General features: G+C 51.8%; 1 protein-coding gene across 6 annotated transcripts; it reads right to left on the reverse strand.

Moving 5' to 3' along the window:
* Positions 1-7922: 7922 nt before the first annotated feature.
* On the reverse strand, positions 7923-63879 carry CBFA2T3 (CBFA2/RUNX1 partner transcriptional co-repressor 3). Of its 6 annotated transcripts, none has more exons than XM_056862888.1 (12): positions 63839-63879; positions 32483-32629; positions 27335-27412; positions 21925-22166; positions 19371-19460; positions 14887-15068; positions 14078-14328; positions 12797-12882; positions 11704-11899; positions 10497-10568; positions 8882-9069; positions 7923-8633 (listed from the first exon to the last, which is right to left on the reverse strand). In XM_056862888.1, exons 2-12 carry the CDS (start codon positions 32601-32603, stop codon positions 8310-8312), a joined length of 1830 nt encoding a protein of 609 aa, XP_056718866.1. In that variant the 5' UTR covers positions 32604-32629; positions 63839-63879; the 3' UTR covers positions 7923-8309. The 6 variants fall into 6 exon arrangements, with proteins under 6 accessions (XP_056718866.1, XP_056718863.1, XP_056718864.1 ...); XM_056862885.1 differs by having other exon boundaries at positions 8882-9072; XM_056862886.1 differs by having other exon boundaries at positions 11704-11902.
* Positions 63880-141981: the final 78102 nt, after the last annotated feature.

Below are 141981 nucleotides of genomic sequence, written 5' to 3' on the forward strand. Positions count from 1 at the left end.
AGCTCAGTATAAAGGCTGGGGCCCCAGTCTGCTTCCTCCAAAACCCCTTACCACAGGCACAAAGGTTCATGCCCCTTTGCTAGAGAAGTAGAGCCACGTTGGGGATGGGAGGAAGCTATGGCAGGTAGCCCAACGTCTGCTGTTGTCAAGAAAAAACAGCACAGGCAGGAGCTCTTGCAAGCCCCCGGGACTGGTGCACACAGACCCCTCCAGCTGTAAGGAGCTTGTGCAGGTACGGGGCCTTCACTTCACATTCTGCTCTCTGCTGACAGCAGAAGACGTGGCGAGCGCTGGCTTAGGAAGCCCACCAGTCTCTGACACCCTACCTCTCCCATCCATCATTTCCTGAGTGTCCTCAGCCCCTTGGCTGGAGCCACAGCCTGGCAAGAACCTCTCCCGGAACCCCTGCGTCAAAACCCGGACAAGCCCTCGGACAACCGTCTGGTCCTTCTTCCCTCCTTCTCTGCTCTCCATCCTCCTGATCTAGTTGGCTCGCCTCCCTGGCTGCCCGGCTCTTCACCTGCCACTGATCATCTCGCTTCTGCAGCCCTTGCCTGTGATGAGATTTCCTGCCTTGGCTGTAGGCCTGAGCCTGGGATCATTCCAGCGGCCTCAAGTGACAGGGAGCCTTCGGACAGAAAATGCCGGGCTTCTTCCCGTGTCCAGATCTGAGTGTTGTTTTGCCGGGACACTGACAAAGGAAACAACAGTGCAATCCTATCCAGAGTTACTGAAGTCTAAGCCAATAGAAGTCAAGGGGCTTGGACTGGAGTTACTCCACTTTGGATTGCACTATAAATCATGGAGGACCAGGAAATCACAGACATGCCCTTTGCCCGCACTTGTGAGATGGCATGCTTCTTCTTGAGCTCTGCATCTTTGAGAGCTGTGGCCCAGTCAGCAAAGGGCCCGAGGATGCCCGGGAGTTCATGGGCTTGCCTGCTTCCTTTGCAAGCAAGCTGTTGGGATGCTGGGGCCTCCTTTCCCCATCAGACACAAAGTCTGCACACCATTCATGCCAGGGATCGACAACCTCCCCACATCGGCTCCAGGAGACTGTCAGTACAGGTCAGCGCCCTCCCTTGTTTCCTGCCTCTGCCTCTCCGCCACATTCACACAACCAGAACCGGGCGATCCATCTTAAAGTCCTCCAAAGTCACTGCCACTTCAAGATCCTTAAGCTTGGTCTGAGCATGCAGGGAAATAAGGTGGCCAGGTGCCAGGGTGGTAGAATGGGCCCTACTGCCTCGGAGTGCAGGTGAGAGATTACATTTCTCATTGTGCGGCAGGTGAGGGGCTGGATTAGAACCTTTCTCCCTGATTGGTTTTCAATCGGCTAGGAGTTTCATTTGCTCACTGCCTTGGAGGCGTGCAGGAGGAAGCAGGTGCAGCCCCTTTTAGCCTGCCATGTGCCCACAGCTAGGCATTTTCACAGTCAAATCCCTGCTACGTACAAGCCTCTCTCAAACCCCCCTGCCAGAAGGAGCCACTCTTCCGCTAGCATCAGAGGCAGGGGTCTGCTGCAGCCCTGGAGGGCCCCTGGAAGCCAGGGGAAGGTGGAAGCAAGAGGATCCGACATGGTCGGCAACTACTTGGCCCCTGCCTTCTGCAACCATAACAATGGGTGAATTGTCATCCTCCCTGCAGCCGTGGTCTGAGTAGGGTGGCCAACTCTGGGTTGGGAAATTCCTGGAGATTTGGGGGTGGAGCCTTTGAAAGGAAGGGTTTGAGGAGGAGAGGGACCTCAACAGGGTATAATAGATAAAGTCCATCCTCCAAAGCTGTCATAATCTCCGGGGAACTGATTCCTGTAGTCTGGAGATCAGTTGTAATTCCGGGAGATGTCCAGGCCCCACCTGGAAGGTAGGAACTCAGGGGTCTCCCCTGGCTTCAGGGCTCTTTTACATCCCAATTCAGCCCTGGCCACCCTGCTCGGGGTCGAGAGAATTAAAGATCCCCTTGTAGAAAGAGAGTCAGGCTCAAAGTCCATCTTGCCTCCCTCAGCAAGCGAGCAGCACCTGGACAAACCACCCCCCTTCTTTTCTTCCCAAATGGCTCAGCTGTGGGTCAGACCCTTCTGAACTTCCCCAAGCATTTGGACCTCAGCCAGCTTCCCAAGGGAAGGCACCCAGCTCTGCAGAAGTCAACCCCAGCAGGAAAACGCAGCCCTCCACACACTGCCTGTGTAACAACGTATGAACATGGGCAACAATCTAGCCCAAACATTAGAAGAAGCCAGGAAGGGGCAGCTCAGACCTTGTCAGAGGAGGGAGCTGTGGCTGCCATGGAAGCTCCGCTGTGTTCTCTGAATCTTCCATCACAAGGAAGCCGGGTTGGGGGACCCCAGCACTACATTTGTGCTGCTGGCTTAGCCTGATGCAGGACCTTCCCCCCTCCCTAAATGTCACGTCCCCTCATCAAACATCTTGTGCCTTCCCAGACTTTGAGAATCACTGCCTGATTTCCACTCTTTGTAATTACTGTGCCACTACCTGAGCTTCATAGAGGCTGCACAAAAGCTGCTGCAGTCTATGCATCAAAGAACCCTAGCACAAAACGTGTAGACTTTTTGTGGAACCAAGGACTGTGAAGCTCTCAGTATCTGCATAATGCAGGGTATTATTAAACTCAGCCTGCTGCTTTTGGTTCCAGAGGGAATGAGACTTTTCTAGCTGGTGTGGTGGAGGGCAGAATCCAAAGCAATGGGCATTCTGAGATTTGGTATATCCAGAAAGGCCTTGCTTACTGTGGCTTGGCAAAGATCATCTTACAGCAAAATATCTGGGAAAGCTGGTCCTCAGTTAACAATTAACAATGTAAGAAAGTCATCGTTGAGCAATGAACAATGTAAACAGTCCTCATTGATAACAAGAAAAAAATTCAATTGGTTTTAGTCATGGAGGATCAGGACCCCACATCATCCCATCTTTCATGGCTGCCTCTTGCTTTTGTTTGTTTCCTGTTGCCATTTCGGAAGCCTACTTAGGACAGGCAATATTTGGAGGGACACTGAAGTATTATACGTTAAAGCTGTCAGGTCTGGGATAGCCGCTTGAGGCTCCAGCAAAGGCAGCCCCTCCCGGCCTCCCTCCTATAGCTTTTGGTTTGGCTTTGAATGCAAGTCCATCCAATTCCTTCTTAATTGGTTCACAATCAATTCCTCACTGATTTCTGTATCTATGGTTTCAGTTGGAGGTAGCGCCACAGGGCCTCAGTGCAGAGCAGATGAGCAACGGTCAATGAGAAAGAAACAAGGGACACAATCGAAGCATAGGAGACGATTTAGCAAGCAAACCGCACGTGGAGATGAGCGGGGGCAGGTCTCTTGTTCATTCCATCTGACACACTCCATTTATATATTATTACCTCTTCGCGTGAAATATTTTTTTAAAAGCCATATACATATATTGTGTAATCAACAACCGGGACTCTCATTCTCACCACCGGTAAGGAAAGTTCGGATCTGTTCTGCCTTCTGTTTGTTTCCCAAAAGCCTGAGCACAGGGCCAGGCTGCATGGGTCAGGCCTCCCCCTCTGGACCACCGGCTCACGACTGTGCAGCCACATAGTGGCCGGGTGGTGCAAAGCTGGCCAGAGAATCAGCTGCTGAGGCCGCTCCTCTGTGCTCCTTTCAGTCACAAACAAGACTGCAAGGGAGGAAAGAAACAGATGCCAGGGAACACTGCTCTGGTGCCAGCAAGATGACAGCAAGACATTCCAGTCCTGTCACCAGGCAAATGCCTTGCGTGTGCTCCAGCCCAGTTTGGGGAGGGCAGGGGGCCCAGATGTTCTGCAGCAGGCAGCAAGCCCCAGAGGCCACCGTGGGCGCTTTCCTCTCTCCGCCCATTAAAAGTCCCTCCTACATGGAGCCAAGGGAAAACACCAAGATCAACATTGAGTCTGTCTACTTGGAGGTGCGGAGACCTTTCAGTGTCAAATGGGGAAACCAGTTTTATGGACTGGTTACAGCATACATGAATGCCTGCCTTGTGCCTAGGGTTCACAGGTCCCTCTTCACCACTGGCGGGAAGTTTTGGGGGCAGAGCCTGAGAAGGGCCTGGTTTGGGGAGGGGAGGAACCTCAATGCCATAGAGTCCAGTGGCCAAAGCGGCCATTTTCTCCAGGTGAACTGTTCTCTATCGGCTGGAGATCCGTTGTAATAGCAGGAGATCTCCAGCTAGTACCTGGAGGTTGGCAACCCTACTTGTGCCACTTTCATCAAGACAGGAAGAGTGGCAGCTGAGTCCCAAGTAGGGAAGGGATAGGAGGGGCGTGGCAGATGCGAGGAGTCAGAGGGGAGGGTCCTGCTGGTTGGCTCATCAGGCCTGCTACAAGACTCAAGATTCTGCCTGCGGCAGGCACCAGAGCCGCCTTCTGCAAAGCCAAGCCCCTGGTTCTTACTCTTATTTGCTGGGAACATTGGCAGAGGTGTCCAGGCTCTTCTTTTTGAAAGAAAAGAGCAGGAGTCCTGCAGCACCATAAAGACTAACAACATTTCCGGTAGGGTATGAGCTTTCGTGAGTCACATCTCACTTCTTCAGATACTGAAGATACTCATGGAAGTTCATACCCTACTGGAAATTCGGTTAGTCTTTAAGGTGCTACTGGACTCTTCTCTTTTCTACTGCTACAAACAGACTAATGCGGCTACCCACCGTGATCTATCTTTTTGAAAGAAGACACAAAAACCGGAACTTGGGACTTTTCAGCCTGCAATACACTTGCTCCACCTCTGATCGGGTTGCCAAATCTAGGTTGGGAAATTCCTGGAGATTTGCAGTTGGCGCCTGGGGAGGGCAGTTATAGGGAGTGAAGGGATCTCAGTGGGGTATAATGCCAGAGTCCACCCTCCAAAACTGACTTTTCCTCCAGGGAAATTGATCTCTGTAGTCTGAAGATCAGTTGGAATTCTAGGAGATTTCCAGGCTATACCTGGAGGTTATCAAAAGGTTGCCAATTCCAAGTTGAGATGTTCCTGGAGGTTTGGGGGTGGAGCCTGAGGAGGGTGGAGTTTGGAAGGGGAAGGACCCCCGCCGGATATAATGCCATAGAGTCCACCCTCCAAAGCAGCCATTTTCTCCAGGGAAAACTGAGCGCTGACGTCTGGAGATCAAATATGATTCTGGAAGATCTTCAGGCCCCACCTGGAGGCTGGCAGCCCTAGGCTGGCAAGGTTTCTGTTCAGAACACAACTAAACCTGCTCTCCAGGAAAGTTACTTGAAATGGAGCAACAGAAATGGAACCTCCTACTGTAGATTAAATAACCCTCCTCTCTTGGCACTGGAACATCTGGCTCCCCTGAACAGTAGCGCTACTGAAGGCACGGCTGCCATAGAAGGGGTACTACCAGAAAACCCATCAGAGGCCAGAGGCCATAGCCTTTGCTGGGCCTTCACCTCACCAAGGACAAGTCTGGGTGGATTATTCCTCTCCCCCTTGAAATCAACAGCAAACGGCCCTCGGCTACCATGGCACAGGATCCGGCCCTTATGGCTTCTGATATGGGAACCCAACAGAGAACAGGGACACTGGAGTCAACCCTATTCTTGGATTTCTCTCCCTCCACCGGCCTTCCTTGCTTGCTGGATGAAAAAGCTCTGTGAGGATTGCCAGAAGGGAACCACGCAGTACATCTCAAGAGGTGGCCGTCCCCGGATACCCAGACCGCCTCCAGGATGCCCCACCACAGAGCCCACCATGAACAAACAGCCGCTTGACGACAACACCCCTCTCGGGGTACACAACTTTGGCCCAGGCCAAGAGCGGGCCTGCTGCCATACTGAGTAGGGTTGCCAGGTCTTTCCTTGCCACTGGTGGGAGATTTTGGGGGCAGAGCCTTAGGAGGGAGGGGTTTGGGGAGAGGAGGGACTTCAATGCCATAGAGTCCAATTGTCAAAGTGGCCATTTTCTCCAGGTGAACTGATCTCTGTCGGCTGGAGATCAGTTGTAATAGCAGGAGATCTCCAGCCACCACCTGGAGGTTGGCAACCCTAATACTGAGGAGCATCAAACAGGGAAAGGGTCCAGTTCACCCCTGTGAGGCCTCTTGGGGCTCTGGTGTGGGGAAGAGGAAACAAGGCGGAGGCCAGGAAGGAAACTCTCACCTCCTGTTCCACAAATGCCTCTTTTCTGTGGGGTGATGCTGAACTGGACATCAGGGTAGAAAAGAGCAGGAGTGGGAAGGGAGAGAAAGGAACAAGAAACCCAAGAGTGCTGCCGCCGTGCCCTCTGACCAGCTGCCCTGGTGCCGGCACAGCCATGAGCCTGCCCGTACTTTCCTCTTTAAAAGAAAGAGAAGCCAAACCGAGCACGAAGCATTCTGTGAATGCTAGAAAATGGTGCTTCCTCACGAGCATTTGACTTTGTCTTCCCTTGAAAACCTGTTTCCTAACCTTCCCCCACACAAGTGGTTTACCTTGTGTGTTTTTTATATTATTATTTGGCAAACGTCTCTTTATTATCACCATTATTATTATTATTTTTGGACCTCTGCAAGTACTATATACATTCACATTAAAGGTACAACATTTAGGCCCTGAGCCCCTGGCTGGGCAGTCTGTTCCACTTCCCCCTCCCTGCTGCCGGGCCCCTTCCCCATATTGCACTCCCGTCCTCAGCAATTTTGTACAAGGATGCACGGTAACAGGACAAATCAACAGCGTCTCCTTCTTCTCCTCTAAGGACAAGCATCTGTTGGTTTCCTCCCCGAAAGAATGGCAAAACCTGATGGGCATGGAAGACAAAAGGGGGCAGCAAAAACCCAAAACCAAAGCGGGAGGGGAAGAAGATAAGAGCTTCACGGAGATATTTTGCCACAAGACATTGGAAAGACACGACAGGAGAGCCAGGGGGGTATCTACAGGCCTTCAAAACAGTCTTCGGAAGAGGGGGACGGAAGGCTTCTTTTGAGTCTTGTGGTTGTTTGGAAGAAGTCAGGATGGCGAAGCGCAAGAAACTGCCCGGGGTTTGGTAGGTTACGGAAAGCAGAGAGAGGTAGTGGCAGAAAAGGCCGGCAGAGAAGGCCGGCACCGTTCGATTCTGCTCATGTTCTGAAAACAACCGAGAACAGGCAGAAGAGAATCACAGGTTTTTCTGAAAGAGCGCTTTCTCTGGAACAGGCTGGGCGGGTGTGTAGGTGGCCGCATTATTTCTTTTTTAATGCTCTCTGAGAGAGAGAGAGAAAAAATGCAACCAATTTATAATCCACCAAGGGAGTCACTTCTGCCTCACACACACAAACACACACCTGCGCTCACGCACAAAAACGGTGGGATTTCTTTTGCGTGTGTGTGTTTGCTTTATTCTATGAAAAATCTCTTTCAATCCCACAGATGCTGTCTGTCCTCCTTCGAGGAGACATCCGAACGACGAAGGTCCAGCCGGCACACCAACGGGCCCTCCCACCCTGTCCAGGAACGCGAGAAGTCAAATTCCGCCGTCTGCAGAAAGCCCTCAGTCGGCCGGATATGTGATGCGACTCCTCAGTTTGCAAAAGACACGAATAAATAAAATCCCCCAAAAAACGAGGAGAAAGAGAAAGAAGGAACCAACCAAACAAAAAAAGAAACTTTGGCAGTGGAAAAGAAGTTTGGATTTTTTTTTTCGGTATTTGGATTTCCTTTGGAGCAGAGGTGAATCTGGTATCTTCTTGGCTAGCTAGCAAGGTAGTTTATAGGTCAGCTTCCTTCACTTGGTTTTGTTGGGTTCTTTTTGGATTCTTCTCTTTTCTGTTTTACTTAAAGCCAAAGAGGTTGATGTTTTTTATTGTTTATTTTTTATTTATTTTTTTTTTTTTACAAAAAAGAAAAATCTTGCTTCTTGTAACTGAAATCCTGGTGTGTTTTTTTCCTGCCTTCTCCCCTTCTCCTTTCATGGAAGGGGATTCCCGTCTTCACTCCCCCGCAAACCATCTCCAGCAGAAGAGAGACAGAATTCTCTTTGTGTTTTCCTTTTTCTCCCCCTCCCCCCGTGAGTCGAGATGCTTGCAGGCAAATTCCTCATCCAAAACAATAATCAGAAATTCCCCCAAATCATATCGGTAAGGATTAGAACAAGGATTCAAAACAAAACTGCCGTGTGAACGGAGAAGGTGGCTATTCGCCTTAACTCCACTTAAAGCCCCGGTTTGAGAATTTGTGAGGATTTCATGTGTGTGTGTGAGAGAGAGAGGTCGTTTCGGAGGTCAAATACGTGTCAGGTAGCTGAGGATTTGCATTGAATGCAGTTTTTTTTTTTTCATTTGGAGAGAAATGTTAGCAGCAGCGTCACTTGGTGGTCGGTGTCTCTGTTTCCTTTCCCTTCTGCCTTCCTAGCGGGACGCCGGGTCCAAAGGAGTTGGCGTGGCCGGCGTGCCAGAACGTGAAGCAGCAGCCGAGCCACTGTCACTGGGGCTGACGGCCACGCCGGGGACGGAGGTACTCGCAGCCGCCGTGTCCGGCTGAGCCGACGCTGCGCCCAGCCCTACCCCGCCCGAGGAGGCTGCTCCGGCGGAGGCTTGGAGGCCTTGGAGAGTCTGCCCACAGACGTGGTGGTGCTTCTCCCAATCTTTGTGTTGGCAGAAGGAGCCACAGTAGCGCGCCGTGTTGCATCCGCTGCAGGTCTCGCTGGCCTTGCGCCCGCAGTTCCAGCAGCTCTGCAGGAGAAGGCGAAAGCACACAGATCAGCGTGGACGGAAAGACAAGCTCGGGGCACCGAGACCATCTCCACCAGGGCTGGAAAAACGGGCTCTCCCTTGGCGGCATTCGCAGTGGGCTCGGGTCCAGCCTGCGCTCAGTTCAATCACTAAGGAACAGGAGGGGCCCGCAGGATCCCTCCGAGTCACTTCTGTTTCCAGCCCACCACTCTGGCGCCAAAGTCCAGGTTGGGAGAGGGTGTCACTACCTCACTGGAGTCCTCCTGCTGGTTAATGACGGTCAGGGCGTCCTCGGAGGCCTGGCGCTTGGCTTCCGCCAGGGCCCGCTCCATCTTGGCCCGCTCGGTCGTGATCAGCTCGTGGGCTTTCCGCTCCGCGTCGGACACGGCCTTCTGGAGCTCAGAGACGGCCTGCCGCTTCACCTCGTTCACGGCTTCTTCTGAAAGGAAGAGCACAGTGCGAGGCGCACATCATGGAGGAGATGCGAGCAGAGGAGCAGCGCAGGGCTGGGGTCAGCAGCCGCTCGGCAAACGCATACTCTCGAGAGCCTCCGTTAGCAAGGCTGCCACAAGAAAGATACATTTTGGATACCTGGCCAAAATATCACACGCTGGCCCATGCAAGACCAGAGGCAAAGACCCCAACATGCTGGCTAGCTGCGAAGCCCCGGCTCGCACCAAGGAACCCCACCGTTCTCTACTGCCGACCCTCTCGTTTTTCAGGAATGGAAGTTAAATCCTCCCCGGCCAATCATCACCACAATTTAAGAAAGAGGTAGACAAGCTGGAATGGGTCCAGAGGAGGGCAACCAAGATGGTGAGGGGTCTGGAGACCAAATCCTATGAGGAAAGGTTGAAGGAGCTGGGTATGTTTAGCCTGAAGAGGAGAAGACTGAGAGGGGATATGAGAACCAACTTCAAGTACTTGAAGGGCTGTCATATAGAGGAGGGTGCCAAGTTGTTTTCTGTTGCCCCAGAAGGTCGGACCAGAACCAACAGGTTGAAATGAAATCAAGAGTTTCCGTCTAGACATTAGGAAGAACTTTCTAACAGAGAGGTTCCTCAGCGGAACAGGCTTCCTCAGGAGGTGGTGAGCTCTCCTTCCCTGGGGGTTTTTAAGCAGAGGCTAGATGGCCATCTGTCAGCAGTGCTGATTCTATGACCTTAGGCAGTTCATGAGAGGGAGGGCCTCTTGGCCATCTTCTGGGCATGGAGCAGGGGTGTGTGTGGGGGAGGTAGTTGTGAATTTCCTGCATTGTGCAGGGGGTTGGACTAGATGACCCTGGTGGTTCCTTCCAACTCTATGATTCTATGATTCTTGCTAATCTCCCCAGCCCAAGGAGCTTAGGGAGCAGCACATGGGGCTTTCCTGTTTTATCCTTACAACAACCCTGCAAAGCGGGTTAGGTTGCGAGAGAGTGGCCAAGGCCATACAGCAAGCTCTGTAGCTGCATAAAGATTTGAATTCTAACCCTCATTCATCCCCAATCTAAATGTAACATTTTATCTGCTGCACACAGCATTAAGAGATAACCTGAACATGCAGTGGGGCACAGAGAGCCAGAGGGAGCCAAGCATGTGTATCAAGACCCCTGTATCATCTGAGGCACATTCCCCCTTTGGTTGGGATGTCTGCTTTGGAGGCAGCCTGCACTGGCTAGATGCTCTGTGGAAGGCGGCAGAACTCGGCTGCTCAGATTAAGAAGGATTCTTTCTGTTTGGGGGTTTGATTGAACATTTTTAAAAATCCCAAGGAAGAATCCGGCAACTTCCTGCATTCGTTGCCCATCTCCAGCTCCAGCCATGGAGCGCTGGGGGCCAATGAAAGAAAAAAGGCATCTCCCCGCTTCCCAACCAAACTCACCAGCTTTCCTCCAGATTTCTTCAGGCATGTAACCAGAGAGGGTTGGCCTGGACCCAAAGTCACGGTGAGCATCTGCAAGGAGACAGAAGGAGACAAGAGATGCCCTGACTCATCAGGCAGGTGCAGCAGAGCCCAGAAGAAGGACCTCAAATGCCTAAGTGGCAAAGAGGACCCTGGTTATTTGGACACATCGTGATCTGCCTTGCAGCTGTAAGAAAGGCTGGGGCAGGAGCTTAGCGGCATCATCAGCCAGGGAGGCGGGGAAGCACTTCTACCTGGGGGAGGGGGGGGGGCTGGCTCAGCCTCTGTTTTCCAGAGGGCCAGTTGGGCCCACAGAAACAGGGAAGGGCCCCTTTGAAGAAGTGGGCGAAAGAAGAAGAAGAAGAAGAGTTGGTTTTTATATGCCGACTTTCTCTACCACTTAAGGGAGACTCAAACCGGCTTACAATCACCTTCCCTTCCCCTCCCCACAACAGACACCCTGTGAGGTAGGTGGGGCTGAGAGAGCTCTAAGAGAGCTGTGACTTGCCCAGGATCACCTAGGGGGTTATCGCACTTTGTATTCCCAGCGATGTATTAGGAGTTTGAAAATGTTATAAAAAACATCGCTCTAAAAGGGTTTTTGGATACCACGGCTCATAAATGGTTGGAAGACGTCTTCACAGCTAAAGGGGCCAAACAAAGTGCGAACAGTATTTTTTTATAACGTTTTCAAACTCTTAATACATCGCTGGGAATACAAGTGCAGTAACCCCAGCTGGCTTCGTGTGTAGGAGCGGGGAAACCAATCCAGTTCACCAGATAATTCACAATCCAGTTCACCAGATTAGCCTCCGCCACTCATGTGGAGGAGTGGGGAATCAAACCTGGTTCTCCAGATTAGAGTCCACCGCTCCAAACCACCGCTCTTCACCACTACACCATGCTGGCTCTATTTCTGGAAACAGCAAAGGCCAGACCAGAAACGCACTGGTCTCCACCCGCATCGCACTTTGGACCCCACATCTCTGCTGAGCAGCCCCTCACCCAAGGCTGCAAAGGACAGGGCAAACTGGAAGGTCAGCTTGTAAGCCCCACCCCCCAGCAGAGCTCTCATGCCCAGGGGTTCAGAGGACCCCACCCCAACTGCCCCACAGGGCATGGGGCCTCCTCCAGCCTGGCCATTTTCCCCCACCCCCACCCCCGTCTCTCCCCCTTGGCCCCGTACCCAAAGGTGGCGTCTCCGTGCTGGCGGAGCTGTTGTGGGGGCGGCTGGCTGGGCTGGAGCCCTTCTTCAGGTCCTCCACGTCGCTGTAACGGCGGATCCAGTGGTTGAGCTCCTCGCGGTCAGCCTCCTGGCAGCGGCGCAGCACGGTTAGCGACCGGCGTGTTTTCTCCACCATGTCCATAATACAATTCAGCAGCTGCTGGGTAGAAGCCACAATAAGGTCTTGGGTAGCCTGGGATTATGGGCCTCCCTAAACCTTGTGGAGGAGAGGCGTGTCTGTGGCTACTACCTATGGTGAGTAAAGGGAACCTCCATCTTCAGAAGCAGTCAGCCTCTGAATCCCAGTGCCAGGAGGCAATGTCGGGGAAAGCCTCGGCCACCATGCCCTGTGGTTGGACCTCCAGAGGAACCGGTCGGCCACTGTGTGTGAAAGGGGATGCTGGACGAGCTGGGCCCTCACTGATCTGATCCAGCAGGGCTCTTCTGATGTTCATATGTTCTAACCCTCTCACAACACCAGCTTCCATTCCCCACGTGCAAGAATGGCCCACCTCATAGGAAGATCAGTGAGAAATAAAAATCAATGTGAGCGTGTTTCTTCCCTTTCTCTCTTCCCCAACACACACTGGTAGCTTTGCTTGTACTTTCAATATGGCAGCCAAGTGGTGGTGCCCAAAGGGAGGGAGAAAATGCTTTTATGTAAATGTATGAGAGAGAGTGCATGACAGAAAATGTTGTCTACTGTCTTGAGATTCCCAGGACAAGGAAGCTGGGTAGGGAATCCTCTAAGGCTGGAAAATTCTTTCTATTCACTTAAGTGAAATGTTTTTTTTTCCATCGTGACCAGGTGAGATTCCCTACCACTCGGTTTTCCAGCCAAGATGGGAAGTGAACGGAGGTCCCTTTGCCAGGAAGGAAATAAGAGCAGGTGGCTATCCCCTCCGAGCAACAGGTGGCAGTGAGGGAGCCCAAACTGGGTGGGCAGTTCTCCCCTGGCTGGCACATGGCCAATACTGACTTCCCTCTCTCTCCGATTCCATCTAGCAAAAGGCTTCCTCTGTCTCCAGACAGGGCAGCAGGATTTGGTACGTACATTGTTGAGGTGTTTCCACTCCTCGGCCCATTCTCTGTCCGTCAGCCTGTGGTCAATCACTTCCTCTTGCCGGGAACTGTGCACAGCTAAGGAAGGAAAACAGTCTGTGAGCAGGGCACGCTAAACCCCTTACTTTGGCATAGGAACTTTCGGAGGTGATGGAAGCAGCAGAATGCAAGAGAGGGCTGGGAAAATACTGTCCAAGAGCTACGTCTTCTCTAATATTCCCAGCAATCAAGACTGCACAGGGTGGCAACCCTGTAAATGGCTCATGGGATGCTCCATATGACGTCAAGCACAGAGACAATGAGAACACTCCAGAAACTGCACGTTGCTTCTGGAATTCTGTTTGATTCCACAATGATGTCAAACTGACCTGATGTTCCATGTTGGCTTTTTCGTCTAACACTAACTTTTATTGGAGCCGTGACGAATTCATTTAATTGCAATCAATGAATTGATTGACCTATCTATCAAAAATCTGCACATTCACCAACTGAGCAAAAGAGCTGAAAGCGCATCAAGAGAGTCATCAGAGAGTCATCAGAGAGGCATTTTGTTTGTCTTAAGTATGCCTCTGGTCAAACTCTATTAATAGCAAAATTAAAACCTGGCAAAACCTGTTTCCTAGAGGCAAACTCGCAGAGGGGGGTGCATCCCACCAGCCAATCCCAAAAGGGCAACTGTGTTCATCTCTTTCAGCCAATGCAACAAAGAGTCATCTTGTGGCACCTTAAAGACTAATAATGCATTTATTGTGGCAGACGTTTTTGGGATCCAGAAGACCAATTCATCCGATGAACCACAAACAGGGACCCCGTCCTCAATCTGCCTTTGGCCTGCTGGGGAAAAAGGCGTGGCCTGTTTCTCATTAGAAAGGCTTTATTTGTTTGAGACCCTGATTCAGATTCAGTTGAGTTTGGAATGCCCTGCCTCCCCTCGGCTGATCCTGGCGAGGTCACGGCCTTGGAGAGAAAAGCCGTGGCCTGCCTTTCTCTGTGGCCCACAATAACATACACCTTTAAGACTGAGCCCCCCAACCATTCAATTTTTAAAAGACCCCGATGTCTCCTGTTCTTGGGGTGGGCTGCAACTCAGTGACTGAGCCCCTGCTTTGGAAGCAGATGGTCCCGGGTTCAGCTCCCAGCAGCAAAAGGGTCAGATAGCAGGTGAAAGTAAAGCCCCCGGAGAGGGAAGGGTGACCCTGATGGATCAGCAGCCGCCCTGACCAACTAGAAGCTGCTTCCTTTGTGTTCCTCTGCCCCACTTGTGCCCACTCACCAGCTTGCCGGTGGCGTTCCCGAAGATCCCGAGGGTCGGGGTGCCGGTAGGTGTCCCGGTAGTGATGTGCGATGGCCATGTCTTCGAGGCGATAGTGCTGGGGAGGTGGAGGCGTCGGGTGGGGCAGCCCATTGGGCTGGGGGCCGAGCCCGTTGCTGGGACTGTAGCGCTGGGCGGGGCTCATGGTGCACGGCCTTTTGCTGAGGTGTTCGGGGTGAAGGGAGTCCCGCTCCAAGCCATTCTCTTTGGTCCTGTTCCAGAAAGAGGGGAGAGCGTGACACAGAGGCTGCGGGGCTGGCGGCCGGAACAGGCTGAAGTGAGCAGCGACTTTCAACAGCAGCTAGGGTTGCCAGCTCTGGGTTGGGAAATAGCTGGAGATTTTGGGGGTGGAGCCTTAGGAGGACGGGGTTAAGAGAAGGGAGGGAGTTCAATGCCATAGAGTCCAATTGCCAAAGTGGCCATTTTCTCCAGGGGAACTGATCTCTGTTACCTGGAGAACAGTTGTAATAGCAGGAGATCTCCACCCACCACCTGGAAATCCCTCTCCTCCCCAAACCCCGCCCTCCTCAGGCTCCACCCCCAAAATCTCCAGTTTTTCCTAACCCGGAGCTGGCAACCCTACCACCCAACCTCAGGACGTACCCAGGGAAAATGCATCATGCGGTTAAGCCACAGTTGTCGAGCCCTGAGGGTGCTGACGGGAAGATGCAAGGACCCCCGGACGTGGTCCTGCTAGCCCGGCATGCAGTCTCCCCCCCCCAGCTCTCCTCCTCCTCCCCTGGCCTCCCGAGCAGCCCTGGAGCGGGTACCTGTCTGGCGTCCTCCTCTTCCCGCTCTCGTTCACCTCCAGCAGCAGTTCCGAGGAGTCGATGGGCGAAGAGGCGTTGGCATCCAGGAGCAGCTGCTCGTGCTGTGCCAGGTACTGCGCCGGCGTCTGCTTGGCCACGCGGGCACAGTGGAGGAGCTCACGCTGCAGCAGGGGCAAATTGGCCTAAAGAAGGAGCGAGAGACAGAGAAGGAGATGTATTGGCCTGCACGGCACCCTGGTCCAGTGCACCAATGCACACTATGCAATGAAATGGTTTAAAGCTTCTTATTTGGTCCAATGGACAAAGCCATGACACGTAACAACCATCTGCATTGGGCAGGGGGTTGGACTAGATGACCCTGGTGGTACCTTCCAACTCTTATGATTCTGTGATTCTATGATCTCTAGCCCCATCCATGCCTGGAAAACTTCTGAAGTCTCCTTCAACACTATTACTAAATCAAAATGTAATACCCGAAGGTAGGGTGAGCATATCAACACAAGCACTCCAGGAAGCCTCTGAAAATGGGAAAAAGGCAAGTTTCTCTATGCCTCTGGGCATAGAGCAAGGGTCACAGGGGGAACAGGGCTGTGGATTTTCTGCATTGTGCAGGGGGTTGGACTAGATGGCCTTTGGGATCATTTCCAGCTCTATGTTTCTGTGTTTCCTAGGACTGAAATTGACTCCGTTCAGTGGGCATGTGCTTCTGGCGTGGTCTATTTTATATCTTCCTGGTAGCCTGCAGGTTTTGAAGTACTGCCTGCAGTTCAGAACTAGGAGAGAAAAAGCACCGGCCTTTTCTCCTGTGAGGAGGGTGCAGAGCCCCGCCTGCCATGATGAAACTTACTGGCCAGCCATTCTCTCTCTCTCTGTGTTTCTGTCTAACTAGCCTGACAATATTTCCTATTGTGAGCAGAGCAGAGAGGAAACATCTATGCCATCCTGAGCTCCAGGGAGGAACATGGGGATAAAAGCTACTCCAAATTAAAATAAGATGGATAGAACAGAACAGAACAACAGGAGGCGGAGACTGAGAGGGGACATGATAACCATCTTCAAGTGCTTGAAGGGCTGTCATAGAGAGAAGGGTGCCGAGTTGTTTTCTGTTGCCCCAGAAGGTCCGACCAGAACCAACGGGTTGAAATTAAACCAAAAGAGGTGGAAGAACTTTCTAACAGTGAGAGCGGTTCCTCAGTGGAAGAGGCTTTCTCGGGAGGTGGTAAGTGCTCCTTCTCTGGAGGTTTTTCAGCAGAGGCTAGATGGCCATCTGTCAGCAATGCTGATTCTATGACCTTAGGCAGATGATGAGAGGGAGGGCACCTTGCCCATCTTCTGGGCATGGAGCAAGGGTCATTGGGGGTGTTGGGGGGGAGGTAGTTGTGAATTTCCTGCATTGTGCAGGGGGCTGGACTAGATGACCCTGGGGTCCCTTCCAACTCTATGATTCTATGATTCTAACAGTGCAATCCTAAAGAGAGTTACTCCAGTCTAAGTCCATTCATTTAAATGGGCTTAGACCAGAGTAACTATGCTAAGGATTGCACGGTAAGTCACGCAGCCATCCAGCCACTGAAACTGGATCATGCCTTAGGGGGAGATCGCTCTCATTACTCCAGAAAAATAATAAAAATAATGCTCTGTACTCAGCCTAATTCTCTCGCAAAGGGATCATGTGGCCCAGCCCCTGGGCTCAGAAGCAGCCCTGTCCTCGCTCAAAGCTGTCCCCATCTCACATGTTCTTGCCTGTGTGGCAGAAAGTGTTTGTAAATAAGCTCCCCCCCCCCTCGGACTCCCCACCCAGTGAGTTTCTCACGAAGCTACGACCCTGAGAAGAGCATCGGCAGAAGCAGAAGCGATTAAGCCGCCGAGTGAGCGGAGCCAGCCCCGGTTTCCTATTTAGGCAGCTGATGGCCAGCCAAATCCCCATCTGTTGAACATGTTAGAGCATGAGTTGATGAAATGTACCGCTGCGGATTCCAGGGCAGCAAACATCCCCTCCGCCCCCCTCCCTCTTTCTCACCTCCCCCCACATCTCAAGAAAGAAAAATAATAAAAAGAAATAAATAATGTCTCTGGGAAAGGCACGCCGGGAGCCGCCTGGTTGCAGTTAGTGTAATGAGAAGCATCTGGAGCCCTGGGTGGAAACAGCTGGACCCAGGGTGCCGGGGAACAGCACCGCCGTGGAGGAGAGGGCGGGCAGGTTCGTCAAAGAGCTCTTTTCTGGTCGGAAAGACTGCATTTCTCTCACGCTCGGCAGACTGGCAGGAAGGCGCCGAAGGGGCAGGCTGCCCCCAAACCTCTGCCAGGAAGAGCCAGAGCAGTGGGGGGGGGGGGAGGGAAGTAAAACAGAGACCGACTTCTTGCAGTGCTGGCTGGACTTGGTTCAGCTAAGTGAGCTGCAGCTGGATTTCTCCAACCATGTGCAGAGTGTCTCTTCCCGGGTGTCAAAATCCTGACTGGAAACTATTGCCAGGAGTAGTGCTTTGTTGTGTTTACTTAGTGGTGAGGGAAATGCACTCTGCACATACTCAGACCTGCTCCTTTCGCAGTTTTGAGGGCTGAGTCCCTTGGATCCATGACAGAGCTCGCCTGGCTGCTCGGCTGAATGAGGGATGTGTCTGTCGGGCTGCAGAAACCTGCTCTGCTCGCATGCAGCTACTTGGGGTGCCAAAGCAGCTTGCATATGGTTGCCAGGTCAGAGGAGAATAATGTTGTGAACTGCTTCGGGGTCCCACTAGTATAAATATCTAAATAAAAAAGATTTTATGGGCAGATCTCGGTGATTGTAAGTCTTTCTGAAAGTGGGGAATTTTCCCATGCAAAGGGAAAGGACCAAGCATGACCAAAGGAATTAGAATCACAGGGTCTCTGTCTCTCTCTCAAAAAACAACAACAAACTTCATTAAGCGGCAGAAACAGGACAGCGGAGGAGGAGGGAGCCCAAGAAGGGTCGTGGCAGAGTCGCCATGTCTGCGGATGGCTCAGCTGTTGTGGCGGCAGAGACTCCATGGCCTTTCCCTGTCCTTGAGGTGACACATCACGCGCCTCTCCCCAGCACAGGCATACCCGTGCCTTCCCTTCAGATGCTACAACACACCTTGCTTTATAAAAAAAAAACCAGAAGAATATTTTGCAATAATAGGTTGTTTTTTGCAATAACATGGGTTGTGAAGACTCCTGTCATTCTGCAAATGGGGGGAAACAGAGTTGCTCAGGAGAACTTTTCTATAAAGGTAATAGGACTATACTGTCACAAAAAAGGCACTTGATAAAGAGAAAGGGACTGGGGATTATACCACGATTTATAGCCCATACTATCAAACTGCTACACGTATGACCCGGTTGTCATTTAATTGTTTTCTGCTAATATGATGCCCTTTTTTCTTTGTTATATACATATTCTATTACTCCTAGTATGCTCTGCTCACTCAGATTTCAGTAGCTCTAGCCCCAGTCCATTGCTCCTCCTATTGATTGTATCAACTGTCCTACACTATACTTACTGGATGTGTATGGACTGCCATCGACTTACACTAGGTAATCTGCTTTCTGCCTCAGTGAGAAAGGTGGACTATCAATAAGTAAATAAATAAATGCAGGCTTCAGAATAAAGCAACCGTTCTCCAAGAAGCTGCATACACACTAACCTGACAGCCCCTGGACTTGTTTTGGCTTCTGATTTGAGTTTACATTCTAGGGACAAGCTAACAGTCGTAGCTGCAGGAGAATCAGCAACCTTGTAAAGATCTGGGGATCTTGATTCTCCTTACAGTCATCCCAGGTTAACACTTGTACACACAAACACATGAACACATGAAGCTGCCTTATGCTGAATCAGACCCTCAGTCCATCAAAGTCAGTACTGTCTGCTCAGACCGGCAGCGGCTCTCCAGGGTCTCAGGCAGAGGTCTTTCACATCACCTACTTGCCTGGTTCCTTTTTAACTGGAGATTCCAGAGATTGAACCTGGGACCATCTGCATATCAAGCAGATGCTCTACCGCTGAGCCACAGCCCCTCAGCGGTGTTAAGCTCCCAATTGCTCCCCAAAGACCAAGACAATCCTCAAATGGGTGTTAGAAGGAAACTCCTGTCAGGGTTTGTATTCTTGGAATCTCCAACTCTGAAGTGGCACTTTCTGGAAGTTTTTTTTTATTGCACATTCAGCTCCAACGATGCTTGTTGCAAACCTCTCTAGGAGGCTGCAGCCAGCTTCCGGCATCAGCAGCTGCTCTCCCCGGTCCCTTCCCAGAATGCGAGTCAGAGAGCCAGCTCTGGTGTGGATGAGCTGAGGGGGCTCCCACTGGATCCCTCTAAAGCAATTTGCTCCATAGAGGTACACGTTTGAGCTTACAGAGAGGTTACGCTGCAAGCCTGAGTTGTGCCAAGGGGACCTTGTGTGCCCACGGAACTGCTGTGCAAAGCCAGGATAGGAAGAAGCCGGCTCTGAGCCGGGCCGAGAGGAAGTCTGATCAGTGGGGCTACCTTTAAGAACGGGATGACGAAGGGACGCAGAGGGAAGTTGGTAGCCTCCTGCAGCTTGGAGTGGAACTCCTCAATGGTCAGCGTGGAATTCTGCAAGGGACAAGAAGACACAGCCCATGGTCAGCGGAGCTGAAGGGGAAGCCAACTTGGTTTTCGTCCCCAAAGCCCTCTCTACTATCATGCACATGTACTCACAGCTGGGTTGGCCAGATGTGGTGGGGCGAGGGGAGTCTTGCACTTGGAACATCTGCAGAGCAGAGGGAGTGATGCCTGGGTTGGGCCTGATGAGGTGCCATGCGGGGGGGGGGGGGAGAAGAGCTGCCCATCTTGAGATTGTATCTCCCACCTAGAGATGAAAGGACTACGAGCTGTCCCCTCTTCACCCGGCCACGCTGCATGTGGCACGCACTGTGGCCAGCCCTTTGCACAGACGCCTGAAGGCGCACAAGAGATTCATTTCCCCTGGCAAACCTGGCCATTAGGGTGCATTAATGCCACACCAAACAGCCCTGCCAAGGAACTCTACGCCAGGTGCCTGATGAGGAATGCAGTTCACCTATGGAATCCCCATAGGTGGCCACCACTGGAAGCAAGCATGTCGAGAACAAAACCCCTTTTCTCTAGAGTGCTGTGTTCAAAACATGGCAGACATTGGCCTACCTTACTGGTTATTGCATGGAGGACTGAGAAAATGTACGTGAAGCGATTTGCTCACTAGAAAGCGTTATTTCAATGCTAAACATTGTTCTGATATGTAAATATCCCAGTGAAAAGCTAACGCTAATTATTTTTCAGTCCAAGTCCAACTGACTTCTGTTCTCCAGAGACCAGCTAGAGAAAAACAGCTTGGCGGGGGTGGGGATGGGGGAGGTTGCAAGGGGAAGTCCGTGAGAGTGGGAAGGGCTGGCAGCCCTTTTCATCTTCCCACCCTATTTTCCCATGATCTCACGAGATGCACAAAAGTTTGCATTTTTAAAAAAGGGGAATAGCAAATTTATGGAGCCTTGATTCAGACCAAGGACACACCGAGACTTTGTTCTCTCTAGAAGGGCAAGAAAAAGGCAACGGTGTCTCTGGGTCTGTCTTTTTTCCCTTCCAGGGCTAACAACTGCACAGAGGGACAGAGGGTTCGGTTTCAAGCAGCACAACCGCAGAGGCCAAGAGAGGTTAAATACCCCTTGTATATCAGCCTTATCTGAATCAGGGCCCCACATGGCTGCTATTTCCCTTCAAAAATACTGGGCAGATCCATCCCCCAATCTGCCAAGGTTAAGCCTACTTTGGGCACTCAGTATAGCGGGGCCTTGCCTTTGCCAAGAGATGGTAAATTCCACCCTCCGCTCAAAACGTGTTGAGACTTGGTGTGTTCTATTATATTAAAACAACGCTGGAAACCATCACGGCCCACTTTTTCTGTTGCCTTCAAGACAGGAAACCAATCCATCCAGCCCTCCCGGCCTTTGACAGCCGCTTGAAGCACAGGAGCCAGAGAGCCAGCTGGTCCGACCCAGACCAGCGAGAGGCAGGTTCGAATCCAGGTGACCTTGAGGCATCTGCTCTCCCGTCTCAAGAGAAGAGGGGAAGAGCCACAGATGGTCGTCTTGCTACTTGGAAAAGAGCAGGTTAAAACTGTGAGGGGCCATTGGCGGAGGTTTTTCCATGCTTCAAAAGTCACCAGGATTGTAAAGGGCGTTTGTCTGCTCAAGCAGTTGTTATCAAAGGAGCGGGAACAGTTTTTACAAGTGGGCAATCTAAAATGGATGGGTTTTTTTTTGCTGAAATTGTCATCTCTGGCAGAGCTCCATTCGAATCCAGAGCTCCATTTGAATCCTGTAGCACCGTAGAGACCAACAAGAGTTTCGGGGCACAAGCTTTCGAAAGCCCTTATCTGATGAAGGGAGCTTTGACTCTTGAAAGCACATACCCCAAAGATAGGGTTGCCAGGTCCCTCTGCCACCGGTGGGAGGTTTTTGGGGCAGAGCCTGAGGAGGGTGAGGTTTGGGGAGGGGAGGGACTTCAATGCCATAGAGTCCAATGGCCAAAGCGGCCATTTTCTCCAGGTGAACTGATCTCTGTCGGCTGGAGAGCAGTTGTAATAGCAGGAGATCTCCAGCTACTGCCAGGAGGTTGGCAACTAAGGTGCTACTGGACTCAATCTGCATGTTATAGGAGGTGCTTTGTGCACAGAGCAGGCCCCAGGATGGGTGCCCACCCCACTCCAGTGCATAGGGTTGCCAGGTCCCTCTTTACCACCGGTGGGAGGTTTTTGGGGTGGAGCCTAAGGAGGGCAGGGTTTGGGGAGGGACTTCAATGCCACAGAGTCCAATTGCTAAAGCAGCCATTTTCTCCAGATGAACTGATCTCTGTCACCTGGAGATCAGTTATAATAGCAGGAGATCTCTAGCTAACACCTGGAGGTTGGCAACCCTACCGGTGCAGCAGGGGCAAGAGTTTTTCTGGAAACCCAGTGCTCATTTGCAACCCCCCCCCCCAAGCTTTGTCCTGCAAGTGGGCTCATTTATTTTTTAGATTGCTTGAAAAAAAAAATCCTTACCACTAGGCCCAGCACCAGGGTGCGGACGCGCTCCCCGATCTCTGGAGAAATGTCGTTCCCAAACTGCTGCAGGGTGGTGAGGAAGCGCTTCAGTTTGCTGAGCTGGCGCGCCCCGCAGGCGGGGGGGAGCTGGTGGTTGGACAGGGAGGCGGTGGAGGACGTGGCGGGCCCATTGCTGAAGCCGTTGGGGGTGGAAGGGGCGCCGTTGATCGCTGTCGGAGAATGGCTGCTCCCGTTCATCACTGCAGAGGGGAGAAAGGGACACAGGCGTTGGGGAAGCTGAACGCAGCTTGGCAAATGAAGCTCTCAAAGTCTGGCTCTTCCCCCCTGCTTCCAGACCAACGTGGATCTTGGCCCCAATCTGGCAAACCTTTACTCTTTGGGGAGGGGCCGTGGCTCAGTGGTAGAGCATCTGCTTGGCATGCAGAAGGTCCCAGGTTCAATCCCCGGCATCTCCAGTTAAAGGGACTAGGAAAATAGGTGATATAGAAGACCTCTGCCTGAGACCCTGGAGAGCCACTGCCGGTCTGAGTAGACAATACTGACTTCGATGGACTGAGGGTCTGATTCAGTAGAAGGCAGCTTTGTGTGTTCAGTCTTGCTCCCATCTTTTAAGCAGCCCAATTCAGCACTCAACCACAAGGAGAAGCCACCAGTGCTGCCAGGTTTCCCAAGTGAGCCTGCGGAACACACAATTGTGCTCTCTCCAAGGCACAGCATTCGTTTCACAAATCAATCAATATTTGATGAATCAATGTTTCTGTCATTTTCTGGAGATGCTGGGGATTGAACCTGGGACCTTCTGCATGCCAAGCAGAGGCTCTACCACTGAGCCACAGCCCCCCCCCCAACCTGGAACCTTCTGCTTGGCTTGGAAGGCTTGATGCCCTTGAGTGATGGGCCTTCCTTTTACCTTCTCCTCCCCTTGGAAGGAGCACCATTTTCTTTCAATACTGCAGAAGAAGGAGATGGGTCTTTTGCATGGGGGTGGGGGGATTATGCAGGGCACTAGGAGTATCTGCCAAAGTTAGCAAATGGGAGGATCCATAGACTGTAAACCCCCCCCCCCAAAAGAGAATGCGATTCTATTTCCAAGCCTCCTCCTGATTCTTTGCAAGCTGCTCCTTTTGCAGCGGTAAATAACCCCCTCCCCACACACACACACACACTTCCAGTGAAAAAGAAGCTCAGACCTTCATGGGGTTCCTTCACTGTGATTCTGAGCAGCTGCCCAGAGCTGGACGGGCTGCCGGAGTGCGGGAGGGAGACTCTCCAGCAGAGAAAAGCTCACCCCACACCCAGCTGGGAGGGGCTGCAAATGCCCCGGTTTGGGTGCCCCCCCCCCCCAAAAAAAGAACTTTGCTAAATCTAAGGATCAGGCTGAAAACGCTTGGGGATAAGGAATCCGAGGCGATGTGTAGAATGCTGCAGGGAAAGGCTTCAAAACTTAAACTGCAAAACAAAGGAGATTCGGCACTGTGGGAGAGAAGGGGAAGACCGTAGCAGACCACCCAGGCAGAATATGGGTCAAGAACTGGCCGCAAAAACTAGTCAATCCTTTGGGGGGACAATTTTGTAAGAGAATCGCATCCAAACTCTAGCTGAGGTTTGTAGAATCAACAGTCCCAGGGTTTCTCAATGCAGGCTAAATTTAAATGACAAACCAAAGGGAAAAGGCCAAGGAGGGAAATGGGAAAGGATGTGTGGGCTAGGAGAAGGTCAGCGGGGAAGGCCCTGGCCGGTTTCGGGTCTTTGGTTTTCCACCCAGCTGGATTTTCTATGCATGAAGAGGAGCAATTCTAAGCATGTGTGCATTTAAATCAACGGACAGGTGCAAATGAGCAGCGAGGCCTGGGGAATCCCCCCTCCCCGACTTTCCAAAGGAGGCAACCTTAAAACCACACTTTGAAATGGGGCTTCACCCTCCATGGAGACAGCTGCCCCTCAAAGCCAGTCTGAGTAGGGTAGGAGGAAGAACGCATTTACACCGAAAGGGAGGAAATTCAGGTTTGATGCTCAAAGACTTTGGCACTTCTCAATATCCTAAAATAAGATTTGAAGATAGATCTTCTCTCTGCCGCACACAATATTTCCCCCCTTCCCACCCTGATGCAGAAAGCAGCCAAATGGAAAATGCTGCCTTGCCTCTAAAAGCACATTGTACCACCTGAAAACGTTGCCTTAAAGATGTGGAGTGACGGAGGCACCGTTGCCCCGATCCAGGCGCAGATTGCTTGTGTCCCAGCCTGTTTGGGTTTTTGGGACACCACCAAACCCTGCCCAACCTTTTCCTCGGCGGCAGATGGGTGCGGCAGCAGCCCCTCTTTCCAGCCACCTTCGCTGTAATCTGTTGGGAAAGAGGGGCATCGATCCTCTGCTGGGCAAGGCCCCCCCCAGATCTCAGTAGCCTTCCTCAAAGGCAAGCTTCGGAGCAGGGCCGGGCAGGCCCCAGGTGGCCTTTGCTCACCTTCGGTCGGCACTAACCTGTCCCTCTGCACCGAAACCTCCTTGGGAAGCCGCAGCCGTGGTGTTTGCCGCTTTCCCGGGGCTCCTGCTTGCTCTCCGGCACAGTGAGAGCCGCCGCTTGCTAAAGAGGTGCCGAAAATAACCGTCCGGCCACAACTGCTTTTATTCCAGCGACAGGTGCGTTACTAAGTTAAACTCCACACATGTCTCTGACACCAACGCGCTGTGGACGGGGGGCTGCATCCGTGGATCCTCCAAAGCTCAAGAGGGAGGGGGCTTGGGGGAGAAGGGGGTTTCGCCAAGGAGTCTTCAGAGTCTCAGGAGGGCGCAGGCAGTGGCCCTGACCTGGGAAACGAGCTGCACGCATGCAAAAGTTGTTCGGTGGAGAAAAGCCTGCAGAAGCCTCTCTGCATGGGTGAGCAAGAGACTTGGGGCCAGGAGTCTGCAGGTACAACTCTGTCCCTCTCAGCACTAGGGGTGCCAGCTCTGGGTTAGGAGATTCCTGGAGATTTGGTGGTGAGGCCTGGGGAGGGACCTCAGCAAGGCATAGTGCCAGAGAGTCCACCCTCCAATGTCAGATCTCCTGGAGCACACAGCAACTTTGGAGGGTCGGCTCTATGGCCCTCTGGAGATCAGTTGTAATTCTGGGAGATCTTCAGCCACCACCTGGAGCCTGAGGAGGGTGGGGTTTGGGGAGGGGAGGGACTTCAATGCCATAGAGTCCAATTGCCAAAGCGGCCATTTTCTCCAGGTAAACTGATCTCTATCGGCTGGAGATCAGTCGTAATAGCAGGAGATCTCCAACTACCAGGGCCGGTGCCAGTCATTTTTACGCCTTAGGCAAGGCTAGCTACTTGTGCCCCCCCCCCCACACATTGCTAACCAATTTTCAAAAACAGATGTCTTGTAGAAAAATTAAAGCACAAAACTTTGAATAAGATATTATAATTAATTATGTTCCATAGCACCGTTGTGCTAATGGGTTTAAAACTGTGCTGCTCAGGCCAGTTCTGCGCCCCTCTGAAGTCTTCACCCTAGGCAACCGCCTAGTTCGCCTAATGGTAGCACCGGCCCTGCCAGCTACTAGAGTACACACTCGATTGCTAAACAAATCCACGAAATTCACACTTAAATCAAAAGCAAACCACAAGGTTTTATACAATGTGGGAATATAACAAACAACATAAAACATACAAGTGCAAACTATATACAATGGTCTAAAAGCCTCATAAACAGAGGAAGATGTTCATATATACAAAACAACAGACAGTGGCATAAAAACACCTTTCCGGATTGTGGGGGCGTTTTCACCAAACAAAGTGGGCTTCTTCAGTCGAGGTTCGCCTTAATAGCAAAATGTCCTTCTAGTTACAAAGAGTTGTTCTCACAGTCTCTCATCAACAACTCTTTGTAACTAGAAGGACATTTTGCTATTAAGGCGAACCTCGGCTGAAGAAGCCCACTTTGTTTGGTGAAAACGCCCGCAATCCGGAAAGGCGTTTTTATGCCACTGTCTGTTGTTTTGTATATATGAACATCTTCCTCTGTTTATGAGGCTGTTAGACCATTGTATATAGTGTTAGTTTGCACTTGTATGTTTTATGTTGTTTGTTATATTCCCACATTGTATAAAACCTTGTGGTTTGCTTTTGATTTAAGTGTGAATTTTGTGGATTTGTTTAGCAATCGAGTGTGTACTCTATTTTCTGCAACTAACTTACTAGTACCTTTGATATTATTTCTGTTCAACTACCTGGAGGTTGGCAACCCGGGGCATCACGCATCCTGTGGCTACGCCCAAGCAACCAATCGACTGCTGGATATTGTTCCACGCAGGGCTTAATCTGTGCCAGGGTCTGCCCCACTGAAAACAGTTTTTCTCCCAGACTGCCGTGCTGCGCGGCTGCATGGCGTGTCTGAGGGCGCAGCTTCCAGCACCAGCTGGCTGAGCTGATCCCACGGCACGGGATGTTCATGAACATCCCAAAAGCTCAGGGAACAGAAGTGCCAGTACGTGTGCAGTTCGGATTCTGTGAGGGAAGAGGAAATTGTCACCTTGGCTGGAATTAAAACACTGCACAGGTTCTATGGGCAGGAGTGGCTTTGTGTGGCAGGTTGAGGACTGGGAAACAGCCCCCGGCGGGGGGAAGCAAAACAGCTGATAGAGGGGAGCCAGTTAGGCTCAAAATGGACTGGGAAACAGGAATCAGAGATAGGGAGGAAAGGGGAAGAAGATCTGAGGCAGCTCAGTCGGGGAGCTGAGGGTCAAAGGGGAAGGACTTTCACACATGAGTGACTTATTCTTTAGTGAGTGAAGTGCCAAGTGGTCTCAAAGCATGTCCAAAGTGCTTTTCACTCCACACTGAAAAGCCACGGCCCTTCCTTCCATCCCTCTTAGGAGGCAGAACTCCCTCCTTGCTTATATCTGTTTACTTCCCAATTGCAGACTTGAACTGATTTAAGTATATGCAAATTTTAAACAGTTCTTGTTTGGCCTTGCAGGTGAGCAGAATCCAAAGATGCTGGCAAAGGGGCTAAAATAACATGAACTGGCCTAAGTTTGTTGTGGCGCTGGCTTAGGGTTGCCAGGTCCCTCTTCACCACCAGCGGGAGGTTTTTGGGGCAGAGCCTGAGAGGGCGAGGCTTGGGGAGGGACTTCAGTGCCATAGAGTCCAATGGCCAAAGCAGCTGGAGATCGGTTGTAATAGCAGGAGATCTCCAGCTACTACCTGGAGGTTGGCAACCCTACTCTGGCTACCTGGGATGAACAAAGGGGCGGAGTGGGGGGGGGCTTGCCAACCCACGGGGCTGCCCCCAGTTGGTAACACCGCCTGCCTCCCCTCCAGCAAGGGTATCCTTGCCCGGTGCTTCCCCCTCCCCACTTCCTCTGGCTGAGCTACAGCCTCTGGGTCTCTCCTTGGCAGGCGCGTTTCATCTTACTTACAGAGACACACCATGGACCATTTCAAGCAGCCATGAAAACGGCCGCGGGGCAGAAACATCGGCGGCCCGGCTTCGCGATCTGCAAGCAAAATAAAACAGACGCCATCAGGAGAGGCCAGAGGCAGGGAAGCCCCTTTCCCCAGTCCCTGAGCTCCCTGCTTCCAGCAGCCAACAGGTGGGCTGAAGCTGCTGCCTGGGAGGAGGAGGGCGAGGGCCAGCCTAGTCGGGGCTCTGATGTCATGGGCCAAACTCAAGGGCACCTCATCCGAAGGACTGTGGCCCGGCGGCCCTCAGGCAATTTGCTCTGGAGGAGACCCATACTCTGGAAGGCAGGCTCAGGGAAGCCCCTCCAAGGTGAATGTCTTGCAAGCTGTAGGATTACCACAGCTTGTTATACTCATCAGCAGGAGTCAGCGACTGGCGGCCTTTTGGCTGAATGTGGCTCACAAATGGTCATCGTTTGGCCCACTGGAGAAATTATCCCTCTTTCCTAGCCAATATTTTATGTTTGGTATGTATATTAACTATGTTTTTAATAAAGTTTTTTTGAATGAGGTATGTTTGGAAGGGGGGTTTATTTTAATGGTTTTATAATGTAATTTTATCAAGTATGTTTTAAATGGTTAGCTGCCTTGGCGGCCCTTGTATGGGCAGAAAGGTGGGCTATACATTTGGACAATAAATAAATAAAAAGCCATTTTCCTTGCCTTTCTGATGCACTTTTCTGCCTGTCATATGGCTGAAGTTTTAGTCACTTCATACCAAAGGGGGGGGGGCTCATCTGGAAGGGAAGAGCCTGTGAACGCTTCCCAGATAAGAAACCTGCCTAGCAGCTCGTGGTTTCTACAGTCCCCTGGTTATGTCACACACACACACACACACACACCGATCTCATCTGACTGGCACAATGAATGACCAGTGTGGTTTCTCCTGGGATGCTTGCAGGGTTCCAGAGACTCTGGATGGCACCACAGCCTTTAGCCCGTTCTCTGCACACCTCTGTGCTTTCCAAAGGTGCCATCTGGCCGGCAAACGTTACCTGGGGTATCAGCACAGAATTGCCTGGCTTAGAACCGAAAGGCAATCTGTCAAGCCAGGAGGTTATTAAGGCCCACGGTTTATGCAGCAGATCTTAGCAGAGCTCTTGCCGAAGGGCCCTTCAGCACCTGCCTGCTAATATCCACTCCAATGAAGTGCCAAAGGCATGTCTGCCTGTCATTCCCCCATCCCTAACCTCTAAGCGTTTTAAATGCAGCATCAGTGTGTGTGTGTGGGGGGAGGGGTCTCTGCCTGCTGTTGGACATTGCAGTAATGGTTGGGGTTTTTTTTTTCTATAGGGGAGGGCCGGGGTTGCCCTTTACACAAAGCATCATATTCCTTAAAGAACCGACACATCTGCTGCCTGAGAACGATTAAAACCAAACTCCATCAGATCACAGACAAGCGGAATCCGATTTCTAATTAGAGGATGAACATCTGGTTCAAAAAGCAAGGCCAGAGTTGACTTAGAACTGCCACTTGGAATTGAGGGGGGGGGGAGAGGAGTCAGAACCCCCCATACAAGGAAGAGGGAGGGGGAGGGATTCCTTGCCCTGATCTTACCAGATGAGGAGGCTTTGTGGTTGGAGAAGCAGGCGGAGTAGGGTGGGGGAAGGTATATTTTTATCTCTCTGCTCGCAAGTAAGAATCTGTTAGTTTCGACTTGGGTCGTGTGGCCTGCAGCTAAAGCCTAAAGGAATCTTGGAGCAAGCTATTCTAGCAACAGACATTTCGGCGCATGTGGCTCGAGTCGAGCTGCCCATCTGCCGCTGCATCTCTCTCATCTGCGAAGAAGGAGGCAAGGACGGCGCTGTGCGGCCTCTCTTCCTACCATGGAGGCTGCATTTGCGCTCCGCAGTGCAAACCCCACTCGTTGGCCGCACCATCTGCTGGTGTGCAACTGAGTATATGACTTTCCTTAATATAGGTGCAATTGTAGGGCTGGTATCCTCTGTGAGCAAGGGGGTGGCTCAGGAGCCCAGTTTGGGCCTTGCTAGAAAAAGACAGTGGAAGCAATCAAAGCGTAGGATTCTTGGTTGCAAACAGGGAGGCCCATTTAAGGAGCCATAGGATTGCCAAATTTTAGGTGGTGGCTGGAGATTTCCTGCTATTAATATCTGGTCTCCAGGCGACAGAGATCAGTTCACTTGGAGAAAACGGCCACTTCAGAAGGTGCACGCTATGGCATTATACCCTATTGAAGTCCCTCCCCTCCCCAAACCCTGTCCTCTTCAGCCTCCATCCCCCAAATCTCCAGGTATTTCCCAACCCCGAACTGGCAACCCTACGGAGCCGCCTCTTCCGCAATCCCTTGGGTGCTTATAAAACGCGGTCAGATTAGGCCAAGTGCAGCTCGGGACCCACCCAGCCAAACGCAGCAGGGGGGAAACGGCCTGCTTTTGCAGCCTGCCGTGGACTGCAGGGCAAGCAGCTGGCTGGCCCTGATCCATGGCAGGGCACCAGTTGTATGGGCTTGCAAAAGAGCCAGGTCTGTGTTCCATCTGCCCACAACTGCACTGTGCAAGAATCTGGCACAGAATCCAGCATCTGCCACTTTGTATACGGAAGCCAAAGAGATACGAGGACATAACCGCCCTTCACAGAAGAGGCCAGGTCCCGTTTGGGCTCTGCAGCAGGTCCCCAGGGAATGGACCGGGGAGAGCTGCGGAGGGTGGGTGGGGTAGAATTGTCTCCTGATGTTTGTCTCCTCTCCCCTCCTCCCTGACCAGCCAAATCCTCTTTTTCTTTCCTTTCGAAAAGCTGGATCCTGCAAACGGAATGTCCTAAGAAAACTCATTTGAATCATATTTTTTATTCTGGCACTAGAATGTGGTGCAGATCGGATGGGGGAGGGGACATTCTGCGGGGAAAGAGCCTAAACAAATGCATGCGAATGCGTTCTTTCTGGGATGGGTGGTTACAGGTAAATCCTCCAGGAGCTTTCTGTGAAATGAATCAAGCGACAGCTGGAAGCCAGAAGCCAAAAGGGAGGACTCGGTGTTGCTGCGGAACGGTCCCTGGGCCCGGTTTGCCGACCTGCAGCGCAGTGGTTAGAGTGACAGTCTATGACTGGGAAGACCTGGGTTCAAATCCCTGCTCAGTCATGAAACGCAACCTAGCCTGCCTCACAGGGTGGTTGTGAGGATAAATGGGGAAGGGAGAGCTTCACACCGGAGTTCGTTGGAGGAAAGGCAGGATAAAAGTGTGCCAGGTAAACAACATATAATTTAAACCAGGGGCTCTTTCAGGCGCAGCACTGGAACCCAGACACAATGCCAGGACTCATGGAAAACAATAATGCCCCTGAGCATGCGCGGAATATCCACAGTGCAGCCCTGCATGTTTTCAGGGGGGAAATATGCCTCTCTTTTTGCATTTCCGCCTAAGTGGTGCTGGGTTAGCTGTCCACCGGGGTCTGGATCGGCTGCCCCCCCAAGCTGGCTTCTCCTCTCCCGTTCCTAATTCCCCTTTCTAATTGCAAATTCCGTCCCCGCTCTTCAACAGCATGGCGGCTGGCATCCCAAAGAGCAGGCTCTTCCCAGCAGCTGCTTCCCTGGCACTCCAAGCACAGTGCCAGATGGCAGCGCCATGAGTTTGCAAGGAGAAGCGGCACGAGGCGAGAAGCAGCCAGAGCGAAGGTGGACGACATCCAAGCCCGCCCACCCCGGCATCGGAAGCAGCTCGGAGGCTGCAGAGAACCGGAACTGTCGTGCTTGAGAAAGAATGAGCCAGGCCTGGAGAGCCAGCCGGGGGCAGCGGCCACCCCCAGGGCCGGTGCAACGTTCTGCGCTAGGGTTGCCAGGTCCCTCTTTCCCACTGTCGGGAGGTTTTTGGGGCAGAGCCTGAGGAGGGCGGGGTTTGGGGAGGGAAGGGACTTCTATGCCATAGAGTCCAATGGCCAAAGTGGCCATTTTCTCCAGGTGATCTGACCTCTATCGGCTGGAGATCAGTTGTAATAGCAGGAGGTCAACTAGTACCTGGAGGCTGGCAACCCTATTCTGCACCCATCCCAGGTTCCAGGCAGGCTGATGAACAGCCCCCCACACACACACCTTGGGCGACTGCTACCTAGGTTTTTGCAAAGTACAGGGAAGAGGAAGCTATTTTCCAGCAGGCCACAATTCTGGAAGTCCCAGGACAGTGCTGAGTAGGGCTGCCAAATCTGGCAGATTCAGGGGTGGGGTCAGGGGGTGTTGGGGTTTGGGGAGGGGCAGGACCTCAGCAGGGTGTAATGCCAGAGAGTCCACCCCAAAGTAGCCACTGATCTCTGTTGTAATTCCAGGAGATCTCAAGGCCCCACCTGGAGGTTGGCAATGCTCTTGATGACCAAGACAAGGCAGCCAAGGCTGGCCGAAGAGTTCGGGGCACCCTGGGCAAACTGCCCTCCATTCATAATAGAGAAAAATGAGTACAATATTTGATCATTTCATTTATATGAGATACATAGTATTTTTAAAAAAATACAGACGAGGAATTCACTTCTACTTTAGTGCCCCTTGAAGCCCGGAGTCCTCGGTGGCCACCTAGTCTAGTTTGTCTAGTGTGGTCAAAATTGCCCTGCAGGCCTTGCTGGTGGCTGGCTGGGGCATTCGGCCGGAGGAGCGAGCAAAAACTCTGGCCCTTGCTGCCCTTGGGATCTGCAGGGGTCTTCCTCCTGGACTGGCACAGGCAAATTTGCTCGGGTCCTCACTGCTGGTTCCTTCCTGCAATATCAGGCAACTGCAGAGAGCTCTCCTCTTCCCTCTGCCCTCTTTCCTTTAAGCAAGCCATGCAACCGAGTCAAGGAAGGCAACAGCTCTACTTGCTCCATGCATTCCAGGTCACTTCGGTGCTGCCCAACTAGCTCCAGTGAAGCTGCCCAACTAACTCCAGCCCTGAGTTGGTAAAGGGATTGAGCAGTAAACAGGAGTCTGGGTAGCACCTGAAAGACGAACCAAGTTGCGTTCCACCACTAGCTTTTGTGGATGAGAGCCACGGTGTCCCACGGGGCAAAGGGATGCCCTTAGAGACCCAGGCACAAGAGGAGGCAGCAAGAAGCTCCTTCTCCCAGCCAGAAGGGTCGTCCCACTGGGCAAGACCAAGGGGGACATCTGTTTGACCGGCTACTCACTGGGGTTTGGCGTGAAGGTGGGGTGTCGAGTCGCTCCCTGCGTGGCGGCTGGTGACGGTGGCGGCATATTTGGTGGCGTCGATCGGGACTGCGTCTTCACATCGGCCGGCGAGTCAGGCATTCTTGCTGCTTGCTTCTCTGAACTACCTGCGAAGTGGAGAAAGGGGAGGGGAGAGAGAGAAGGGGAAAGAGGTCAGGAGAGCCACTCAGTCACCCAGAAAGGGGGAGCGCTGCTTTGGGATGGAAGCAGGTGAAAAGGTCACAAAGGACCAGGACCACAGGGAGTCACACGCACTAGGACTTCAGGTTGCCAACCTCCAGGTGGGTCCTGGAGATCTCCAGCTGATTTCTCCTGGAGGACATTGGCTGCTTTGGAGGGTGGTCTATAAGGCATTACACCCTGCTGAACTCCTTCCCAAGCCCCGCCCTCCCCAAACTCTACCCCCCAAATCACCAGAAATTTCCCAACCCAGAGCTGACAACCCTACTAGCACCTCTTTCGCCATCCCACGTCCCACACGGCTGACAAACCAGCACTGGATGTTTCAGCTCATTTCATGATGGTGCAGATCCATCCAGATCTTCCCCAGCATCTGCTCCTTCAAAGGGAGAGGCTGCCTCTGAGCCACACCCCCTCCCCAGCTGAAGACCACCCAGCTTTAACATAAGAACATAAGAAAGGCCCTGCTGGGTCAGACCAAGGCCCATCAAGTCCAGCAGTCTGTTCCCACAGTGGCCAACAAGGGGTCTCTAGGAAGCCCACAAACAAGACGATTGCAGCAGCATTTATCCTGCCTGTGTTCCAAAGCACCTAATATAACAGGGCATGCTCCTCTGAGACTGGAGAGAATAGGCATGCATCATGACTAGTATCCATTTTGACTAGTAGCCATGGATAGCCCTCTCCTCCATGAACATGTCCACTCCCCTCTTAAAGCCTTCCAAATTGGCAGACATCACCACATCCTGGGGCAGGGAGTTCCACAACTGAACTATGCTTTGTGTGAAGAAATATCTCCTTTTATCTGTTTTGAATCTCTCCCCCTCCAGCTTCAGCAGATGACCTTGCGTTCTGGTATTATGAGAGAGGGAGGAATCCTCCAGCCTGAGGGCAGGTCTCCCAGTCTGGATGATGTTGATCGATTCAGGTGGGGGTTGGACCTTGCAAAGAGGCGCCCACCAAGGCTTCTGCCTGGAACACAGCGGAGAGGGAAGGAAGCCTGCGTCGTTCCAGATCCCGGGGTCTCAATGGGAAGGGAGCCCCCACCCCCACGGGCTCCCCTTTTTTATTTTGCTGAGCTGGAGAAGGCAGAGCACAAGAAGATAGTGATTCCGAGGGGGTCCCTGAGATATGCAGCCCCTCCCTCCACCCATGAAGATTATGCATGCTGCTACTACTACTAGGGCTGCCAGATCCAGGTTATGAAATTCATGGTGATTTGGGGGTGGAGCCTGGGGAGGGACTTCAGAGAGGTATAATGCCACGGACTCCCCGCTCCAAAACAGCCGTTTCCCCCAGGGGAACTGATCTCGGCAGTCTGGAGATCAGGTGTAATTCCAGGAGATCTCCAGGCACCACCTGGAGGTTGGAAACCCAAACTAATAATAATGGAGTGTGGTAATAACCAAAAGGAGCCTGTAGCCAAGAAATCAGAAGGAGATTGAGACCGGGAAGGGCAGCCATGAAGGAGATAGAAAAGATTCTGAATTGTAAGGATGTGTCACTGGCCACCAAGATCAAGTTAATTCATGCTATCGTATTCCCTATTATTATGTATGGGTGTGAAAGCTGGATAATGCTGATAGGAAGAAAGTAGATTCCTTTGGAATGTAGTGTTGGAGAGGAGATGTTACGGATACCATTGTCTGCCAAAAAACCAAAACAGTGGGTTATAGATCAAATCAAGCCCGAACTGACCCTAGAAGCTAAAATGACTAAACTGAGGCTGTCGTACTTTGGTCACATTATGAGAAGACCAGAGTCACTGGAAAAGACAATCATGCTAGGAAAAGTTGAGGGCAGCAGGGAAAGAGGAAGACCCAACAAGAGATGGATTGACTCTATAAAGGAAGCCTCAGCCCTCAGTTTGCAAGACCTGAGCAAGGCTATTAAGGATAGGACGTTTTGGAGGACATTGATTCATAGGGTTGGAAGCGACTTAACCACACTTAACACACACACAGTAATAATAATAATAATAATAGTATGTGGGGTGATTATTGTTTCTCTGATCAGTCCAGGGGGCGGGACAAGCGAGCCTCCCCTGACAGCTGCCAGTTCAACACAAAAGCACCTGCCCTGGAGCTCGGAGGCCGCCAAGTTCATCTCTCTCTCTCTCTGCCCCATTAGAGAGGATGCACTGGAGGTTGATGGCTCGGCACAAGTGTGCCAGCAGCTGTGGCTGTCCATCCAAGAGCCTGAAGGCTGCAGGCCCCTGCCAAGGCCCAGATGAGAACCAAAGAAGGCAAGCGTCCCCTTTGCCGCTCCTGCTTGGGGTCAGCCAGCGTCTCCTCGAGGTGACACTGCCTTTAGAAGACCGGCAGAGCTTGTGAGCAGACGGCGCGGCTGATCAGCTGTGATCTACGGCACATTCCTAATCCACTGCAACTGTTGCACGGTTAATTGAACCTTGCCAGGGAGAGGTGTGTGTGTGTGTGTGTGGGGAGGGGGAGAGAGAGAGAGAGAGAGAGAGAGAGAGAGAGAGAGAGAGAAAGAAAATGCTGCCGGGCTAAATAAAGCCACAACCTCAGCCAAACAGAGATGTTTATTGGGGTTTGTGGAACAACCTTAGCTGGTGCTGAACTTGAGCGCTCATAGAACAGCTTCTTCGTTACGGACACTGGATGCCTCAATTCTGCAGGGAGCTAAGGTGGAATCTTTGTCCAGGGGCCCAGGGTGGCTCTTGGCAGCCCTGAATGTGGGCAATTTTGTCCAGAGCCAGCATCTCCCTGTGACAGAAGTACTGGGTCCCTGGAGCCCCAGAGGTGTTCCCCCAGGATCCTCTGCAGAAGTTGCAGCGGTGCTGGTGGAATGGTATAATATTCTCTAATGGCTCTCCGCTGTATGTGATTTAAAAGTTGCACCCAGCAACCTTTGGGAGGGGTCCTGCCTCCCATTTCTACACTTCTCTCTCTCTCTCTCTGATACACACAGAAACACCCCTGTATCCATCCCATTGTGCTTACAGGGCACGTCCCCCAGAATAGGAAAACCCTAGCAATTATTCATTTGACTATTTCAATTCACTTCAATACACTCTAAAATAATATCACTAGTATGAATGTCTAGCTAGTTTAAAGTGTCCTAGGACTCCCCTGAAGAGCCCCGTGGCACAGAGTGGTAAGCTGCAGTACTACAGTCCAAGCTCTGCTCATGACCTGAATTTGATCCCAACGGAAGTTGGTTTCAGGTAGCCAGCTCAAGGTTGACTCAGCCTTCCATCCTTCCGAGGTCAGTAAAATGAGTACCCAGCTTGGTGGGGGTAAAGGGAAGACGACTGGGGAAGGCGCTAGCAAACCACCTTGTAAACAAAATCTGCCTAGTAAACATCGGTATGTGACGTCACTCCATGGGTCAGGAATGACCCGGTGCTTGCACAGGGGACTACCTTTATCTTTACTTTAGGACTCCCCCCCACACACACAATTTGCCCACTGGGTCTCCATAAATCAGCCTTTTCCATCACCCCCAAGTGTCATGTCGTTTGGCGACATGTGATGCCGAATGGAGGGACACCCAAGAGCACGCTTCATTTTACGATGACTATAAGTAAATGGGGAGGGAAGGCGGCATGGCACAGCTGGAGCACTTCAGATCTCAGAAGTGAAGCACAGTCGGTACTTGGAAGAAAGTCCTCCAAGGAAGACTCTGTAGAGGAAGACCCTGGCTAGGGTTGCTGGGTCCCTCTTTGCCACCAGCAGGAGGTTTTTGGGGCGGAGCCTGAGGAGGACGGGGTTTGGGGAGGGGAGGGACTTCAATGCAATAGAGTCCAATTGCCAAAGCAGCCATTTTCTCCAGGGGATCTGATCTCTATCGGCTGGATATCAGTTGTAATAGCAGGAGATCTCTGGAGGTTGGCAACCCTAGCCATGGCAAACCTCTTCTGCTTCTCACTTGCCTTGAAAGCCCCTTGCTTGGGTCGCCATAGGTAAGCTGAGACTTGACGGCACTTACATATGTGTAAATAAATGGCCTGTGTTCTCAACTGTGGGGAGAGGGCAGGAGGCACACTGTGCATGCCCAGGCCTCATGCAAAATCGGTCCAAAACACAAACTGACACCCGGTATTTCAAGAGGAGCTCTCGGTGGCTGCCTCCCTCGTCTGGCAGCCAGCCTGCCCCTGGGGGCTGCAAGGCAGACCGCTTGGTCTCGCTCTTGAAAGCTCCCCCCCTCCGGAGATCTACGCTCCGGCCACGAGCCAGCAATGGAGCCTCCACCCCAGACTGCCTTCTCTCCTCGCCATTCCCAGCATGTGGCTGAGTCCGGGCCAACAAACACGAGCTTTGCCGGTGATAAATCAGCTCATGAAGCAGCTCGGGCAGAGGCCAAGGAGAGGGAGAGGCGGCTCCCCATCCCTCTTGGCTTCTCAGCGTCCCTTTGGCTCTGGAGCAGGACGGTCATTTCCAAGCCACTGGGGGGGGGGGCTGCCTTGCCCTTCAGCCAGCCTCTGTTCGTCTGCCTGCCTGCCTGTCAAGCCCATTTTTGACTCTGCCCTGGAGCTTAGGACAGTTCTCCCCTTGTCTCTTTTATCCTCACAACTGCCCTGCAAGGGAGAGAGAGTGATGGTCCAAGGTCACCCAGCAAGCACAGAGTAGGCATTTGAACTCAGGTCTCCCAGAAGCCCCATGGCGCAGAGTGGTAAGGTGCAGTACTGCAGTCGAAGCTCTGCTCACGACCCAAGTTCAATCCTGATGGAAGTCAGTTTCAGGTAGCCGGCTCAAGGTTGACTCAGCCTTCCATCCTTCCGAGGTCGGTCACATGAGTACCCAGCTTGCTGGGGGTAAAGGGAAGATGACTGGGGAAGGCACTGGCAAACCACCCCATACACAAAGTCTGCCTACTAAACGTCAGGATGTGACATCACCCCATGGGTCAAGAATGACCCGGTGCTTGCACGGGGGACCTTTACCTTTTACTCCCAGATCCTAGTCCAATCCTCTAAGTCTTGCACCCCCCTGTCTGTAAATCTCCCCAGAGTTCGCTCTGGAATCAGCCCACAGTGTGACACCACAGTTCCGCCTGGAGAAACGCAAAGCAATCCGGGAGTGCCTGTGAGCATGTCTTCCTGCACAAAAGCGCTGTGCTAAGCTGACTTTAACACATCAGTTCCACACATTATGCAGCAACAGTCCTGGCCTTCAGGTGTACACTTAACAGAGAGCTTCAACCAGCTCCATCCCCTGCCTTGTATGATGTGCATGTTCTCGGGTACATGTTTCATCACATCCATGCTTCGTGTGTACATGTATGCACAGACAGGATCTTAAATGTGCACCCCCAAAAAGAACAGAAAAGAGCAAGAGTCCAGTAGCACTTTAAAGACCAACAAAATTTCGGGCAGGGATGAACTTTTGTGAGTCACAGCTCAGATCCGAAGAAGTGAGCTGAGACTCACGAAAGCTCCTACCCTGCCAGAAATTTTGTTCGTCTTTAAGGTGTTCCCGGACTCTTGCTTTTTTCTACTGCTACAGACAGACTAACACGGCGACCCATCGTCATCTACCCCCAAAAAGAGTTATAGGCCTGTTGTACATGTCAAAGGTCCTGTGTATGATAAACAACTTTCACCTCTTCTTTGGACTGAACAGCAACGACAACAATTCTTGGAAGAAGATTGGTTTTTGTAGGTTATCCGGGCTGTGTGACCGTGGTCTTGGTATTTTGTTTCCTGACGTTTCGCCAGCAGCTGTGGCAGGCATCTTCAGAGGAGTAACACTGAAGGACAGTGTCTCTCGGTGTCAAGTGTGTAGGAAGAGTAATATATAGTCCGAAAGGGGTTGGGTTTGAGCTGAATCATTGTCCTGCAAAAAGTACCAAAGGTAATGTGGTAATCATTGTCCTGTATCAAGATAATGTGCTAATGAGGGTGTGATATGTTAATATGGAACCATTGTATCCTGAAGTGATCTGTTAATGTGTGAAATCCAAAGCTAATCTGCATGGCTATTGTGGACTGTAGTCTTTGTTAGTCTGGAGGTTTTCAGGACAGGAAGCCAAGCCTTATTCATTCTTAAACTCTCTTCTTTTCTGTTAAAGTTGTGCTGATGTTTATGAATTTCAATGGCTTCTCTGTGCAATCTGACAAAATAGTTGGTAGAATTGTCCAGTCTTCAGTGTTACTCCTCTGAAGATGCCTGCCACAGCTGCTGGCGAAACGTCAGGAAACAAAATACCAAGACCACGGTCACACAGCCCGGATAACCTACAAGAACCAATGAACTCTGACCGTGAAAGCCTTCGACAATATCTTGGAAGAAGAGCTTGCCTTTAAACACCGCAAGGAAAGAGATTTCAAGAAATCCTCTCTGCAAGCTCTGTTGGAAGGAACAGGAGATGTGCGCGAGGAGAGCATCACTCTAAGGCAAGTGACCCACTCCGTTGCCTGCATTCTCCCTCTCTCCTGCCTGCTCTCACTCTAGAACGCTACAGGTTTGCTTCCAAAGCGCATGCTCAGAGTTTGGCTTGCACATTCCAACAAGCCAAAGCCACAGGTGTGCAACTGGCTTTTCAGGAGGGTCTTGGTCCTTTCCTGGTTGCCACAAGGGCTGATGTGAATGGTGCTTTTGAGCTCTGCCATTAGCTCCCTAATGGTCGCTTCTTCGAAGATGACCCCACTCTGGCATCTCGACATTCAAATTCGAGGTCAGATCATCTCTCAGAAATCAAAGTGACCCTGGCCAATTTCATGGGAAAGAGGAGCTTGAGAATTAAACAGCAAACATACTGGTCCCAGCTCTGGCCGTGCTTTCAAATATTTGATTCAGGAAAAATGCTCCACCCCGAGATTGGGCATGTCTACAGCGAAAGTTACCCTACCCACTGGCTGACAGGTATTTCCCCCACTGCAGACTTAACAGCAGCTTTAAGGGGACCATGTCAGTTGGAGAAACGGTCTGGTAAATTGGGATAAAAGCCCCACTGTCCTGATCAAAACCCAGACCCCTGCTTTCAAGTAAAATCCCAGACAGTTGAGAGACCCAATCTTGTTCATTCCGTTTCCATCACTAATTCTGAAGGTACAGGAGAGACAGACACTCAGAATCTTGCTCGGAGTGAGTAACCTGGAATGGAAGGGCAAGGCTATGCAGAGCGGGCATCTTTGTCTGCTAGGCAATGCAAAAGGGTCAGGGAAGACCCTCCTGGTCTATCACAAGAAACACACTGTGTGTGTGTGTGTGTGGGGGGAGATAGTTGTGAATTTCCTGCATCGTGCAGGGGCTTGGACTAGATGACCCTGGTGGTCCCTTCCAACTCCATGATTCTATGATGCCATGCTGGATCAGACCAAGGCCCATCAAGCCCAGCAGTCTGTCCACACAGCAACCAATGAGGTGCCTCCAGGAAGCCCACAAGCAAGACGACTGCAGCAGCATTGTCCTGCCTGTGTTCCATGACACCTAATATAATAGGCCTGCTCCTCTGATTGTGGAGAGAATAGGTTGCCTCATGACTAATAGCCATGGATAGCCCTATGCTTTATAAGAACATATGAAAAGCCCTGCTGGGTCAGACCCAGGCCCATCAACTCCAGCAGCCTGTTCACACAGTGGCCAACCAGGTGCCTCTAGGAAGCCCACAAACAAGACGACTGCAGCAGCACCATCCTGCCTGTGTTCCACGGTGCCTAAGATAAAAGGCATGCTCCTCCGATCCTGGAGAGAATAGGTATGCATCACGACTAGTATCCATTTTGACTAGTAGCCATGGATAGCCCCTCTCCTCCATGAACATGTCCACTCCCCTCTTAAAGCTTTCCAAGTCGGCAGCCATCACTACATCCTGGGGCAGGGAGTTCCACAATTTAACTATGTGTTGTGTGAAGAAATCCTTTGAGGCTGGCCTCCTTCTGGGCTGGAAATGCAATGCTTGGCATTGAGGTAGGTCTTCAGTGGTCCCACCCAAGGGAGCCAGCCTGTGGGTGCCCTCCAGGTCCACTGCTTAGATCCCAACAGAAAGTAAACTTGGGGGGCTCTGGCTCTGATTTTGGATGCGCTCCAACAGCCGCAATGGCTCTGCCAAGGCAGCTGACAGCAGTGGAGAAATGCACCAGATGTGAAAAAGACAGACATGCCCAAGGGAGCAGAATGAGAAGGTGTGGCTCAGTGGCAGAGCATCTGCTTGGCATGAAGGTCCCAGGTTCAATTCCCAGCATCTCCAGTTAAAGGGATGAGGCAGGTAGATGATGTGAAAGACCTCAAACTGAGACCCTGGAGAGCCGCTGTTGGTCAGACTAGACAATACTGACTTTGATGGACCCAGGGTCTGATTCAGTAGAAGGCAGCTTCATGTGTTCAAAGTGTGATCTGTGTTCACAAGGAAAGGCTGGATGCAAACAGAGATGACAAAGGGACCCAAGGGGAGGGTTTCCAACCTCCAGGTAGTGTCTGGAGGTCTTCTGGAAGTACAACCAGTCTCCAGAAGACAGAGATCAGTTCCCCTGGAGAAAATGGCTGCTTTGAAGGTGGACTGTGTGGCATTATACTCCATCAAAGTCCCTCTCTGCAAACCCTGCCCTCCCCACGCTCCACCCCCAAAATCTCCAGGTATTTCCCAACCCAGACCTGGCAACCCTAGTTCTGGGGTAGTCTCGCAGGGGTGTGGCCAAACTGAGCAAGCATTCCAGCCCCCGTTTCCTTCTTGACATGCTTTGATTTCTGCAGCTGCCCTGCGGTTAGGGTTGCCAGGAGAGGCCCTTGGCGCATCCTCACTTGTGCCAGAGCGAAGGGTACTCATCATACTCATCACCAATATTCCAGAGCCTGCTGCACCGGCAATCCTCAGCTCCTAGAAATCTCTTCTGGGGCTTCGATCCTGTTTATTTCCAGACTGGCCGCGTCCAATAAATTTTCCATCCCTCTCCCTTATCCCATGCTGTTTTTGGAAGTGTTGAGGGGTGAGAAGCATCATGTGAAATGCTGCACATCGCTCCGGCTGATGACAGCATTCCTGCAACCATCAATGCCTGAGAACGGAGCCTGGCATGACGCGGGACAGGGGGCCTCCCCCCCCACCATGCTTCCTGCTTTATTTATAAATACAGTCCTGAATGACAGGGCAGAGCCAAACAGCAGCTGAGAGTTTCACACAGCAGATGGGATCCAGCAGAAGCCTTGGCATGTCCAGAGAGCTGTCATCCTTGCAAGGCTGTGAGGGAAAGAGCGGATCTGGAATACCGGCAAGCGCTTGAGCATCTGGCGAGCAGCAAAAGAGGCGGCTGCAGTGTGTGAGGGCTACCGGGCAGCAGGGACCGGGCTGGTGGAGGACGAGACAGCGACCTCCCCAAGGGCACTGGTGCATTCACAGAACTGGGCAGGGATGGGCACAGAAGGCTTCTAAGCAGGAGGGGCAGGAAAATGGCCTGAGTTGAAGCACCCCCACCCCCGGTTGCATACAGTGTGTGGGTAACAGATGTCTAAAAGATGCAAGCACCAGCCAAAACGGCGATCCAAAGGGTTGCATCGATACCATGACCAATGGTGGGGAGTATCCTCTGGGCCACTGAAAGGGATTCCCCCCTCCCAACAACATATTGGCTGACTGGCAGCCCCCGGGGCAGATGCTTGGGCTGCCTGTACAGTTGAGCTGGCCCTGGATTCGAATGACAGGCTCCCTCAAAGAGCCTCTCCGCCAAAGGGGGAGGCTCTTTGCATTCAAAACACAAGGTACTGCTGGTCACGGCTAAGCAGACCCTCCAGCCTCATTTCTAAAGTCCAGCATACGCCATTCACCTAAAAAGTTCCAACCTCCCCCTCCCCATTCTTTTCTTGGTGGTTCACCAGGTTACTCAATTTAATACTCAGAGGGTTAAGAAAGACACTTCACATGTCAATCACAGCCAAACAAGTCCATGTCACCGAGTTGCCAACTCAGGTTTAGGAATTTCCTGGAGATTCTCGGGGGGGGGGGAGCTCAGTGGGGTACAAGGCCACACAGCCCCCCCTCCAAAGCAGCCATTCTATGCAGGGGAACGGATCTCTGTCGTCTGGATAGCAGTTGTATTTCCAGGAGATCTCCAGGCCCCACCTGCAAGCTGACAACCCTCTATGTGCAATACCGAGCTTTATCAGCAGATGAAAGGAGGCGACGTGCAGGCCATGCAGAGCCAGCACACAAACACACAGCAGGACGAGGCCTCCCCAGTCGCTGGAAATCTCCCTCCTGGCTTCGGAAGCTTTGGCCACACACCTTAAAGCCAGCCTTAGCCCTCATGAGGGCTAGAGGTTTGGGGCATTCTCTCTGGATTTTGAAGTCTGTGCCTAGTACCAAGTTCTGTGGCTTTTCTATGCTTGCGCAGGTTTGGTGCATGCACACATCTTGCCTAGGGTTGCCAGGTCCCTCTTTGCAACCAGTGGGAGGTTTTTGGGGCGGAGCCTGAGGAGGGAGGGGAGGGACTTCAATGCCATAGAGTCCAATTGCCAAAGCGGCCTTTTTCTCTAGGTGAACTGATCTCTGTCAGCTGGAGATCAGTTGTAATAGCAGGAGAACTCCTACTGGTAATTTATGCTGATGGCATTGCTCATGATATTGTATTGTCTGTATGCATTGCTTGTTTACACTGTTTTGTATTGTTCTTGCTGATTGTTTGTTTGCATCGTATGATTAATATATATTGTATTTGCATTATTTCTTTGAGCTTGGTACGGTCTGTTTTTGCTAAACTTACTTTACAGTATTGGTGAGCATTTTTTAGTGACTACCTGGTGGTTGGCAACCCTAATCTTGCCTGATGACAGGGAGCAATGTGTTAGCAGCATGTTATGGGCGATACTGGAGATTTGCCACTGGAGAAAGAGCTGCATTCTGCATGGATGAGAATGAGAGCCGATTCCCTTCGATTTCAGAGGACTTGCCGAGGTGAGTTTGGAGGGGCAGCTCCTTCAGTGGCTCAGCCTGGCCCCGGACAACCCTTCCAGCCTCTGCACAGTCCCGGGCCCAGGGGACGGACGGAGGCATGTTGACATCACAGAGCCGGAGTGTGGGAACGAATGAGGCTCCCCTCTCCTTTGTTCCTGCAGGAGTCAGGGAAGCAGCACCGATCCCGACTCCAAAGGCAGCAGGAATGAATGTCTTTCCTTGGGGTGGGAAAGGGAATTGGGGGTGGGAGGGAGCGAAATAATTTGTCCCAACTGCTGAGAGCCATGTCTGCTTCCCGCCATCTGGTTTCCATTAGGGGCTGCGCAGCACAGACTGTGAAGCAAGAGTCTAAAAATGAAAAGACTGATCTTTTGCTCCTATGCCGGGCCCGGAGGGCTGCCCGCCCATCCGCACCCACAGCACCTCCCAGAGGGAGCGCCAGCCAAATGCTGCTCTTCGCTTTCCCGGTCCGCCAGGGTTGCCAGATCCCTCTTTGTAACCGGCATGAAGTTTTTGGGGCGGAGCCTGAGGAGGGAGGGGTTTGGGGAGGGGAGGGACTTCAACACCATAAAGTCCAATGGCCAAAGTGGCCTTTTTCTCCAGGTGAACTGATCTCTATCGGCTGGAGAGCAGTTGTAATAGCAGGAGATCTCCAGCTAGTACCTGGAGGTTGGCAACCCTACGGTCCCCCTGGGATTGCAGGCCCTTGACTAGCTCCATAGCAGGCCGCTGGGTACCTTTTCAGCTCCAGCCAGGGTTAGAAACGAGGCAGGATGACCCCTCAAGGTAGCCGATGGCCCGAAAGGAAGGGGTGCTTTCAAAGCATGGTCAGACTCTTTCTCTCACGTGTGCAGCTTCTTCATCTTCGGCTAGAGCTTGGTCAGCCCACACGCCGGTAAGGGGAGGTTGCAGGACCTGCCGCGTGGCACAGCCGTCGCTGTCCTTGACTGCCGAAACCATCCCCTTCTCAAGGCCCAGCTGCTGCCAGGCGATGTGAGTGCCACAGAGCTACCAGAAGTTGCATCCTCAGTGAAGCAGCCACACAGTTGCTTTACCAAGAGAAGAGCTTTCACTGGATGACCACGCTCATGCTCCAAACCAAGCACGAAGCAAATATTTTAAGACTTTGGACACGTCAGTTAGTGATGAGATTAAAATACCCTTTAGCTATGATCGACACAAGCAGCACGGTGAGGTGGTCAAATCTTGGGTACAACCCCTTCACGAAAGGCGGGGATGCTATTTTTGAACATCCCAGCACATAAAGATTAAAATCTCTGCAAGTAAACACTAGGGCAAAAGGTGGTAGCCCAGTCCGAGCGGCCTGATACACTCCTGTTCTACTTGCGAGGAGTACTGTTCACATGGGGAAGCATTCAAAGGAGGTATTTCCCCCACCTGCATGCTGCTCACTCTACCTGTTGAGATCTTTACCACTTCACCATGCTGCCTGTGCAGATCTGGCCAAGCAAAGTTTAATCCCTCATCCTGCCCCCTCCTGCATTACAAAGAGCCAGAAACAAACAGCCCTGCATGAATGTCCAACAGCGGGCAGAGAGAAGGCTGCAGGTACTGGGTGGGATCTGGGCCAGAGCCCACCTGCATGAGCCTCTCAGCTTTTGGTAGGACAGTTCTCAAGGGTAGCAGCCATGCGCAGCCATGCCCAGTGTTGCAGCTGTGCTTGTCTGAGAAGTGTTCTTCTTCCTACTCCTTCTCTCCCCAAGCCCCCCTTCCTCTCCCCCCCCCGACTGGGAGTGGGGAGACAACCAAGGGTTAAGAGGCAATTGCATGAAATCACAGCATCGTTTCATGCTCTCCAAATGAAATCCAGATGCCGGCGGAGCTGGGCTGCCTCCTTCCAAATAAAGGCTGCGCATTCCTGCTCCTCAGCTGCCGGTGCCAGTGGTGGGGCCAAGAACAACCCGGCCATCAGCTCACCAGGGACGGAGCGGCTCCATCTGGATCATGTTAGGCAAGGCGCTCAGCACCAGCGGCAAACACAGGATGAACTGCAGGCCACGAGCATGTGGGAAAGGCCTTGAGTGAGTTTGGTGGGGGGTGGAAATGGGGCTCAACCTGCCTCCTCCAACCCTTTCCATTGAGAACCCAGCTGCTGCCTCACCCACAAGCAGGGCGAACTGCGGGATTTTGCCCTCCATGAAGCTCAACTGGATATTTCTCATCTAGGGTTGCCAGGTCTCTCTTTGCCACCAGCAGGAGGTTTTTGGGGCAGAGCCTGAGGAGGGCAGGGTTTGGAGAAGGGAGGGACTTCAATGCCATAGAGTCCAATTGCCAAAGCGGCTCCACTAACGAGCCACTTTGTGGAACACAAACACTCTGAGACTGACATGCGTTTCTTTGTATTATGGGTTTATCGTGACCATCCACATGATCATAGGGATGTACAGAAAGTGCTCCTTCAAAATGAAATGCGCTTTATACATTTATTTAACACCCTGGCCCCCAACGGGTTAAATAATGAATTTGATTTGTCCTGCTTCTTATGAGTTGAGTTCTGTTTTTGACACTGTGCCTTTAATGAATTCAGCAACAACGGTAGCACGTGACCCATTAGCTCTATATCTGCGTATGCAGTATCTTTACAATCTAACTTAGAACCGGAAGGTTCAGCAGCCCTTCTTTTTGGGAGCATAAAAAATATTAAAAAATTGCAAAAATATAGTATTATATAAAACTAATACGTTTGGATAATAAAAGAATAAGAAAAAATTGAACTATATGGATTAATTACTCCCAGTGAGTTTGCTTTTTCAATACACTTAGAGGTAAGCTTTTTTGTATAATTATTGTTGTCTATCCTTATATTTATCATTGACTAACTATTTATTTATTTGGAAAATGTAAAAATGTTAAAATGGTATAAAAAATTTTTCTAGGCTGATGAAGCTGTGCTTTTGTGAAAGCGCTAAAGATATCCGGAATAGCGTTTCCTCTCTTCACTGTCTTGTTACCACCTGTGGACCCTTGTGGACCTTATTTCTACGTTTACATCTGAAGATGATGGAATAGGATAAGACCTTTGGACTTTGGACTTTTTCCATTTGTTCCTGGTATTTTTGTATATAGTGTTTATATAGTTTTGTATTACACACTTTTGGTGGTTTTTCATTGTTAGCACTTGAATGAACTTTTGGAATTTCCTATTGAGTCGTGTTAGTTTGTTTGTTGCTACTTGTGGTTTCTAGTATTGTGAGTATTTTTTTGCACTACCTGGCAGTTGGCAACCCTATTCTCATCCATCTTCCACCAGCTCTCAGGTTTGACAAGCAGAGGCTCTGCTGCAGAGCCACAATGCCCCTCCCCAACATGAACACCTGAAGCTGCTTTATACTGGATCAGACCATCGGTCCATCAAGGTCTGTGCTGTCTACTCCAACTGGCAGTATCTGTCCAGAGTTTTCCGCATGGCCGGCCACCTGGAGATGCCAGAGATTGAGCCTGGGACTTTCTCCATGCAAAGCAGAGGCTCTCCCACTGAGCCACAGCCCCCTCCCCTAAATTCAGCTGAACCCATGAAGCTGCCTTATACAGAACCAGAAACAACTGAAGAAAAAGGGGAACAAAGAAACTCAACCTAAAAGTCAGCGGAAACCAAAGGGGTTGAGCTAAACACAATCTAATATAACAACCAATAAATCTATTTTTATTATATATTGTGCATAATTGTATTTAAAAACACAGGGCCTGATACACAGGCTTCCTAAAAAGCACAAACATAGTTACAAATATTACCAACACATAACAGCTGATGTTAGTACTTAAAATGACCAAAATCTGACCAGACGCGTTCCAGCCTTTTACAGGCCATCCTCAGGGGTCATGCATACACAGTTTTACCATACGCATCCTGACATATACACAAACGTTGTACAAGGTAATATATATATATAAAAACCTTTTATTCTGTGTGGCTTTATATTAAAATAGTTTGTCCATGTGTCTTAAATTTGAAAAATAAATAAAATTAAAACATGGCTCACAGCTCACACCTTGTACATGGTGTCCAGTGTTTCAGGATGTGTACAACATCAACAAACATGAAGAAAATGGATCTCCAGACTCCAGACCCTCGTGCATAGGTACAGGCTGGATTTGCCATTGATAGGATTGGCAGATTCCAGTTGCGGCCAGGAGATACCTCGGAATTAAAACTGATCCAGACTCCATAAGTCAGTTCCCCTGACTGCTTTGGAGGTGGACTCTATGGCATTATAACCCAACTCTGGGTTGGGGAATTCCTGAACGTGCACAAGCTGCTCTGATCCCTTGCAAAACCACTAAGCTCTGAGAAAGAAAAAGGGCAGGGCAAACCCTTTCTTTCGTTTCTCATCCTCCCTTCCACAGGGAATTCTAAGCCCGCAGAGCTATTAGGAGACGCTCAGCACCCCGATGACGTTGGCACTTGGCTTGACAGGAGTGATTCAGTACCTGCTGAGACGGAAAATCACTGTGTTAAGGAGCAAAGACATGCCTTTCCTTGCCCCCTCTTGGATATTCATTAGCGTGTGATGCCAAGTCTTCCTGGGACCGTTCAAGGACTCGGCACACCTGAGACCAGCCGGCTCTCCCCACAGCTGGGCTTCCAGCCATCTGGTCTCTGCCGGCAGCCTGCCAACCCCTCTTCCCAGCATTAGCCAACTGCTCCGCTATCACATTTCTTATCTGCTGTGGGCCATGACTCCAGGAGAGCGAGGCGTGTGGCTCCCCTTTCCAGCAGGAGCCCATAACCTGCCCATGCCAAGGAAGGTGTGCAAACCCACGTCGACCCCGTACAAAGCTCGGAGGCAGGACTTTGCCTGTGGACTGGCAGGAGGAAGAGAATCTGAGAAAGAATCACATTTAAAGCGAGATGCAGGGTTGTCTATCCACCAGCAAAAAGGAGACAATTTTATCTTTTGTTATGGTGGCAGGTAATTTGATTAAAATAGGAGTAATCCATTGATCGAAGAGCCCCGTGGCGCAGAGCGGTAAGCTGCAGTACTGCAGTCCAAGCTCTGCTCACGGCCTGAGTTCGATCCCGACGGAAGTTGGTTGCAGGTAGCCAGCTCAAGGTTGACTCAGCCTTCCATCCTTCCGAGGTCGGTAAAATGAGTACCCAGCTTGCTGGGGGTAAAGGGAAGACGACTTGGGAAGGCGATGGCAAACCACCCCGTAAACAAAGTCTGCCTAGTAAACGTCGGGATGTGACGTCACCCCACGGGTCAGGAATGACCTGGTGCTTGCACAGGGAACCTTTACCTTTAATCCATTGATCATGATAAGAATTGTATCGGGGACGTTCCAACAACATATGAAGTAGTGTGTCAACTCTCTTCAGATCACATGGACAAAGTCTATCTGAAGAAGGTAAGTTATCGTATCTTCCATTTAATGCCGTACAGCGCATTGGTCTGGAGTCCTGTGTGCAGTTCTGGAGGCCCCACTTCAAAAAGGATGTGGTCAGACTGGAGCGGGTGGGGAGAGCGATGAGGATGATCTGGAGCCTGGAGACCAAGAAGCCCTATGCGGAAAGGCTGAGGGAGTTGGGAATGTTTAGTCTGGAGAAGAGGAGGTTGAGGGGGGACATGATTGCTCTTTTTAAGGATTTGAAAGGCTGTCACTTAGAGGAGGGCAGGCAGCTGTTCCTGTTGGCAGCAGAGGTCAGGACTCGCAATAATGGGTTTAAATTGCAGGCGGAGAGGTACCGGCTGGATATTAGGGGGGAAAGTTTAACAGTAAGAGTTGTTCAACAGTGGAATCGGCTGCCTAGGGAGATGGTGAGCTCCACCTCACTGGCAGTCTTTAAGGAGAGGCTTGACAAACACTAGGCTGATCCTGCATTAAGCAGGGGGTTGGACTAGATGGCCTGTATGATTCTATGGCTTTGCTCAACAGAACCTTTTGCATAATGTCTTTACATTCTGGGTTTGCACGTACATAGGTCAGCCTCCCCCCCACACACACACACATCTTAACAAATGCTGTAACTCCCTGGTGTGTGTGTGTGTGTGATGTCCTCAACCTCCACTGTTGGGGATTACACAGCAAACGTGTGGCAAAACACCCATACTGCTTTCAGTAACAACCTATCACATACGCACAATCATTTTAAGTTGAAAACCGCACCAGATAATTTGCTACAAGAAACGCGTGCTGTGATGTCACCCTGGAAGTGCTGCGAATGTCCCCAAACGTGCGTGCTGACTTTCCTTCCATCCCTTTTCCAGATTATGAGCCCCAATACAGGCAGATTCTTGCCTGTGCCCATCCCCCACCGCAGGCAAAGCATGCACTGCACACGTGCAAAAATGTTTGGGGTCATGTTAAAAAAAACCTTTTTTTTAGAGAGGGGCCGTGGCTCGTTGGGAGAGCCTCTGCTTGGCATGCAGAAGGTTCCAGGTTCAATCCCTGGCCTCTCCAGTTAAAGAATTGGGTAGCAGCTGATGTGAAAGACCCTTTTCTGCCTGAGACCCTGGAGAGCCGCTGCCAGTCTGAAGAGACAGTCCTGACCTTGATGGACCGATGGTCTGATTCAGTCATGGGCTCCTCTAGCTGTGATACGAAGAGGGTTTGGGTTACCCCTTTGTTGTCTTGGGAAGGGATTTCCTTTTGGTGCAAAAGCTGTTTCCCGAAAGTAACAGAAGGGAGCGTGGCTGTGGAGGGACAGAAGGTAACTCCAGGGGGCTTGAAAAAGCAACTCCACTCGGGGAAACAAGAAGTTTGCATTTGGAGCAGTACTCCAGAAATCCTCGCAGAAGCTTTGAGGAGTGGTATGATGGGGGGTGGGCACTGAAGTTAGGGTTGCCAACCTTCAGGTGGGGCCTGGAGTTCTCCTGGAATGGCAATGGATCTCCAGACTACACAGATCAGTTCTCCTGAAGGAAATGGCAGCTTCGGAGGGCAGATTCTATAGTATACCATAGATTCTTGGTGAAATCCCTCCTCAAACCCTGCCCTCTCCAAGCTCCACCCCAAATCTCCAGGAATTTTCCAGGCTGGAGTTGGTAACCCTAAACTGAAAAATGGTGAGACCAAAGCGTGTCCCCAGAATTGCTTGTAGGGATACAGAGGTTACCAGTGTGCATAGGGACATCCCTGGGGACTGTAGGTGGTCTGGGGCAGAGCCTGTGCGGGAGGTTTCTGTCTCTGGTGCAGACAGTGTGCAACCCAGCAAAGCCCCAGAACCCAATCCCCACCCCCAACCCTTCAGTATCCCGTCAATCAGTCCTGCCTCAGGTTGTCTGCGAAGAAGCAAGCAGCCCGCTCGGATTCTGCAGCGCTTGGAAGGAAAAAAGTCTGTTTTACAAGCCTTCGTTCACTGTTGTTTATATAAACAGGTAAATTGTTTCGTATCTCAATTAAAAACATCTGCCACATAAATGAATACCAATTAACTCATCCTGTTTTTAATTACTCTGTTAATTACACACAGGCAGAAGTAAGGATGGCGGGGGAATAAGGGAAAGCGTTGTGAAAGCGAGAGGGCCCCCCCCCACCATACGCGCACCAATTCGCTGTTGGCTCAGATCTGAAATATGCCCGGCTAATGATGGATTAAGGTGGGGATGGCTTGTAGCCATCCGGGCGGATTGCCGCTCCCTTCTTGGCTGTTAGCGAGAGAGCTGCGTGGAGGAGCTGGGGGATAGCTGCACCTCCGGAGCCTCCCCCCTCGTTCTTTGAAAATATCCATGACTTTCCTTCTTCCGCCTCCAGCAATGAGCAGTGTGGGAAACAGCAGGGCTTAAATTCACCTTTCGGCTCTGCAGATTACATAGGAATTATGCTGCACTATAGCCAAGGCCTAGGGTTGCCAACCTCCAGGTGATGGCTGGAGATCTCCCACTATTACAACTGTTCTCCAGCCGATAGAGATCAGTTCCCCTGGAGAAAATGAACACATTAATACATGAAGCTGCCTTATACTGAATCAGACCATCAAGGTCCATCCAAGTCAGTATTATCTACACAGACCGGCAGCGGCTCTCCTTGGTCTCAGGCAGAGGTCTTTCACATCACCTACTTGCCTGTCCCCTTTAGTTGGAGATGTTGTATGCCAATAAAGGTTTGATTGATTGATTGACTGAAAAACTGGAGATGCTGGGGTTTGAACCTGGGACCTTCCGCATGCCAAGCAGATGCTATACCACTGAGCCACGGCATAATGCTATAGAACCACTTTGGAAGGTGGTTCTATATCATTATGCCCAAATAAAGCCCCTCCCCCAACCCCACCCTCCTCGGCTCCACCCTCAAAATCTCCTGGTATTTCCCAGCCTGGAGCTGGCAACCCTACTGAGGCCTCACTCGGATGCTGCCTCGCTGGGACCTCTGGAGCACAAGTCCCAATGAAACGAAGGGGAGCTGCACACGTGAACGTGGCCTGTGTGTGATTCGAGCACCCAGGTGTTCTTTCTAAGCCCCAGAAACAGCTGGTGCACCATGCACACTTCCTCTCTGTCACCCCTCTTCATGGCTGGCTGATCAGGTTTCCCCACTGCCTCCTGCTTCCAGCATTGCGTTTGCAAAAGCCCCAGACATGTGTGGGAAAGCACGCTCACGTGGCTCTTACAAGGTGATGCGCAAAGCCTTGATGGGAGGCTCATGGAGGGGTGTGTGTGTGACACCAGGACATGAGAAACATTAAGTGTCCTCATGTTCTGTTAGGACCTCCATGATATCTTAGTGAGCAACCTCCCTGTGCCTCCTCCTGCCAAGTGCCAAGTGATATTTGGGGGGCTCCTTTCTTGGTGGCCAAGCACCACCTTTTTGGCTGTCTTCCCAAACCTGAGTTTCTTGCCAGAAACACTGCAAGCCATTCCCACCCAGGCAAATATCACTGCTCAGGGATCAGCAGCAGGGTGCCTTTCCAGCAATTTGTTTTTACATTGTATATTTTGCAATTTATTTTTTTAAAAATGTTGTGGCTACCTTGCCTCTGCAGGGAGTGGGTGGCATGGGAAACTAAATGGAAAAGCAAGTGAATTGAAATCTTGATGAGAGGTTTGAGGGGTGTCTGCTAGGGTTGCCAGGTCCCTCTTCACTACCGGCGGGAGGTTTTTGAGGCAGGGGAGGGTTTGAGGAGGGGAGGGACTTCAATGCCATAGAGTTAGGGTCGCCAAGTCCCTCTTCGCCACCGGCAGGAGGTTTTTGGGGCGGAGCCTGAGGAGGGCGGGGTTTGGGGAGGGTCATCAGTCCCATAGAGTCCAATTGCCAAAGTGGCCATTTTCTCCAGGTGACCTGATCTCTACCAGCTGGAGATCAGTTGTAATAGCAGGAGATCTCCTGCCACAACCTGGAGGTTGGCAACCCTACATAGAGTCCAATTGCCAAAGCGGCCATTTTCTTCAGGTGAACTGATCTCTATCGGCTGGAGATCAGTTGTAATAGCAGGAGATCTCCAGCTAGTACCTGGAGGTTGGGAACCCTACTGCCCAGAGATGACTGAACATAAGAACTTAAAAACATCAGAAGAGCCCTGCTGGATCAGCCAAGCGGTTCATCTACTCCAGTGTCCTGTCAGACGGAGCAGCCAACCTGTTGCCTGGAGTGCTAACAAGCGCAGTACAGAGGCCCAGGCCTTCCCCTGAGGCTGCCTCCTAGTACTGGCATTCAGAGGTTGACTGCCACTGGATGTGGAGGTTCCCTTTGGTATACATGGCTAGTAACCGCTGATAGGCCGCTGCACCATGACTGCCCACTTCATATTTTTCCCCATGCAGGGTTAAAAGCAAGGGGAGGGGGGATTGCGTGCATGCCTGGGGATTTTAAACAGCATGAGGGGGAATGGTTAAAAGCCCCTCCCTGGTCTTCCACTTTGAACTACAGTCTCTGCATTGATTTATTTATTAACATTATTTATAGTCCGCCTTTCTCACATGGACTCAAGGCAGATTACACACAGTGTGTCAGTATAACTGACAAAATGGGGCATCCAAAAACCAATGCATTAGGACTTGAGAAGCCTGGAACCACTAGAGAGAACTGAAGCAGAGAATAAGCATGAACATGACATTAAGGGGCGCAAAAATGACATAATAGGAACATACTTACAATAAACTATACATAGCATAGCCTTATAGATCACAGTCCCTAATTACAGAAGTACCCGTACCCATTCACTTGTTTATTCTGATGATCTGAAATACTTTTACCCTGCTTTGCTCCAAAAAAAGTCTTCTTGCTTAACGGGCCCCCGACAAAATGCCCTCGAACTTGGCCAATAAAACACATTTTTGCAGGGGAGCCAAGCAGGGGAGACTGCTTGCTTATCTGCCTCTTCTCCAGAGGCCAAAAGCTCCCTTGTTGTGATTGCCCTGTGCCACCTGGAAGCAACTGACTGAAGGAGGTGATTTTTAAAAAACCCACAGCCATAATGCCTACCTCCGAGGTGTGGTGTGCCTACTGCGGGGGCCAGGGGGGAGTACTTTTGCATGCCAATTCAAGTGAGCCCATCCCTAACAGGCATGCGGAGCCAGTGTGGTGGAGTGACCCCTCTTGCTGTTGGCTCTGTGGAACTAGATTCCCCTAATCCTACTTTTCTCACATGCATCCCAGTTGTGGGAAACGTTCCAAGCAACCAGATGGAGCATTTGGAGTCTGGTGTTGGGGGCGGGAGAGAGAGAGAGAGAGAGAGAGAGAGAGAGCACATAGTTGGAACAGCTCACATGGCATCAGCAAAGGGGGTCTCTCTTTTTTCAAGCTGCATTTTTTTTGGTGCATGGACCTCTTTTGTGCTTTTCAGCCATGCTTCACAAGTGATTGTGGCTGCAGCTTTGGTGTGTGAAATCACAGAGCCCCCCCCCCATCACCGAGAAGGTCCGTGTGAGATTTCAGACACCCAACTTCTACCTTCAGACACAGGAGACAGCAGCCAAATACCGGCATCTTCATTATCATCATTATTCCTAGATGGCAGAAAATGCCTATGCAAGCAGCTTGCCCAGGAGGGAACAGCCAGGGCCCAAAGACATAGCCTCCACCCTATCCCACCCACCCCATACTCTGTCCCCCGATTTCACAAGATTGTCAAGGGTCCCAGAGGGCATCCGAAAGGAGCCTTCATATGGGAGTGGGAAGTGGGTACTGCATTGCCATGTATCTTTGTAATCCCGCTTTATGCGCTGCTGGCATGGAACAGTGGCCGACCTACAGGAGGGGGCCTACAGATCCCCCGGAATTTCAACTGAGCCTGGCCCTGGCTGGGGAGGGCAGGATAGAAGATTGATAAAACAAATAATAAATAGACTGATCTCCAAACAACAGAGATCGGTTCTCCTGGTATAAGTGGCTGCTTCAGAGGGTGGACTCTACGGCAAACTATGCAAAACTTAATTATTCAAGAGGGCTTTTCTATGCAGGCAATAGAGTCGCTCTGTACTAAATGATTCACAAAGTTGCTAGATAAATCATGAGGGACTGCGGTCTATACTACTGCATTTAGCTTGCTGAAACTAGTACCCTACTATGTGATTTTTGCATCGTTCGATATGCCACATTAATACTTATGCTTTGCTTCAGTTCTGTTTTTCGATTTCTGATTGGTTCTACAACCCTAACCCTATTGCATTGTTTACTGAATGCCCTATCTTGTTGACTGTATGGTCTTAATCTGTGGAATCCACCTTGAGTCTAAGTGAGAAAGGCAAACTACAAATAATGTAAAAAAAATAAATATTATACCCTGACAAGGTCCCTCCCCTCTCCAAACCCTTCCCTTCCCAGGCTGCACCCCCAAATCTCCAGGAATTTCCCAGCCTGGAGTTGGCAACCCTCCTGGGCTGTTTGCTGTTCACTTTGTCATTCACTTGTTTATTCCTAATCCTATGGCATTGCTTGTTGGCTGTCCTATATTGTCTGCTCATATATTTTCCCCCTGTCTGTACTCTGTAACCCGCCTTGAGTCTTCGTGAGAAAGGCAGGCTATAAATAAGCTAGATGCATAAACCGGCAAGCTGGCGTTTTGCCACGCTAAACAAGATACCGTTTTCTGGGAACAACATGCAAGGCTCAGATCTGTTTCTTGAGAGGAACGCTTCACAAGGGAGAGAAGCGCCCGTTCCCCATCATCCACCCCCTGTGCAGGCCTGGAGAGCCTGAAAACCTCTGAGGACACGAAGTTCAAGTTGCTTCCCAGACCTCCTTTTCCAGGATTTGGCAGAACCTGAACTGAGCAGAGCGTTTGGATCCCCCCTTCCCTTGCGGTGGCCCTCCCTTTTTTGCACACTCGGCCTTCCACAAATGGACAAGGCCAGTTCTGAAGGGCTCTTTCTCTTCTCAGCTGACACTGCAGGGTTGGCGTGGAGTCACTTTGGCCTAACACAAGCCTGATATCATCAGCTCCGCATTCTTGTCAACTGTTACCAGGAAACAGGCAGGATATTTCATATCTATGGTTGCCAACTTCCAGGTACTAGCTGGAGATCTGCTATTACAACTGATCTCCAGCCAATAGAGAACAGTTCACCTGGAGAAAATGGCCATTTTGGCAATTGGACTCTATGGCATTTAAATCCCTCCCCAAACCCCGCCCTCCTCAGACTCCATCCAAAAATCCTCCCACCGATGGTGAAGAGGGAACCTGGCAACCCTAACTTCAACTGATCTCCAGCTGATAGAGATCAATTCACCTGGAGAAAATTTGGCAATGGAATCTATGGCACTGAAGTTCCTCCCCTCCCAAAATGCCGCCTCTCTCAGGCTCCGTCCAAAAAATCTCCAGGTATTTCCCAACGCAGAGCTGGCGAGCCTATTCCTATCAGAGCAGGTGGGATCACTAGATCCAGTTTAGTCACTAGACAAACTAAAAGCTGGTTAGGAGGCCCCCCTAACAAGACCCTTCCTTGTTCCTGAGCTATCTTGCACTCTGGGAGGCCCACAACAACCACCCAGAGCAAACAGAGTGCCATGGACGGGTGGTCTGGCCCTGCGCTACGATTACCAGCTCTGAGTTGTGGAATACTCGGAGATTTTGAGGGTGGAGCCTTGGTAAGGTGGGCTTTGTGGAGGGGAGGGACATCAGCAGAGTATAATGCCACAGAGCCCACCCTCCAACACAGCCGTTTTCTCCAGGGCAAATGAACTTGGTCGTCTGGAGATCAATTGTAATAGTGTGAAATCTCCAGGTGCCACTTGGAGGTTGGCAATCCTACCCTGCATGGAGTTTCCTCCCCTCCCCAAATACTGGCATCCCCTGGCTCCCCCCACCCCAATCTCCAGCTGCTCCCCAGCTCCGTGCTGGGGAGGGGAGGGAAAGAGAACTTTCCAGCAGGCGTTAACCCACAGTGGCAATAAAACCGCTCTGTGCCCTAAGGGGCTCGGACTGTTGGCCCCTTTTGCATGGTCAGGTGTCCCCTCCAGGGGCTCAGGCAGAGGAAGGGTATTTCTCTACACCTCCTGCTGCAGCCCCTCCCTTTCAGATGGTATCATGCCACCACTGCAACATCTTTCGTTTGAGAAGCTTTTGTAGTTTGGCAGGAGGGGGAAGCCGGCACAGGCTACAATTAACAATGATTTATCCTTTTGTTGCTAAATCCCTGCAAATCTAATGGTATTGCAAAAGCAATGCTAATTAGCAGCAAGGACTTTGAACAGTAAATGTGGTCATGTCTCTTTTATGAAAATATTTAACTGACATTTTCTATGTTGTGTGTGTGTGTGGGGGGGGGGGGACCCTGAATGCTCTTAGGGGGTCTGGCCAATGGCGGCCAATGGCTATAGCTGGGAAGGATAGCCTTTGTGAGAATAGCTTACAGTGACACAGAATATGTTATCCTTCCCCTACAGAATGTGCCCTGGTTCATTAATTTAGTGATCTGGATTGTGTGCCCAAGCAAGGGTCAAACCCAACAGCTGCCCAGCCAAGTTCCCTTGCTTGCAGCTGCCTCTGGTTACTCTGTCTCTCCTCCTCGTTCCTTTACGTTTATTACCTTTCCCGCTGTTGAAACAGGACTCTCAGCTCCTGGCAGGAAGGGGTTCGTTTACTGGGTTCTGTTTACGGAAGTCTATGAAGTGTCTTGATGGCCTTGTGTTGACTAATAATAGCAGCGGCAAACTGTGTCTCTGGCGTGGGCTGCCTTGGTTCTGTTTGTGGCAAGCCAGACTTTCCTCGCATCCTTAGAACAACAACCGGGATTGTCTCATGACCAGGAAACTCCTAAGTGGCTGCTAAAAAAAAGGTCCCCTGTGCAAGCACCGAGTCATTCCTGACCCACGGGGTGACGTCACATCCCAACTTTTCCTAGGCAGACTTTGTCTATTGGATGGTTTGCCAGTGCCTTCCCCAGTCATCTTCCCTTTACCCCCAGCAAGCTGGGTACTCAGGTTACCAACCTCGGAATGATGGAAGGCTGAGTCCACCTTGAGCTGGCAACCTGAAACCAACTTCTGTTGGGATCAAACTCCAGTTGTGAGCAGAGCTAGGACTGCAGCTTACCACTCTGTGCCATGGGGTTCCTGTAGTGGCTACTACAAAGAAGCAAATGGAGCATGAAAGGATGGCACAGCAGAAATTAACTGGGAGGTGCCTGGTTCAAATTTCCCTTCTGCAGTAAACTCCTTAGTTGTCCATTTTCAGTCAATGCCCCCACCCCTGCCAGGGGGGCAGAAAGACATTGGCCTAACTGACAGGGTCATTGTGTCCATTTGAACACACCAACATAAACAAAGCCCTCTGGGCACTGCCCATGAGGCCTCAATGCTAGGAGTTCTTCTCTCAGACCGTTATTGTATGCCTCATACCTGTACTGTACTGAAATGGTTCAGAAAGTTGCATTGGTCAAGGGATAAAGATGGTGGCCTATATCTACTGAATTGCCACCTATCACTGTAAGTATCCTCCAGACTAGGTAGTTTCTACACCACTTAATGTATCATGTTTAAAAGCTCCTGCTTCGTTTCAGATTTCTGTTTGTTTTCCGATTTCTGTTGTCCGAACCCTCTTGCCCAGTTCACGGGATGTCCCATCCTGTCGATTGTACTTGACTTAACACTATCTAATCTGCCTGGAGTCTCACAAAGAAAGGCGGACTGCAAATGACCAAATAAATAAATAAATAAATAAAGAATGAAATACCTAAAGCCTTCAGGTATTTGTCGCAAGACAGCCTTTTGTCCTCTCTGAAACTGAGCTGGCCTCCAGGGCTTGCAAATGTTACCCAGTCCGCACCCCCTCCCCACACATGCACGCCCAGTCTCCATAGAGAAAAGCCCTGGGAATGGCTTGAGACAGCCCTTCCTTGAGAGCCAGCTGTTGAGGGAAGGGGGGGTGGATCCAGGAAGCTGCTGAGCCAGGAGTTCCAACTGGAAGGACAGGGGATCTGTCCTCAACTGTCCACCCTGTTGGCTGCATCCCAGCCTCACTCCTGTTCCAGTGAGGTTCTCAGGCCTTCCTGTGTGTGTGGATGCCTCGATGCCCTTCTGCTCCTTGAGCATCCATGTTCTAAGGCCAGATGTGCTCAAGCAAGCAAAAACATGAGGAACACAACCACAGGCTGCTTCCCTCATGCTCCTGGGAAGTCTTGCTGGGTGGAGGAACGTCTAGGGACAAATTGTCCGAGCCATCTCCCTGAAGGGGCTTCTCCTTGGCTCCCCAGGACCATAGAGCTCAGCCCTGCCCCTGAAGCCCCATCCTCTGGCCCCAAAGGTGTGGGGATCCTTACCCAACAGCCCTCTGCAAATGCCCAGGACCCCTTCCTAGCAACAGATGTATCCTCCCATAAATGCATTTGTCTTTAAGGTGTCAGAAGACTGATTCTGGTTCTGCAGCGGCAGGGTTTTCTCCTTGTGTGGAGGTATTCCTTCTCTGTGGCACAGGGCCGAAGCCTCACGCCGATTCTGGTGAGTTCCAGCTCACATTTAGCTCTGTGCTATTCCTGCAGCTGGGCCCTGGAGCTCTAGCCCCCCTTTGACAGCTCGCCTGCTTTGCTCTCACCGTTCTCACAACCACCTCAGCCAGATCCTGCTGATCCTGCATTGAGCAGGGGGTTGGACTAGATGGCCTCTATGGCCCCTTCCAACTCTATGATTCTATGATTCTATCCCTCTGGTCAGAGTCAGGAGAAAGTTGCTCCATCATCCTCTCTCCGTCCTCTGATCTCCCCAGCACGGGCCACATGGAACCCAGAGGGGGGAACAAACAGCCCTGGAGGAGCCCAACCAAGAAGACCGCCGGGGTGCCAAACGTGACCTTCTCCCCCAGCCCACGGGGAATGTTTCTCTGGTTGGGTCTGCAAAACACACATCCAGCCGGCCAGGCCCTGCTCCCCAACAGCTGCATCTCATTTAGTTCCCATCCCAGCAAACCAGAGCACCAGAGTTATAAATAGCCATTATGTCATTGAGAAAACAGAAAACTCTCACCCCAAAGTCTGGCTGGATGCAACAGAGGCGGCCTCTTGGCTAGTTCCCTCCCCCCTCAGGGTGTGGGAGCATCTGCTTTGATATGCAAACCACACCCAGCTACATGCCGGATCATGGAGAGACGCATCAGCTCCCATGGAAGTAGGGCCCTGAAAGTGGGATGCTGTTGGGGGGGGGGGGGCGGGAAGCAGCAGAGTGCGTAGATGCTGGCTGTCTTCAGAGGTTGATGTGCTAGTGAAGCCGTAGAGAGTTGGTGTGGGGTAGTGGCCTCAGCCTTTGTTTAGCCATGAAATTCACACTGGATGACCCTTGTTGCTCACTCCCTCACTCCCTACACCACAAGGTTGGTGTGTCCTATTGGTGTGGAAGACACAGTGGAAAAGAGGAGAGCCGTGAGCCTTGGAATAGAAGGTTGGATACAAATTAGCTCTATCCACCATGATCCAGCTATAGTTACACACTTCCTAGCACCCGTGGATTTCCATGTCTCTGTGAGTGGGAATTCCACACACACACACACTGCCTGGCCCATTCTTTTAACACGATGAACGGAGATTTTGCACCAGCCATCCCACAGACCAGAACAGTCACTTTTCTCCTAAAACTGAATGGCCAACCTATCTAAAGCCAAAGACCACGAGCTCACTGGGCACGGACCACCGTCTTTCCCCTTGCTGCCCCCAGTCCCTCCTGTGCTCTCTTTGACAACCTTAGGACTCTTTTGTTTGATGTGAGTTGGGGAAGGGATCGGAGAGTAAGCCGCGCCCAGAACCATCCCAGAATCAACTCCCCAACCAATCAGCAAGCCCAGCCTGCAAGTCTCTTCCAGAGGTCTGTCCGGGTGCTTCTCAAGAATGACCTGCGTCCAGACATACCTGTCCTTCACAACACAGGGAGGAAAGCCATGCACCTTTGCACTGGGTTCCCACTGCACAATTTTTAACAAGCAAAATTGCACAAGCCAACAACCATAGGTAGCTATTCCCACCTTGCAGCCACGCACCTAAGTCCCACCTGGCAGTCACTGCACAATTTTTAACAAGCGCAATTGCACAAGCCAGCAACCATAGGTAGCTATTCCCGGGCATAAAATGAAAACAAGCAGTGAGTTTCCAGCAAAGAATCTTTAAAGAAACATGGAAGCTTACATTTTCTAGGAATTCTTTCCAAACCTTTATGTCTTCCCCCGATTTCCTTCCCAGCCTTGGTATCTGATTTAGCTGGAAGGGCTATTGCCTAAGTAACAATTTTTAGTACACAAAAATATTCTGTGCTCATATCCGCCACCTCCGCCACGGTCAGATTTTGTGTGTGTACAATGTACTGGACAGCAATTCATATCCTCATATTTGGGGTGTGTGTGTTTGCATTCCAGCACACAACATTGCAAGCCCTTTATCCCCTCTCAAGCAAGGGGTCAATCGTCTCCATCTTTGCAATGCCCTTTTAGGGCAGTAGTTTCCCCTCTATTATTCTGTCCAGAAAGCTGAGGCTCGGGACATGCCAAGAGACCTGTGAGCTTCAACTCCCCAGCCAGGCACGCAGCTCTGTGTCACTCAAAAATGGAAACTCAGGCGCTTCAGTATTAGGCAGGGAAATTCCCAGTGGCAGGAGGTCCCAGGGCCTTCAAGATACAGAATTTTGATTACAATGCATATTGGGGGGGGGGGCAGTGTTGGTGGGAAGAGAGAATCCGCTCCCTTTATTCTTCAGAAAATGAAAGCGAAATGCTTGGAATCAGAGATTTGTTAATCTCTCCCCACAAACGCTCCCATCCAAGTAGCTAATTTACTTTTAGTGCAAGCCTATGCAGAGTCACTCCACTTTACATCACTGAAATCCATGCGCTCAGACCAGAATGGGTTTAGCTAACAGTAACTCTGCAAAGCATCTACTGAGGAGCATTCACCGTGTGCTACAGACACAGACCGCATACGAAGCAGTTCATAACATCATCTGTAAAAAGCCAATTCACACATTACAGAGAACACAGGTTGTGGCTGAGGTCCCCTTTTAAGGAGAGGATCTCAGCTGTTGTAGCTCCGGACTTTGTTTTCAGTGCCGGGGCTCAGCCTACAGAGAGGCATGAAATAATCGTGCTCTTTCCTTCAGGTCCTTCCCCAGCACACTCGGTGCTGCTGTCTAAAATGATACGTCCTGGGGCTTACGCCGTAGCACAAGGAAGACTTGCCCCTAATCCCACACTGGGCCTGGGAGCGAGCTGGGCCTAGCACTGCATTCTGCACGCGCACAGAGGCGCTGCCTTCTTGCCCCTTTGTGTGCTCCCAGCTCAGAGTAGAGATCAGTCTGAGTCCCGGGAAACAAAATTGGCTGCAGCCCCACACTGGAGTCTGATTAGGTGGCCTCCTTGTTTTAAAAAACACCCCTAAGCATCGTATTGGGAGCTGGATTGTGCCAGAATGTCTCCCTGGAGCCAAACAAGGGGGGGCTTCAGAAACAGCCCTATGAGGGATTTAGTGACAAGGAGACCAGGCCGGGGGCAGGGCCCCATCAAAGGAAGCCCCACGGGGGTGAAGTGTTGGGAGCGGACCCTGTTCCTCTCCACAGGGCTGGTGCTGAGTGAGCCCCTGAACCAATTGTGCTTCCAGGATTGGATGAGTTGGGCCCCATCCCCAGTCCAGTGTTGGGGGTCAACCCAGAAAGTCACTTCCTGGGCTACCTCTGGGCTATTCCAAATGCCTCTGGCAGCCTTGGAGGTGTCCACGCCCTCCGGCAGGCTCAGCCTTCCTGAATTCTGCCAGAAGAGGGTGAATTGCCAGCCTGCCCAACACAATTTCATCCAGGCGGCTGCTGGCAAGGGGAAGGTCTGCCGGAGCATGAATCTCCTCGGCCACAGCAGGCGAGATGTCCTCCCCTGCCTTTTTATTTTTCCTAAGGACACCCCCCCACACACACACACACACCCCGCACAAGTTTCTATCCCTGACTGGCATCGGAACCAACTATCCGGCAAAAGAAGGCCAGGAGGGGGGCCAGAAGGGAACAAAGGAGTCCCCAGACGGGGCGGTCTGGCGCTGGGGCCGGCAGAAGGGCACTGGGCGCCTTCGAGGGGACTCACGCAGCCCTTCGCCTTCCAACAGCGGGCAAAACTTCTGGTTCCCGGCGCACCCGTCAGCCGCGCGCATCGGGAGCCAGGGGTTGGCGGGCAGCCCGGACGCCGATGCCCCCTTTCAGGGCGCACAATTAGCACAAAGACGAGTGCGGGCAGGGAAGCTCTTTTTTGGGCGGGGGGGGGGGGAGACCACCGGCAACCGACAACTGGAACGCAAGCCTGGGCATACCAAGGTCAAGTGGCGCTTGGGGGAGGCAGGAGGCGCGCCCCTTCGCGGGTCAAGTCGGGCTCCTTCTGCCCAGCGGGGAGCCCCTCTGCGCCCACGTCGCTCCCTCCTCCCTGCTTTCGGGGGTCTCCTCTGCACCCCAAGCTGCTGCGCCGATCCTTGGGAGAAAGGCTGTCCCTTTGCTCCCAGCCTCCCCTCCCCGAAAGCCAGCGGCCGAGACCCCTCCGCTCGCCCCCCGCGCCCGGACGCAGCAGCAGAGCGCACGGGGGGCCAGAAGGTGCACATCTGGCCACGGGCGTCCCCCGCCCGCCTGCCCGCCCGCCCTCTCCGCCGCCTTTGTTTGGAAGGGGAAAGATCCGGAAGATCCCCCCGCTACTTGCCATCGGAACAGGGGTGGAGGGAAGCGTCTTTGGGGAAAGTTGGACGGAACCAGGGCCCCGCCGCCTCTCCTGGGTGCAGCACCCGAGGGCCAAGCGAGGGTCCCCTCCTCCGGCGCCTCGCCTTCTCCAAAGGTCAACCAGACAAAAAACAGACAGGCAACCTGACGGGGGGGGGGATGTTCCGGCCGCGTCTCGCCAGGTGCCCAGCGGCGCCCCCACCCCTCCTCCCGCCCCAGCCCGCACTTACAGTCCTGAGGTCGGTGGCGGGGTGAGGTAATGGTCCCAGCAGCAGCCACGGGGGTGGCGAGGCGTCGGGCGCTCCCGAAGAACACCGGCGGGGAGCCGATTAATCCACAGGGGCTCGGCGGGGTGCCAAGAGTCCGGCGGGGGGTGCCGCGATGGGGGCGTCTCCGGCAGCCCCCCTGCCCTGCCCCGCGGTCCTTCCCGCCCGGCCGCCGCGGGCTCGCTGCCTTCTTTCTCTCGGCCGACCTCTGGGGCGGGGGGCGCGGACTCCAGAAGCGGCGGGGGCGTCGGGGTCCCGCGCCGGGCGCTGGGCAAGTCCGGTCGCCGCGGGGCTCTTTGGTACGTGGCTCTGCCGGCGCCCCGCGGGCCCTTCAGCTGCTGCCGCCGCCGCCGCCGCCCTCTGCCTGCCCGGGCACACGCCCCGCTGCCGCCGGACCGGGCATCCCGGCTGCCAGCTCACCCCCGGGAGGCTCCCGCCTCGCAGAGGGGGCCGTAGGGCGAAGCGAGCGGCAGGGCGCGCCCCGGCTGGGGGCGGGGGTCGCCGGCCTCCCTTCCTCGACGGCTGCCTCCTCCGCCTGGCAGCTACTGCAGCCGCCGCGGCCGCCCGCCCCTTCGGGGTGCCATCTGGCGAGGGCGCCTCCAGCGCCGCCTCCCTCCTCCTCCTCCTCCTCCTCCGTCAGCGCTCGCCCGGCGCCGTCCAACAAGCCCAGCGCCGGCCGCTCCTGGCCGTGGCCGGCGCCTGGCTCCTCCGGCGGGGAGAGCGGGGCTGCGGCGAGCGGCGGGCCGGGCTGCGGCGGGGGCAGCGGACGCCCAGGGCCCCCTCCCTCCCTCCCTCCCTCCGGCTGGGCGCGCTCAGTGCCTGGGCAGCCCCCCGCGGACGCCGCGCTCCGGGCTTCTCCGGCGAGGCGGCGGGGCTGGGGCGGCGGCGGCGGACATGGCAGGCCCCGGAGGCGGCGGCTCGGCCCCCGGCCGCCCAGCGCGGCTTCTCCCTCCCTTCCTCCCTTCCTCCCGGACGGTGCGCCGCGCTCCGCGCCTGGATGCAGCGCCTGGATGCAGCGGCGGCGGCCGAGTGTCGGGCGGGCTGCGCTGGCGACTGGGCGGGCGGGCGGGCGGGCGGGCGGGCGGGGGGGAGCGCGGGCTCCGCCGGGCCCTCCCGCCGCTCCCGGCAGGGGGCGCTCCACCCCTGCTGCAATGCCAACCGAGGGCGGGGGGAAGGGAGGCAGCCTGCCCGCCCCCCCCCCCTCTGCCCAGCGCCAGATGCCCGGGCGCGCAAAGGCCGGGCGGTGGCACCGTCCAGGCGACCTGCCCTTGGGCACACCGCCCCCCCCCCCTCATCGTTCCCCGGAGCTTTCTTCACACGAACACATGAAGCTGCCTTCCACTGAACCAGACCCTCGGTCCAGCAAAGCCATATTAAACTCTTTGAATACAGGGTCGGCCTCAGAGTTCCTCCAGTGGGCACAGCTGGTTCTTTAGGGAGTCATCACCAATAGTTACTCAGTGGTGACAGTAAAAACCCTGCACATGCTCAGAGGCATGCTGCCTTTAACAGCCAGTCTTCCCAGTGCAAAGGAAAACCAGACCTAGACGTTGCATGAAATCCATGCTCTAGAGCACAGCGATGTTTTGTTCTGGGGTCAGACAAATGCTGGCAAAAGACTTCTATTCTGTAAGCGAGAGACACGGAAACGGGTCTTATCGCTGCGATCTTGAATTCTGGTCACTTGAGACAACTTCCAGGGATGCAGGGGGAACCCAGTGTGGGGCAGGAGAATGCCTTTGGGATCAGAGCCCTCCTTTTGAGACCCCCCTCCACCCCAGCCTTGGAAGGTGTCTCCGTCCTGTCTGCTACGAAGGCCTGCAGAGGGGTCAGGGGACCGGCAGCTGCCTGCTTGCCATCTGCAGGGGGAGAGATGACATTTCCTGAGCGCCCCCACTGAAAAGGCCAGCTCAGCCCCTTTGTCTGCAGGCCCCAGCACCACCTGTGCCCCTCGGCCTTTGGGGAGCTGATAGGGAACTGCGGGCAGCCGCTGAATGCCGCTTGCTTTCAGCCTGATATGACATTTATCTTCCTGCGCAAAGAGACGGATAACTTATTCACGGCTCCCCCACTCAGGGGTTTATCAGGTGTTTTCTTGCAAAGGAAGATACCGTTTCTGTTTTCTGATTCAGGCCCGGATGACAGGAGGAAACGGTTGGTGCCACCACTGGGGTCCTGCCAGCTAAAGTTTGTGTGCCTGTTATACCTTGCAGGGATAGAAGACACCGGCTGTACATGTCAGTCAAAAGGTCTGTCAATCAAATGCATTCCTTGTTGGAATCCAAGCAGCTAACATCAAATCATTGCGGGCAAAACCCAGACAGGTGTCAGGAACAGGATGCTTCACCGAGCATTATCTTTGTCCTACTCGTGTGTCAAAAGAGTCTTCAGGCAGAAGACAGTTGCCAACTGATCATAGAAGCCCCAGCCTGACCTCCTCCTGTGACTTTAAGAGCGGCTTGAGCTATGAACATCAGCCAGTGAAGCTTTTCCCAGCGTGGAGGGGAGCTGTCTGCTATTCAAAGTGCCAAAGAGCAGGCGCTGGGAGAGCAATTGGCAAATCCTGACAGTAAAACCCCAAAGCGGCAGCACCCGTCACTTCAAGCTGATTCACACTGAGTCCAAACTGTGACCAATGGGAGTCCTTCCAGTTTGAAACAAGAGTGTGTCTTTCATACTTCCCTTCAGGATGTGAAACTGTTTCAACATTCGCTGGGTTCGTGCTGTAGGCTCCTAGGAGACGATGACCTGGGGGTCAGGATTCCAGAGTCCCCAGCCCCTACCACGCAAGTGTCCTAGAAGGGGAGAGAGCCACGGCCTGCACCCTTTCCAATGCATCTCTGTGGGTGACTCTGGGGAGAGGGTGACTAAGATTTGGGGGTGGCGGCAGCACTGAGACTCATGCATGGGCACATTTGGAACACAATAAGCGGAGCTTAGAAGAAATTGTCTGTGGCAGGAGAGCCAGTGTGGTGTGGTGGTTTGGAGCGGTGGCGTCTGATCTGGAGAACCGGGTTTGATTCCCCATTCCTCCACATGAGCGGTGGAGGCTAATCTGGAGAACTGGATTTGTTTCCCCACTCTTCCACATGAAGCCAGCTGGGTGACCTTGGGGCTAGTCGCACACTCTCAGCCCCACCTACCTCACAGGGTGACTGTTGTGGGGAGGGGAAGGTGATTGTAAGCTGGTTAAATTCTGCCTTAAGTGGTAGAGAAAGTCAGCATATAAAAACCAACTCCTCTCCTTCTCCCTCCTCCTCCTCCTCCAGTGTTAGTCTGCTTAGCAATGATAAAACTTGGGGGGGGGAGCAGAAAGTCCTGGGGGCGGATGAGACAGGGGTCTTTTGCTATCCCCCCTCCCCAGTCTGTGCTGCTCTGATATGCAACTGAGGGAGGCAGCTGTGTGGGCGATCGTCGCCAGCCACCCAGCCTGCCTCGCCATCCGTATCCTGCCAATACAGAGGCCTCCTGCTGCCCTGACAGCAGCAATCAACTGAGGGCCAGGCTCACAGAAGGGCTTTGTCAAGTGGGGAGGAGAGAGAAGCCCCTCCTGGTGTGATCGGAGCAGGAGCTTAGCCCTGGCCCTGGCCTTGCCCGTGTCTCAGAGCATCCCCAGCCCAAGGCCTGGCCCTGTGCGGGTAGAGGGTCTTCCTTGGCAGATGAAAGCGAGGCCCTCACTTCTGTGCCAGCGGAGGGCAACACCACACGTTTGTTTCTCCACTCGACCCTCTGAATGTGAGCCGGGGCAGCCCAGGTCTCTCTCCCCCCTGATTTATGCACAAGGGCTGTAATCTGAGCCAACTGAAGCCATAATTTACCACTGGGAGAAATAAAGGTCTGTCTTAGCTGGTTTTATTCTGGGAGCTGTGCAGGAATGTTAAATGCCAGACGCGCGGCTTCAGTTCCGTTGGTGCTTAACCACAGCTTTTATCCAGGAGTGGCGTAAGCTGCTGCTCCGTGTGGAGGATTCTGAGATCCCTTGCTGCAATCCAGGATCCATCAGTGCGCCTCAACCTACTCAGAGATGTCCTATGGGAATCTGGGGCCCTCCGCTCCGGCTGCCCATGGCCGCTCCCATGCTGCGACTGGTTCCCACTAAGGTCGCTTGGGCTGTGGTCTGACTTCCACGGGGCTGTCAAGGCAAGTGAGAAGCAGAGCTGGGCTGCAGTGGCCTTCCTCTGCAGAGCCTTCCTTGCTGGTCTCCCTTCCAAGTACCCACCCTGCTAAGTTTCCAAGAGCTGACGAGGTTGGGCTACATCAGGCCGCCTTCCTTTCCAGCCAGCGTGGTGTAGTTGTTAAGAGCGGTGGTTTGGAGCGGTGGACTCTGATCTGGAGAACTGGGTTTGATTCCTCACTCCTCCACATGAAGCCAGCTGGGTGACCTTGGGCTAGTCACACCTCTCTTAGAGCTCTCTCAGCCTCAGCTACCTCACAGGGTGTCTGTTGTGCGGAAGGGAAGGGAAGGTGGTTGTAAACTGGTTTGAGTCTGCCTTAAGTGGTAGAGAAAGTCGGCATATCAAAACCAACTCTTCATCCTCCACCACTGGTTTAGTTGGCTTGAAAAGGCGATTAAACACATTGTAAGAGGAGAGATCTCTCAGTGGCTATTAGGTACCACGACTGAAGGGAAGCTCCATGTTTAGAGGCAGTCACCCGCTGAATGTTACCTGCTAGAGGGCAACAATGGGTGAGGCTTTTGCTTCTGTGCCATCCTTGCCAGCCTTCCAGGTGTGAAATGGAATGCTAGACTAAGTGGACCGTTGTTACCGGCTTGGGTTATTTTTCCTGTATGGGCCCTCTCCAGCTTGTGGGATGGGCAAAGCTTAAAAACAGTCTGGATAAATCAACTTCCAGCCATATCGTCTTGCCAATCAAAGCATTTCTCTGCATTTACCAGCATTTCTTTCCCCTGGGGAAGGAGACGAGAGAGCGAATCAACCACAGGGGAGAGATGTTCTTCACGGGGCCCTAATGCATTGCCTGAAGGGTTTCCAACACAGAGCAGAGGGGGTTTGGAAAAGAACCATAGCCAGTCAACAGCCAACGGGCTTCCAGTTCCCAGAGGCAGCCCTGCTTTCTTGCATCAGTGTGGGATGGGGTGGGTGGCAGAAGCCTCGGCCTTACCTGGTTTGCTAGGCCATCCTGATGTGCTGGCAGGAGACACCCTTCTTCATCGCCTACGTGATGAAGAACCAGCAGGCGAGACTCTCTTTCTTCACCATCAGGCTTATCTACTGCCAGAGCAGGTGGCCCGAAGGAGGGGATGCCAGAGCTCCAGAGCATGGGCACGCCTGGCAGGCAGAAGGCCTCAGGATTGGGCCCTGGCTTCGGACACTGGAGAGCCACTTCCAGGAGAGGGAGGTGAGGGAGGGCTCCGTGGACCAAAGGTCTGAGTCTGCTGCTTCTCCTCCTGGAGACGTGGCGGTGTGACTTCCCTAAAATGTTTACAAAGAACCACGTTTAGGCAACGGCCGGCAAACCCCCAAACCAAGATTGTTCTTACAGCCTGAAGCAAGAAACCCTAGAAGTAGGTCCCAAATTGAAATGGGGGGGGCTTTCTTTCTTCTTCCCACAGCAGAAAGCTCCTCATTTGTGATGGGAGGTGCCAAGGATCAAACTGGCACCACAAGCCTTTGAGGTGGACCACCACCACAGAGCATCTGTGCCATGTGGGAGGAAGTTTCCAAGTGCAGAAACATTTACAAAGTTATTTTAAAAGTAAGAGGGGCAGGAGGAGGAACAAATACCTCTTCCCTCGCAGCAGGGAGACACAAGCACTTGTTACTTCTGGCTGTATACCGGGTCTTCATGTCACCTACTAGTACCTGAACTTTTTTAAAACTGGAGATGTTGTGGATTGAACACGAGACCTTCAGCATGCGAACCAAAACAGCTGCTCTGCCACTGAGCCACAACCCCTCTCTGCATTAGGGGTCTCTTTCACCAGGCCCACAAGCGGTTTTGAGATGGATGGCCCATCTGGCTAGGAGAGATCTACCAGGACTTCCATCTCCAGGTGGGGAAATTCCTGGAGATTTTGGGGTGGAGCCTGGAGAAGGCAGGGATTGGGGAGGGGAGGGCCCTCAGTAAGGTATAATGTGCCATGGAGTCCTCCCTGTAAGGCAGCCAGTTTCTCGGGGGGTGGGTGGGCAGATCTCTGTTGTCTGGAGTTCAGTTCTAATTCGGGGAGATCTCCAGGCCCCACCTGGAGACTGGCAACCCGAATTCTCAGTTCTGCCTAGCCATGGCTTCCCTGGGCCTGGCTCAGCCCTGCAACAGAACATCATTACAACACAAACCACAAAGATTCCTGGGGGTGCCTGATTTTGTACCCTTGGCCCAGAAACGGTGTCCCCTTGCAGGGCGCAGTCCCCAGAGGCGGGAGGCCTAAGTTTTGGGGAGCTCCAGAGCTTCTTTGAAGATGCAGCTAAGTATGCACAGTTTTCGAAGCTTCATTTCTCCTAGAGGCACTCCTCTTTGGAGCATTTCATGCTAAAGTCAGGTTTGGGATCTGGGAATGGCGTAGGCCTTCTGGCAGGGCAGAGTCCCCGAACCTGTCAGTGTATGGTTGTGGTGGTTCAAGACTTATTTTGGGGTGCAGAGCTTTTGAAGCATCAGCAATATTTGTGGTTGGATGGGGGAAGATTAAGAAACTAGGAACTGGGAACCAACTTCCTCCTTGCCTTTCCCTTCTGATTCCTCCGCCCATTGAGGTGCCGGAGTTCCAGGGCAGGAAGAGTAGAGGGGAAAACAGGGTCTAATGAGTTTCTGTCAGTCACCCAGACACATGATTGATGGCTCTGTGTGCAAGAATCGAGCTCTGGGGATTAAGGGCCCCGTGTTCTGTCAACTTCTCCGCTCTCTCCTGAGCACTTTGATATTTTTTTTACGAGAAGCCCCCTCTTCCCCAATCGCTCCAATGACACGTGCGTTAAAATTAACTCCCGCTATGCAAATCATCCTCACATACAAGGGGGCTTTTTGGGGGGGGGGAATCTTCCCCTTTGTTATTAAACAAAAGCTTCTGTCCTTTCTAGGAAAAAATAATAATTTAAGTTCCTGCCAACAGCAAGGCAGCTGAAGCCAAGGCGTTTCCTGCAATTTTTATGCCTAGGTTTGGTGGGGGATGGGGAGGCGTTCGGGCTGCCTCCTGACTCAGGGCTGACCCCTAAAGGAGCAGAGGAGGGCCTTGTTTTTTTCTGCCCCCTCCCGCCTCCATGGGGTTGCCAGACATATGGCGTCTCTCAGCAGGGCTTTGGAAGGAGCTGCCGGCATCATGCGGATCTTTTAATACTAAGCAGGTCCCTAGACCCACTCATCTGCCTGTCTCTGAAGTGTGTCAGGCGGATCCTCCAAAATTGGGGACAGGGTGGTGGAGAGTGCGCATGCATGCACTTTGCCAGTGCTGCTGCTTTGTGCCGCAGAGAAAGCGATTTTCTCCTTAGCCAGAGGTCAGGTGCCTCTCATGGCTGGTCCAGCTGCCCTCCAATCCTGACTGGACCAAAAGTGCATCATAATGGGACTGGTTTAATAGGTCATCCTCTGCCAAGAGCCCAGTCTTTGCTTTCTGGCTGTATTAGCATCCCATCTTCCCCTCCTGCAAGCCTCTGGCTGAAAAGTGTCCTGGACTCTAGGATCTTGATTTGTAGAAATCAGCAGATGAAGCCCTGCCCAATATGCAGAATGGCATGATCAGGTTGCTGTTAAAGGCACCGCTCAGAAGCTGGTCCCAAAGTTGGCAGCCCTGCACTTTGGTGCCCCTCGAAAAGATGACCCAAAAACATCAAGGTTCAGGATTCCCCTCCTCTTTCCAAATTGTTCTTGTGGCTACATTAGAGGAAAGGGTGCTGTAGTCCAGGTCCTTCCACTTTGGGAAACCCTTGCCTGGCATGTGCAGCAATCATCATAGAGAGGAGGGTGCCGAGTTGTTTTCTGCTGCCCCAGAGGGTTGGACCAGAACCAACGGGTTGAAATTAAATCCAAAGAGTTTCTGTCTAGACAATAGGCAGAATTTTCTAACAGTTAGAGCAGTTCCTCAGTGGAACAGGCTTCCTCGGGAGGTGGTAACTGCTCTTTCCCTGGAGGTTTTTAAGCAGAGGCTAGATGGCCTTCTGTCAGCAATGCTGATTCTGTGACCTTAGGCAGATGATGAGAGGGAGAGCATCTTGGTCATCTTCTGGGCATGGAGTAGGGGTCACTGGGGGTGTGGGGGGGAGGTAGTTATGAATGTCCTGCGTTATGCAGGGGGTTGGACTAGATGACCCCTTTGGTCCATTCCAACTCTATGATTCTATGATCTGCAGAGAGGCAGCCGGTCGTGTGTGTGGCATTGGTGGCAGCTCTTGGGAAGGGGGGATGCACAAAGGTAGGCATGCCCAGGCGGGGGGGGGGGGGCTCCTGACCTTGCAGGCTGCCTCTGCCCTTCTCGAACGGCTCCCCCAAGGGCTTCTCTTTTTGTTTTCCTCGCCTGCTAATTTTCCTCCCTCCCTCGGCATCTCCCGCTCCAGGTTGTTTGCTGAGATCAGAGAGTTCTGAGTACACAGTGAAGAGCTGATTGGGATTCGAGCAGCATCTCTCTGCTCAGAAGTGTACGTTAAAATAAAAAATAAAAAAAATAAAAGAGCCAGTGGCATTCGTTTATCACCCCTCCCCCTCCATGACCTCTTCGCAGCCTTCCCCCATTCACCAAGCATGGCAGGGGGCCATTCTGCAATCAGCCCTGAATCTAGCCCACCCTGGCTGAAGGGAAAGAAAGAGAGTGTGAAGCCATTCCCTCTCTTAAGGCCTGGGTGCCGATTGTGACATTTAAGCCGCAATCCAAAAATAACCAAAACCACATGGGGAGGGGCCGTGGCTCAGTGGTAGAGCATCTGCTTGGCATGCAGAAGCTCCCAGGTTCAATCCCTGGCATCTCCAGTTAAAGGGACCCGTCAAGCAGGTGATGTGAAAGACCCTTGCCTGAGACCCTGCCAGTCTGAGTAGACAATACTGACTTTGATGGAACGAGGGGGGTCTGATTCAGTATAAAGCAGTTTCATGTGTCCCCAGCATCATATGATTCTGTCACTTGTATCTCCACTAGCACTGGGGTACTTAGTGTTCTCCCCACACATTCACATTTTGCCACAAAGGAGAGCATTTCCATGCTCCTGGGCCAGGGTGAGCAGAGACAGAGAACTGATGAAATGCAGGTCTTCAGATCTGAATCTATGCTGAAAGTATCAGAGGCTCCACTCTCCAAGGGGTGGGTGGATTCAAGGAGGGGAAAGGATTAATAAAAGTCTGCTTTGCTAGCTCATGAGATGGGCTGCTTTACTTTTGCTAGATCAGCAGGTGTGCCTCATAAATTCTGAAGGCCGCCAGGTTCAGGCCTGGAAGACTCAGGATTGGGGTCATCCCACACAACAGACAAATAGTCCCACCACGGCTGCCCCCATCAGTGGTGCTTTGATTTTGGTCTGGAGTCTTCTCAAGAGTCAAAATGACTCTTAGTAGCCAGGGCTAGCCACAGTCTCTGATTCATTTTGGGGAGGGGCTTTGGCATGCAGAAGGGCAGAGCCTGCGCATGGCATGCAGAAGGGCCTAGGTTTAATCCTGGGCATCCCCAGTTCAAGGACCAGGCAGTTGGCGATGTGAACGACCCCAGACCCAAATGTTTCATTGGTTTACATTTTTGTCCCTTCAGGGAGCTCAGGGCAGACTACCTGGCTCTCTCCTCTCACAGTTTTCCTCACAACAACTTTGTGAGGTAAGCCAGTTTGAGTGGCAAGGCCAAGGTCCCACAGCAAGCTACGTGGCCTAGGGGGATGCCAACCTAGGTCTCCCCAGGCCCGGTCCTAACCACACCACACTGTCCGGCAGCACACCAGTGTGCCCATGCAGTGTGCAACTGAAGTGCAGGCCCACAGAGCAGGAGACCCTGCCTGGTGAGCCAGAATGGTGTAGTGGTTAGGAGTGGTGGTTTGGAGTGGTGGAGTCTGATCTGGAGAACCAGGTTTGATTCCCCACTCCTCCACCTGAGCGGCGGAGGCTAATCTGGTGAACTGGACTTGTTTCCCCACTCCTGCACACAAAGCCAGCTGGGTAGGGTTGCCAGGTCCCTCTTTGCTATTGGCGGGAGCTTTTGGGGGCAGAGCCTGAGGAAGGCGTGGTCTGGGAGGGGAGGGACTTCAATGCCATAGAGCCCAATGGCCAAAGTGGCCATTTTCTCCAGGTGAACCGATCTCTATTGGCTGGAGATCAGTTGCAATAGCAGATCTTCTGCTATTACCTGGAGGTTTGGAGAAAAAATAAGTACCAAAAACAACTTGTAGAATGCAAACACAATTTAGAGCAATTGAAAAAACGTGCAAAAGTGAAACAAAACAACAGACATCACTATACAGACAATAAGAGTAAATATGTTGCTCCCAAGGAGTCTTCAGTAATGCCTTCTTGAACGTAATTTAAGAGTCCCAAAAGACTTCATACGTGGAAATTCATGAAGATGACGGTGGAAAATGTTCAAAATCAGGTTGAAACGCAGTCCGGATTAACTTAACGTTTTCACCTGGAGGTTGGCCACCCTACAGCTGGGTGGCCTTGGGCTAGTCACAGCTCTCTTAGAGCTCTCTCAGCCCGACCTACCTCCCAGGGTGACTGTTGTGGGGAAGGGAAGGGGATTGTAAGCCGGCCTGATTCTCCCTTAAGTGGTAGAGCAAGTCGGCAGATCAAAACCAACCCTTCTTCTTCCTCCTCTTGCGCCTCCCCTGGCAGGCCGTGCGCCATTGGTATGCAGGGGGTGCTGCGTGCGCCCCCTCCCCACCCACCGACCCCCCCACCCCGCGCCTGGCCGCGTTTGTCCTAATCTCGGTGTCTCAATCCTGCCGGCAGCTAATCCCGGGCGGGGGCGGGGGGCGGTGGGCGCTGGGCAGAGGCGCGCGCTTGAGTGGCGGCGGAGATCAGGGGCTTGGTGGCAGGAGCCTTTGGGCTGGCGAGGCGCGCTCCCGCCCGGCCGCCCCGCCTTTATCGCCGCTCGCAGCTGCCGGCCAGGAAGCGCCGCTGGCCGGGCCTCCTCGCGAGCAGCGCGCGGCAGAGCGGAGCGGGAGGGTTCGCTCCTGTTTTGCTGCGGCTGGCGCTGGTTCGCGGCCAGGGAGGTTCAGGGCCGGCTTCCTCTTTCTTCTGAGTCATCAAAGTTGCCAGATTTAAAAATGAAAAGGGGGGGGGATGTTGCTGTCCAAGGAGAGGCATCCCCCACCCCCGCATCCCCGAGAGCGTGCGGTTTGTCTCCGAGAGGCCGCTGGGTGCCGGCTGGGACCCTTCCTTTGTACCCCGCCTTTCTCCCCCAAGGGGACCCAAAGTAGCGGAGGTTGCTCTGCCGCCCTCCGTTTTAGCCTCACAACCCTGTGAGGTAGTTCACCACAACATTCAGAAACCAGTGGGAGGACGTTTTAACCGCCCAGGACATTCAGTTGCTGTCTTATGAGTAGCAGCTCTTACAAAGGGATTTCAAAGGGAGATGGGAAAAAGAGACGGCTGAATTACAACTAATACTGAAGCTCAAGACTGTGCATTCTCCAGGGCTTCATAGAGATCTGGGATTCCTGTCTCATTACCAATGCTGATTTCTCCACGCCTACTACCCCTTTGCATATCACACCTACTCCAATCACACCTGCTAATGTCATTTACTTGCTTTTGACATTTACATTGCCATTGTGTGTCTAATTTGCTGTTCTCTACTTAAGGATAGATGGACTCACATTCTAGCTGTATCCTAAGAAGTAAGCCGTGGCTCAGGGTAGCTCCTACCCTGCCAGAAATTTTGTTAGTCTTTAAGGTGCTACTGGACTCTTGCTCTTTTCTACTGCCTGTGAGGTAGGTTAGGCTGAGAGAGTGTGACTGGCCCAAGGTCACCCTGCAAGCTTCCACGGCAGAGAAGGGATTCGAACCTGGGTCTCCCAGATCCGAATCCAACACTCGAACCTCTGCCCCAGACTAGCTCTCAGTACGGCTTTTGCAAAGATGTTCAGCACCAGAGCAGGGGGCAGAGCTCCCCCAGCCCATAGCCCCAACCCACGGCCCCACCCCCAGTCTTGCCCTCTTACTTGGCCAAGCAGCAGCCGGTGCCTGGTCGCTTGCTGGGGTTCTGTAATGCCGCAGGAGGCCCTGGCTGCCCCCAGCCCTTTTGCAATGGGGATTTAATGAGCTGGCATGGAGCTCCCCACGCCTCCCATCCCTGCGCAACAAATCGAGATGAATTAATAGCCGTCAATCCTGCCTGGCGATATGAGGCTCCGGGTGAGACGTCACTGGCCAGAAGACCGTTTTATCAGCCTCGCTGGCCTACAAGACAGGAACTCGGTTGCTGGCAGAGTCCGAGGAAAGGGGGAGACACCAGAGAGTGGGAACGGTGGGGCTTGCCAAATGGAAATAGGCAGGCATAAGATCTTCTCTGAGCCCCACAGAATGGAACGCCCCAGCAGATGGTACACATGTTGAGCACACAGAGGTTACATGATATTGACATGTGTGCCTCTATTAGGCTACTAGTGGTGTTGGAGGAGAATGTTATGGATACCGTGGACTGCCAAAAAAACCCAAAAAAAACAAATCAGTGGGTAATAGATCAAATCAAGCCTGAACTGACTCTAGAATCTAAAATGACTAAACTGAGGCTATCGTATTTTGGTCACATCATGAGAAGACAAGAGTCACTGCAAAAGACAGTCATGCTGGGAAAAGTTTGAGGGCAGCAGGAAAAGAGGAAGACCCAACAAGAGATGGATGACTCCATAAAGGAAGCCACAGCCCTCAATTTGCAAGATCTGAGCAAGGCTGTCAAATTAGACGTTCTGGAGAACATTGATTCATAAGGTTATAGGGTTGCTATGCTAGATGGACCACTGGTCTGATCCAGAAGGGCTCTTCTCGTGGTCTTCTCAGCCAATCATCGTGGGCCGTAAAGCCAACAAGGGGCTGCTCCTCTAGCTGCCCAGCAGAACTGAACTCAGTTCACCCCACGTTTCAAGGACAAAGAAGATTGGAAGTTCAAAGAAATGAGTCAAATGAAACTGTGGCACAGCTAAAAGTTGCCAGTTCCAGGTTGGGAAGTTCTTGGAGATTAGGGGTGGAGCCTGGGAAGGGCAGAACTAGAGATGTGATCCCACAGAGGCCATCCTCTGAAGCAGTCATTTCTTTGGTGTAGTGGTTAAGAGCGGTGCTTTGGAGCGGAAGACTTTGATCTGGAGAACCGGGTTTGATTCCCCACTCCTCCACATGAGCGGCGGAGGCTAATCTGGTTAACTGGGTTGGTTTCCCCACTCCTCCACACAAAGCCAGGTGGGTGACCTTGGGCCAGTCATGCTCTCTCAGCCCCACCTACCTCACAGGGTGTCTGTTGTGGGGAGGGGAAGGGAAGGCGATTGTAAGCCAGTTTGATTCGGTCTTAAGTGGTAGAGAAAGTCGGCATATAAAAACCCACTCTTCTTCTCCTTCTCCTTCTTCTCCAGCGGAACTGATCCCTGTTGTCCGGAGACCAGTCGTAATGATGGGAGAACTCCAGCCCCATATGGAGGTTTGCAACCCTACCCACACACTGGGAATGCGCACTCCACTGAGGACGGGCTCTTCCACACGCCCCCAGGTCTCTGTCTATCGCTCATTACTGGCTTCTGGTCATGGGAAGGAAGAGTTTGCGCAGTGGGAAGGGAGCCAGGTGTCTTAGTCTGGCCTTGGCTGCCTGCGCCATTTCCCAGTTCCCAGGCTAAAAACAGGGCATTGTTATCAGTGGCAGAGGGGCTGCCCTCCCTGCTCCGGTCCACTTCCCTTTCCCCAGCCCCGCCCGGCCTGCCCTGGTGCTCTTGGAGATAACAGGATTTGTGTGCCAGGGCCAGGGGTGGGCCAGGATGGAACTGTCGCTCAGCCGAGGGCCATGAAGGAATCAGGAGTTTCATGGGGCTGTGGGGCCAATCAAATAAACACTTCTCTTGCCAGCATCCAAAAAGCATCTCACTTCCCCGGCGTGTGCGCTTTGGCAAGCGTTGCCACGAATGCTTCCGAATGAGCTGCCCGGCCATTGTGTGTGTGTGTGTGTGTTGAGCTCCATCTGAAAAGGACAACCGTGACTTGCTTTTATCCCCACAGCATATCAGTGTGCTTCACTCACGCATGAGTTCTCCGGCCTCTCTAGTTAAAGGATCTCTGATTGCTGGTATTGATAGGGTTGCTAGCTCCGGGTTGGGAAATACCTGAAGATTTTGGGGGCGGAGCCTGAGGAAGGCAGGGTTTGGAGAGGGAAGGGACTTCAATGCCATAGAGTCCAATTGCCAAAGGTGGCCATTTTCTTTAGGGGAACTGATCTGTACCGCCTGGAGATCAGTTGTAATAGCAGGAGATCTCCAGCTTGCACCTGGAGGCTGGCAACCCTAATGGAGGACCCTGGAGAGCCTAGGCTTTCAGAGGTGAGAGTCTTTGGCGAGAGCAGGAGTCCTCTGTGTGGTGCTCGTGGGCACCCTTGCGCCTGCTGAACATTGCAGGTTTATTTCCATTTTTTCCCTTTTGCAAATTTAGCTGCCAGGATTGCTTCATCAAGGAAGAGAAGGGCATGGAGGGTTAACGCTTTCCTTCCCTGCCCTTTTCTCACGAGGAAAAGCTACCCCCCAAATAAACACCTGGGGAAAACGCAAGGGTCCCCAGATAAATCCCCCCACCCGTGTCAGGTGTTTCCTCATCTGCTTCTCTCTCCTTGCAGCTTGTTTGCCCTCTGAGGTGGGGTCCGTGCGGCCGGCTGAGCCTGCCACTCATCTTTGGGCCGGGCACACCAGACCCCCGCCTTGGGACAATAGGCGCACCTCCCATCTGCTCTGCCAGGATGTGCCACTCGAGTCCTGCTGTGTGCCGGGTTTGCAGAGTCCACCCCTTTTCGGATAACACCTGTCTTCCTTGGGGAAGACCCTTCCCTTGCCCTAAGAGTCTGTTTGATATTTGGGATGAGTCAACAGCTCAGCCCTGTGTGTGTCAACATAGCCGGGGGCTGGAACTGGGGGGGGGGGGAAGAGGTGGTGGAGGAGCAGGATGGGAAGTGCTCTTTGCTGGCCTTTCCCCCTCTTGCTGCCTGGAGCCTGAATCTGTCTGGCTGCCCTTCCAAAGTCTGAGGCGTAAAAGATGTGAAAAGGTTCAGAGCTACAATCTTGCAGGGTCAGCCTATGGAGGGTTGAAGGATCTGCCCTGGTCCCTCGTCTGCTCCTGGGTGTCCACGTCCACAGAAGACGGTCTGCAAAATTCCAGCCCTTGCCTGGTTTTCTGAGTTCAAAGGCACGAACATCAGAAATGCAACAGAAGAAATTGTATGCAACGAAAGACCAGCTTCACCAGTTGGATTTCAGGCGGCTAGTCAAGGCCCTGTCGGCAGGCCTAGCTCCCCCAGAGTTCCCATGCGGGAAAGTCAGGCAGGCCCTAGCGCAGGGCGTGGGCTGCTTGAAGGAGGGTCATGCCCCACAGCGAGAGGGGAAGACGAAACAGCTGCGCGGCGGCGATAGTGCAGCAGGCCAGGGTGGGAAGGCAGCTGCACCCGTCTCCTTCCCCCGACAGGAACCATCTGTGCCGGTGGCCAAGCCCAGCTCCGCCTGCCCTATCAGCCATTCCGGCCTGATTTCCCAACCACTTCCCCTTTGCACTTCCCCAACGTGGAAGCCAGGCAGAAATGGTGGAGCCCTCCTAGCAGAGCTCACGGAGGACGGGAGGGCGGTGCGGAGCTCAACTTCAGGGCTTTTTCATCTAGGCTGGGCTAAGGCGAGCATCCACGCGAATCACTGCCAGCCTGAGACATGATTTTATTCCCCCCCCCCACAATATTTTAATCTCATTTATTTTAAAGACAAAATTGCAGCAGCTAACATATTATTATTAAAACAACAGAAACACAAACAAGAAACGGTTAACTAATTAAAAACCACAGCAGTCAAATTCATTTAAAATCGCAACAGATGTTAAAATCACAAAGGAGGTAAAGAAGAAAAACAACCCGTCAGCCCCCAGAAACACCAGAGAAAGTTCCAGAGCCCTCCTAAGATTAAGCGGTCCTCTCTTTCCTGTCCATCTGAAGGTGAGCAGTGAAGGCAATGAACAGATTCCCCCAGGGAGGGCACTGCACATACCTGATGGTGCTACCACAAAAGAGGCCCTGCCACAGATCCAGCACCTCCAATGGCGAAGGGATGTGGAGCAGGGTCCTTGACGATCCGATCGCCACTTTGGGGTCAGGAAGCAATTTTTCCTCCAGGACAGATTGGCCAGGGATCCTGGATGGTTTTTTGTTGGGCATGGAGTAGGTGTCACTGGGGATGTGTGTGGGGGGGGGAGGTAGTAGTGAATTTCCTGTACTGTGCAGGGGGTTGGACTAGATGACCCTCATGGTCCCTTCCAACTCTATGATTCTATGTTAATCAGGTGAGGTAGACTGGAGAAGCTCCTTGAAACAAGAGTCACCAGAGCTCCTTCCCGGAAGACCCCTGGGTTGCACAGTTTAGCCTTGCAAAGCAAAACCAGAGAAGAGTGCGGAATTCCTGTCCCCCTCCCACATGCGCACCGGCACTGCTGCTCACTCATCAGAGGTCTTGAGTGCAAGGGAGGACCAGACCTCTCTTTAGGTGCCCTCTGCCCCTCCCAAGGAGGGGGCTGCTGCATTCTTCTCGCCTAGAGCCTTAAAAGGGGGGATGGTTGAGGATGACGCTCTGCCATGGTCAAGAGCCAATGAAGGATAGGTACATTAGAAGAGGAAGTGGGTTTTGGGTGCTGGTGGGAATGCACTCTGCATGTGCTCAGAGGCACTCTCTTCTTCCCATTCCAAGGATGAATCCCAGCTCTCGAGTGGTGGGAAAGGGGGCAGGATGGCAACCAGGAAAGAAAAAGGCTTCCAGTTCCCCTCCAAGCCCTGAGCTCCCGCCGCACCCCACACCCAAGGGATTGCTTGGAGCATCCAGTTAACTCATATACAATCTGAGATGTCCCCCCACCCCCACCCCAGCTGCCTTTGCAATGTGGGGAGGGGATGTGCTTGGTTTGCTTGTTGCTTCACTGGCTCCCCTCCTAAAATGTGCGTTCTTTCAGAGCAAGCATTTACATAGAAAATGGGAGTGGGAGAGAGGAAGCGAGAGCCCCTCCCCCGTGCCCAGCACTGCCAGATCCATTTCATCCTCACAACAACCTTGTCAGATAGGCTAGACTGAGAGTGGATGACAGGCCCTGGCAGAGTGGGGATTCAAAACAGGGTCTCACAGATTCCAGTCTCACTCTCTCTAACCATGACGCCAGGCAGGCCAGTGTAGCATCCCAGAGCATGGATGGTGCGCTTCTGACTCTCATGCCTTGCAGTGTCCAGCTCTTCCTCAAAGCTGTTTACCCTGCAATGCCACCACAACCCCCTGCCCCGTGGCAGTTCTTCAGTGCCACCCTGTCTTCAGAGAACTTCCTGCCAGTGCCGGGCCGGGGCAGCTGGCTCTCTGCCCTGCTGGTTTGGGTCACCACCTGCAGCAGCCTCCATTCACCAAGAGTTTCCGAGTGGGCCGATCCTGCACCTGTCAGTGTGCCTCCCTCCCCCCCTGCGCAGATGCCCATTTGGTATGCATCACTGGCACAATTGCAAGGGACACCGGGCACGCCCTCCCCATATTGCATGGCTTTCTACACAACATGCCCAGACTGCTATTTTGGGGTGGGGATCCCCCCTCAGGGTGCTCCAGTTTCACTATGACCAAGAGGAGAACATTCTGTTGCTCTCAGCAGAACCACGGAAAACCCCTGAGCTCGTTCAAAGACGCTGCACCACGGCTCACATCCTCTTCCACAATTCAGGTCCAAGGAGGGACGAGAGCTCGGGACCTCCCCAAGAAACTGGTGTTGGCAAGTTCTCTTCACACGTATCAGGGTGGATTGGGACCTTTGCACTTGGCAGCCAGATCTCGGAAGCTAAGCGGGGTTGGCCCTGATTAGTTCTTGGAAGGGGGACCACCAAGGAAGTCCGGGGTTCCTGCACAGAGGCAGGCAATGGCAAACCGCCTCCGTTTGTCTCTTGCCTTGAAAACACTAAGGGGTCGCATGAGTCAGCTGTGACTTCATGGTACGTTCCAACACAACAAACTCTTCTGATTGGCCTCTTCAGATACAAAAAAGTAAGCCTCTAGCCCTTTCCCCTGATGATATATAAGGGCAAAGGCATTATATCTGCAACAAAAAGGCTTAGAGACTAACTTAAAAAAATGAAATCTAGGACTTTAGAGGACCCGGTAGACCCAAGGTTATAATGTTATAATGCTATAGCAATTCGTTGATTTTTTTTTTTTTGAAACCGCAAAAGCTCTCCAATGGCATGGAGGAGAAATGCAGCAAACCCCACTGAATATTTACTTCAAAGTAACTATGCCTGAGATTGGGCTGCAAGTCCCCTCACGCTGGCTGCTGGTGGAGCCTGAGGAACTGCTGGCGTCAGAGATCCATGTCAATGCAGTACTGTGGTGACGCCAGTGCACATGTTCCACCAGCGCAAACCTACCAGTGAGAACCAGAAGTGGAGAGCACTGGGGAAGGGGGGTGAGTGGTGGGGAGCCTGGAGGGAGGTTCCATGAGCATCCTGTGGTCCTTGGTGCCTGCCTAATGTCCTGCTGGCAAGAGCAGTGGCGTGAACTAGAAGATTGCCTTTGAACTCAATGGGGACCCCAAACGCACTCCCTTCCCCCCACTCTGCCTTCATGCTGTGAAGGAGCAGAGGGGGCAGATGCCTTCTGCAGCCCCCCTTCCTGCATAGAATCGTAGAATCATAGAGTTGGAAGGGACCACCAGGGTCATCTAGTCCAACCCCCTGCACAATGCAGGAAGTTCACAACTACCTTCCCCCCCCACACCCCCAGTGACCCCGCCTCCATGCCCAGAAGACAGCCAAGATGCCATCTTCTTAACATCAAGGGAGTGGAGGGGCCGTGGCTCAGTGGTAGAGCCCCTGCTTTGCATGCAGAAAGTCTCAATTAGCTGGTGATGGAGGAGGTGCCATCTCTGTCCGAGAGACCCTGTCAGTGCGGCCTGGAGCAACGAGGAGGGAGACTTCCCCCCCCCCAGGAGTCAGGTGGACTGATACCCAAGCAATTCCCCATCCAAAAGTGCCCCCCAACCATTAACCCATATCAGAGTCACAAAGGCTGCCGAGGCATTTGGGATCCGGCTTCACGTCCTGCCTAAACTCTTGACCACTTCAGTCGGATTTCTGTTGGAATCTGCAGGGTACAAAGTCACTCTTGAAGACCAGACTTATCAGGGAAGGGAAGGGGAGAGATCTGGAAAGAAAACCCGAATGAATTATTCTCTCTCTCTCTTTCTCTTTTTTAAAGCGCAATCAAAGGGAGGTATGGAGTGGGAGATAAAGGAAGAGACAGAAGGGGGAAGTGCAGGAGAGGAGGAGAGAGGGAAGGAAATAAAAGCAAAAAGAAGAGAGGCAGCCAGTTGATGGGAGTGGAGGTGTCTCTCCCCCCCACTCCCCCAGGCCTATTGCCTCTCTGTATCGCCCGGCCCAACCACGAGTAGTTTTTCACCCAGATCAGAGTGATCAGGTTCTGCGGCCCCCGCAGCTGCTGTGCGGCTGGTGAATAAGCACCTGCTTATCTCTGCCCAACGGCTGTGAGCTGCTACAGATTGTCTTGGGGATGAGGTGCTGGCTGCGCACGGCAATTTCCATATCAGCACCCTGCAGCCGCTGGAACCGAATAAACACAACAGCCACGTGGACAAAAGGTTAATTATCAATTTTCAGAGAGAGAGAGAGAGAGAGAGAAGGAGAGAGAGAGAGAGAGAGGTGTGACGCAGGAAGGAAGGAAGGAAGGAAGGAAGCTGCAGACCAAATGGAGATTTTGGTTAAATTCCAGTGTGGGGTTCCTGCTCTTCGTGGCCCAGGTGCCCTTCAAGAAGTGGGGCATCTTTGAAGCTGTCTGGATTTCTGCACCAGACTGGTGCGTGGCCGGGTACCGCGGCGTCACCCTGGCTGATCTGAAGGACTGCCCAGATAGCTTCCATTCTGTACATTGGCCTAACTTTGCACACTGATGTGAACACTAGGGTTGCCAGGTCCCTCTTCGCCACCAGCGGGAGGGTTTGGGGGTGGAGCCTGAGGAGGGCGGGGTTTGGGGAGGGGAGGGACTTCAATGCCATAGAGTCCAATTGCCAAAGCTGCCATTTTGTCCAGGTGAACTGATCTCTATCGGCTGGAGATCAGTTGTAATAGCAGGAGATCTCCAGCTAGTACTGGGAGATTGGCAACCCTAGTGCACACTGATCTATGCACCTTGTACATTGCTTTGGGCCAAGCTCCACATTAGCTTCTCATTGACACGCAAGCTGTTCCTCATGTTGGGGATCGGCCCCGATTTCTGCAACCAGCACAGTGCCCAGTTCTCAGCCAGTGATGGTCTCTCTCTTGTACATGTAGCAGTAGGAAATGGCCACCGGCGACTGCTGCCTCCTCCCAAGGAAAAGCGCCAAGCGAAGGGCATAGGATACTTCGGTAGAGTTTCCCCCCCGAAAACTTCCAGAAACACCTTTTTGCCTGGAAACAGAATGCTGGAAAGGATGACCCTAAGACTGGTCTCCTCTGACAAGGCTAAAGTTGCCAACTTTGGGACAGGAAATTCCTGGAGATTTGGGGGTGCAGCCTGTGGAGAGCGAGGTTTGGGGAGAGGAGGGAGCTCAGCAGGGTACCACCTTTCAAAGCAGCTACTTTCTCCAAGGGAACTAAACTCTGTAGTCTGGAGATCTCCAGGCCCCATCTGGAGGTTGGCAACCATAGGCAGGGAAATTATTATGCCAAAGATTCCTCCAGACCTTTCTGCCCTTTTTTGCCTCAGTATGGCCTGTCAGACAAACTGAAGAGGAGTGCCTTTGAAATTTCAAGTTGTTCCCAACTCTGGCATGCTAATTTGAAACCATGTCCATTTTAAATTGCCCCTGTTTAATGGGTCTCAATCAATCAAGACGAAGAAAGCCCAAAGACTGAATTCACAAAGAACGAGTGCCAAGACTGCAAAGTTTGAAGGAAAAGCTGGCAGCCCCCCCCCCCCCCCCGCAAGAGGTCTGGATTTGAACGTCCTGTGTTGCCCTATCTGGGGGAACGCCATAAACAGGACTTCTGGGTCAAGGCTGGTTAGGGAGGCTGGTGGGGGGTGGGTCTTGCCTTGGGGCTAGAATGGGATTAGATGCATTTTGATTTCTTCCCTTTGTTGACACATAAACAGACACAACAGCAGGTTGCCAATTTCCAGGTGGGGCCTGGAGATCTCCTGGAATGGCAACTGATCTCTTGTAACTGATCTCTTTCACCCACACATACCCTGTGCGAGAATGCCTGTGCTGGGAAGACTGGGAATGTAGCTAGATCAAGGCAACAAGCAAGAGGAACAGAAGCCCCCGTTTCCTCTCCCCTCTTTCTGCCATCAGCGACGCTCCTGTTGCTGTGCAGGCCATCTTCTTATCACCAGTCAGACCTCTGCTAGATTGGTGTTTGGTTGCACCAGCGGTCACAGATAGGCAGCAGGATGAGGAAGGAACAAGGGGGCCCGGCTTCTGAAGCCCCAGGACCTCCTGAAAGAGAGACGTGGATGTTGGCTGTGGGGCTTACATTATCTTGGAGCGCGGCTGCCTCTGCCTGTCCTTAATCCTATTTCTCAGGGAGCTTGAAGGCCCCCTCTGCCCCCTCAATTACTCCATCCTCTCTGGGCCAGCCACACAGGAGTAATAAACCGTTAAGCAGGGCTCTGAACCCAGCCTGCTTTCTCGCCACCAGGAGAGCTCAGCCGCTGATAGCGGGGCAGAGGTCTGGTGAGAGAGCTGCTAAGCCTTTTACCCTTTTGGTAGACTATCGCTCGGGGTGGGGGGTGCGCATGTCCCCTTAAGTTGTACCCTTGTGGCTCTTCCTTTCCCGCATGCACGGCCCACTGTACACAGCAACCAAGCTCCTCTTCAGGAACAAGCGTACAGTTAGTTATCTTGGCTATCTGTAAACTCTCTTCCTCTGCATTCATTGTCTTGGAGCTTGCATTATCTTGAATGAATAAGTGTAGAATTGGAGCCAGGCCTTCTTTTGTGGAGTGTGTAGGAAGGTGTCTTCTGCAGAATGTGTTCACCGGTACATCTCGCTCTAGTAGGGCTGCCAACCGCCAGGTACTAGCTGGAGACCTCCCGCTATTACAACTGATATCCAGCCAATAGAGATCAGTTCACCTGTAGAAAATGGCCTCTTTGGCGATTGGACTCTATTGCATTGAAGTCCCTCCCCTCCCCAAACCCTGCCCTCTTCAGGCTCTGCCCCAAAAACCTCCTGCCGGTGGGGAAGAGGGACCTCCCAATGGCAGAACTGAGGCCCCACACTTGTTCTCAGCATGACCCGCAGTTGAATATTCGACTATGAAGTCTGCAAAGACACAAAGTCTTGCAGTTCCATTTGCAGCTAGATTTGAGTCCAGAAGCACCTTAAAGATGCATGAGATTTTGGGGAGATGCATAAGCTTTCGAGAGTCAAAGCTCCTTTCGTCAGATACCATTGGCAAGTTATTTCAGCCAATGACGGCAACGGAATTTTGCTATTTTTGCGTGCCTGTGTGTGTTTGTGTGTGTGCGCGCCCGCGTTCTGCTGTTAGCTAGAAATGCTCTCCTTCTGCCCATCTGTCTCTCTTCAAGCTGTCCCTTACAGCCCACAGAGTTTTTCTCAGTCCATCTCCTTAACCTCAAGTTTTTTTGGCATCTGAACTTGCAGCTGGGTTCCCTCGAAACCGAGCCGACGAGGCCTGGCTTCCAACCAACAAAACCCCTGGCTTGGTAGACAAAAACAGCTCACTAAAAATAATCTGAAACCCGAGCAGCGTGTGAAAAACCCGTGAAGCCGCTGGGTTTCCTCCTGCCCGCCACCCTCCATCCATCTCTTGCTCCCTGCTTGCCAGTTTCCCAGAGCCAGGCGGGCCCTCGCCTCCCCTCACCGCGTCCTGACCCCCCACTTCCTGCCTGGAAGCCGGGTGCCTCGCCCGCACCTGCGCTCTGCAATCAGTTCACATCAGCTCCTAAATCTAACCGAATCCAAAAATATTAAAAGAGGGGGCCCATCTGTTGTCCAACTGATGAGAGCAGATGTGCGGAGGATTTCAGAGGCTGGCTGGCAACCATTCAAAACTGTCAGGACTCGCACCTGCTACTGCCGCCGTTCCCCTTTTTGATTTAATCCCCTCATTCTCTGCCCCCCCACCCCTCGTGCCATGAAAGGGGGGAAATCCTCAGCCCGCCCACCCCACCCCCTCGCTTCCCCAGGTTGCTTGAGGAGAGGCCTGCATGGCAAATGCAGCCGGCCACTCCCCCTTCGACGCTCGGATGCTGTTGACAGCCCATTGTAGAGACATGAATGTGCGGATATTAAAATAATGTTGGGGGGTGGGAAGAGGCATGGAATATGTGCCAGCAATCCAATCTCCCCCGCTCTGCCCATCAGACAGACAGCTGTGGGGGATCGGGATTGCCCGCTATGCCAGAGGCTTTGTAACACCAGAGTTTCTGGGAAGCAGGAGAGACAAAGGGAGAGCATCCAAACAGGCCTGCTGACCGCCGGTCCTCAAGGGGGGAAGGTTGGGAAGATGTTCCCATCTTTCTTCCAGAAACTGCACAGGATCTTTTCAGTCCCAAGGCCAAAATGGGCACAGATCCTCATACGTCTTCTCCTCGATAAAGATCCATCTAGCTGGCCCAATCTTCTCAAACCCCTCCTCTGAAAAAGAGGCGTCCCTGTTTGTACAATAGCAAGGGTTGCCAACTCAAGCTTGGGAAATTCCTGGAGATTTGGAGGCAGACTTGAGGAGGGGGGGAATCTGCCCTCTAATACTCTGATTCTCCAGAGGAACTGATCTTTGGGAGACCCGCCTTCCCTGAAAGACAGCTACCAGGTGCCACAGGAAGAGGGAGCTGTGGCTCAGTGGTAGAGCATCTGCTTGGAATATAGAAGGTCCCAGGTTCAATTCCTGGCATCTCCAGTTAAAAGGGGCAAGTAGCACGTTATGTGAAAGACCTCTGCTGAGACCCTGGAGAGCTGCTGCCAGTCTGAGTAGACAACACTGACTTTGATGGACCAAGGGCCCAATTCAGTATAAGGCATTGATGTGTGTTGGAAGGGGCTGTGGCTCAGTGGTAGAACATCTGCTTGGCATGTAGAAGGTCCCAGGTTCAATCCCTGACATCTCCGGTGAACAGAACCAGACAGCAGGTGATGTGAAAGACCCTTTTCTGCCTGAGACCCTGGAGAGCCGCTGCCAGTCTGAGTAGACAATACTGACTTTGACGGACCGAGAGTCTGAGTCAGTATAAGGCAGCTTCATGTGTTCATGTGCACACCCTCAAAGACAGGGGCCAAATTCCAAGGGGTCTGTGGGACAGAGAACCAGACAGCTCTGGCTAGAGAAGGCTTCATCCTTCTGCAAGAAGAAATGCTTCTTCCTACATGGGGCAGCTGCGTCCAGCCTGCCGTAGCTTCTCCTGGGAGAGTTGGAAAAAGCAGGGCTAGGTGAAATGTTGCTGGCCTGGATCTGGGCCGCTCAAGGCCCCGAGTGGCTGAACTGCACCTTGGTAACGGGGTACAGCCAGGCTCCCAAGGGCAAGTATATTTATTTACTTCATTTATACCCCGCCTTTCTCTGAAGTAGGGACCCAAAGCAGCTGACATCATTCTCCTCTCTTCCATTTTATCTTCCGTTTTATCTGTGAGGTAGGTTAGGCTGAGAATAGGTAACTGGCCCAAGGTCACCCAGCAAGCTTCCATGGGAGAGAAGGGATTGAAACCTGGCTTTCCCGGTTCCTAGCCTGAGACTCTAACCACTATACCATGATGCCACCCTTTCCACACCAAGGATCCCTTCCTGCTGCTGTACGTCTTAAGTTGTAAACTTGTCCATCTGCCAAGCGGCTGCCACGGGCAGCCAAATTAAGGGGACGAGTGTTATTGTTTCCACGGCTCAGATGGTGACCCCGTAACAATCCCACAAAGCATGAAGTGCATAAATGCCAATAATCCCCTTTTAAACTCAGCCCTCCTGGGGGCGGGATTAGGAGCAGCGGAGCAGCATGGGCTAGAAGGGTTGCAGGGTCTCTGTCCACCAGCCCGGCTGTGGCTGTGTAGCTATGTTGGAGGGAGACCGGGCTGGGGGGCTGGGGCAGGCAGTGGGGACACACGGATGGGAGTGGCCCCGGCTGAGGCACTGTCTGAGGCAGGCGCTTTCCAGGAGAGGGTCTGGGCCTTCTGGCTTGGGGAATGTGGTGGCCGTCTGCCCGCACACTTCTCCTCTGTGTAAAGCCTGCGCTTTGCAGCTGAGCTATGGACCATCCCCAGGGGGCTTCATATTAGGCTTGCCAACCTCCAGGTGGGGCCTGGAGATCTCCCAGAATTAAACCAGATCTCCAGACTGTAGGGATCAGTTCCCCCGGAGGAAATGGCTGTTTGGGAGGGTGGACTGAGGTCCCTCCCCTCCCCAAAGGCATCCTCCCCAGGCTCCACCCCCAAATCTCCAGGCATTTCCCAAACCAGAGGTGGCAACCTTCCTTGGTATCCTTGGAGCACCATATCCACCCTTTCTTTCTGAAATGCTCAGATAAAAGCAAAAATAGCAAGCACTAACCACTGGACGAGCTGGCTCTGTTAGCTCAGATTGTGATGTGGCTAAATTGTCTCCTTTTATTTGCAGCTCATGTGGGAAAGCAAGAGACAGTGATGCTGACAAAATGCTGGCAGGCATGGCTCCCAACATACGCTTAGTATGGTTTTCTGGTAATAAAAGAAAAATTTTGCTTTCTTAAAAGAGGGAAAGAGAGAGAGGTGTGCCGTTGACAGCAGCGCCTTTAGCAAACCAAGGCCTCTTTACCTGCAAAGTCCTGGGCCCTTTGCAACTCAGCCGAATCTAGATTTGCCAACCTCCAGGCGGGGCCTGGAGATCTCCCAGAATCGCGACTGATCTCCAGGTGACAAGAGATCAGCTCCCCTGGAAGAAAATGGCTGCTTTGGAGAATGGACTCTATGGCACTATACCCCGCTGAGGTTCCTCCCGTCCCCGCCCTCCCCAGGCTCCACCCCCAAATCTCCAGGAGTTTCCCACCCCAGAGCTGGCAGCCCTACCCGTCCCCCCTCTCTGCAACATCGCAAGGGATCCTGAAGCTCATTTCTTGGGCAGCTTGTGGGCAGGCACCATACGTTGAGCATCTCACTCTCCTCTTGGGCCCAAGCAAGCCCTTTTCTCCCAGGCTACGCTTCCTCCCAACACAGACTGCCAAGGTTGGAGCCGTAGAAACGGAGGCCACCTTGTCGAGGAAGCAGATGGGAGCCAAAGAGAGCTGGTGCGCCTCTCAGCAGATCCCACACAGCTGTTCCCCGCCTGACAGCTCTGGTGTGCTGCGGAACAGCGACAGTGTTCGCACGGCCTGGCAAGCAAGGCCAGGACGGCTGCCCAGAATCTGCCTCCAGGTGGGGGGAGAGAGTGCCAGGCAGCTGGCCAAATTCCCTGCCAGGGAACAATAGGCTGGAAAGGCAGGCGGGGAAGGGAGGGCACGGCCTGCCGGAGAGGGAAGCGGGCCGCCGACTTCTTTCCACAGGAGGAGGATGTGGCTTGGCCTTCCCTGGGGTCATGGCCAGGGAAACACTGACCTGTGCAGGCCAAGGACAGAGGAGGAAGGGCCAGTGTGAGAGATGCTGCCAGATGGAGGCCCTGTTCCCACGGCGGGAGGTCCAGAAGACAGCCAGGGGCCGTGCTTGGTCAGACCACCAGGGCTTTCTGCTGCTTGTCAGGCAAAGCCTCTTGGGTATCAGCAGGGTGGGAGGATTGGGGCCGCCGCCCATGGGGCAAGCGGACCAAAAATGGGCACTATTGTCTACTTTGGTTGGCAGCTGCTCAGAGGGGTCTCAGCCCAAGATCTCTGGCATCACATGTGACCATTTCACTGGAGATTTTAGGAGGTGAACCTGGGACCTCCGACATGCCCAGCAGGTGCTATACCCCTCCTCCTCTTCTGCAAGTGGCAATACCTACTGCAAGCAAAAAGGCAGTTTAGGATCCCAGCCTGTGTCTGCAGCCTAACAGTGCCCACGCACCTAACCCTGCAGCCCTACTGCTGTGGTCAGGATTAATCCCTAAACTGCCAACAGTTTGAAGAGCAGGGACCTTTTGTTTTTGAACAACAGCTCTGTAGCAGGAGCAGTCTATCTGAGGAGGGGAAACTTGGGGCTGCAGTGGTCTACAGACACCCTGAATTCCAACATAAGGGAGAGGTAACATGGCTGCAGGTGCGAATTTGGCACCTTGCCCCAGCATGGAAATGAGTAATCACAGCCCTGGCTACCAGTGAGAAGATTCCCCTCTCCCCTTTCAGGACCTCCTTAGACATTTTTAGACCTCGAACTACTCTAGAGTAGGGAGGCATTTCTTTTATCCTTTTGTAAAACACAGTATATAATTAAGTTAAAAAGAGGGAAGGGGAAAAGGAAAAGAACACAAGAAATGATTAGAGGGGTAAACGTCTTCTATCACTCTCACTGGGTTCAAGGCTAGCGGAACCTCCATGTTCAGAGCCAGTTTACCTCTGAATGCCAGATGCTGGGAGGCAACAACATGGGAAGGCTTTGACCTACGTGGCTTGCACGTGGGCTTCCTGGCGGAATTTGTCTGGTCAGAAACAGAATGCTGAATTGGATGGGACTTCTGATCGCAGTCATTTACAGAAGATGCTTGGGGGAGGTCTTCCTTTACTATCTGCCTTTCACAATCATGCAGTTAGGGGCAAGTCTCACTGGCTGCTGTGGTGTAGTGGTTAAGAGCAGTGGTTTGGAGCAGTGGAATCTGATCTGGAGAACCAGGTTTGATTCCCCACTCCTCCACATGAGCGGCGGAGGCTAATCTGGTGAACCGGGTTGGTTTCCCCACTCCTCGACAAGAAGCCAGCTGGGTGTCCTTGGGCTAGTTACAGCTCTGTTAAAGCTCTCTCAGCCCCACCTACCTCACAGGATGTCTGTTGTGGGGAGGGTTAGGGAAGGTGATTGTAAGCCGGTTTGAGTCTCCCTTAAGTGGTAGAGAAAGTTGGCATATAAAAGCCAATTCTTCTTCAAAAGTCCTATCCTTGAACGTGCCTATGCCAAATGGGGGACCCTTCACACTTGCAAGTTCCGTTTTTTTTGAAAGGTTGCAGCACACACACCTGTGAAGTAAAGTTCTTTTTTCAGGCCACTTGAGACAAATTCAGTTGCCTTTTCCATCCTGCATTGCTTGCATTTCATTTGCAAAGCCACACTGTCATGAATTTGCATATATTTTGCAATAAGGTACCATTTTATTAGACCAAAAAAAAAAAAATCAAAATAAATGGGCCACTGACCTAGCCACCTAGCGATCCCAGTGGAAAGGCCGCTTGCTATTTATCCGGTGGGTTTCATAAGTGCATCTAATCTTCGGGCAGGCCCCGATCCTGGTGTTAGGCTGCTCACCCGAAGTGCTGCAGCCGTCCAATCTTTAGAGTGTTTTTGATGCAAGGCTGAATTTGGAGAAGCGAAGAGACACAGCCAAACCTGACCCTAATCGGGCTAGCTTGGTCTTCCTGCCAGAACTCCAGTGCGTGACTCACGTTTCGCCATGAGGTGGGTGGGACCCAAACTGCACCCCCAGTGCTGTGGAGGATCTCCCTGTTCTCATATTCTTTGGCGCTCTCCCCTCCTGCAGAATGTCTCAGCGCCATGGAATCTGAACATCCCCCCCCCACACCGCCGCCGCCAAGGAAGCAGATTAAGCAAACATTTCCTATTTGGGATGTACATCTCTGGCATTTGCATTTCACTGGGCAGTCAGGAGTATGTTGTTGCAGAGAGGTGGGGCAGAGGGCCTACAGACCCTTCAATTGGGCCTTCAGTTCCAGAACAATGAAGTATATAAACTCCCCCCCCCCACACACACACACACAAATCCAACCTGCATCCACAGTTTATTTTTATTTGACTTGATTTATATCCCGCATCTTTCCTGGCAAAGCCAGGCTCAGTTCTGTTCCTGTAATCACTTCCACTTTGGGCAAAGAATAAACATTCCAGGAGTTACGCTGAAATAAATCTTCAGGCATTTGGAGTCTCCTTAATTTGATGTGATGCATTCATTTGAATCCAGCTTTCCCCATAAAATTCAAGGTGGCTTCTAAAATATATTTAAAAGTAAACACGTAAAATTTGCATGAAAAAAGCAATCATAGCAAACTATCGGGCAAACATTTTTTAACTGCTAGCAGAGTACAAGCGGAGGGATATTTAGCAGGGCCTAGGCTAGAAGCCCTTTACCCGGATATGGGCTATTTGTGGGGTTGCCAGCTCCAGGTTGGGAAATACCTGGAGATTTTGGGGGTGGAGTCTGAGGAGGGCGGGGTTTGGAGAGAGGAGGGACTTCAATGCCACAGAGTTCAATTGCCAATGTGCCATTTTCTCCAGGGGAACTGATTTCTATTGCCTGGAGATCAGTTGTAATAGCAGGGGGTCTCCAGCCACCACCTGGAGGTTGACAACCCTATTTACAACCTTTCAGAGATAAAAGAGAAATGTTATGATGGGATACACATTGGTAAATAAATAAATAAATGACTCATGAGAAGGTGGGCATGTTACAAGTTTGCAGCAGGTCCAGAGACATAATGGGTGAGCCCCCTGGCCAGAAATGGGCATTTCACCATAACAAATCTTTGCGCACCTGCCCTTTAACAGGGCTTTGACATGAGGGCTGCCAACTCCAAGCTGACGCTGACCTGGTTGGCCCAGGCTAGCCCAATCTCATCAGATCTTGGAAGCTAAGTAGGGTTGGCCCTGATTACCGGTAGTACTTGGATGGGAGATGGCCTAGGAAGTCCAGGGCTGTTACGCAGAGGCAGACAAACCACCTCTGAATGTCTCTTGCCTTGAAACCCCCAGGAGGTCACCATAAGTCAGCTGTGACCTGAGGTCACTTTCCTCCACCACCACCACTCCAAGTTGAGAAATTCCTAAAGATTTGAGGGCAGAACTTGGGAAAGGAAGAGTTTGGGGAGGAGAGGGCGCTCATCAAGGATAGGATGCGTCCACCCTCCAAAGCAGCCATTTTCTCTAGGGGAACTACTCTCTATAGTCTGCAGATCAGTTGTATTTCTATATAGCCCCTTCCAACGCTATGATTCTATGATACTATGATTCTGTGCGTTGCCAGCTTATATGCTTTTGCAAGTTTAACCCAGGCTTTCTCCAAGGGGCTCAGGGTGGTATACATAGTGAGCCTACCCTCTCACAACAGCCCTGTGGAGTAGGACAGAGCGTGAGAGAGGAACTGGCCCGGTCATCCACTGACCTCAGTGGCAGAAGCCATGGCTGTGGTTCTCAGGCCAGCTGCCTGGCACAAGATAGACCAGCACGGAGGCAGCGCTGTGGCTGCCTGGTTTGTAAGCGTGGAGAGAGCAAAGTTTGAAAAAGCTTTAATTGAAGTGCTGGCTGCTGTTAATTATATTAAAGAGCGAGAGAGCAAGCGATGGGCTTTTTATTAGCTAATGAGGATTTCCATTTCCCCACCCTTTGATGTTTGGGAGGCTAATGGCTGCTGAATTAAAACGCTTTGGTTTCTTCCCTCACCCCCACCCCTGGTGAGGAACTAGTGGAAGAGGCACTTGGGGTGTGGGGATCACAGAGGCACTGAGGCCTGAGTGAGGAATGGATTTTGTATAATGCAATGATTTTAGCTTTTTAGCATCTCTGGCCTGCCCAGCGGTGGAGAGCCCCCCTCCCCCTCCCCCTTGTGCTTGCTGCTGGTACTCTTGCGCATTAAGTAAATGTATAGTAACTGCAACCATTAAAATCATTATTTGGCTGAAAGGTTCCCCGTTCTCGCAGGGGCTGTGTGAATGTATAGGGGCAAGGAATTAAGCCCCAGGGCCCAGGGGACTTGATGGCTGCTCTAAGAATTCCTGAGTCATTGCCAAGCCCAGGAGGAGATCAATCCTGGCTCCTGACCTTTCCCATAAAATGGACTTCATCCGGCTGGTCAGAAGGTGAATAAGGTTGATGCAGATGGTGGCCGGGGGAGAACAAGTTATCCCAGGCTTGCAGTATGGAAATCATAGAGTTGGAAGGGACCACCAGGGTTATCTAGTCCAACCCCTTGCCCAATGCAGGAAACAACTACCTCCCCCCCCACATCCCCAGTGACCCCATCCCTCCCCCCACCATGCAGGATCCCACAATCAAAGCACTCCCGACAAATGGCCATCCAGCCTCTGCTTAAAGTCCTCCAAAGACGGGGACTCCACCACCCTCCGAGGCACGTATTCCACCATCGAACAGCCCTCACCTTCAGAAAGTTCTTCCTAATGTTTAGGTGGAATCGCTTTTCTCTTAGTTTAAAAGGAAGGCACATGCCAGGCTCTGGGCTACGAAGTCTGTGCCAGGGTAGGGGGCAGCCACTGAACTGCATTTCTGGCCATTGGGCTGTTTCACCCATGAGCTGAGCTGAACTGGACTGAGCACCAATAGAGGTGAAGAAAGTTGCCTTTTGAAGATGTACTGGCTGTAATACCACACCAATTTCCTAGTTCATAAGTGTGGGAGAAAGTAAGGCTGAAGGTCAGGGGTCCCCAGCCTTTTTGAGCCTGTGGGCAACTTTGGAATTCTAGCACAGGGAGGTGGAGCTAAATGTCAATCATGCCATGAAGAGCCTTGTGCTGTGGCGGCGGCTGCTGCAAAAGCAATGTTGGTTTTTAATCTTCCCAGCAAATCAGATCTCCAATGGTCAATCAGAAGCCCTGCTGGAGGAAAGAGCCACCTGGCCCCACCCACTTTCTAAAAACACCTGGAGGGTGCCATGGTGCCCACAGGCACCACGTTGGGGGCCCTGTTGTAGATGCTGGGGGTGGGGTAGGACAGGAGAGAGCTTTGCATTCATTTAGTTGCTTTCTGGAAGTGGAAGCTCCGGAGAAGTAGCTTGGTGTGTTCTGAGCAGGGTTGCCGGGCCCCTCTTTGCCACCTGTGGGAGGATTTTGGGGGCTGAGGAGGGCAGGGTTTGGGGAGGGGAGGGACTTCAATGCCATAGAGTCCAATGGCCAAAGCGGCCGTTTTATCCAGGGGAACTGATCTCTGTTGGCTGGAGATCAGTTGTAATAGCGGGAGATATCCAGCTAGTACCTGGAGGTTGGCAACCCTAGTTCTGAGCAGGGGTGCTGCGCTGGTTCTGCCTTGGGCAGCCCAGCCAGAGGGGACTGAAGGGCCCCCGGGCCTGTTTGCAAATGCCCCTGAAATAAACCTCTGGTCCCCGAAAGGAGCATTCTGGCTCTGGGAGATGCCAGGGAGAGGGAGAGCAGGCAGAGCAGCCTCGGAAAGCAGCCGAACTGGGGAAAGAAGTTGACAAGACAACCCTCCTCCCAAAAACGTCCCTCCTCGCCCTTTTCTTTTGGCCGGCAGTGTGGGAAATGCTGGGGATGTGGGGGGGAGGAGGCCCAACGTCGACTATCAGTGGCCCGGCCTTGATATGCACTGGAAGACATTAAAATGGAGTAAATAAAGGAGATAAAAGGGGGACGATCAAGCGGGGGAGCTGCTCCTCCTCTGATTAAAAAGTGCGGGGGGGAGGCGGGGGCGTCGCGGCCCTTGAAGAGGCAGCAGCAGCAGCTGCGGCGGCATGGGAGGCAGATAAGGCGGCTCCGCGGCTGCTGGCGCGAGATAAAGACTGGGCCTGACAAACGGCCGCTTAAGAGAGAAGGAAAGAGGGTTGCTGCTGCTGCCATATTCCCCGCACCTTATTAATCTGCTCGCAGCCATTTAAACGGCGTCCGAAATATGGAGTTGCCTGCCTGGCTCCTGAATGGCGCTGCCACTCAGCACCTGGCCCGCTCTCCACCCCTGCCATTGTTTCGGATAGAATCAAAGAATCGCAGAGTTGGAAGGGACCACCAGGGTCATCTAGTCCAACCTCCTGCCCAATGCAGGCATTTCACAACTACTTCCCCCCACACACACCCAGTGACCCCTACTCCATGCCCAGAAGATGCCCAAGATGCCCTCCCTCTCATGATCTGCCTAAGAATCAGCATTGCTGACAGATGGCCATCCGGCCTCTTCTTAAAAACCTCCAGGGAAGGAGAGCTCATTACCTCCCGAGGAAGCCTGTTCCACTGAGGAACCGCTCTGTTAGATGTCTAGACGGAAACTCTTTTGATTTAATTTCCACCCGTTGGTTCTGGTCCGACCTTCTGGGGCAACAGAAAACAACTCGGCACCCTCCTCTACATGACAGCCCTTCAAGTCCTTGAAGATGGTTATCGTATCCCCTCTCAGTCTTCTCCTCTGGAGGCTAAACATACCCAGCTCCTTCAACCTTTCCTCATAGGACTTGGTCTCCAGACCAAGTTAGGTTGCCAGGTCTCTCTTTGCCACCGGCGGGAGGTTTTCGGGGTGGCACCTGAGAAGATCGGGGTTTGGGACTTCAGTGCCATAGAGTCCAATTGCCAAAGCAGCCATTTTCTCTAGGGGAACTGATCTCTGTCGGCTGGAGATCAGTTGTAATAGCAGGAGATCTCCATCTAGTACCTGGAGGTTGGCAACCCTAGTTTCTGAGTCCCAGGTGACCCCACTCTCCTCTTACGAGGCCACTTCCCAAGGGGGACAGCAGGGCAGGCCCCCTTTGCCACCGGCAGGAGGTTTTTGGGGTGGAGCCTGAGGAGGGCAGGGTTTGGAGAGGGGAGGGACTTCAGTGCCATAGAGTCCACCTTCCGAAGCGGCCATTTTCTCCAGGTGCGCTGATCTCTATCGGCTGGAGATCAATTGTAATAGCAGGTGATCTCCAGCTAATACCTGGAGGTTGGCAACCCTATGCCACAACACCTCCCGCCTGCCTGCCGCAGAGGCTGTGGCGGCCTGAAAGGACAGGTCCTGGAGGAGGGTTGCCAACCTCCAGGTGGTGGCTGGAGATCTCCTGCTATTACAAGCAATCTCCAGGCTACAGAGATCAGTTCCCCTGGAGAAGATGGTGCCAGGGTGCAAAGACAGTGAGCTGGCTGGAAATGTGGGGGCTCCCCAAGAATAATCACACGGGCTCTTCAATATGAGGGGTGGGGCCCCAGAGAATGCCTCCCCAGCCTGCAAACGTCTTGGTATGAAGGGCCCATGCTGGAAGCTCCCCCATCTTCTGTAGGTCTCCCTTTTAGGATTTGCTGACCTTTCAGGCAACCTTTCAGGGCTGCCAGATCCAGGTTGGGACCCTCCTGAAGATTTGGGGATGGAACCTGGGGAGGACAGGGACCTCAGTGGGGGACAACGCCATAGATTCCACCCCTCAGAGCATCCATTTTCTCCAGGGGAACTGATCTCTGTCGTCTGGAGTTCAGCTGTAATTCCGGGGGATCACCAGGTCCCACCTGGAGGCTGGCATCCCTGCTCCCTTTTGGGGTTCTCTGGCCCAGCCAGCCTTTACTCAGGCCAGTGGTGTTTGGATGCGCCCCCGACCGCTGCTGCTTCTCCCACCAGCCATTAACAACCCTAATGATTTCCCTCTACTAAGCTGAGCTGCTTAAATAGTGTCTTTAATTGCCCCCTTTGATGTATCTCTCCCATCCAGGCTTTACTTTATAAGAAAGACATACAGTCATTAAGACGAGCTCTTAGCGGAATCAACTATTAATGAGCCAGCCAGGCCAAGGCGTGATGATTTCCCAATTCTCTCGCCTGCTGCTAGAATAATGCCACGCTCCCCAAGGAAGCTGCACTTGCGCATCCAAAGGCGGGCAGGCGGGCAGGCTGCAGGGGCCGTGCCCACCCCCAAAGAGAACCCACTGAGGAGATGCACCACTGCTATGGTGGGCAGCTGTGTCCTCAGCAGCCTGGGTGCGAGGCAAAGAACCGGCCCCTCTTACATCACTTTGCATGGGGAGCAGTAGCTCCCTCCCTCACCGTCTCCCTTGTGCCTCTCTGCGGGATCCAGGGCCCCTCTGAAGGTGCCTGGTTGTGATTTAAGAGGAGAACAGCCTGGATTTGCTGGCTCAGACCAAAGGCCTTCTAGGCCGGCCTCTTGCTTCCAACTCTTGCTGGCCAGATATTTCCAGGATCCCCACAAGCTAGGCTCACAGGAAGCCGTGCCCTGCCTTCTCACCCCTAACTGCTGTGGAGGGTGTGTTTAGAGATCATCCTGGCCCATAACCATCGATTGAGAGGCCCATCCTCTTCCCCTTATGACGCTGACTGGCCATCCCCCACAATCCTAGAAATCCTTGCATTTTGTGGTGGTGCCGTTAAGGACCAGAGCCACAATCCCGGCTGCCATCTGGCAGCCCGGTCCTCCAACGCCCACCCTTCGGGTTTCAACAAGCAGGATGCTGAGGACCACGGCTTCCGTTCTTAGAGGAGGGGTCCTGAAGATGAGGCGTCCCTGGAAGTCACATCCTGTCTCTTTTCCTCTTGACAGGGTCGAGATGGGGATGAGAAAGCCACCTTGCAGATCAGATCCTCCTTCAGTTCGCCCTGGGGCTGAGCGTAGTGGAGAGCTCGCTCCAAGCAGGCCCAGCTTCGTGCAGGAAAAGAAAAGATGCTCCTGCTTCTTAGAATCATAGAGTTGGAAGGGACCACCAGGGTCATCTACTCCAACCCCCTGCACAATGCAGGAAATTCACAACTACCTCCCCCACTCCCCCCACACCCCAGTGACCCCTACCCATAAGATGCCCATAAGATGGCCAAGATGCCCTCTCAGTCTTCTCCTCTTCAGGCTAAACATACCCAGCTCCTTCAACCTTTCCTCATAGGACTTGGTCTCCAGACCCCTCACCATCCTTGTTGCCTTCCTCTCAACACCTTCCAGCTTGTCTACATCTTTCTTAAATTGCAGCCTGGGCAGGGTGGGGGTTTGGGGAAGGGAGGGACCTCAGCAGGGCACAATGCCATAGAATTCATCCTCCAAAGCAGCCATTTCCCCCAGGGGAACTGATTTCTGTCATCTGAAGATCAGTTGTAATTCTGGGAGATCTCCAGGCCTCACCTGGAGGTTGGCAATCCTATCTGTGTGCTCACTTGACTGTCAGAGAGACACACCCGTTGCTTGCTAAAGGGAAAAGCGAGAAAAGTGGAGTAGGCTGAGATTGGGGAGGGGGGAAGGCTTTGTTCTCCGAGGTAGTGAGCCCAGCAAGTGGGGCAGGGGGCAGGGAAGGGGGGTGCTGAGGGGGGGGTGTCTCTTGACAACCTGGCCCTGCTGCTTCTTTGGGGAAGCCCAAGGAGTGAGGGAAGGAGGGTGCAGATGGACAGAGGAGAAGAGGAGAGAGCGAGCGGGGAAGTTGGGCATCCGAATGAGCCGTTCTCATTAGGAGTGGATTATTCATCACCAGCTTCTGTCGCCAGCCATCTGCTCCTCACCGCAGAGTCAGGCAGCCTCCGTCAGCGGTATATCAAGGCTCCAAGCAGCCCACTCCTGCGAGCACACCTGAGCTCACGTGGCTGCCCCAGAGTGGGGAAGGGCTCCCGGCTACCGGGAAGCCTTCCAGAGTGGGGGAGGGAGGGCTGCAGCTCTGTGGCTTGTGGGAGACTCTGGTGCCAGGCTGGGATGGCAGCCGCTGGGCCGCAGTGCTTCTCTCCCACGGCGGCTCATTTGCAAGCGAAGGTGACCCTTTGCCTCTGGCAGAGAAGCACATTTGGGAGAGATGGAGGGCCAATGGCACGGCTTGTTTGGATGCTGCTTGCCTCGTGACTTCTCGGCATGGTTTTTAAATGTTGGTATGCTGCCTCAAACAGGTCTCTGGAGAGGCAGCAGATACCTTTTCTAAATTAAAAAGAAGTCCACGACAACTAGAGTACTGTGTTCAGTTTTGGGCACCGCTGTTTAAAAGGATGTAGACAAGCTGGAACGGGTCCAGAGGAGGGCAACAAAGATGGTGAGGGGTCAGGAGACCAAGTCCTATGAGGAAAGGTTGAAGGAGCTGGGTATGTTTAGCCTGAAAAGGAGAAGACTGAGAGGAGACATGATAACCATCTTCAAGTACTTGAAGGGCTGTCATATAGAGGAGGGTGCCGAGTTGTTTTCTGTTGCCCCAGAAGGTCGGACCAGAACCAATGGGTTAAAATTAAATCAGAAGAGTTACCGTCTAGACATTAGGAAGAATTTTCTAACAGTGAGCGGTTCCTTTGTGGACCAGGCTTCCTCAGGAGGTGGTAAGTGCTCCTTCCCTGGAGGTTTTTAAGGTTACATGGCCATCTGTCAGCAATGCTGATTCTATGACCTTAGGGAGATCATGAGAGGGAGGGCATCTTGGCCATCTTCTGGGCATGGAGTAGGGGTCACTGTGGGGGTGTAGGGGAGGTAGTTGTGAATTTCCTGCATTGTGCAGGGGGGTTGACTAGATGACCCTGGTGGTCCCTTCCAACTCTGTGATTCTATGATTCTACAACTGGTACCCGAAACTGGTCTGTTGCAGCTGCATCCAATGGCATCTCATTGCACAGATTTGACTTGCCAATGTGTGTCTGCGTATTGTGTGCGTGTCTCTGTGTCGTGTGGTGTCCTCTTGAAGCAGGCACAATGCTGTTCTGCTTCCTGTCCCACCCCTGCCTCTTCCACCCCTGGCTTCCAAGAGCTGCCCAGCAGACATTCCAGACCTTGGAATCTGTCAGGACAGAGTTCAACAGAGTGGAGAGAGGGAATTACGGGAGGTTGACTTAGCTGGCTGGTTCTCTGGTGTTTCTTGGAAAGAGGTCATGAAATGCTTTCCTCCTGAGAACATGCTGTCATGCACTGCATCTTGCAAACACAACCTATTCCAGTGGCCAAAGGCAACCCCACCGCTCAAACCAAAAGACCCCCCTTTCCCCACCACTGAAAAGAAACCATAACAATAACAATGTCTTTCCACCCCTTCCACACCCTCCCCCACAGTTTTTGTTTGCAGAACTTTGGACACCTCAAGTGGGGACCTCTGAGTTTGTGCAAAGCTCCTTCCTGGTATTTGCTCCTGAGTACCTGCAGGTCAGCTTGCCTTTTGTGGCAGGCCTGCTTCCTCATCTGCATGGAAATTCTGCAGACTTGCTGTGACATCTGGTGTCCAGAACTTCCAGTTCAGCTGCCCGCTGAGGGAAGGGCGGGGGTCTCGCTGGCTGAAAAGCCGCCCGGGATGCAGGGACAGGCAGGAGCTGGGATTATTGTTAGCAACAGCACTAATATGGCCTGCTTTTTCAGCCTCAAAATATCCAAAGGTCCAGACAAAACTAACAATGAAACATAAACCAACCTTTTTTTTTAAAATTTGTTTATTTATGTACATTATTTTTAGTCCTCCTTTCTCACTGGGACTCAAGGCGGATTGCACAGAGCGAGCCCATGCAATCGACAAGCTGGGACATTCAATAAACTATGAAATAGGACTGGGGTTGTAGAAGTCTAAAAAACAGAACTGAAGCAAAGCAAGTGTGTGTGGGGGGGCTGTAGCTCAGTGGTAGAGCGTCTGCTTGGCATGCAGAAGGTCCCAGGTTCAATCCCCGGCATCTCCAGTTAAAGGTGCCAGGCAGGTAGGTGATGTGAAAGACCTCTGCCTGAGACCCTGGAGAGCTGCTGCCGGTCTGAGAAGACAATGCTGACTTTGATGGACCAAGCGTCTGATTCAGTATGAGGCAGCTTCATGTGTTCATGTGTTCATAAGTATTAACATGTCACATTAAATGATACAAAATTCCACAGTAGGATCCTAGTTGCAGCGACCTATACACAGTAGTAGAGATCACAGTCAACAACAACAATAATAAATAACAACTCCATCACCCCTTAAAAATAACCATCTCAGGAAAAACAGCAATAAAATGCTCTCCCTGGACGAAGGGAAAGCTGCCATTGCTGCCAATGAAAACTAGTAAGGGAGGGGACCAGGCAGATCTCTTTTACAGTGTGATTTCCACAGGGTGGAGCCACAGTAGAGAAGGCCTTGCTCTCCGTTCCTGTGGATGGTTACTTCATCTGACTAACCAAGCAGGGCCTTTCCCACAGATCTGAAAGGACTATAGGGGGACATGGGCAGCCTTGCCAAATGCTCCTTGCAGAACAGTGAGGTGTCACTCATTTAGGGGTGGGCATCCAGCTATTGCCCCATGGAGAGCATGTGTTTGCATTAATAGAATCATAGAGTGGAAGGGACCGCCAGGATCATCTAGTCCAACCCCCTGCACAATGCAGGAAATTCACAACTACCTCCCCCCCACACCCCCAGTGACTCAAACTCCATGCCCAGAAAATAGCCAAGGTGCCCTCCCTCTCATCATCTGCCTAAGTTCACAGAATCGGCCTTGCTGACAGATGGCCATCTAGCCTCTGCTTAAAAACCTCCAGGGAAGGAGAGCCCGCCACCTCCTGAGGAAGCCTGTTCCACTGAGGAACCGCTCTAACTGTTAGAAAATTCTTCCTAATGTCTAGACGGAAACCTTTTGATTTAATTTCAACCTGTTGGTTCTGGTCTGACCTTCTGGGGCAACAGAAAACTACTTGGCACCCTCCTCTCTGACAGCCCTTCAAGATGGTTATCATGTAATCTCTCATTCATACAGTGCAAGTGCAGGCCCCCTCCCATGCAATGCATTAGTGCTCATGGATGCTCTGAGGCTGCACACACCTCCCTCCTGTGCCCCCGCGCATGGTGTCAGCAAACGTTGGCAACAGCTGGCTGATCTTAATTAAACCGTACTGTGTGTAGTTCCACCAGGTAAGGAAACAGCAACAGCAAAACAACTGGCTCAGGCTGGGGAGCATCAGTGCATTTTTGCAGCAGGACAGCAGTGCCACAGCTCTTAATCATGGCCACGGACCCTGGCTATGAGGTGCCAGGGCTAAGCTCTTCTCCTGGGCTGGGTAGGGTCCTGGGAGGGAAGGGCAAAGCAGGCAGTCTGAGAGCAAATTGGACGGTCTCAGTCTAGTCCCTAGTGGAGATCTGGCCAAATGACAGGGTGGCATCTTTGCAAAAATGCCAATGCAGAGGCATCAGTTGGGTGTGTGTGTGTGGAGCTGAAGGACAGGCCATCTGGAGGCTGGGGAAGGGAGAAGGAAGGGACCAGGTTCCAACAGAGGAGGAGGAGGAGGAAGAGGAAGAGTTGGTTTTTATATGCTGACTTTCTCTGCCACTTCGGGAAGAATCAAAGTGGCTTATAATCACCTTCCCTTCCCCACAACAGACACCATGTGAGGTAGGTGTCTGTTGTGGGGAAGGGAAGCCCAAGGTCACCCAGCTGGCTTCATGTGTAGGAGTGGGGAATCAAACCTGGTTCTCCAGATTAGAGTCCACCATTCCTAACCACCGCTCTTAACCACTACACCATGCTGGGAAAGGAGCAGAATGCCTTTTCTCTGCTTCTTGGAACTGTTACATATACTCTGCTCTTTCCCAAGCACACTGGAGGCTCATACTCTTACTGCTCCACCCTCCATCCTGCAAGTTCAGAAGCCATGGTCATTTCTATTTTCTATTTTAATATGAATGGTTTTCTTTTTACAGTTTTAAAGCTAATTTTGCATGAGCTGGTGGAAGGATTTTAACTGATTCACTGTTGTCTGTTTCACACAATTTTTATTATTCTATTTGTCATTGTTTTAGTTGAATTCATTGTTATTTTCGATGTTATTATTTTATTCTCTTTGTAAGACACCCTTGGTCATCTCAGTCTAGCCTGACTTTTCCAACCACAGCTCTTCAATAGAGCTTTCAGAGACAGCACATCCGGACAAATATTAACTAGAGGTGGGGCAGAGGTTTGCATTGAGAAAATGGGAGGGGATTGACTCCTGCTTTCCCAGCACAAGAGCCCCAATCCAAACTGGGCCTCTCCACAGTCACTTTTAGCCTTTGTGTGTGTGTGTGTGTGTGTGTGTGTGTGTGTGTGGGGAAACTGCGGGATCTCCTGGGCTGTGTCTAATTTGGCCCACTGAGCAAGCAGCCAGAGCCTCCAAAGCAGCCAGCAGGACACCTCCAAAGACAGGCAGAGCCTTGAAGCTGCCTCATATCGTCAGCCCCTCGATGCCATGTGCTCAGTGTGGCTCACAATGATGGGCAGTTGCTCTCCGGGGCATCTTCAGCAAGGAAAGATGTTTGGTTGTTTGTTTATTTAGTGCATTGATAGGTTGCCTTTCTCCCACAATAGGACTCAGGGCAGAACAGGACTTTGCAATGTCTACTGTTGAGAGCCTTTCGCTGTAGACCGAATCTGTGATCCAGAGTTCCATAGAGCCATGCCCCCTTTCTGTCTAGAGGCCCTAGGAAGGAGAGAAATAAGCCTTTCATATCAGACATCTCTCCCCGCAAAAAATGTTCCCAGAATTTGTGGATGGGGAAAGAGGCCAAGGCCCTTCAGAGCATCTCTGCCATTCCTCTCTCTCTCTCTCTCTCTCTCTCTCACACACACACACACACACAAACAGGGCAGAGGAAGATTTGCTCATTTGGGTTTCTCTCTTCCTGTCTCTGAAAGAGAAAGCTCTTCTCTTGGTGATAATTATTGGAAAGTTCAGAGCAGAGAGAGAGAGAGAGAAGGAACCCAGGGAAAGCAAGCTATTAAAATGCATGTGCACAGCTTGTCTTTGCAGCAGATGTTGGCATAATTAGAGAGGAAAAAATTATGAAATTAATTTGTGGTTCAATGTAAATTTCAGCAATGGGGGGGGGGAAGCGTGGCTCCAATCACCTCTTGCGCATAGATAGCAGCATGTGCCCACACTCTCTCTCACACACACAAAACAGCACACACCAGCTGCCGGGGAAGTGGTAATTGTCAGAAGGTATCCAGGGGGAGAGACTGGCATGAAAAACAAGGAGAGGAGAGGAAATGGGAGAAATAATTCATCCTCTTAAAGGTGCAAGCACTCTTTTCAACATGCGGCTGGATTTTCAAGACAAAGGAAAACATTCTGAAAAGGTGTCAATGGCTTCTTGAAATAGGGAGGACAGAATGGAGAGAAGGCGGAATTTCAGAAAGATGTGTGTGCATTTGGGGGACACATAGGAATTTGTTTGCCACAGCAGGAAAAAAAAACCAAGGCACAAGAGGAAGCCAAGAGGCTTCCCAGCCAAGCAGGCCATGTGCTATGCTCCCAGCACATGGCATAGAAGGAGCAGGACCATCGCATGGCGTCAGGTGAACCAGGCAAGTGGGATGGGTGAAAAGACCCCTTGGCCTGCTCCTCCATGACTTCCTTCCATCACTGGAGAACAATGTGGATGGGATGTTAAGAACATAAGAGCATAAGGCCATGATTAATCAGACCAAGGCACATCAACTCCAGCAGTCTGTTCACACAGTGGCCAACCAGGTGCCTCTAGGAAGCCCACAAGCAAGACAACTGACTGCAGCAGCATTGTCCTGTCTGTGTTCCACAGCACCTAATATATTTGGCATGCTCCTCTGATCCAGGAGAGAATAGATATGCATCATGACTAGTAGCCATTTTTGCTAGTAGCCATGAATACCCCTCTCCTCCTTGAACATGTCCACTCCCCTCTTAAAGCCTTCCAAGTTGGCAGCCATCACCACATCCTGGGGCAGGGAGTTCCACAATTTATGATGTTAGACACCAAGTGGTCTGCAGTGCTACAGTGTCAAACTGTAGCTCTGAGCCCTCAATAGGAGCTCAGCCAAGTCATGGCATGGGATGATGGATGATTTTCAGAGTCCCGCTCCCAAATCATTGCCTGTAGCACACAAACACAGGAAGCCATGGTGTGCTGTGTCTATCAAGGTCAGTATTGTCTACTCTGACTGGCAGCAGCTCTCCTGGGGCTCAAGTGGAGGTCTTTTAGATCACCTACTACCTGATCCTTTTAAAACGAGTAGCCAAGGATGGATCCTGGGACCTTCTGCATGCCAAGCAGACGTTTTACCACTGAGCCACAGCTCCACCTGAATAACTGGCTTCTAAATCCAATATCCCTTTTTCTCCTCCACTGGGATAATTTTCTTTCCTGAACCCATTTCATCCAGTAAATGTCTACCTGAATATGAAAATGGAGTGGGGGGGGTCATATGGGAGATTTAAACAGGGTTATCATAGAATCATAGAATGATAGAGTTGGAAGGGGCCATACAAGCCATCTAGTCCAACCCCCTGCTCAATGCGGGATCAGCCTAGAGCATCCCTGACAAGTGCTTGTCCAGCCTCTGCTTAAAGATTGCCAGTGAGGGGGAGCTCGCCACTTCCCTAGATTCCACTGTCGAAAAACTCTTACTGTAAATCCCCCCTAATATTCTGTTGGTTCCTTTCCGCCCGCAATTTAAACCCATTATTGCGAGTCCTATCCTCTGCTGCCAACAGGCACAGCTCCCTGCCCTCCTTTAAAATGCTCCGGACTATGTAACCAGAACCTACAAGGGCTGGGCTTTTGTGCGTCTTCCCTTCCCTCTTCCTATTGTGTAATCTCCACGTAGCACTAATAGCAGGAGGGACGCTGCTCCTGTCAGAGGCAAAACCCAGCCGATCCCTGGAGAAAGGCTTGCCCGTTGGGGAGCTGTCCATAGAGCTGTGGTGCTGAAATCCATGAGGGAGACCCATCCCTGAAACGGTGATCCATCATCACAACTGAGTAAAGATACTGTGGCCGTTTGTGCTTGGTAATTAGCAGCGTGTTCCAGGCTGAAGTGCCCCGCATATTTTTTTTATTTCATCACACTGAACTGTCATTCCAGAGGCCACTGCGAAGCCGGCGCATACCTGCTTCTCATTTCTTAAGAGCCCCTTTAACGCGACCTTTTGTATTTGCTCCGCCCCCGCATCGAAGCATTTACTGAAGGAACCTTGAAAAATCACAACCGCGGCTTAGCAATGCAAAGGACAATCGCCAATGGCTATGCAAACGAAGGAACGAAGGAGCAGGCGAGTGGGGGGTGGGATTAATTCTTTTTCTCCTCTTGCCTCTGGACCATGAATAGTAATTTTAAAGTTTGGATTTAAAAAAGCAGCTTTGAGCAAGCATCAAAATCAACCCTGCTTAAGTGGCCTGTGAGTCTGACCAGGGTTGGGGACAGCGAAGCAAATGCTCCTGGGCTTTGGGAACCTCATTCATATGGATTTTATTTAGTTATTTTATTTTCTTCACTTTACTTACCAAGTTTTTCTCTCCTTTTTTAAAGGATCTGGTTAGCCTTCCAGTCCATTGTAAGCTACAGATCCTCCTGGCTGGAAGCGATCATATTACTAGTCTGGCAGTTGCCAGGTTCCCTCCCCCTCCCCCCATGTAATCAAATCTAATAGTTACATCTGGGCAACCTGATGCCCTAGTTGCTATAGGTGTATTTATTGTTGTTGTATTGTTGTTTTGTTGTTAGAATTGTTAGTACTCAAGGCTGTAGTCATAACAATAGAGAGATAAGAAAATTATTTCATTTATACCCCTCCTTTCTCCCTAATGGAGACCCAAAGCTGCTTACACCATTCTCCTCCAGTTTATCCTCCTAACTGGAGATGCTGGGGATTGAACCTGGGACCTTCGGCATGTCAAGCAGATGCTCTACCACTGAGCCACAGCCCCTCCCCAAATCTGAAAAGGGGAAGCTGAACAAGACACAAAACCACTTGAAGCTGCCTTTTATTGAGTCCATCAAAGTTAGAATTGTCTCCTCTGATGGGCATCAGCTTTCCATGGTCTCAGGTTGAGTTATTTCAGGTCGCCCACTACCCAACCCTTTGAACTAGGGATGCTGTGAATTTCACAACAAATGTGTTCCACAGTCCAAGTTGTCATGTTCAATTGATGTCATGAGCCAAGCACCCAGTCTGTTTGGTCCGTGCCAAAGAGTCACGAGGGACTGCCAAACAGGCTTGTATTGGGTTTTTGCAAAACTGTACACAAGCCAAGATGCTGCTGGTTCAAACCAATCAGCAGCCATTACCACAGCTATAGAATGCTTAGATGGACACTGAAGAGTGGGGTTTTGTTAGAACACAGCAGTGATTTATGACCAACTTATATGCTTGGTGACTTGTCTAAATAAACTTGTGCTGTCTAAGCAGAGCAGTCGTGCAGCAAGGATGGGGGTGAGGAGTGGAACTCAATTGGTCTGTGTGAAAATGCACATGCGCAAAAATTGTTTGCACTGTACTGCAAGGTTAGGAAGAAATACAGTGAAGTAGCCTGCTAAATGGCCATGAACAGGTGGATGAAGAGGTGAACCAGTGATTGGAAAACCAGCTCCTTGTTTGCAACTGGCCAACAGGATGTGTTTGAGCAACCCTATGTTTACCTGGAGATACCGGGTGTCGAACCTGGGACCTTCTGCATTCAGAACAGATACTCTGCCACTGAACCACACACACCCCTGACAGAAAGAGAAGGGCTGGTTTTGGCCAGTGCTCAGAGCCTGGAGGACTTTGAACTCTTGGACCAGAAGTATAGGCTGCAGCTAAATCTGAGGGAAAGTGTGCAGGCACAACTGTTTCAGGGGTATCACCTGAGCAGAAGCCAATCTCCAGTTGCCATTTGTACCCACTATACTTGTTTGGGCATCTGTCAAAGACAGGCAGGAACCTTCAGCCTCTCTCGGGTCAGCTGCAGGCTTGTCTGTCCACCAGGCCAGCGGGGCATGTGGAACAAGCGCTTTTGTTTTTGAACCAGTTTGAGGGTGGAAGTGCTCAACGGAGACCAGAGCTCCAGACCTAACAGAATGAAGCATCCCCCTCCTTCTGGCACTGGGATCTCCAGCGTGATCCTTTCTAGTGTTGACTGGGGATTCCTGTACCTGGGTTAAGGATGCATTAAAATCACCTTGCTCATTTCAGAGTCCCCTTTCCTGAAATCTGTCCCTCCTGGCCCTTCCTGGGTTTCCTTTGGGTCTGGAGCTCATGGCAGAATTGAAGCGGGCCTTCTCAAAGTCACTTTTTAGTCAATGGTTAGCGGGGTAGGGGTGGGTGGAGCACCCTGCTGGAGACAATGGAAGGGGGCACCTCTTCAGGCCCTGCTCAGCATGGCTTTGTGAAAGATGAGAAGGAATTCTTTCTTTGTGGCCGTCATTAGCCAAAAGGTTTTCTTCTGCCTTACACTGAACCGGGGCTGGGTTTCCAAACAAAAAAGGAAGCATGAAAAGAGTCCTGCCTCACCTGAGCGTCTCTGATCAAGCTCTCCTTTCTCTGTTGCCCTTTCGAGGGCCCTTTGATAGCTGAAGCCTTTTGGGGCTCAGTTGACTCCCCCTCCCCCTCTTTTCTTTGCTTTCTCTTGCCTTTTCCTTCCATTTCTTCTGATGCTCGAGAGGCGTAGACTTTCTTCTTTCGGTTCCAAATTCCCCTGCGGCTTCTCCAAGACCTGAAGCTGAGATCTACATTAATGGGGTCTTTGGTGTCCATGGCGACTGCTTGTATCTTTTGATTAAATTTGCTCTTTGCCTGTGATACACAATGACATATTTTAACTTTCCCCCTCTCTTTTGTCCCTTCTCAATTTGCTAACTAAGGGCCTAGATCTAGACACAAGAATAAGATCCTCGTAAGAAATGGAGAAGCTGGGTGTTTGTGTGGGACAACGCCGGTGCTGCCTTGCAAGTCCCAGAAGGTGGGAAACCTCCCCAGCATCAGATCCCAGAAGTTGCCCCCTTGGGAATCGACTGCAGACGCCAAACCTCGGATCCCCCCCTTCCCTCAGCAGGCTTCACTCTGTTTGCTTGCAACTATCCAGAGCAATTTTCGCTTCCCGATTAATAAACTGAATGTGAGGAGATGGAGTTTTATTACTTGGTGGATCAACATCGTCAGTATTTAACAACACTACGATGTGAATCATTAAAGCCATTCTAGCTGCTGCCCTGCAGGCCTCCAGCACCCTCTCCGTGACCCTCCTCCTCCTTACTCCGCAAGGCTGCCAAACTCCAGCGGAAACCGACACATGAAGCGAATTTGTCAGAATGTGTCAGGTGTTGCGCAGCTGCTCTGCGTGGGCCTGAAATCATAGAGCCATTATATTTAGGGACTTCCCACAAACTGCTGCTGCAGGAGCTCTCTCCCCGTTCGCTCAAAATGGGTCAGTTCCTAATTTGTTACTTCCACATTTGTCAAACAGAACCTTCCGTGCTCGAGAAGGCCGCCATCTGTTGCAGACGCATCTCCTGGCAGGTTGGATTCAAGGGGCTGCTCTCCCATGTGGCTGCTTCAGCAGAGCAACCAAAGGGAAGGTACCTGGCAGCTGTAATGCGTAAATGATGGCTTTGTCCTCTTCACCTCGCTTGGGATTTGAACCCAGGTTTCCCCAACCAACATCCAATTCTCTTATGGACACCCTCCAAGTGGACTCACCAAGTACACATGAACACATGAAGCTGCCTTATACTGAATCAGACCATCAAGGTCCATCAAAGTCAGTATTGTCTACTCAGACCAGCAACGGCTCTCCAGGGTCTCAGGCAGAGGTCTTTCACATCACCTACCTGCCTTGTCCCTTTAACTGGGGATTGAACCTGGCACCTTCTGCATACCAAGCAGAGGCTCTGTTACTGAGCCACAGCCCCTCCCCAACTGCTCCACTATCTCCTCGTTGTGCCAGGTTATGGAGGCCTTTGGCTTCCTTGTGGGCATCCTCCCCTTACCAGGACCCATATTTTATAATTGGATCTATTGGAGCAGTGGACTCTGATCTGGAGAACCGGGTTTGATTCCCCACTCCTCCACATGAGCGGAGGAGGCTAGTCTGGTGAACTGGATTTATTTCCCTGCTCTTACACATGAAGCCAGATGGGTGACCTTGGGCTAGTCACAGTTCTCTCAGCCCCACCTACCTCACAGGGTGTCTGTTGTGGGGAGGGGAAGGGAAGGTGATTGTAAGCCGGTTTGATTCACCGTGGTGTAGTGGTTAAGACTGGTGGTTTGGAGAAGCAGACTCTGATCTGGAGAACCAGGTTTGATTCCCCACACCTCCACATGAGCTGCAGAGGCTAATCTGTTGAACCGGGTTGGTTTCCCCACTCCTCCACATGAAGCCAGCTGGGTGACCTTGGGCTAGTCACAGTTCTCTCAGACCCATCTACCTCACAGGGTGTCTGTTGTGAGGAGGGGGAGGGAAGGAGATTGTCAGCCGGTTTGATTCTTCCTTAAGTGGTAGAGAAAGTCGGCATATAAAAATCAACTCTTCTTCTTCTTCTTCGGCAGCAGGATCACCAGTGTCTGATCCGGTTCACGAAAAAACAGCCACCCTGAGCTGCAGAAGGGCTCTTCATGCCACAGGACAGGATCCACCAGCCAGCGTCGGAGGTGGCTGAAGAGCCATCTTTGTTTGGAAAGGTTCCCTTCCAGGGGATTATGGATAATGCATCTGGAGCACCCCTTGCTCATCCTGCCTTGCGATTTATCTGGAAATCAAATTCTAGTAATCTTGCCCACCATCTGGCTTCATGTCTGCGGCACTTTGGAGCACACTCGTATACACAAAGACGTAGACACACAAGCATGTATGATCCCATGCTGCTCACATTTCCTTCCTCTCCCGGGAAAAGTGGCAAAGTGGCATTTGGGGCAAGGGGAAGGGAGAAGGCGACACTGAGGGTAAAGCATTTGGACAGGGGTGAAGAGAGGGTAGGAGTGTACAGAGTTTGAGCGCATCAACTGCCAGGGTGCCCATCTCAACTCTGTAGAGTATAAGTAGCTGACTTATACAGAGGGAAGCCACTGGCCTGCCTCGTGCAATATTTTCTGGTTTTCCAGGATCTCAGGCAGTGTAAGGTATATGAACACACACATATGAACACATGAAGCTGCCTAACACTGAATCCGACCATCGGTCCATCAAGATCAGTATTGCCTACTCAGACTGGTAGTGGCTCTCCAGGTCTCAGGCAGAGGTCTTTCACATCACCTGCTGCCTCGTCCCTTTAACTGGAGATGCTGGGGATTGAACCTGGGACAGTCTGCATACCAAGCAGAATCTCTGCCACTGAGCCACAGCCCCTCCGGAGACAACAAGGACCAGACCTGGGAATTTCTGCATGCAAAGTCCCCCTCCTCATTAACCTTCATGGGGGGGTCTTTTGCTCAGGATGGCAGAAGTCTGATTTGCATGGTGTTTGGAATGATGTGCAGAGATGTAGTACATTCCTGTTGAGCCCATAACATGTAATGTGGCCTTTTTCAGGTCTCCCTGTTCAAACTCAAGGGCTGTACATCCCTCTGTCCTCCTGCCTGTCCTCATGACATGCAAAATGGCTGAGGCTGTGGGAACTCTTGCGGGACTTTGAGATGAAATCAATGCCCTGATCTTTAAAGCTGTCCCATTCCCCAGTTGCTAGCAACCTCTGCTCCCTGATTAATTTATGTATGCATTTATTTGCCTGGTTTTATACTCCCATTCAGTATAAATTTCCAAAGTGATGAACAATATAAAACTACATCAATCAAATCATAAAATAATTAAAAACACAATAGAAGCAAAATCAACAAACAGCAGAACTGAGAAAAGGTCTCAACAGACTCAACTTCCAGAAGCACAGCACATTTCTTCAGAAGGATGCCAGAGAAGGTAGCACTCTGGCCTCCCAGGGGAAAACATCCCAGAGTCCTGGGGCTGTGAGAGAGAAGGACCTGCATGAGGTAGCCTTCTCATAAGATGGTATTCTCAGCAGGAATTCAGTAGTGGAGCTTCAGTGCTGTGGGCAGAGGAGATGCTCTACAGGAGGAAACATTCCCCGAGATCCTCAGGTCCCAAATTGTTAGCAGCTTCATAGATCAAAACCAGCATCTTGAGCTGAGTTGAGTTGGAAGAGATCCACTGTCCGTACAGATGTCTCCAAGTAGGTTCAAGGGGAGTGTGGTCTCTCGTGCCTGTTAACAGCTAAACATCAGCATTCTGCACCAAGTGCCACTTCTGGACAGTCTTCAAAGGCAGCCCCACATCTGTACATCACATGAGCACATGAAGCTGCCTTATACTGAATCAGACCCTTGGTCCATCAAACTCAGTATTGTCTACTCAGACCAGCAGCAGCTCTCCAGGGTCTCAGGCAGAGGTCTTTCACATCACCTACTTGCCTGGTCCCTTGAACTGGAGATTCCGGGGATTGAACCTGGGACCTTCTGCATGCCAAGCAGATGCTCTACCACTGAGCCATGGTCCCTCCGCCCAATGGTCCCATCATAATGATCTCATCTGGAAGTCAACCAAGCATGAATGGCGGTGGCCTTTATTCCAATACAGCATTAGCTGAAGCAGACAAACAGATACTATTTGGAATTCCATACATGATGCCAGCAATGAGTCTGATGCTTCTGGCAGAATGTGGTTTCATCTAGAATGGCATTTTTGCAGCTCTGACTCCCCCACACACACACCACTAACTATCTTATCTGGATTGAGCTGAGGTTTGTTCACTCTCATCTGGTCCATCCCAGATGTGCACTGACAGACATAAAAGCCTCGCCTGGATATGATGAGGAACTCAAGTCCCTGCATGTCCCCATGGCGCATCAGACTCTACTAGCTTCTTACCAGCCTCTGGTCTAGGTTTTGCCCGGGAGAGACAAACAGCCGGACTTCCAGATGCTGTTTTTTGTCCTATGGCCTAGCCTGCCAAACCGGTTCTGATCAACCATATTTCTGTGTTTCCTGTGTCTGCCATATTCTCCTTCTGCCGGAGATCCCCACCCTGGATCCAGCATGTTCCTGATTTCCTCAATCCTCTAAGGTTCCTCCTGTGCAAATGTGTGCGGGCTGTCTGTCTTTCTCATCTTTCTCCGCTCCTTCTATCCCTCCCTCCCTCCCTCCCTCCCTCCCTCCCCAGAGCTGTTCTTTCAAATTGGCGGGCATGTTTTCGGTGGGGGAGCAGAGAGAAATGTGCTGAAATTATTCTCTGAGTTTGGGGATACATTCCTGCAGGAGGCAGGCACGTATGTTCGTGTAATAACACTTCTTGCTTCTACTACTCTGCAGAATTTCCCTGTAAATCTCAGCCGGAGAAGAATGCAAGAGAAACCAGCTCCTGGGGGTGGGGGCCCGCACAGGCTCAGCTCCTGCCCACCCCCACGACTCAGCTGTTCCTACCTTTTGGTTCCCAACTTTACACTGCAGCATGGGAGGGAGGGGAGGGGAGATATTGCCCCTCCCCTGTCTCCCTGGGCACAGCTTCTGCTCCTCTTCCTTTGCCTCTTCCCAGCTCATCAAGCCTCTCCCATTATTCTGACATTTGTGTGCGTCACGTACTGGGAAGAAGTAATTTACTTAGAAGAAATTAAAAGTTCATTTTAATTGAGCGCACACTGCAGTATGCAAATGAGCAGTGCATTATGTACACTGATGCAGAGACAAAGGCAGTAATCACTAGTTAACCCTTGATGGGCCGGGCTCCTCCACGCGGTGCAGCACGCTCACTCTCAGCCAGCTCAGGAGCTGCAGCTGAGGCTTTGCAGGTGATGCTTCTGTGGCGCAAGAAGAGATGGAGCCAGGCCCCCTGGGGCTGGGGCATGCAGCAAAGGCCAGGACCCCGCGCCCTCTCTCTATCGAGTGCATTTGAAGCTTGGCTTTCCTTCAAGAACCTCAGGACAGCTTACATGGTTGTTTTATCCTCACAACAGCCCTATGAGGTGAGACTGAGAGAAAAATATCTGACTCACGGTCACCCAGGGAATTCATGGCCAAGTTGGGCTTTGAACCCTGGTCTCCCAAATCCTAGTCTGATACTCTGACCCTCACATCATGCCAGCTGCTTCACATTTGCGTGGAAAAAGAGGATTGTGGTAGGTGCAGCTTCTTGTGTCAGAGCTGCAGGGAGGAGAAAAGCCGCAGGAGTAGAATTTCCTTCTGCGTGACAGTTTAATAGTGAAGGAGCTCTGCCTTCCCTTGCATGGGACTGCCCTGTTTGCTTATTTAATTTTTTTATTTGCCTGCCCTTCTTCTGATGCATGGTGGGTATGCAGAAGCATGTTGCTGTGGTGGCATTTGGAAGCCCCATTCAATCAGGACAGCGATGCCCAATGAAATCAGAGGTGGGGGGTAGCCCATCCCTCGATCCGCTGCATGGGAGGTGGTCGCCTAATGTGAATTTAAAGACCTCCACTGTCCCACACAGCATGGGCTGCCATGTTTACTCGTGTGCTCACTGGTTTACATTGCTCTGTACCATCCCAGCCATGCTCATCTTTAGGCTTGGGGGGAACCATCAAATCTCCAAAGCAAGCCCTGGCAAAGTACCTTTCCTCTGGGTTCACAGTGGGGTGAGCTGGCCTTTCTCCCTACTTAACACAGAGACTCCCATGGCTTTAAAAGAGGATCACACATTCAGGGAAGAGGAGAAATCTAGCAATGGCTTTAGCTCTGATAGCTAAATAGAACTTCCAAGTGCAGAAGCAGTGTACCACTGAACACTGGTTGCTGAGCGGGGGGCGGGGAGAGTAGCTGTTGGAGGCTTCATTTCCTGCTGCTTGGCTTCCTGGCCTGAAAGCAGAAATCTGAATAAGAGGGACTTTGGGTCCAATCAATCTTAGATTTGTTCATATTTGACATAGTCTCTTAAGTGGCTTGCAATCATAACAAACACATATATCAAAAATATAAAAATGACATTACAATAACAACACAGAATTATGCCAAAATATCAGAAGGCAACAGAATAGAATTAAAAGGTCAACCAGATTTTAAAAGCAGAAAAATAGAAATATTCAGCCAGGGGGGTGGGGTGAAAGTCTTATTTTAAATGTGGGTCTATCACCTTCTTCCTACAAGCAAAGAGGGAACTGAATGCTGCTGGGAAGGGGGCCAATGCAGAGATGCCCCCAGGCCTGCTAATCCATATAGGCACCTCCTACTGAATTAGCCAACCAAGCCCCAGCCTATGTGCCCTGGCTGGCAGTGGCCATTAGGGTTACCAACCTCCAGGTAGGGCCTGGAGATATCCTGGAGTTATGACTGATCTACAGAAGTCAGTTGCCTTGGAGAAAACAGTGGTTTTGGAGAATGGACATTATACCCTGCAGAGTCCCTTCCCTTCCACCAAACCCCACTCTCTCTGGGCTGCACCCCCAAATCTCCAGGAATTTCCCAGCCCAGAGTTGACCCCCCTAGACTGGCTCTCCAAGGTGTCTCTGGCAATGAAAGATCTCTCCCAACCCCTGTGCCTCTTTCTATGGGGCTGCTGCCACAATTTGAACTTGGAGCCTTCTGCATGCCAATTACATGCCTTGCTCCTTCATGGGATAGTGTAACCAGGAGTTTGGGGACTCACAAATTACCTGCTATGAACTCTTAAGAGGAAGACAGCAGGTGATAGAGCCACTGAAATAAATGATTCCTGCTGAGCTCAATGGGACTTACTCCCGAGTAAGTACACCTAGGGAGGCAGCCTGGCCTGAGTTGTGATTCTCTGTCCCCCTCTAGTGGCGGCTCCTGCCCCTGTCCCCTCCGACTTGCCCTTCTCACTTTGGTCTTGGCCCAAGCAACCCCCTGGCAAACCCCCACAACAGCCCCCGACCCAGTTCCGGGCTTCCTTGCTCTTCCTCCACCGCTGCACAGCCAAAACCTCTCCCTCCTCCCTGCTCGGAGTTCTCTTGCCATGCCTGGCTTTGCTGGGGAAGAGAAGTGGGGTGTGGGGGTGGCCGCCACTTTCTTTTTTACTACCTGTCAAGCATGGGGCTTTTTTTTTTAATGACGGTGCAAATGAAACCGGTTCACAGATGTGAAATGACAGCCAGCTGCAGGAGACAGACAAATTATTGCCAAGCCTGGTTCGAGACGCCCACAGATTCCAAACAAAGGGAGCCATCTCGGCTCACTCCGATGAGCAAGAGACAGCGGGGGGCCCGGGAGGCAAGCTGCTCGGCTCTCTCCCTGCCGACTTCTCCCTCAAACGAGTTTCACGCTGTGCCGCTGGCTCTGCCCCCATCCTCCCTGGCACATTCTGCCGGAGACAGCCCCCGAGCGCCAGCGGAGGCTTCTCTTTGGCAAGGCACGCTAGCCGGGTCAACTCTGCCCTCCTCCCCTTTCAGGGAAAGGGCCTGGCCAGAGGGATCCGGAGTGATTAGAAACCAGGCAGGAGGTGCACCTGTCCCGGTCTCAGGAGTTTGTAGCTCCCATCTGCCAAGGTCTGGCCTCTCCTGTCCCAGGCCCGGCTGCCTTCGTCCATCCTTAGGTCATCTCCCTGCAGCCTTCACCAGTCACCATATATTTTGTTTGCTTCTGCCGCTGTGCCCCTGTCTCACTCCTACTTCCATTTTGGCCGTGGGTCCCAGTCACCACCTGCACTAACTTCCAAGTCCCTAGTCCTCATGTTTAAATCACACATGTCTATGTTTTCTCTTATCCCATAAACATGCCTCGTTCGACCACATCCCTAGGCACCACTTGGGCTAACCTTCTGTTTCTAGAAGCAGCCCAACAGACACCTCTAGGTTCTCACAGACAGGCCCTGATGTTTCTCACCCAGGCATACTGCACTGGAACATGGAGGTTCCATTCAGCTATCAAGGCATTGATAACACACTCTGCCATGAAAGTGCCTGTTTACAAAGCTACCTGAATTGGTGACCTCTGTAGAAGTGCAATCCACAAGTTACTGTGTGTCATGCAAAGAAGCGCTTTCTTTTCATCCGTTTTAACCCCACCATCTTCAGTTTCTTTGGCTGAGCCCAACTACTAACTAGTATTGAGTTCTAGGATATAACAGCAGGATAGAAAGAAAGAAAGAAAGAAAGAAAGAAAGAAAGAAAGAAAGAAAGAAAGAAAGAAAGAAAGAAAGAGAGAGAGAGAGAGAGAGAGAGAGAGAGAGAGAGAGAGAGAGAGAGAGAGAGAGAGAAAGAAAGAAAGAAAGAAAGAAAGAAAGAAAGAAAGAAAGAAAGAAAGAAAGAAAGAAAGAAAGAAAGAAAGAAAGAAAGAAAAGCTTCCTAGAATGGACACACCCAACTCTGTGAAAAAAGGCTCCATTGCAACAAAGGCAGTTTGTGAGATTCAGAACATTGGACAATGTGCCAGATCTGGGGGGTTTTCAGGGATCTTCTCAATACAGAATCTAGTCCTGAAGAGGTTTGAGAGGTGTCTGTCCAGATGAACAGGCCTTTGAGTTGGAGTGGAGGCAGCTGGACACTGAATAGCTGTCACTTGTCCTACTTCGCTGCAAAAAATGTGACCAAAGGTACTCTGTATAAATTCAACACAGCTCTTGAGCTGGGAGAAAAACGTCTTCCTTCCACACAAAAAAGGATAATCCCAGTTCTTTGGTGTTGACTGTTTAACTTGCATTCGCCCAGATCTCCTGCATTCCCAGGACAGGTAGCAGGTGGGGAAAGGTTTTTATCCAAATAATGCACTGACTGCCAGGACTGGAAGAGGTGGTGTACCTTCATTCATAATCCAAGACTTTAATCCCACCTGTTCCTTCCTACTCTCTCACATAAAAAGTTTTCCACCTTCCAACCTGCCCCCTTTTCCATATTAAGTTCTCTGATGGGCACTATGAGTCTACTTCTGTGGATTACTTTCCATTACTATTAAGAGTGCTGTATGAGTCAGGATTGGAGCATCAAAGGAGCGTTACAGGGTGTGGGGTGCTCTTTCCCCAGGAAGGCTGTACTTGCCCTCCTTCCTTTGATTGTCTTAAACCCTGAAGTGGGAACAGAGCCAGAATGGTGGTTAAGAGTGGTGGTTTGGAGAGGTGGACTCTAATCTGGAGAATTGGGTTTGATTCCCCACTCCTCCACATGAGCAACAGACTCTAATCTGGTGAACCAGGTTCGATTTCCCACTCCTCCACATGAAGCCAGCTGGGTGACCTTGGGCTAGTCACAGCTCTCTTAGAGCTCTCTCAGCCCCACCTACCTCACAGGGTGTCTGTTGTGGGGAGGGGAAGGGAAGGTGATTGTAAGCCAATTTGATTCTCCCTTAACTGGTAGAGAAAGTCGGCATATAAAAACCAACTCTCTTCTTCTGAGTTTTGGGTGCTGCATACCCCTGTGACCATTGACTTTCCCTGCAGCATTAACTGACCCTGACTTGGCTTTCTGGCCAGCCAATGGGATGCCCGATGCCCTCTACTCTGTCCCCTCCCCAGGTTCCTTCCTCCTCTTCCACGGTGTGTTCCCTGCAGAGGTGGTCAGCTGTCTGCAACTTGCATCTTCTGATGGAATGTCCTCTTTGACCTGGGTTGTGGGCTACAGAGGAATGAAGGTCTGAGGGGGGGAAGCCCCTCCCACTTGAGCCAAGGGTTCCTTCATAGCCCCCAGGGTCTATTGCCGGCTACAGCATGTGGGCCCTGCAGCAGCCCCGCATCCTGGGCTGGGCCTTCCGAGGTTCCTGGCTGAGCTTGCACGCGATATCTCGATATCCCTTCGTCTGCTTCCCGGGGTGTTTTGCAAGCACACGGCGCTGTGGCTCCAGATGGCAACGCGAAAGAGTTAAGTCCTCTGTGATCAACACCGAGGAGCAAGTGGTAAACAATTTTTTTCCTCTCTCTGCTAAATTAATATGCAAATTCCAAGGCCCATTCCCCCCCTCCTGCTTCCACTCTCTTCTCCTGCTTCAAAATTAGCGAGGTAGAAGGCTCAGGCTAATTATGCACTCAAACGAGCTGGCTTCGTTAATGTGGCGCTAAGAGGAGGCTGAAGCTGATTGTGAGACGATGAAATTGAAATTCAAGCATGGAGCCCCCCGCCCACCCTGCATCTGGAGTCTCTTTTGCATGCCCCTGTGCGTGGAGCCGGCCAGTGACCACCTGAAGGAAACCCGCCGGGGCACAAACGCTTCCGGCCCGTGGCATCTTCACGAAGCCATTGAAAAGGCAATGCCCCCCCCCCACAACATACTCTAGTGCAACACACAGCACAGCCACACATGTATGACTAGCCTACCCCTTCAGGAAAAAAATGAAAGGCCTCCTAAACTCTATTCTGGGCCCAATCCTCTAGCAGATTCCCCTGCTCAAGATTCAGTGAAAATGAACAGAAGCAGATACGAGAGGACATTTGGGCCCGTGCAGGGAGGGCGTTGGCTAGAGCAGGTCTGTCTGCCTGCCTGTCTGGGGAAACAGCCTTATTTTGATTTTCTTTGATTTGGTAGAGCCTGGAGGGAAGCATATTTCACTCAGCATATCTGTTGCTACGTGAGGAAGCCAGCCAGGCTTCAGGTACCACACAATGCAGAACTTACGGATCTAAACCACCCCTACTCTCCACCTTCAATGCAAACATGGTTTTGCTCCATTAAATGCTATCTGCAGTTCAAGGCAGATGTTTTCAAACTGTTGGGTGCCTAGGCTGGAAAGAGGGCATCCGAGAGGCCAGGGCGGCACCCTGGGAAGAGCCATCCATCTGTGTTGGCCCTGGGCTAAGGAGATCCAGCTGAAAAGCAGTCACCTCTGAGTAAGAGGCATTAGCTCTCAACCTTCATCAGACGACCGGGTCTCCCCAAATCATCAGAGGGAACCTTGAGAGATGCTAGATGCACTGCTGATTCTTAGCTATCACTTGTGGTTGTGATGGCCCCTCCTTCCCCAAGAAGCACACCTTTGCTCTTGAGTAATTTTGACACAAATCCTGGATCGGACACAGCAACACCAAGACAGCGGGGGGAAGAGTGGGGAGCAGAGAGAGGGAAGAATCTCACACAACAGTTTCTTCATACTTTGATAACACACTGGCAGCTCTACGATGGTTTCTCTGCTTCCAGGAAGTAAGATCCAAGCAATGTTTAAAGAACCAAGGACTGCCATGAGGCCCTAAGGAAAGTCTCGGTGGCAGGGTCTCAGGTCCAGTGGGACGACGGGTCAGCCTGCTTGACTCCTTCCTCCCATTGAGAAACATGTCCTCTGGTTTCCTGGTTGCAACAGCCATTACAACATCGGGGCATAAGCTCCCTGCCATGTCTGGTGGTGGAAAGTGCTGTCAAGCTGCAGCCAACTTCTGGGGTTTTCAAGGCAAGAGATGTTCAGAGGTGGTTTGCCATTGCCTGCCTCTGTGTAGCAACCCTGAAATTCCTGGATGGTCTCCCATCCAAATACTAACCCCGCCGACCCTGCTTAGCTTGCAAGATGTGATGGTATCAGGCTAGCCTGGGCCATCCAGATCAGGGCTTGCCATGTCTACATGGCTCCAATTCATGCTCATGGTACAGGGGTGCAAGCTACCTAGCTGAAAGTGTTCACAGTTCTTCCTCTGGTTGTAGTGGTTTATGATTCTGTTCAGCCCTGTTAATACCTGCTGGAAGACACTGATGTCCTCAGAACATTTCAGACCTTCGCATAAACTCGCTCGGTTCGGCTCGGGTCAACCACCAAGAACCCCGTGTTAAGCTACATGATAACAAACCCATAGGATTACTGGCCCAGTTCTGTCTCAGTGGTTAGCCAAATTCACTCATTTGCTCTGACTTACTGAGAGGAGATGGACAATGTGTTCTACACCAAATACTTGGCCTGTGGCAAATGGTATGTGGCAAAGGGCACCTTGGCCATCTTCTGGGCATGGTGTAGGGGTCACTGGGGTGTGAGGGGGAGGTAGTTGTGAATATCCTGCATTGTGCAGGGGGTTGGACTAAATGACCCTGGTGGTCCCTTCCAATTCTATGATTTTATGGTATGCTAAAAAGTCAGTTTATATCCAACCTGGCGCAGTACAAGTGTAAGGTTGTGCTTATTTCAGGAAGTCAAGAATGTTACATTGGGAAACTCTGTAATATTTTGGAATTTTTTTCACAAATTCTTCCCTCTTGCCATTCTTTCCTTTCAATCAATGTGTTAAAAAAAAAAAAAAAACCTCCATAGCACCAAGTAGTTGCTTGTTTCCTCCACCCAAGAGACCTTTTCATATGGAGTATTCCCTTTTCCCCTTTTAAAATCTTCACAAGAATACGGGGATTCTCTCCAGCCAAGAACTGTGGATCCAAAAGTTGTCTCTGGTTTATAGGCCAAACGTTGACCTTGCTTGTAAGGGCTCCTCTTCTTAACCGACCTCTTGGTGCTTTTCTCCTATAGGCCCTTGGAGGTATCAGGCAACACTTCTGAGATTCTGGTACCAGATGAAACTGAAGTGGGTCAGGATTGTGAAGGCCGCACAGCTGGATTTGTAGTGGCTGGTTGAGAATCTCCTTTTGAAGTACCGGCCTGCTCCTTGGACGGGAAAGATCAAGGGCACACATGCAAAGATGGCCACCCCTTTTGCAAGCTGAGAAACTTCTGGAGGGAACTGGTAGATGCCTGCTGGAAAAAAGATGTTGGACTAGATGGGCTTTCCTCTGCACCGGCGAACCACTGTCATTCCTGAGCCTGGTGTCTTGGAGGAGGGTCCCGTGATGGAGGAAGGGCTTCTACGATCAGCAGCACCTGCAGGGACACCAACACAATGGAGTTTAGATGGGAGCATTACAGCCTTCAGGTGGGTTCTCACAAGCATGCTCATCCCTTTGATGGCTGGAAAGCCAGGGGAGAACAAGACACCTCAGAAAGAACCTTTATATCACCTGATATCAGACACAGCATCTTTCAGTGGAAAACATTGGCTCATTCCGCGTTCAGCAACCCAGCCATGAAAGCGCATGGGTGCCTCAGCCGTAGCATGCCTAGACAGAGATGCTCTCTCGCCTCCAGTGCCCAGAATGATGATGGTCGGGAGCTTGGATTGCAAGCTCTGAAAAGCTCACCCTTTTGATGCCTTCCCGAAAACCACAAGCTCCTGTGTGTTTCACCGGGGCCTCCACTGGAGAGCCTCCTGGTGGATCGTGCCCTCCGGCCCTCCCTCCCCTCCCTCTTTCAGCTGGTATTTCTCCCTCTGACTATGATGCATGGCACAGCTAATTTGGCGCACTGCCATTAATTCCAGCACAGCTGCTGCTCCCTCCCTCAAGGCATCTTGCTAATACGCGGCTTCGGAGCCTCTCAGCAAATTAACATCATTTGTTCTCCAGAACATGTTTATATTTCTACACAACATGCATAGCTTATTACCATCCGGACGACCTGGGGAACCTCCCCGCTGGGGCGACGAGCCCAAGGCCGCCTGGCCACCAAAGCCTGCTTTGTCCTGTGCAGAAAAGGAGGCCACGCCTGCAGTCAATCCGGAGTGGGCACCTGATGCCCATCAGAACCAGGGGCTGGGCCTCCCTGTGTGGAGATCCTCCCAGGGCTGGGGGTGGGGTGGGGTGAGTAAAGAGAAGGTGGCACACTGACAGTATCCTAAGGCTGCTATTCCAAGGTGCTTATCCTGACATATCCTGTCATGAACAGCACAAAGGATTGCAGGATCCCAAGATCTGAGCCCAAACAGCTGGACACATAAGCAACTAAGCTGCCACCAGCTGAGTGAGAACCAGGCTGAGTGCAAGTCCCATCTGGAGCATGGCAGAGCAAATAAGCTACCTCCTTATTGGAATGTGTATTCAGAGTAGGGTTGCCAACCACCAGATACTGAAAATCAAAACAGGCTTCCGGTAAATCTCCTGTTTCACATAAACTTTCATCAGTTGGTAAGTATAGTTTCATAAATTATAGTTCATTAATCCTTTGTTTCTTCTTTTTTTCAGATTCTTTGCTGAAGAATTGTTGAGGATTGTTCGTGCACAATGGCGATCCCACGTTGTATTTCTAAATAAAATATTTTTCCAAAAGCTATCATTGGAACTCATTATATAATTATAAATATATGCAGCAATTGGACTATGGCATTAAAGTCCCTCCCCTCCCCAAACCCTGCCCTGCTCAGGCTCCGCCCCAAAAACCTCCTGTCAGTTGCAAAGAGGGACTTGGCAACCCTAATTCACAGATGCCTCTGGTGATCCCATTGATGCCCTTGGCTCCCAATCCAGCAAGCGGTAGATGCAACTAAGCCTGTCAGGGGAGAGGCTGTGGCTAAGTGGTAGAGCCTCTGCTTGGCATGCAGAAGGTCCTAGGTTCAATCCCCAGAATCTGCAATTAAAGGGATCTGACAGAAGGTGATGCCTGAGACCTCTGCCCAAGTCCTGGAGAGCTGCAGCCAGCCTTGAGTAGACAATACTGACTTTGATGGACCCAGGGTCTGGTTCGGTATGGGGCAACTTCATGTGTGTTCATGGGTGTATGCATGAGCAGCTCTCCTGAGCTGGATTGGGGCAAATTGATGTGCTCACTTAGATGTGCAACTCTAATGCTGGGCCTGGCCACTGTTCTAAGCACGCCCCGAAGCTCTTCTCTGCATTTTCCTTCTGGCTTCAGTTTGCTCCATCTGCATCCCCCCTCCCCTCTCTTTTGAAGGATCTGAAGCAGATTGCATCAAGATCAGCAAAAGCATTCTAAAACAATTCTGAAAAATCAACCATACTCATTATTATAAACAGTAAAATCACACCCACAATGATCTTCCTGGTCTCCAGCTCACCTCTAGACTGGATCAGTCAAATGTGAGGTGAAAGTGCATTCCCAGGGCTGTTGTCACAGAAGGCACACAACCCCGTCCCAGGTGGCCCCCCCATCATGCACACATGGGGTTGATCAAACTGTGGCCTTCATGTTGGCTTGACCTCAGGTGACCCCAGCCTGCCTTGATGCATGGACCAGTGCCCGGGAAGCAACCTTGAGCTCGGTGTGGAGTGGCCTTCTGCCATCTTCGGCTGCGTGCCCCCCTGCCTCTTCACAGGCTGGCAGCTATGCAAATTTCCCGGTCATGCTACCAGTGGGTTGAAGAGCCCCCCCCCCCCAGCTCTGGGTCCACTTTTGTGGGGGGAATGCCTTTGTGCATTCAAAATCGCCACTGCTGGTGAGGAGGGCAATGGGCTAAGATGGCAGAGTAAGGTTGGCATGGGCCTTCTGCTGAAATGCAGCCTGCAGGGATTTGTGCTGCCTTTGATGCTAGCCACAGGGTGGACTGCTCCCTTGGAGTGGGGTGGCTCTGGAGAAGGAAAGCAAATGGCAAAGACGTGTGAGCGGAGTGACTGGTGATGCCCCCTGAACGTGAAAATGGACTCTCTGGTCTCCCCTTCATTGCAGGTTGCTGGAAAAACCCAAATGCATTTCTTTTGGGAGATATTAGATAGTGTTGGAAGGTTTTTCTTTTTTAAACCTGAGATTCAAATTTGTACTTTTCCTCTGATCTTATTGATGTGTTTATTTTTAATGGCTGCAGAGAGACAAACTGGCTCCGGGGCAAATAGTAGTCATGGGGTCCTCCTTCTGAACCCCTACCATCTTATCAGTAGATGACATCATGCATATAAATGCATGGAATATGGAGATCATAAATGCACTAGATGGTTTAGTCTGCAGTATTGAATGATGATGGTAAATGCCTTCCTAACAAAAAATGAGGATTCATTAGATAGGTAAACAAGTTTCCTATTCGGCTATTTGAGCCACTTCCTGAAGGTCAAAGGTAAAATGGAGGCAGGCTACTAACTTTAGGTGAGACAAACCAATATGTTGGGGGTCGTTCATCTTGTTGGGCTCTGGGGCAATTTGCACTCCCTCCCCTCCAATTCTTGCCCTGCTTCACTGTAGGCTACTTTGATCATTAATTGAATGAAAAAGTGGGCTACAAGTTTCCTGAAATAAATGTATCCATAAATATTGGAAAGACTGAGGATCTGAGATGTAGCAAACTCTGGGAGTCAAGCTACATGTAATGTGGAAGACGCCAGGAGGGACTCCACACATTTTCATTTTTACTGAAAAGCAGCTGGGGAGGGGGGAAAACTTGATTGATGCATGTCATTTTCCCAGGCTAAACTGCACTCTTTCCAAAGGCTATTAGTGGCAAAAATACACACCTGTCTACTGGAGGGACTAACATCAGCTAGGGGGTGGCTGATTCGGATTGGGAAAATAGCAGGGTAGACAAGTCCATACAAACACAGACATACAAGTCCACAGCCAAGCGCTGTTGCTCCTCTCAGAGGCAGCTGCTTTGAGTCACACTGAACACGGGAGGAGAGTCGGATTATGAACCTCCCAAGTCCCTCAGACAAGCATCCTCTCCCGATTCTGGGTCTTGTCACCTTCTGAGAAGTTACAGAATTGCTCCCCTTAGATGCTTTTAAGAAAATGAACGGGTAGGCATGGGTTGCAGGTGTAGTTCAGAGTAAGATACTCCGGGTGATATTTGCACGCTAGGTTTGTATCGGTCAAGCACTGATTCGGTTTCCCTCTTGGGCCCTGAGAAGGATAGTATAGAGGACGAGGGTAAGGATGGATGGGTTGGGGTCACTATCAATAGAGTTGCCAGGTCCCTCTTTGCCACTGGTGGGAGGTTTTTGGGGAGGAGACTAAGGAGGGCAGGGTTTGGGGAGTGGAGGGACTTCAATGCCATAGAGTCCAATTGCCATTTTCTCCAGTTGAACTGATCTCTATCTGCTGGAGATCAGTTGTAATAGCAGGAGATCTCCAGCTAGCACCTGGGGGTTGGCAAGCCTAGCTGTCAAAGTTCTCAGCACCCTCCCCAACAAACTACATTTCCCAGGATACTTTTTGGGAGAAGTCATGACAGCAATACCGACATACAGCTGGGATGCATGTATATGTGGGCATGTAGTTGCACGCACCGCAAGGCTGACCTGACTGCACAAGCAAAGTGATCTCCTGTGCAAGTGTGATGCCTGGACACAACTGGAGAGAGATGATTCCCCCCCCCCAGTGCCACTTCTGGGGTGCCAAGCCGGGTTGCGCACATTTGAGAGCAGCCCTCTTTCCAGACATGGTGGCATTGTGAACATGAGGCCAGGGCTGTGGGAATTCTCACTCTCCTAGTGGCGTTACAAAGACATGTGCCTTTGGCCCTCACAAGCATGAGCAGGGCAATCTAACATTGGAGTCGGCCCTCCAGATCTCCACCTGCTCTTGTCCCCCTCTTGCCCCGCTGTCACCTCTCCCCCTCCAAGGGATGCTCTCCCTTCCCTTCCCTTCCCATATTTCACAGTTCCTGCTTCCTGCATAAAGCCCGGGGCTCTCCAGAGACCCCGGCCAGATGTTCTCTGCAGCGTAGCACATTGCTTGGCTAATGAAATATTCATTGAGCCTCACTCCCTTTCGACATGAAAGCTTCTGCAGTTTCCCGAACCACGGGAAGGAAAGCGGCCCTGGGCCTGCCGCATTCCAATAAGGCACCAGCCTCCAAGGCCTGGCCCCCAGGGGACAGACTCTTCCCAGCGCTGGGGCACTGAGAGACCCCCTCCCACCCCGCCTTCCGTCCTCTTCCTCCCTCGCCTGACCTTGAAGTCAGGCTGAGTAGGAGCTCCATCTGGGCAATTCCCCTGGCAGTGCAGACAGGCAAGACATTTCTCTTTGGGACTGAGCTGGTTAAACGCTTTGTACTTGTCAGTGGGGGGGGGGGGCTTCATTCAGACCCAAGCGGCTGCCTTTGTCCCACAGAAGACAGGGCAGGTGAGACATTTGTCAGCACCTGCTTCAGGATTTTGGGATGTCTTCAGTTTGGAGGGCCCAGGCTGGCCTGATCTTGTCAGATCTCGGAAGCTAAGCAGGGCTGGCCCTGGTTAGTACTTGGATGGAAGACCACCAAGGAAGTCCAAGGTTGCTGTGCACAGGCAGGCCATGGCAAGTCACCTCTGTTTGCTTCTTGCCTTCAAAACCTCTTGAGGGGTCGCCATAAGTTAGTGCGACTTGGTGGCACTTTCCACACACACACACAGTTGGGAGGAGGAAGGGCCTTCTAATAGGGACCTCTGTGAAGCAGCCTCGGACCTCCAGGGCAGAATGGCAATGCTCACTTAGGGCTCTTCACCTCTCTCAAATGTTCTCAGAAGTCACTCCTGATGTTACCGCTGTTTGCTCAGCATCTCCTTCCTCCCTCTGTTGTGCCCCCTTGTATGGCCCAAAGCCCTGCCAGCATGTGCAGCCCTGGCATGGAGAAAAGGGGGCAGCGGAAATGGCCCAAATTCTGCAGTACTTTAAAAATAAAACCTGTTAAAACATGGATGCTCACATGAAAGAACATCTGTTTGGGAAACTCACAAGAATTGTTACCAGGAAAATGGGGGCTAAAATGAATGGAAAGGCAAAGCTCAGGAGCATCAGTGGGTCTGGGTTGGTGCAGGAACAGCCATCAGAGGCAGCTCTGGAATCCAGAGCCTGGCTGGTGCTGGAGGCAGAGATTAGCTTGCAATGTCACATGAACACATGAAGCTGCCTTATACTGAATAAGACCCCCCCTTGGTCCATCAAAGTCAGTATTGTCTACTCAGACCGGCAACAGCTCTCCAGGGTCTCAGGCGGAGGTCTTTCACATCTCCTACTTGCCTAGTCCCTTCAACTGGAGATGCTGCTGGGGATTGAACCTGGGACCTTCTGCATGCCAAGCAGAGGCTCTACCACTGAGCCACGGCCCCTCCTCCAATGTCCAGGGATTACAACTGATCTCCGCACCACGAAGATCAATTCCCCTGGCTGGGCTCTAGTTCATATGCAGAGATATTTTCCCACGTTGCCTTCTGAAAAATGATGACAGGTCCTGGACAATGACAGACGTGCAAACACAGGGGATAAGTAATACTTTCTGGACCTGGTTTACATCTCCTGAAATATCAGCCATCAAGCAATTGTAGATCTTTGGACATGCTTGGAGCTGCCGTGCTATATCCAGCTGCCAATATAATGGGGATTCTTCTCTGGCACAGTATCTGGTGGGAAGCAATTCGACAATGCAGAGGAAATAGTCACCCCCCCCCCCCTACTGCAATACACCCGCTGGACGGGTTCCGTTCTTCTCAGGGCTCCTGAAGAGCCGAACAGGACAATTTTTTTCAGTGTGAGTGTATGTCAAACAGTTTTATCTTTCGTACTTGCTTTATTTATAGCCTGCCTTTCCCACTGAGACTCAAGGCGGGTTACAAATTGCCCAAGAATGCCCTCAGGCGGCATAAGATACCCAATAAACAAAGCAACTGTTTCCAATTGCAACATCCCCAAGCAGGGAAGGCTACTTTGGACCTAAGCCAGGCAGGGCGACCTGTTTTCCAGGCCAGGCTCACACAGGCTGGCTCTTAGGAGGGGGGCTACTGCCTCTCTGGGAGCATCACCAAAGCAGCTGCCTTTCTTGGCTTTGAAGAAGAAGAAGAAGAAGAAGAAGAAGAGTTGGTTTTTATATGCCAACTTTCTCTCCCAATTAAGAAAAAATCAAACTGGCTTACAATCACCTTCCCTTCCCCTCCCCACAACAGACACCCTGTGAGGTAAATGGGGCTGAGACAGCTGTGACTAGCCCAAGGTCACCCAAAAGGCTTCATGTGGAGTGGGGAAACCAATCCGGTTCTCCAGATTAGCATCCGCCGCTCATATGGAGGAGTGGGGAATCAAACCCGGTTCTCCAGATTAGAGTCCGCTGCTCCAAACCACCGCTCTTAACCACTACATCATGCTTGGCCCACTCTGGCTTTCTCCATGGGAGTCTCCCAGTCCAAAAGCAAGCAGATTTCCTTCGACACTTGTGCAAAGTTAACCTTCTCTGGTGTGCTTCAAAAACATTTAGGAGTGTGCACAAGAAAAAAGCTAAAATGAACATGGGGTGGTGAGGGGGGGGAACATTCTCAGGGAAATTTCGGCAACTCACATTGGCTTGCAAAATCCACATTTCTGTCTTCCTAATGAAACCTGTCCTTTTAGCCTTCATTACAGGATTTAAGAATTTGAGATAAAACAACCGCTGGATGTGGCAAACTGAAGCTTAATAACATTGCCTGACAATTCACCAGGAAGGATTAAAATTACGTTGTTTTTTTTTTAAAGCATCTATCAAAGTTAAATGTTAAAAAATCGATTTTGAATTTTGCCCTGTTTTACCGTTGTGCAAACATATGATTTTTGCTCCAGGCAGGGATCAGACAGAGACCTCCTGGGTATTGCTGGGGTTGCTGGTGGCTGCATTTGACTGCTCTCCTCTGTCCCTGACAAGTGCAAGGGGGGGAGGTCTCTGCTTTGACCAGTGCCAGCACACCCCACTCCGGCCCAGATGGACCTCTGCTTGGGTGGCCAAACCAATCCAGCCCATGCTCTGCTGGAAAATAAAATGGACGGTTCAGACCCTCGGCGCTCGGCTCAAGGCTGGGGCAAGAATAGAGGCAGACCCTGGATCTGGGACCGCACCATCACACAGGCCCACTGGGGGAGAAGGCTGTGGAACCCAGTTCTCTCTGCCCAGATTTAGATCAAGCCTTCCAAGGCTTGGAAAAGGTGGGCATTAAATGTGCCCCTTGAGACCTGGCACACGGCCCTTGGGCACAAGAGGCAGAGGAGCTGCGCATTCTGCCTTCTGTGGAACCAACGCACTCCTATCTAGAATCGGATCTGCTCGAGAAGCATGACCATGCACAAACGCACCCTTGCATGCTGCAGACAGGCAGAGAGCCATGCATGTTGCACACAGATGGACACACAAACACAGACGCACAAATGTTCTTTTGTCTTGAAAAATGAAGGCAAATACCTTTTCCTTCCTCCGGCTCCGCCATCCGCTACCTGCCATGCTTTCCCGGCTTCCCTGCCTCTTTCTTTCTCTCTCTTTTGCCTGGGCTGCTGCGTCTCGCCAGCCCATCCTCCATGGCACCTCTGCCAACTCAGCTGCCACCTGCTTCGCAGTGGGCTGCCAGCTTCTCAGCCTCGTATGTTCCTTTTGGCCCCATGCTGCCTTCTGGCATCCTGGCAAACGCTCCGCTCTGTCGATGGCATGGGTCCATCTTTCCTCCGTTGCGATCCAGCCTCCCCGGCTTCTTCTTCTTCTGGTTGCCACCGGAGCCGCCTGCAGTGCCAGCATTCGCTCGTAGAGAAATTGGCAGGGAATAAACCAGAGGACAGGGATCTTCTCAGCGACTGATTGTAGCCACATATTTTTGGAGGGGGGGGGGAAGAGATGGAGCCCAAACATGCGAACAGCCCTTCTGCTCAGAGAGAGTGCCAGGGTTGGGGGCATCGGGGCTGTGGTGGGTTTGGCAGCCGTGTTCCGGGAACGAGGAAACCTGCTCCGCGTTTTCCTCCTTGTGCCAAAAAGGAAAGGGAAAAGACAGTTGATACATTTTCCAACCCGGGCTTTCCTCGGGAAGAACCACTGCTCATCCTCCTCTGGATCCAGGGACTCGGTCTCCCTTGTCCTCCTGGGCAGGTGGAGGTCACCAGAGCCCTGCCGCTTCTCCTGGGCTTCTCTGCAAGCGCAGAGAATTGGTTTTCATTTCACTTGTGGAAAGAAAGGGAGGAAAGGGCTCCAAAAACAGCAGCCTGGTCCTTGGCTACTTTCCCCAGCAAACCTCAGTCCTGATGCTCAGCAACAGGAACTCTTTGGGCCACACCCCTTAACCGTCATCCCTTTCTTCCCCAGGTTTGCAGAGATCTTGGCAAATGGAGGAAGGGCACATGGAGAAGAGGATTTGGGGGGCTGGCAAGAGAGCCATGGGATCTGCTCCATGCCTGGTTCCTGGAAGGGCTTCCAGCAAGACTGGGAATGGCCTCCTGGAACCAACTTTTTTCTCCATGGGCAGCCAATCCCCATGGGTCTGGAGATGCCCACGGTTTCCAGATGCCCCTGGAAGGCAGACGGTGCTGATTTGTAAGAGCTGGAAGCCCTTTCCTTTCCTACAGGGACAAACCTGGCCATCTGCTTGAGAACCGCAAAGCACAGTTTCTGTTCGCTGAGGATGCTTGAAGACCAAAAGGGCTCAGAAGCCAACTTTGCCAAAGTCACCAGCAGTGGTCCATCCGTCCCAAGACGGTCAGTGCTGACTTGCCATCCGCTTCAGCCCAGTTCAGGAGCACAGGCCCTGGTCTCCCCTGGGCTGGAGACCTCCAGTCTGGTTAGGGAGGACAACTCAGCACAGCGGTTGGGCTCGATGAGAGGAGGAGAGCCTCTTCTGAGGATTTGCCCACCTGCTAAAATCTCCTTGCTTGAATCCAGAGTGTGTCTCACAGTTCAGTATGTGCAGCCACAAGTCACAACTTTGAACTCCTGTATCAAAGCACCCTTGAGCAGCCTGACTGAGGGCCAGGTGGCACGAAACCTAGGAGCATGTTTGTCCCAAAGACAGCCAGAGACCAGAGATGAGGGACTTGGGAATGTTCAGTCTGGAGAAGAGGAGGTTGAGGGGAGACATGATTGCTCTCTTGAAGTATTTGAAGGGCTGTCACTTAAGGGTGGGCAGAGAACTGTTCCTGTTAGCATCAGAGGATCATAGGACTCGCAATAATGGTTTAAATTGCAGGCGGAAAGGTACCTGCTGGACGTTAGGAAAAAAATTTACATTAAGAGTTGTTGGACAGTGGAATCAGCTACCTAGGGAGGTGGTGAGCTCCCCCTCCCTAGCAGTCTTTAAGCAGAGGCTGGACAAGCACTTGTCAGGGATGCTCTAGGCTGATCCTGCATTGAGCAGGGGGTTGGACTAGATGGTCTGCATGGCACCTTCCAACTCTATGATTCTATGATTCCAGATGTTCTAAGGGCCATCCAAGCCAGGCTGCTTGCAAGATGCTGCAAGTGCTTTTTGCACTGCTGGCCAAGCGCACTTTTCCAACCCCCATTTAAAAGTCCCAGAATGCAACAATAGCATACTTGTGTGCACAGTCATGACTTTTAAAAGGACTTTCATCCTTCCCCCAAGATAAGCTTGCAACAAAAGGGATCCAACCCCCCCTGACAACAACCCCCACCTGTAAACTGGGACACAGGAACCAAAGCTTCCCCGTGGGGCTCACAGTCCCATGTTCGTGACAGGAATCAACAGAAGCAAAATCTGTAGGAGTGTGGGAGAAATGTTCAGTCCCTACAACCTCCCCGACAGTTATTCTCTGCCTGCTGAGAGGCTGGCATTCAGCCTCTGAAACCCAGCGCTGGGGGGCAGCATCGGGGGAAGGCCTCGGCCTCTCTGCCCTATTTGCTGGCCCTCCAGAGGAACTGGTTGGCCACTGTGTGAAGCAGGATGCTGGACTAGGTGGATCTGAGCCGGCAGGGCTGCTCCTGTGGGTTGGGGCTCTGTGAGTGACACTTCAAGAAGGGCGGAACAACCTCACTTCCACTCCCTCCTGAGTTGCTTTGTCTGTCTCAGACAGCCCCCTTATAGGCAGAACTGCCACTGGAATAAAGATTGTTGTTCCGCTAAGATTTGGGTCCATCTTTGTGATTCTGAGGACTAAGTCCTTTCCAAAGGACTGGGGCTGCAGAGGCAACTGCTATGGGCCCCAAACTTGGCGGGGTGGGTGGGAGAGAGAGACATGTCAGCACAGTGCTATTTTTCTGTGTCTGAAATGATCAGATCCTTTTCCTTCCAGGCAGTAACATTGATCAGGGAAAATATAACCCCAGGATCAGTTCTCCATTTACTGGGCCATTGACTCCAGTGGAGGGATCTGCTCTTATTGTTCAGCCTGCAAATTAGCTCACCCGATTAGCTTAACTCCCTTTCTCCTCCTTTCCCTCACACCTCTGGGAAAGCCAGGTGGGGTGGGATAAAGAAATTCCATTTGCAAGACAGGCACTAGTCTTTGCTAGTGTGTGGCAGCTTTTCGAGACATAGAAGATTACCACACTATAAAATTCTGATGTCAAATACAGGAGGCTTTTGGAAGATTACATGCCTCCCCCCCCCAATTACAGCAAAATGACATTGACTCAATGTGCAATGATGGGGGGGGGGGCTGAAAGGAAAGTCAGTGGTGGGCCTCCCCGAGTCTGAAGGGCCTGGAACTCAGACTGCGCAACAGGGATAGACTGAGATGTTAAAATGACCCCACAGCAAGCTGAGTGAAGTGACCCCGGTGGTCCTGTCGGGGCTTTGGGGACATGTCTCTTCATGCTCCTGGCAGCTCCCCTCCCTAGGGCAGCAGCACACAGGGAATTGTGCCAAATTGAAGGGCCAATCTAGGGTTGCCAGCCTTCAGTGGGACCTGCAAGTCTCCTGGAATTACTGCTGATCTCCAGACTGCACACATCAGTTCCCCTGGAGCAAATGGCATCTTTGGATGGTACAGCATTATGCCCTGTTGAGTCCCTTCCCCTCCCCAAGTCTACCCTCTCCGGGCTCCACCCCCAAATCACCAGGAAACTCCAATCTGAAGTTGGCAACCCTAAGTCTGCCCCTTCTGCCCCTCTGGGCCCACGTGAAGAAGAAGAAGAGTTGGTTTTTATATGCCGACTTTCTCTCCCACTTAAGGGAGACTAGGGCTGTGGGGAAAAAATTCAGTAAAATTCGGATTTGGCAAAATTCGGCCTGTTTTGATTTGGGAAATGCCGAAGTCCGAACTCCCCCGATTCGGATCTGTGCAATTCAGTGTGAGATTCGGAGTTTGGGGGGAAATTCGGCCATTTAAAGCCATTAAAAACACATTCGCGCCTTTCCGCATCTCTGGGGAGGCATGTTTGGAGGTAGAGGTCCCAAAATTTCAGCGTAGCTTCAGGGGACCCTTCTTGCAAGAACCCCCAAATTTGGTGACGATTGTGGCAGGGGGTCATGAGTTATGGGGCCCGGAAGGGGTCCCCCCTCCGCCCATTGGAATGAATAGAAATAAATAGACCGTTTGGACTCGGAATTTGCAAAACCATGCAAAGCAACACGTGACGTGACCTTGGCAGTTTGCAAACCATGGAAAAAACAGAGGCGCACTAGCTATGCATAAGGAGCAGGTGGGGTGGAATTTCCCCTTTCGCATTGGACTCGGGAGTCGAGAGTCTCGGGACCGTGCAAATGCATTGTTTAAGTCAAAATTTGAAAACCAGTTTTGAGCGAGCATCAAAATGGACCATGCAAAAATGGCCCCAGAGTATTTTCTGCCCTGCTCCTTTTGTCATGTGGAGGGAAGCTCCCCCTTCAAACCAGGGAGAGAGAGAGATGCGAGATGCGAGCGGGCACACACACACACAGGCAGAACGGGCGAAACCCCCCCCCTCAAACCAGTACGGCTTGGCCCCAAATGGGGAAAAAACCAAGGAGAAGGTGGCGCGGGTGCTGAGCGGCGCTGGGGAGAGACGCACGCAAGCCGCACCGTCGCACTCAACCCCAGGCTAGGGGCAAAAAACAAAAAGCAGAGCACAGCACACACTCCCGCAGAGGCGAGCGGGCACACACCCTCTGCTGAATGGGCGAAGCCCCCCCCCTCAAACCAGTACGGTTCGGCTCAACCCCAAATGGGAAAAAAACCAAGGAGGAGGAGGCGCGGCCCGGGTGCCGAGCGGAGAGAGACTCGCTAGCCACCGCACAGACTCAACTTTAAAACTTTAAAAGCAGAACACACACTCCCGCAGAGGCGAGCAGGCACACACCCCTCGGCAGAACGGGCGAAAGCCCCCTTTGGCTTCCCCCCACCCACAGAAACTGCTCCCCACACACACACACAGAGACTCTGCTTTCCCCCACACACACACACAAACACAGGAGAAAAGGTATACAGAGAAAAACCCCAAATCAAACTGTGTGGATGTCTTCCAGCAGGAGCACGGAGGAGAAGTAAATCCAGTCCTATTCCGGTAAGCACCAGCAGCTCAGCCCAGTCAGGAATCGGATCTCTCAGCAGCACCGCCACCAAATTGGAAGGCAATGAATACAGTCAGGACGGGAGGGGAGGGACGGGAGATTTTAGACTCTTCTCCTGGCCATTTTAAAAGTGAGAATCCCTGCTCTGATTGGCCAGGAGAAGACCCAGCTTGGCCACCATTGGCCGCGGGAGAATGCTGCTTACTAACTGACGGTTATACTGCTGATTCTGAGCCCCCAATTAGCCGAATTGATTCGGTGCGCCCCGAACTCGCCGAATTTGGCTAGTTGTTTTTCCGCCTTTTTTTGGAATTTGGTTCCATCCGAACTGAAAACCGCCAAATTGGGGGGAATTCGGCTGTTTTTCGGTTCGGGACGAACTGAATTGACAGCCCTAAAGGAGACTCAAACCGGCTTACAGTCACCTTCCCCTCCCCACAACAGACCCCCTGTGAGGTAGGTGGGGCTGAGAGAATGAGACAAGCCCAAGGTCACCCAGCTGGCTTCATGTGTAGGAGTGGGGAAACGAATCCAGTTCACCGGATCAGAGTCCACCGCTCCAAACCACCACTCTTAACCACTACACCAAGCTGAGAAAATAATGCTGGGTTGCTGCCGGACAAGCTCCTCTCTCTCCACCTCCACCTCCCCAGCAGGCTTCCATCTCTTCCCAGGTCGGTTGCCTCCAGTGTCCCCTGGCTGCTGCTGAGAAACAGGCATCACCAGAGCTGTTCATCTAATTTCCATGAAGAAGAAAAAGCGAACCTCTGTCAATCACCATTTGATACAATTATGATAATGGGGCTGTTTTGCACTTATCTCCCCCCTCTCCAAGTGATGTGGCAGCTACTTGAGGCCAGCACTTTACACTGGAGGAGTTCTGGATTGTTGGGATCTGTACTGACAGCTCCGACTTCTCCGCCTCCTGGCACTGAGAGAGGTCCCCGCACCCAAAGTGAGAAACCCACGAGACACCTCCTTTGGAGAAACAAAGCCCAGAAAAGAGCAAGAGTCCAGTAGTGCCTTAAAGACTAACAAAATGTAAGGTGCTACTACTGAACTCTTGCTCTTTTCTACTGCTACTGACAGACTAACATGGCTACCCATCGTGATCTAAAGCCCAGAAAGTGAGCCATGTTAGACAACTAACAGAGAAATGTCTCTGCAGGGAGACCTGAAAGCAGGTAAATGGGGATGGGGGTTTCTGAGAAATCCCAGATTTCTGGACTGGCACCAACCTGCGTCAACAGGTCATCACACTGCCCTCCACGGCACACTCAACATGAAGTCAGCAGGAGTTGTTATGACAGGGTTGAGAAACACAAAAAAATATTTGGGAACTGGATAAAAATTAAGATTCGGTGTAGAATTATCCTGCCTTTTCCTTAGGAACGTCAGCAGCCTCAGCATGTGTATCTTATGAATGGGACAAAATGGGACAAAATGACCCAGGAAACAACTATTAAATGCAACCTGAGCCTGGATGACTCCTTGGGGGATGGCCATTTGCCTTAGGCAAAAAAAAAAAATTATCACACTGACACTGAGCAAAGGAATCTCCTATTGTCACTCTAGGGGTATTGGGGGAGGGAGGGAGCCAAGCCATCCTTTACACAAACTACCCACAAACACTGGGTAGTATAACAATGGAATGGCCTAACCTGATCGCTGTAGAAGAGTGAACATGGAGTGGGATGGCCCCTTTCTTCCAACACATGCCAGCCTCAAAGACCCTAAAAGAATGGTGGGGGGTGCTCAGTATCCATAGAATCATAGAGTTGGAAGGGCCCACCAGGGTCATCTAGTCCAACTCCCTGCACAATGCAGGAAATTCACAACCACCTCCCCCACACACCCCCAGTGCCCAGAATAATCAGCATTGCTGACAGATGGCCATCTAGCCTCTGCTTAAAAACCTCCAGGGAAGGAGAGCTTACCCCCTCCTGAGGAAGCCTGTTCCGCTGAGGAACAGCTCTGTTAGAAAATTCTTCCTAATGTCTAGATGGAAACTCTTCTGATTTAATTTCAACCCGTTGGTTCTGGTCCTACTTTCTGGGGCAACAGAAAACAACTCGGCACCCTCCTCTTTATGACAGCCCTTCAAGTACTTGAAGATGGTTATCATATCCCCTCTCAGTCTTCTCCTTTTCTGGCTAAACAGACCCAGCTCCTTCAACCTTTCCTCATAGGCCTTGGTCTCCAGACCCCTCACCATCTTTGTTGCCCTCCTCTGGACATGTTCTAGCTTATCTACATCTTTTCTAAATTGTGGTGCCCAAAACTGAACACAATACTCTAGGTGAAGTCTAAGCAGAGCAGAGTAAAGCGATACCATCACTTCACGTGATCTGGACACTATACTTCTGTTATATACTTCTATACTTCTGCCTGGTGCCATGTCCCTGGTTGGAACTCAGAAGGTCGCCATCTCCAGCTAAAGATCTCAGGCTGCAGAAGGTTCCAGGAAAGGCCTTTTCGTGCCTGTCTGGCTTGTGCTTCATTTTTTTTTGTAGGGAAGGTCAATCAAACTTCCCCCACCCTCCACTCCCAGCTGCCTCTTATTCCCTGGTGTAAAATAATTGATGTAGACAAGAGAGAAAAAGGCCAACTTCAGAGTGGTTCTGCACTAACTGGCTACCAGCGGGTCAAAGCCAGGTGGAGAGATCTCTCCTGCCATGCACAGCTGACCTCTGACCTCTGGCTTGGGTCTTTGTCGCTGTCCAGTGCTGGAACTGGTGCGGTCCTGCATTGAAAAGGTGGCCAAGTTTGAAGCAGAGAGGTGACCAACCTCCTTGGTCTAGCATGTTGCATAGCAGGAATCCCGTCCTCTGAGCATGGTCACTCTTGCCCTTATCCTTTCCCTTGATTCAAATGGGGGGGAGGAACCTTACAGGGTCCTCCCCCCAGCTGTACGACTATGCAGATATAGTGCCAGCGATCTGCAAGACGTGAGAGAAAACAGATCACGCTCACACACACAGCAGGCACAATCGCTGCTTTTGAATGAGCAAAGGACTGCCCCGCCACATCCCTAAGGACAGTCCAGTTGCTCCAGAGCATCCACACTGGAGGTGTTTTGGTGATGTAAGAACACATGAAGGAGAAGATGACAAGCAGGTAGAAATGTGGTGGAAATGTGGTAAGTGCTCCTTCTCTGGAGGTTTTTAAGCAGAGGCTAGATTGCCATCTGTCAGCAATGCTGATTCTATGACCTTAGGAAGCCCATGAGAGGGATGGCATCTTGGCCGTCTTCTGGGCATGGAATAGGGGTCACTGGGGGTGTGCGGGGGGAGGTAGTTGTGAATTTCCTACATTGTGCAGGGGGTTGGACTAGATGACCCTGGTGGTCCCTTCCAAATCTATGATTCTATGAACATCAGAAGAGCCCTGCTGGATCAGACCAAAAGACCATCAAGTCCAGCATTCTGTTCACACAGCGGGCGACCAGCTGCCTCAAGGAAGACCGCAAACAAGACGACTGCAGGAGCATCCTCCAGTGCTCCTCAGAAACTGATATAAAAAAACACGCTGCCTTTGGTACTGAGGGAGTAGATATTCATCACAACTAGTAGCTATCGACTAGAAGCCATCTTCAGGCATAAGAAGAGAAGCTGGTTAGGGGTAGGGATTTCTGGTCTAGCGTGGCAATGCTTTGTTAACAGCCAACTGAAACCCAGTGGATGCACTGGGGGGGAGGCTGTGGCTGAGTGCCAGAGCTCCTGCTTTTGTGCAGAAGGCCCCAGGTCCAATCTCTGGTGTCTCTGGGTCTTGGGAAAGGCCTGTCTCTGCTAGAGACCCAGGAGAACCAACGGCCAGTCCCAAACAATGCTGGGTTCTGTGGGCCAGCGGTCTCCCACCATACAAGGCAGCTTTATGTGGTCCACATGGGCAGGGCTGGCCTGACCATGACATGATGTTGCGTTAGACCTCAGTTTCTGGGTAAGGCCCTCGCCATGATCAAAGGAGACACACTTCAGGAGGGGGGAAGGGGATTTGTGGGGGGACTTTCCGTTTCCAGGGGTACAAATGCCTCCAACCGTTGCTCAATTAATCTTATTTTATTTAATTAAAATATTATTTTAGCCAAGGTAGCTAGCACATGGATGAGTATGTCAGTGAACAAATGAATCAAAATAACCCCCTTAATGCAAAATACTATCTTTTAAAGTCATTTTGGGGCACTGAACCCCCCCCACACACACACACATAGCTCCCTCTCCAAGAGCTAATGCTCTCTCTCATTCTCTCTCTCTCTCTCTCCTTTCCTTCCTTCCATTGGTAGACAGAGCAGAAGCCAAAGGGCTGAATCCCACTTGCTCCAGCCCTGAAGGTCAAGGAAGGCTGCCTGTGTGTGGCCTTGTAATGACAAAGGAAGAGGGTTTTCCCTGACTCAGGCCATATGGTCAGCCGGCCCGGGCCCCCTCCTCTCATTGACACCTGCCCTCCAATCTATTCAGATTAAATTAGTGTTTTGTGCCTTGGCTAAGAGAGGGGGAAGGGCGGCTCTTTGGACTCCAGATATCAACTGGATGGGAGCCCCCTCTGTGGGGCAGACAAGGGTGGGATTAGAGATTAGGACCCCTGGCATATGGACAGACACACAGAGAGGGAGAATATTTCATGTCTCTGGGGGAGACTGCTGGCAGAATACAGAACCTGGGGAGGGGGGGCAGGAAAATCCTGCCTGGCAATATTCATCTCATATTGGAGTTACAGGGTAGTAACTCCAGAAAGAAAGACCTGCATGCTCCAGAGACTTGTGAAAAAGGTCAAGGAAAGCTCCTTCCACAGCCACTAGCACAACAGATCTGAGGATCCAGCCCTAAGCCTGCCGTGCCAGGTATGAAGCCAGAAACTGAGTCCCACGGAACCTCCCCTGGGTGCCTTCTCTCTCGGGTGATATTAGACACCCCACTTAGCTCTGCTTTCTTGAGATTGTGGGAGATCTGTTGTCTGCTTGTGGGAGGCAGGATTAGGAGTCTGGGCTGATGGGGCGGGTGGATGGACATCCCACCCTGGATAGTAGGGGGAAGAGTGGATGCGATGAAGAGGCTGCTGTTGTCTAGGTGTGAAAGAAATCCTAGCTCAGACATGGCCTTGGTTCTTTTCTGGCCTTGTGCCCCTGCCCTGTTTTGAGGCCAAACCCTCTGAATCCTGAGCTTCTCTCCATCAGAATTCCCTGCTGGGTCAAGCCCTCACACCCCCCCCCCCCAGGATACCAGTCAGGCCAGCTCCTGGGCACTCTAAGAACGTGCTCTGCTTAATTGGATACGACCCCCCCTCCATCTGTCTCAGGAGTTGGCCCCTGTGATTGTTCAGGGAGGACAAAGCCCAGGGTCTTGCTAAAGGGGCAGATTGTCTCTTTTGGCCTTTGGCTAGCTGGCTGCCAGGCAGAGGGCACAGGAGAGAGCCAGATTGCAGAACCCCACCCAGCACCTTCCTGTGCACACCTGTTGAATGAACTGGGCCCATCTGGAGCATCCCAGGTCCCTCCAGATGGTCTGTTCTCCACCCCATCCTGTATCCCTCCCTCCTCACCCCAAACAGCCTAGAGAGAAGCTCTATTTTTGAACAGTAGTTACTAAAATGGCATCGATCAATGCGCAAGAGGCCAGAAGGGCCATTTCCATGTTGGATAAGGAGTCCCAAGAATGAACCCCTGTGCAGGGATGTGTCTGGCCACACCGAGACAAAACCTGGTGAACAGTTCAGGGGGGTCTGAATTTGGAGGG

This window comes from Euleptes europaea, chromosome 17 (genome assembly GCF_029931775.1).
Source record: "Euleptes europaea isolate rEulEur1 chromosome 17, rEulEur1.hap1, whole genome shotgun sequence".
Classification (NCBI taxonomy): Eukaryota; Metazoa; Chordata; class Lepidosauria; order Squamata; family Sphaerodactylidae; genus Euleptes; species Euleptes europaea.

What these genes read in the sequence shown, in the direction of transcription:
- CBFA2T3 (XM_056862884.1), bottom strand. Translation starts at nt 32,603, where the DNA reads ATGCCTGACTCGCCGGCCGATGTGAAGACGCAGTCCCGATCGACGCCA. An exon ending in GGAACGCCACCGGCAAGCTG is followed by an intron (nt 12,883 to 14,077) that starts GTGAGTGGGCAC and finishes TTCCTTCCTTAG; the next exon opens with CTGTGCACAGTTCCCGGCAA. An exon ending in AGTGGAAACACCTCAACAAT is followed by an intron (nt 11,903 to 12,796) that starts GTACGTACCAAA and finishes GCTTCTACCCAG; the next exon opens with CAGCTGCTGAATTGTATTAT.